We start from the raw sequence: 144,179 nt of genomic DNA, 5'->3' as shown, positions 1-144,179 counted from the left end.
TACTTTTCAATAGTACCATCATGCCTAAGCTTTTTCTTGAACACCCACTTGCATCCTACAGGTTTGCACCCATAAGGACGATCAGTAACCTCCCAAGTTCCATTAGCTAAGATGGAGTCCATCTCGCTACGGACAGCTTCCTTCCAGTAGTCAGCATCCTGAGATGCATAGGCTTCTGAGATAGAAGTGGGAGTATCATCCACGAGGTACACAATGAAATCATGTCCAAAGGACTTTGCAGTCCTCTGTCTCTTGCTCCTTTTGGGAGCTTCATTGTCATCCTCCACAGGATTCTCAAAGTGTTCAATAGCCATGGTAGGTTCAGGAAATAATTCCTGAGTAGATGGACTGGGCATCTCCTGAATTGATGAGCTAGACGTTTCTTTCATAGGAAAGATGTCCTCAAAGAAAGTCGCATCATTCGACTTCATAATTGTACCAACATGCATGTCGGATACCTAAGATTTTACTATCAAAAATCTGTAGCCAATGCTATGAAATGCATATCCCAGAAGAACACAATCCACGGTTTTTGGTCCAAGCTTGCGCTTCTTGGGTATCGGCACGTTTACTTTCGCCATACAGCCCCAAGTTCGTAGGTAAGAGAGTTTCAGTCTTTTCCTTTCCCATTCCTCAAACGGGGTAATGGTTTTGTTCTTTGTGGGAACACGGTTTAGGACATGACATGCAGTCAATATCGCCTCCTGATGACCCACAAGTATAGGGGATCGCGGCAGTCTTCGAGGGTAGTATAACCCAAATTTATTGATTCGACACAAGGGGAGGTAAAGAATACTTATAAGCCTTAACAACTGAGTTGTCAATTCAGCTGCACCTGGAAAAGCACTAGCAACAGGGGTGATGTGAAAGTAGCAAGTAATATGAGAGCAGTAGTAACAAGTAACACGAAGCAGCGAGTAATAGCAATATGAGAGCAATGGCACGAGAAGATAGTTGATACTACTTCCAATGACATGTAGAACAAGTATATTATGATGAGAGATGGACCGGGGTTCCCAGCGATCTACACTAGTGGTAACTCTCCAATAACAAGTGTTGGGTGAACAAATTACAGCTTGGGCAATTGATAGGATTGATAAAGCATTAAGAAAGAACATCAATTCATTAATCATGTAGGCATGTTTTCCGTATATAGTCGTACGTGCTCGCAATGAGAAACTTGCACAACATCTTTTGTCCTACCAGCCGGTGGCAGCCGGGCCTCAAGGGAAACTATCGGATATTAAGGTACTCCTTTTAATAGAGTACCGGAGCAAAGCATTAACACTCCGTGAAAACATGTGATCCTCACATCACTACCATCCCCTCCGGTTGTCCCGATTTCGTCACTTCGGGCCATTGGTTCCGGACAGATGATATGTGCATACAACTTGTAGATACAATCTAAGCAATAAGTATAGAGCTCAAATCTAAGATCATGCCACTCGGGCCCTAGTGACAAGCATTAAGAATAACAAGATTGCAAAGCAACAATAACTTCACAAACTTTATAGATAGACTAATCATAATGTATCATCCATCGGATCCCAACAAACACAACACCGATTACATCAGATGAATCTCAATCATGTAAGGCAGCTCATGAGACCATTGTATTGAGGTACATGGGGGAGAGAATACCGACGTAGCTACTGCTAGAACTCGTAGTCCATGGGGGAACTACTCACGGAGCATGGCGGAGGCGGTGGCGTTGATGGAGATGGCTTCCGGGGGCACTTCCCCGTCCCGGCAGGGTGCCGGACAGCAGCTCTGTCCCCCGAATTGGAGTTTCGCGACGGTGGCGGCGCCCCTGGAGTCTTTCTGGAGTTTCGTCAATTGGTGATGCGTTTTTAGGTCGAAAGGGATTATATAGGCGAAGAGGCGGCGCAGGGGGGCACCTGGGGGCGCCACACCCTAGGCCGGCGCGGCCTAGGCCTGGCCCGCGCCGCCATGTGGTGTGGTGGCCCCCTAGCCCCTCTCCGACTCTTCTTCGGTGTTCTGGAGCCTTCCGGAGAAAATAGGAGGTTTGGCGTTGATTTCGTCCAATTCCGAGAATATTGCCCGAACAGCCTTTCCGGAACCAAAAACAACGTAAAACAGAGAACTGGCATTGTGGCATCTTGTTAATAGGTTAGTTCCGGAAAACGCATAAAAACATTATAAAGTGCAAGCAAAACATGTAAGTATTGTCATAAAACAAGCATCGAACGACAGAAATTATGGATACGTCGGGGACGTATCAGCATCCCCAAGCTTAGTTCCTGCTCGTCCCGAGCATGTAAACGATAAAAAGAATAATTTCTGTAGTGACATGCTACTTACATAACCTTGATCATACTATTACAAAGCATATGAATTGAATGAAGTGACTCAAGGCAATGATCTATAGTTGCTAACAAGTAGATAACATATAGCAAAACTTTTCATGAAGAGTACTTTCAAGACAAGCATCAAAATTCTTGCATAAGAGTTAACTCATAAAGCAATAAATTCAAAGTAAAGGCATCGAAGCAACACAAAGGAAGATATAAGTTTCAGCGGATGCTTTCAACTTTCAACATACATATCTCATGGATATTGTCAACACAAAGTAATATGATGAATGCAAATATGCAAGTATGTAAGAATCAATGCACAGTTGATACAAGTGTTTGCTTCTAAGGTGGGAGGAATTAGGTAACTGACTCAACATAAAAGTAAAAGAATGGCCCTTCAGAGAGGAAAGCATCGATTGCTATATTTGTGCTAGAGCTTTGGTTTTGAAAACATAAAGAGAGCATAAAAAGTAAAATTTTGAGAGGTGTTTCATGTTGTCAACGAATGGTAATGGGTACACTAACTACCTCGCCAACCGGACTTTCAAGAGCGGCTCCCATGAATTTTATTTTTGGGTGGCACTCCTTCCAACCTTTCTTTCACAAACCATGGCTAACCGAATCCTCTGGGTGCCCGCCAACAATCTCATACCATGAAGGAGTGCCTTTTTATTTTAGTTTTATTATGATGATGACACTCCCCCCAACCTTTGCTTACACAAGCCATGGCTAACCGAATCCTTCGGGTGCCTTCCAACAATCACATACCATGGAGGAGTGTCTATTTGAGTTAATTAATTCGGGATCGGGAATCCCATTGCCAGCTCTTTTTGCAAAATTATTGGATAAGCGGATGTGCCACTAGTCCATATGAGAGTCCGTCAAAAGTAAATGACAAGGTTGAAAGCTAAACACCACATACTTCCTCATGAGCTATAAAACATTAACACAAATTGAGAAGCATTTTGAATTATTTAAAGGTAGCACTCAAGCAATTTACTTTGGAATGGCAGGAAATACCACATAGTAGGTAGGTATGGTGGACACAATTGGCATAGTGGTTGGCTCAAGGATTTTGGATGCATGAGAAGTATTCCCTCTCGATACAAGGCTTAGGCTAGCAAGGTTGTTTGAAGCAAACACAAGTATGAACCGGTACAACAAAACTTACATAAGAACATATCGCAAGCATTATAATACTCTACACTGTCTTCCTTGTTGCTCAAACACTTTTACCAGAAAATATCTAGACCTTAAGAGAGATCAATTATGCAAACCAATTTTAACAAGCTTTACGGTAGTTCTCCACTAATAGGTTTAAACTACATGCAAAAACTTATGATCCACTTGAGAGCTCAAAACAATTGCCAAGTGTCAAATTATCCAAGACATATGAGGTATTTTCCTTTTCCAACCAAATAAAGATAAGTATTGTAGCTTCCAACTTTTATCATTGAACATTAAAAGTAAAACGAAGAACAAGTGTTCATATGAAAAAGCGGAGCGTGTATCTCTCCCAATCAAGGATTGCTAGGATCCGATCTTATTCAAACACAAACAAAACGAAAATAAACACACAGACGCTCCAAGTAAAGCACATATGATGTGACCGAATAAAAATATAGTTTCAGGGGAGGAACCTGATAAGTTGATGAAGAAGGGGATGCCTTGGGCATCCCCAAGTTTAGACGCTTGAGTCTTCTTGAAATATGCAGGGATGAACCACGGGGGCATCCCCAAGCTTAGACTTTTCACTCTTCTTGATCATATATCATCCTCCTCTCTTGACCCTTGAAAACTTCCTTCACAACAAACTTCTCATAAACTTCATTAGAGGGGTTAGTACTCAAAAAATTTGAATCCACCTTGGTCCTGTAGTGGCACATTGCAAGAACTCAATAAAACATTAGCTACAGCTCTCTCACGTCTAGAAAACCTCGCTTAAAGTCCACAAGAGACAATGCAAAAACAGAGACAGAATCTGCCAAAACAGAACAGCCAGTAAAGACGAATTTTAATAAAATACTTCCGTTGCTCAAATCAGAAAACTCAAAACTAATGAAAGTTGCGTACATATCTGAGGAACACGCACGTAAATTGGCATATTTTTCTGAGTTACCTACAGGGAAAACAGCCCAGATTCGTGACAGATAGAAATCTGTTTCTGCGCAGAAATCCAAATCTAGTATCAACCTTCGATTAGAGGCTTCACTTGGCACAACAAAATACAAAACTAAGATAAGGAGAGGTTGCTACAGTAGTAAACAACTTCCAAGACACAAATATAAAACAAAGTACTGTAGCAAAATAAAACATGGGTTATCTCCCAAGAAGTTGCTTTCTTTATAGCCATTAAGATGGGCTCAGCAGTTTTAATGATGCACTCGCAAAAAAATAGTATTTGAAGCAAAAGAGAGCATCAAGAGGCAAATCCAAAACACATTTAAGTCTAACATGCTTCCTATGCAAAGGAATCTTGTACACAAATAAATTCATGAAGAACAAAGTGACAAGCATAAGAAGATAAAACAAGAATAACTTCAAAAATTTAAGCACATAGAGAGGTGTTTTAGCACCATGAAAATTTCTACAACCATGTTTTCCTCTCTCTTTATAATTTTCAGTAGCTTCATGAACAAAATCAACAATATAACTATCACATGCAGCATACTTTTCATGATCCACAAACATATAATTTTTATCAAGTTCAAGAATAGTGGAATTAAAACTTTCAAACTTACTTTTATTAATAATATAACAAGGTAGTTGATCAATCTCAAGAGATATGGGACTCATAGAATAAGTCAAGAACTCTCCAATCCCATTTTCATTAGTAGTACAATTAATAGTATCAAGTAACATAGGACCATCATCTAGAGCTTTATCATAAACATTTGCCAAGCAAAATTCTTTAGTACCATGCATTTCGACATCAGTCACAAACAAAGCATTATCATAAGATTTATCAAAGTAGCATGGATTATCATATATAACAGTAGCATAATCATTCTCACAAGTATTACTCATAGGTACTATTTCAAGAGAATCCACAGGAACATAACATTCAACCTCTTCCGGTAAGCATGGAGGACAATCAAATAGTGTAAGAGATAAAGAGTTACTCTCATTAGAAGGTTGACATGGGTAGCTAATCCATTCTTCCTCCTTTTGTTCGTCGCTCTCCTCTTCTTTTTCATCCAATGAGCATTCAGGTTCATCAATTTCCTCCTCTTTTTCATCCAATGAGCTTTCGTGTTCATCAATTTCTTCTTCCATCGGTTCCTGCAAATTGTGAGTGCATTCTTGTGCATTAATGTGTCTCTCTTTATAATCAAGGATATAAGGATTCCTACCGTAGCATTCTATGCAAGAATTAAGGATAGTAGAGACATAATCTTTAAGGCCCTTACAAACAACACAAGTTTCATAATTCTCAACCATGAAGGATTCTATCTCGGAGGCTCCCATAAATAAGACAAATTGTTCTACCTCTTCGAACCCATAATGAATATAGCAATTCCGATTATAGTTCTTAATTAAAAATTCCTCACTAAAGCCACATTGAAATTTAAGATGTTTAGTATCCTGTTGAGAGCAACAGTTTATATCATGGCGTTCAAGCAAGATTTTAGCAATTGTATTCAATTTTTCTATCATAGCACTCATTATTTTACCAGTTCTTGATTCTCTATAACAATTATAACATTCTATAAGCTCCAAGTAGGTTGTTGGTTCTCCCATAACAGCAGTTTTAATTTTTCGATTTTTCAAATTTTTATGGATTTTTGGGTATATGAGGAAAGTAAAACAAAACTTAAATAAACTAGACAAAAGTAAACTAAGCAAACTAATACTAGACAGAAATAAACTAAGCACAAATAAACTAGACAAAAGTAAACTAGCAAAACAAAATAAAATAAAAGTAGAGAGAGAGGTAGAGTGTACTCCCCGAGTGAACTTATGAGTAGAGCTATGCCTCCCCGGCAACGGCGCCAGAAAATAGTCTTGATGACCCACAAGTATAGGGGATCGCGGCAGTCTTCGAGGGTAGTATAACCCAAATTTATTGATTCGACACAAGGGGAGGTAAAGAATACTTATAAGCCTTAACAACTGAGTTGTCAATTCAGCTGCACCTGGAAAAGCACTAGCAACAGTGGGTGATGTGAAAGTAGCAAGTAATATGAGAGCAGTAGTAACAAGAATACGACAGCAGAGTAATAGCAATATGAGAGCAATGGCACGAGAAGATAGTTGATACTACTTCCAATGACATGTAGAACAAGTATATTATGATGAGAGATGGACCGGGGTTCCCAGCGATCTACACTAGTGGTAACTCTCCAATAACAAGTGTTGGGTGAACAAATTACAGTTGGGCAATTGATAGGATTGATAAAGCATTAAGAAAGAACATCAATTCATTAATCATGTAGGCATGTTTTCCGTATATAGTCGTACGTGCTCGCAATGAGAAACTTGCACAACATCTTTTGTCCTACCAACTCGATGGCAGCCGGCCTCAAGGGAAACTATCGGATATTAAGGTACTCCTTTTAATAGAGTACCGGAGCAAAGCATTAACACTCCGTGAAAACATGTGATCCTCACATCACTACCATCCCTCCGGTTGTCCCGATTTCTGTCACTTCGGGGCCATTGGTTCCGGACAGTGATATGTGCATACAACTTGTAGATACAATCTAAGCAATAAGTATAGAGCTCAAATCTAAGATCATGCCACTCGGGCCCTAGTGACAAGCATTAAGAATAACAAGATTGCAGCAACAATAACTTCACAAACTTTATAGATAGACTAATCATAATGTATCATCCATCGGATCCCAACAAACACAACACCGATTACATCAGATGAATCTCAATCATGTAAGGCAGCTCATGAGACCATTGTATTGAGGTACATGGGGGAGAGAATACCGACGTAGCTACTGCTAGAACCCGTAGTCCATGGGGGAACTACTCACGGAGCATGGCGGAGGCGGTGGCGTTGATGGAGATGGCTTCCGGGGGCACTTCCCCATCCCGGCAGGGTGCCGGGACAGAGTTCTGTCCCCCGAATTGGAGTTTCGCGACGGTGGCGGCGCCCCTGGAGTCTTTCTGGAGTTTCGTCAATTGGTGATGCGTTTTTAGGTCGAAAGGGATTATATAGGCGAAGAGGCGGCGCAGGGGGGCACCTGGGGGCGCCACACCCTAGGCCGGCGCGGGCCAGGCCTAGGCCGGCGCGGCCTAGGCCTGGCCCGCGCCGCCATGTGGTGTGGTGGCCCCCTGGCCCCTCTCCGACTCTTCTTCGGTGTTCTGGAGCCTTCCGGAGAAAATAGGAGGTTTGGCGTTGATTTCGTCCAATTCCGAGAATATTGCCCGAACAGCCTTTCTGGAACCAAAAACAACAGAAAACAGGAACTGGCACTGTGGCATCTTGTTAATAGGTTAGTTCCGGAAAACGCATAAAAACATTATAAAGTGCAAGCAAAACATGTATCTAACATGGCGTTAACCAAATCAGTTAGAGTACGGTTCTTTCTTTCGGCCACCCCATTTGACTGAGGTGAGTAGGGAGGCGTCCTCTCATGGATAATACCATGTTCCGCACAAAAAGAATCAAACTCGTTGGAAAAATACTCTCCACCACGATCAGACCTTAGCCGCTTGATCTTTCGATCAAGTTGGTTTTCTGCTTCAGCTTTAAAGATTTTGAAGTGGTTAAGAGCTTCATCTTTAGATTTCAGGAGATACACATAACAATATCGAGTAGAGTCATCAATTAAAGTCATGAAGTATCTTTTCCCTCCTTTTGTCAATTCACCATTCATTTCACAAAGATCCGAATGTATAAGTTCCAGCGGTGCCAAGTCTCTTGCCTCCGCAGTCTTGTGAGACTTACGTGGTTGCTTAGCTTGCACACATACTTGGCACTTGGATTTCTTGACAATAGCAAATTTCGGAATTATATTCATATTTGCTAGCCGCGTCATGCACCCAAAATTAATATGACAAAGTCGTGAATGCCAAATATCGGACTCACTATCATTGCAAACATGATTAATAATTTGAGTACATAAGTCTGATAGAGATAAGCGGAACGAACAAGCCTCCACACACATAACCTTTTCCAACAAATTGTCCACACTTGGAAATTACAACTTTATTGGACTCAAAAACCAACTTAAAACCATCTCGACATAAAAGCGATCCGCTAACGAGATTCTTATTAATTGATGGAACGTGCTGCACATTCTTCAGCTGGATGGTCTTTCCTGAAGTAAACTTCAGATCCACCGTACCAATACCACGAACAGAAGCACGTGAGCCGTTTCCCATCAGCACGGGGCAAGTCCTTGCGACCTGATAAGAAGAAAACATAGAGACATCAGAACATACATGTGTATTGGCTCCGGTGTCTATACACCATTCAGGAGAATTACATACTGAAAGGACAGTAGGAGAAATACCGTACCCAACGTCCTTCATCTCAGTATCAACACCAATAACAACATTTGCGGACTTGCCGCTGTTCTCACGCCGATCATGTCGTTCTGGGCAATCAGGAGCCCAATGTCCAGGAGCGCCACAAACATGGCAGTTCCCTTTCTTCTTATAAGGAGTCTTCCTCTTGAAATTGGTTGAGTTGGAGGCTTTGTTCTTCACGTCAAACTTGCCTTTTCCATTGTTCTTATTCTTAGACTTGTGAGATTGGAAGTTCTTCTTCTGTACCACATTGGCACTAGAACCTCCCTCAAAACTACGAGCGCGTGTGTCCTTTGCTCTCGCCTTCTCTTCCACATGAAGCGAGCCAATGAGATCCGAAACGGAAAACTCTTGTCTCTTATGTTTCAGAGAAGTAGCAAAGTTCCTCCACGAGGGAGGAAGCTTGGCAATAATGCCTCCGACCACAAATTTGTCCGGTAAGGTACACTTAAACTGCATGAGCTCTTTGGCAAGGGACTGAATCTCATGAGCCTACTCAACCACGGAGCGCTCATCAGTCATCCTGTAGTCATAGTATTGCTCCATGACATACAATTCAGTGCCAGCGTCCGAGACCCCAAATTTGGCCTCGAGCGCATCCCACGCATCTTTACCATTGTCGAAAGCCATGTACGGGTCAACAATGTTGTCCCCAAGAATGCTGAACAAGGCCGCCTTAAACATGGCGTCGACCTTCTCAAACTTTTCCTGCTCCTCTGCAGAGAGAGGCCCCTCAGGTCTAGCATCCGTGGCGCTAAAACAGCCTAGGTTTGTAAACCATAGAACTGCCTTTGTGCGCCACCTCTTGTAATGCATACCATCAAAGAGGGAGGGTCGAGTAGCGGCAGCAACGCTGCTTGAATTGATTTGCCTAAAATCAGGTTTTTGGATTGTTGAATATATAAGCAAATATCCATATGAAATAATCCGTACAAGTAAATGATAAATCATGACTACGAAAATAACAAATAAACTAATCAAGCAGACTAGTAAGGTAGATGAACAGATGACATGTAAACTAGACAAACCGATCGCATCTACCACAGAAACTAGAAGAAGGAACTCTAACTGAAACTGAAAGAGAAACGACAAGATCACATACTTCGCAGCAGCGTCGTTGTCGCCCATGTTGAGGTTGTCGAAGAAGTCGCTGGATGAGGAAGACGAAGGCGGCGGCGCAATGAACTGGAAACTGGTAGTCGCATATGTGTCTAGTACAGACTAGGGTTGGAGTCCGCGCTTATATAGTGCGGTTCGGGAAGGTCGTGGGGCGTAGCCCACGTCCGAGTCGGCACAGCCACGAAAAGATAAGCTCGGCTCGGCGAGATTCCCGCGTCGCGGCGAGGCGGGCGGCGGAGGAGGAGGAGTGCGCGAGGGCTCTCTCTCTTCTCACTCACTTACTAGGACTAGAACAGCCCACCTTATATACCACTCCAACTCTCTCCCAACTAGCAATGTGGGACTAAACTTCAGCCCCCACTAGTGCAGCTACTGATTATTGGAGTGGGCCATGTGAGTTTCAGAATTTGATAATGGGCCATGGGCCAAAGGCCAAATGTCCCAAATTCCAGCAGTATGTTCAGATAATGAACACCACGAATCCTCGGCCCACCATGTTCAAAAAAGGAAGAGTAAATTGTATAGAGGCTTGCTTCAGTACAACCCCTCCCCCAAACTCAGTTTGGGCTTTCGGGTAATTTGCCAATTAATTAATTAAGTCCATATCCAAACCAGCGCTGCTATACGTATAATAATTTGCGTCCGACTCCTGTACAATCCTACGTGGAAACACAGCCGCGCGAGCGTCGTTCATCTACCAACTAGCTAATACGCACCTCACAGCCCAACCAAAGCTGCTGGCCGAGGCAGCGAGCACGACCGCGCAGTAGGGCAACACCATCGAGTAAACCATCACGTACGTACACGCCTGTTCGGAAGCGCGTAGAGGACTGCGGCCTATCCCATCCTTCAGTTTAGCATCTCCGCGGCGTTGTCCTTGTGGCCGCCTGCAGAAAAGATGGATACGTTATTAAGCTGGGCGGCGGGCCGGCGGCGTTCATGGAGGCGACATGATGGGACAGTGAGCTGGGCTGGGGAGTCCACTGAAGGAGGTGAGCAGTTGAGCTGGTTGGCCTCGGGCTGCAATGGGCACCAGCAGGCAAAGAAACAGCCGATCGCTGGAAGAACGATGGTGTCATGTGGAGGGCATGCGATCTTCCTCCAGTCCCATGTTCTCCCAAGCGATGCCAGCCACAAGACCAAAATCAAGATTGATCGGAGTCGGTAGATGGTAGGTTTGAGTTTGACTTGATCACGGGTGAGAGGATAAATTAGCATAGAGCCATAAGTATCATAAGGTGAAGCCGTGGACAAAACATCGTACAAATAAGAGGCATGAATTGTCGTCTATGAAGCGATTTCGTATGCAAGTATAGATATACCTTATACTGCAGCTATTTGGGTTTTCTATAGGGCGTATACCCGTTTAGTTTTTTAAAATGACATCATGCCCTTAATTATGAATGGGTACATCCATCTTTGTGTTCGAGTTTATCTAAGTTTCGGGGGAGGGGTTGTACCGGAGCAAACGCCAATTGTATAAAATTAACCACAGTTTCAGGTTAACTTATAATAGTTTGCTACAAGTTTCGGGCAAACTTGTACCATCGAAAAACTACCCTTTGATTGGAAAACTCATGTATTGTTGTTAGTTACCTCAAAATTTAGCTATGCAATCAAAGGGTGGTTCTTTCGAGTCCTTGGTTATGGCATCTTCAGCAGGCTTTTGGTCCGTTTGGGCGGGGATGCAACCAGCGGGGCACTTTATTTGGCTTTCGTTGGGCATTTTGGCTTTTCCATCTCACCTATAATTAGACATTTTTAAATCAAAAACAACAGTGTAGTTTACAAGAAAATAAATCTAAATAGCTCCCGCTCTTCTGATGGCCACCACCATAAGTCAAATTAACATAACACACATGTAGAAGGGGCCGAAACACTAACTTTTCGCTCTGTTAATCTGTTAATCGAGATCAACGGAAAAGCATTTCTTTGATGCTTGCCACCCGTACCAAATCGATGAAATATGCAGCTGCATTTGAGAGCAATGTGGGTGCTTCCAGGACATGAGATCGGGTGATCACGTGACCTTGCTCATACAATTGAGATTTGATCGTTTTCCCTTGCATTGCCAAGTGTGGGATCGACAAAAATAAGCGAAACGCTTCCCTCGCGTCGCCCCCTCTAGGTGATCGAGGGGTCGAAACCCTAGAGCGTCGCCGCCACGACCACCCCTCCTCCTCCTCCCCTCTTCGTCTCCCCGGAGAGGTGACGCCGGTCGAAGGCCTGGCTGCCCGTGAAGGGGGCGCGGGGACCTTGGCTAGTGCTCCTCGCTCTGCGGCACGACAACCTGGAGGTTGGCAGCTATGTAGGGTGTTGCTCAGCGGCTCCCTCCTGCTCCGTGGTGCTCTGCGGCCACAGCCTCCGGGGGCAGAGTTGCTGTTGTTGGTGACCTCGGTGGGGATCTTTGGACGCCGGAGCGGCGGCTGCGGGTGGTGGTGACGACGCCGTCTTCTTCGCAGCGAGCGAAGGTCATGGGAGGTGCGAACCTGTGTCCTCAACCATGCGGGCGGCGGGGTGGCAACGAACGCGTGGTGCGGTGCTTGTAGCTTTTCGTCGGCCCGCGGCGTCAGAACTTGGGAGATCTCCGTTTTCGAATTGGTGAAGCTTGCAACCCTTGGCCCGATCTGCGCGATTTTTATCGGGTGGTTGGTGGTGGTGTTGGTCGGGACCGGGGGGGGGGACATCTGGTCGGCGGTGGCCATGATGTCATCGACACCCCTGGCGCCTATTCTCTCCTTAGAGGCTTTGTTGAGGATCCCTCACCCTCCCTACGCAACCCCCTGCCCTGGGTGAAAACCCTAGTCCCTGCTTCGGCGGAGGGGCATCCCGACGTTGTTCCCCTTCTTGAAGGCACCGTCCAGGGCTGATGGTGTGGTTGGTAAGTTAATTTCTTTTTTGTCGTGATGGTTCTTTGCGATGCTTCTTTCATGGCGTCGAGCGAGGTCTAGAGGTTGCTCCGCAAGCTTTGGTCTGGTGGTGGTGGCTGCTGCTCTTTGTTTGTCGATATTCTTGTTGTGCCCTCGCACATTAGCTTGTGGATCCTATGGGCGGTGATGTTGGTTGGCGGTGGCCTTGGTGTGGTATCTGGTGCAACAGCTGGTCTTGGTCTCTCCTATGAACTTTGGGTAGACTCTGCTATGGAGTGTTCTTGGGGGAAACTCTGTGCCTTCTGACAGTTCGGTGCCCTACGATCCGTGGCGAGAGTGATGTGATCTCTCTTCGGAGTCAGACACCATGAGCTTGTTTCGTTTTGTTCATGTGCTAGCTATGCAAGCAGTGTGTCTGCGGATGATGGTCCATAGTGCCCATGCTTCTCCTGGTGTTGGCATTCGGAAGACGATGGCCTCGGCGTCTGAAACGAAGCTTCTAGTTTTTATCCTTTGTTTGCTTGTTTCTCCGTGTCATCTGTAAGTTGTGTTTGCTTTGTAAGCACTCTGTATTTGCCAGTTTCATGGCTTTATTAATTTAAAACTGAGTTTAGATTTTATGTATAGAAAAGTGTGGCCCCAAGCAATTCGCCGTACAGATCATAGGTTGCTGAAAGCTATTAAGTACACTGCGAGTCGTTCAAGTTAGAAGAGGTGTCTGTAGATTTGGTGCACATGGGCACCAATAATCTTATATTTAAATAAATTAAAAATCAATTTTTTTGAGTTTCAAGAAATTCTGATTTTTTTTTTTGCATATAGCCAATAATGTATCCCACAAAGGTGTAAAATATCAATTGCAAATACTATATTTTGAGCTACACAAAAAAGACAAACGTGCAGATCTGAGTTATTTTGAAATCTCCAAAAACATGTCAGATTTTGTTATTTTTGTCTAGCACAAAATAAAAAGAATTTTGGGTTGAGATTTTTCATGATTGTGAGATGTATCACTGACAATATACAGAATTGTTTTCAGATTTTTTGATAAGTAATAAATATTTTTTTAATTTTGTTTAAATGGCGAGAACACTGGAGCTGGGAAGGCAAAAGCACTTTTCGTGTCTCTCATACCATGTTATCCATGGGATCAATGCGAAATAATATTAGGCCCAACAACTTCAACTCATGCAGATGATGTCGTGGGTGCTTTATATTGCTCTTCGTAATCAGCCAAAACCTTATCAATTCTGCACTTTTTTCTGCTGCTACAGGTCCCATTCTAGAAAAATAGTAGGCTGCTGCCCTGGAGAGATGAGAGGAGAATGGCCATGGGAGAACATAAGACACTTTTTGGGAATTCGAGACGCCGGGAACGAGAGAACTGCTGCTCTTTGGAACCAATGGACTTTCAGGTTCAGAGTATCCACTTGCTTTTCTACTGAAATCCGATGGTTACTTTGAGGGATGAGAGAAGTCATGATAGTTAGGCTTATCTGATAAACTGAGGCGGTCAATGAGAAGTTCGCGACCAGATGAGGGAAACCGTTTTGGGTGGTGTCGGAGGTGCGCGATGTCGCGGTGGTCTCTCCAAGTGAATCCGCGGCATAGGGCTTTGCTGTAGTTTGCCAACGATTGTTCGGTTGTGACCGCGTGGATATGGTGACTGTTCCAGCAAGCCCTGTGGACGATTGCTAGGGCTATAGAAAAAGAACCAATCAGTAGTCAAGCAGCCAGTATCAATTAGATTAGTGGTCTAGGCTCTAGAACCCAGTGGACACCGACTAATAAACGGGTTTGTCTCAGAACAGAACCAACCAAGGCAGGATCTCATGTGAGTCGTGGATTATACTTATACAAATTTACAATAATTAAATTCCCATCTTAAGAAGAACATCGATTAAAACTTAATGCATCTGAACGTCATTTTCAAGTCAAGTAAAATGAACTATACCTGTACACCTTTGTTAACCAAGACAGCTATAGATTTTTTTCACGGGAAACCTCAGCTACGTAACATAAATCATATCAGGAACTAAGGGACCAGAAGGTCGATCTCTTTTTTTACACGGGAGGTACAACCTGAAGGAGTGAAGGGAGATGGTGTTGCTCTCTTGCGACGAGATGACCGTGCAGGGTCAGAGCCATATCCATCGTCTGGACGAGCCGCCTTCCTCGCTGGCGTGCATTGTTCTCGTGGCATGCCCTCGCGACCCTCGCGGGCGTGGAGGCCGTTGACTTCCCGAGTGCGCAGTCCATCTGATGCGCCGGCACAAACACGGCCAAGCGGCGGAGGCAGCAGGAGGCGCATACGGCGTCGATGCAGACCGCCTGCGGCCGCCGCTTCCAACAGCGGCGCGCGCTCCTTGCCGCCGCCGGCCCGCGTAGAGCCGCCGGCCCGCGTAGAGCCGCCTCCTTCGCTCGGGAGCGCCGATCGGCGTCCACCACCGCTTGGCCCCTCTTCACTGGCTCACGACTGGGCAGCACGAGGAGAGGGGAGATGGGGATTGGGGAGGACGAGAGGAGAGGGAGACAGCGGATTGGTGGCTGGATCGCGATAGGTTTTACTGCTTCCCCGCACGTACGTGAAGAATGGCGACGTAAAAGAGCAGTGTTTCTGCCTCTATCTATGTTATGTACCCACCTAATATTAGGAATCACAGTGCTCCAATTCTCATATATTCGAGAAACAAGCAATTATGGGGAAGGATTCAGAGAAATAGGAGGGAGAGAGGAGCAACGAGATGGGGAAAGGTTTAAGCTACAACTTGGTCCAACGACTGATGTAAAAGGAACTGAACACTGCCTATTTATCCCAACACCTTGCCAGACCTGCTAGCACTCGGACTTGGTCATCTCCTCAACGTGTCAGCGCCTCATTGGCCTTCAGCTGGTCCACTCTGGTCCACTGATGCGAGCTGGTCTTCGGCCAAAACTCTGCAGGCGACGCTGTTGTTTTTCAGTAGGTTGTGTCGCGCTTGACATGCTCATGTCCTTGACATTCTCCTCTTCTTGAGGTCCAGCTTGTCCCCAAGCTGAAAATTCTGGAAAACGATCTTCCATCTCTTCAAGCCACTGCCAGGTCGCCAAAGCATCAGGGAGCTTAGACCATTTCACGAGCACTTGGCAAAGAGAAATAGAGTTTTTCTGGTGCCAATGAGTTCCAAGAACCTGCTCAGGAATACAGTTAGTGTTCGATCTTAATCTCAGGTAGTTCAGTATCCACGGTGATACCTGCTCCCAGAGCTTTCTTCACTTGAGAAACATGGATCACGAGGTGTATCTGACATGGATCATGGGACGCAGACTATGGGCGTTCCTCAACTTAGTATCCACTTGCTCTTCTACATCAACCAGACAACGACTTTTAACGATAAGCAAAGTTGTGCCAGAGAGGCTCGTCTGTTAAATCAGACAGTTAGCACGCACTTTGCGACCCGAAGACGATCAACTTTTAAGATGGTTTCCACTCTGCTACGCATGACCCCAAACAAGCAGGCAAACTTCTTTTCCATTCTGCACGACGTGAATGAATGTTTTGTTGGTGGATCCACGTGTGGCAAGGCTGCCGGAAGATTCTGTGGTTTATCAACTATTGTTTAGTGGCGACCGTTGTTGTGATGTTTAGGGAGCGTTTGATAAGCTGCATGAAAATTATGGCTCACTGCGTCTAGCGAGATGGACTCCCATCTCGTTCCGGACGAGCTCCGATTCACGAATGACACATCGTTTGATAGGTTGTGTTGCACCGGGTGGCACCCAAGTGACACTTTGATTGGTTGGCCCCATGGTTTTCGTAGCCTCACCTATATAGCAACATGGTGATCTTACCTCACCTATCACAAGACCACTATGGCACACCGTTCACAAGCTTCAGCACGTCGGCGATGGCACCGCCGGTCAAAAGCATCACCACGTCGCCGACCACGAATATGAAGACAACCATGACACCATCGGTGACACCGGTCACACGCATGGGCACGTTGCCAACCACGAAGACGAACACCACCATGACACCGTCGGTGATGCCGTTCACAAGCAACACCATCTCGCCGTCCACGAAGACGAACACCACCAGGACACCGCCGGTCACAAGCATGGGCACGTCACCGACCACGAAGACAAACACCACCATGACACCGTCGGTGACGCCAGTCACAAGCATCACCATGTCGCCGAGCAAGAAGACGAACACCACCAGGACACCGCCGGTCACAAGCATGGGCACGTCACCGACCACGAAGACGAACACCACCATGACACCGTCGGTGACGCCGGTCACAAGCATCACCATGTCGCCGACCACGAAGACGAACGCCACCAGGACACCGCCGGTCACAAGCATGGGCACGTTACCGACCACGAAGACGAACACCACCATGACACCGTCGGTGACACCGGTCACAAGCATCACCATGTCGCCGACCACGAAGACGAACATCACCAGGACACCACCGGTCACGCCGGTCACAAGCATGCGCACATCGCCGACCACGAAAACGAACATCGCCATGACACCGTCGGTCACGTCGGTCACAACACGTCGCCGACCACGAAGACGAACACCACCATTACTCCACCACCATGAATTATCACCTCTCACTTCTCACCTATCATCACCACGTCGCCGTCCATGAAAATGGTGAGCGAGAAGTTGAGCAAAAGTACTACAAACCTTAGTCACACATACGTATAGATTGCAGTATACTTGTGAGTCAATTATGTATCAGCGTATGTACACCGAAACAAAAACCTGTCAACGTGAAAGTCATGCGAAATGGTGAGGTGAACCTACTCCTGAAAGGAAATCTCAAAAGGTTGAGCGTGTGCGATGAATTTGACAAAATTCGCTTAAAACTTCATACACAAAATTGACGATTTACGACCGGCGAAACTCGAAACCGATTGTGGGAATTGGTTCGTATCATCGACACGCATCTTTTTCATTACATCTTTTTTCGATTCGTACTATGTTTGTGTTGATTTGAGAGAGGGTGTGTGCAGCCGTGTAAGGGAGAGTGAGCATAGGCAATAGCTCGTGCAGCCATTGCATCGTTGGAGCCAAAGTGGCGCGAGAACGACCTATCCCTGGAGAAACTGCCGAACTAGACGTTCCTCCAAGGCCTGGTCCGACGCTGCTTTGAGAACCGGTTCCTGCAAGAACGCGGTTCGGACCAGGCAACCAAACGGGCCGAAAATTTCTGGCTCGATGCGAGCCAAGGGTTATGCAGCCTACCAAACGCGCCCTTGGATGCGCTGGTGGCGCAGGGGAGCTAGAGACCTCGAGTACCGTTGCAACCTCAAGTTGCAGGCTTCGCCGATTCTCCATCCACTGAAATCTTCAACCAAGCCCCCGCAAAAAAAGGTCAAAGTATGTGTGGTGCGGGCAATCCAACTATACTTGGCGGCCTGGCGGATCCCTAGATGATGGATCTCGACCTACTCGGCCGAAGCTGGATATGTCGACGAGATTGTTAACTTGCGACCACTACAACCTTATTGTCACCATCACAAGGGGCATTAGAGCATCTCCAGTCGTGTCCCCCAAATGACGGTTGGAGGACCGCGGATAAGAAATGGGGAAAAAGATGTCCAGTCGCGTGCCCCAAAGCTAAATATGCCTCATTTTGTGTCAACACCCGGATTTTAAAGTCCAGATGCCTATTATGCCATACATCGCAATCCTAGGAATATTGCTTTTGCGAGACATAATAGATTGGTATCACAGAACATCATTGATTACAACTCATAATTGTCTTACAACAAAGGATCACATGATCCAGTCTTAATACAACATAGGGGATCTAAGGATCCAATACAAAACACACATCGGAAGTAGCGTAGTAGTAGTCCATCTGCTCCACAGGCAACTGTTGACGTCAGGAGTAGTTCTAGTTGTCGTAGACGTCCTGCTATCCTTCATCCTGGTACTGGGGCTCATCTTCATAGTCTGGCCATTTGAATAGCCAGGGACACAGCCATGAGTACTTTAAAGTACTCGCAAACTAATACTAATGGAAGCACTATCAACTATATCAATGGGACTCTAAGCTCTAGGTTTATTAGCATAAAGCCAGTTTTATTCATAAGCATTTAGTAAATAAGACTCTTCATTTTTCTAACTTAACTCAAGTGGGAACATTAGTGTCATTCCCACAACTCAGTTGTGATTCAAAAGTCGAAGTCACCCTTCTCTTTCAAGTCACAAGTCACATGTCACATATCATATTTTGAAAAGTTCTGATGACGGAACAGTATGGCCTTTCCAACTGTCCCTGACCGCGGACGCGGCTATTCGAATAGGTTTACACTCTGCAGAGGTCGTACACTTGTACCACAATAATTGCAATAGTACGTCAGGGGAACTGGCCCTGATTTATCATACTCAGTGCGCGAACTACCAATCATAACCTTTCATTTACATACCCTAGTATAGGCACCTCTCCCCATGAGCTTTGCCTCCCGGTGATAGCAAACCGCCAACCCGGGAACTGCACAGGGCTTGGGTAGGACATTCACCTCATTTCACGTCATTTCACTTTCAATGGAGGCAGCCTCGGCATAACCCCTATGACGCTTGTTCAGAGGGAACCCATACTAAAATACATAAGTTTCCAGTTAAGCCTTACCCAGATTCAGGTATTGTGGGGGTACTTGAAATTGGAATGGTATCGCATCCGAACCCATCCATCAGTTTTTGTAAAGTTCACCATGTCATTCACAAGTCACATTCACCTTCAAAATCTTTCAATAGAATGACTCATCATTCCAAGGTTTTCAAAGTCATTGGTTTTCACCTGTTCCCATCTAATGTAGTCACTTTTAGTTTTGGCACTAGCAACTAGTCATGAGGGGTACTAAGTAACCTGTAGCTCTCTAGGCTAAGTGTGATGCTCTTGTACTACTCTATATCTAGATCAAGTAAATCCTGAATCATAAAGAAACTTTGATAAACCAAAGTCAAAAACATGTAAGTTAAAAACTTCGGATGAGATCATTAAGCATGAAGTAGAAGGTAATGGTGCCTTGCTCTTGTAGAGCTTTGCACTAGGGCAACTTGCAAGAATATTAGCTTGCCTTGATTGGGGTAGTGATCAAAGTTCTCTTCTTCCTCCTCTTGGTAGAACACCTCCTCCTCTTGATAGTCTCCGGTACTAGCGTCTATAAATGAATACGATGATACAATCACCAAAAAATACTTAAGTAAACTAATTAGCCTTAATGGCTCACACAAGATGAGCTATCATCATCCCAATCATTACTCAACATTAGACTAGGGTTTCTTCTTTAGGGTTTGGAAAATAGTTTCCTCTCATTGAAAATTCTATTAGGGTTTCTATTTATTTCCTTTGGAGAAATAATTTCCTCTCATTGAATCTTCTTAAGATTTAATCTCCTCAATTAATAAGTGTGAGATCATGTTGACCAAGGTCAATACTTCACATTTATCATTTGAGAAAAATGATTTAAATGAGGTATTACACCTCATGCAATTTAAATCTGTAAGGGTACATTGCCCCTATGTGTGGTTTTGGTAATTAATGACAACCCCTATGGACTAATGTTTTCATTGAGTTTATATGAAGGAATATTCCATAGGATCTACTTGCTCTCCATATGTTGGATTCAAGTATGGATGCCATGAAGATAAATATATACCTTGTGATTTGGCATCAAGATCATCGGTATGAAGATATATATGTGATATGATCAAGAAGAAGAAATGAAGATGGAGTTCTTATGTGGAACTCAATATTAGCCATGCTCTATCTCAAGTGAGTATGAGAAGATACAAGGTTGAGTTGGGCAAGTTCAAGATGAGCATTTTGAGTGGATCACATGCTTGAAGCTTGCCGTCCATTTGGTGATAATGGACATGTGAAGATGTGCATCAACGGAGCTTTCCCATCATAGTGTATGGGGAGTATTTGTGAGTCTTCACGAAGCAACATTGATCAAGTGAGGCATTCCGGCTTGTGTAGAGCTTGAAGAGTTATCATCAAGATCAAGCGGGATGCGCAAGGCAAAGGTATGGCCTTGCTAGGTTTTCCTTTTACCGGTCTCAAGGTGGATGATGGGAGACCGGATTATAGGATAGATAGCCGCACTATTAAGAGGGGCTTTCGGTTGGGTAACTTGATCACATCGTCTTAGGGAGCTCAATCCTTTGCATACTTTGCATGTCCTTATTGCTTCTTGGTGTTTCTCTATGTGAGGTTCTTGAGCTTGTTGCTAGCTTTACAACAAGCCCAAGTTCATCGAAAACGGAGTTCGCATGCATCTTCTATTGCGTTTTCGAGGTTGGGTGATTTTACCGGTTATTCATGATATAAGGTTCTACCTTTTATATTCATGATAAAATCCCCTCCTACAGATTCTTGGGTTTTCACTTTCTATTAGATAGCATTCGTTGTTATCTTCCAAACAAAATTGGTTTCATGTTAATCGGAGTTCGGGAGCAATAGTTATTAAAGAAAAGGTAAAAGAAGAAAAAGAAAAAAAGGGGGACGGCTGCCCGGTCTCCGACCGGTCGACCGGGCCACACACCGGCCTGCCCGGCACAGGCCCCGGTCCGACCGGGGGCGATTCCAGTGGGCCTGGCTGCCCACTCCGGCCCAGGCGCCGGTCGCCTGCCGGGCCTCCCGGCTCCTGCCCCGGCCAGGCCGGCCTCCCGCCCAGCTGGGCCTTAGGCGCCCCGCGCGGCCCGAGGCGGCCTGCGCGGCCCGCTCCACTCCGCGCCGCCCGCGCGCCGCCCCCGCGCGCCCGGCCGGGCTGGGCCAGCTTGCCCCGCGCAGCCCACGAGCCTCACTCGGCCTGCTGCTCCCCCCGCGCGCCTGAGGCAGTTCGGCCGCCCAGCGCGCCATCTGCAGCGCCCGGTCGGTGGGCCGGTCCGACCGGGCAGGCCACCGGCCTCTCCGGCCCAGGCTCCGGTCGACCGGCCTGCTGGCCGGCTGGGCTGCTTTTTTTGCCCGATTTTAATGCGATTTTCACCCTTCTTTTTCCCCAACGGTTATTTTTCTCCCTAGACTATAAATAGCCCTTCTTCCACCTTGAGCAATCAGTTCTTCCCATTCTCTCTCCTCCATTGCTACCATTTGAAGAACTTGCTCTCCCTTTGAATCCTCCAATCATTCTTGCTCATATTTGAGGATTTGAGAGAGGGGATCTAGATCTACACTTCCACCAAACCGTTTCTTCTCTAAGTGAGGGAATCTCTTGGGATCTAGATCTTGGAGTCTTTGGTTGACTTTCCCCTTGTTCTTCCTCTCCAATCTCATCCTAGCATTCGTTGCTTTGGTGGGATTTGAGTGTGAAGGACTTGAACACCTCCGGTGTTCTTGCTTTGCATCATTGCATAGTGTTGAGCTCTCCACCACGATTTGTTCGAGTGAGAGACCGTGAGCTTGTTACTCTTGGAGGGTGACCTCCTAGTTGGCTTGGTGATTGGTGCTCCGGTGATCTCTTCAAGAAGATTGTGAAGAGGCCCGGGCTTCTCCTTCGTGGAGCTTGTGAAGTGGTTGTGGAGCTTGCCATCTCCGGAGCGGAGGAAAAGCTAACCATAAGGAAAGGGCCATTATCCTTCGTGGGTGTGGTTCGGAGAATAGGGTGAGCCTTCGTGGCGCGGGAATCCTTCGTGGGACCTCCACTCCTCCAAACGTGACGTACCTTGTTGCAAAGCAAGGGAACACGGGAATACATCCTCGTCTCCGCGTGCCTCGGTTATTTCTATACCCGAGCTCTCTTTCCTTGTGATAGCCATCGTGCTTGAAGTACATATATCTTGCTATCACTTGTGCTACATATATCTTGTGCCTATCTTGCTTAGCTCTAGTTGCTATTGTCACACTTAGTTGAGCTTAGCATATTTAGGGTTTGTGCTTGTAAACTAAACGATAGTTTAATTCCGCATTCATACAAGACAAATCCGCAAGAGTTTGTAATCGCCTATTCACCCCCCCCTCTAGGCGACATCTCGATCTTTCAATTGGTATCAGAGCAAGGTCTCTCCTTGTTTTAGGCTTCACCGCCTTGAGAGTAAAGATGTCGGCTAGTAATTTAGTGCACAATGACACAATTATCTTTGTTGGCACAAATTATCATTTGTGGCGAAATTGCTTGCTTTGTAAACTTCGGACCTCGTGTCCAAACATTGAGCAATTTCTAGATGTAGGTTTTCTCCTCCGATGGATCCTCAAAATCTATCTTTAGAGGATGAGAAAACTTACATCTTGAAGCTCAAGTATCTAATGAGCTTTTATTCTCCTTGAGACCCGATTTTCGTAGGTTCTTGGTATATATAAAGCGAAAGTCGTCTCATGAGATGTGGATCAAGCTTAAGGAAATGTTTGGTGGATCCACTTCTCATTTGGTCGGTGGTGACTCCGAGGAGCTCTCTTCTTCTTCACATCATGAAGAGCTCCAAGTTGCTTCCACCTCCGGCCGTGATGAGTCATCATCTTCTTCCACTTCACCAACGTGTTGCAAGACACAAGGTAATGATATGGTGAGTGGTGAGGGAAATTGCAATGTTGATATTGTGCTCAATAGTGATGATTCTTCATCTCTATCCCATTGTAATGCTTTCTCTTTGGACTTAAACACATCTAGCATTGAAAATGACCTACATACTTGTGTTGATAGTCCTTGCATATCATGTGTAAATTGCTTACATAGATCCCATGATGATATGCTTGCTTTGTCTTGCTCCCATAATCAAAATGCTTCTATTTCCTCTAGTTGTTTGTTGACTAACAATGTAGAGGAAATCGAACACTCTATGGATCAAGACATGTTTTCAAATGAGGATTCAAGAATATATTCATCTTCATCCTCCGGTATGCACATGTGCCTTATGGCAAATGGACCAAAGGTATCTCCTACTTTGACTCCTAACACATCCTCTAATGATGAGAGTGATGATGATGATAATGATGAAGAACATAATATCTTGGTGCATGATATGGGAATGGTATATGCTTCTCTTCGTGGTAATAAAGAAGCTCGTGCTTATCTCGAACACTCTATGGATACCTTGAATAAATATAGGGAAACCATAGTGGAGTTGGAGTCCCATATTGAAAATGGGGAAATGAGATTCACTCTCCTCAAGCATGAGCTAAAAGATGAGAAGCATACTAATTTCATGCTTACACAAAAAATTGAATCCTATATGCATGAAAATGAGAAAACTATTGTTGATGCTTGTGCTACTAACTCTACTTCTTGTGAAGCATCTATCTTAAAGGAGAATGTTGAGTTAAGGGCTCAACTTGAGTTGCTAACTAGCAATTGTAGGGAATTGGAAGAAAACAATAAAACGCTCTCACACTCTCTTGAGGATCTTCTAACTTCCTACGATGAGCTAAAGTTAGCTCATGAGGCTAGTGTCACTAAGGTAACATCTTGTGAGCCTCATGTGGACATTAGCACAATCTCTACCCAAAATGTTATATTGCCATGTGCTAGTCCTTGTAATCCATCTAGTCAAACTAGTGATACACCTTGTGTTGGATTACTTGATTTGCCTTGTTGCTCTAACAATGAAGCTTCTACTTCCTCTAGTACTTGTATTTCTACTAACCATGTAGAGGAAATAAAAGAGCTCGAGGCTCAAGTCCTTTCTTTGAAGAAAGACTTGGAAAAGCGTCATGAAGGGAAATCCGCACTTGACAAGATGCTAAGTGTGCAACAATCCCCCAATGACAAGAGTGGACTTGGATTCAACTCCAATAACAAGAACAAGTCCAAGAGCAAGAGCAACAAGAAGAAGGGCCAAGACAAAGTCAAGGATTCGGCCAAGTTGGTTTGCTTCAAGTGCAAGGTTGAAGGGCATCATGTTAGATCATGCCCATTGAAGAAGAAGAAGCACTTGAGTGAGAAACAACAAGGGAAACGGCCACAAGGTCAAGGTCAAGCTCATGCTCGACCTCAAGTTGAAGATAGGCCACTTCCCAAGAAGACTCAAGATAATGTTCCCCAAGAGAAGAAATCAATAAAGAAGAGAAAGGGGAACACTTGCTACTTATGCCGTGAGAAGGGGCACTTTGCTTCTTCTTGCTTAGGTGGTACCTTATCTAACCCTATAATTGTTGATAATGATTATTCTCTAGGGAAGGATAAGGATGGCAATGTGTTTGCCAAGTTTGTTGGAACTCAAAGTGGTTTCAAGAAAAGAACCATTTGGGTTGCCAAGCCTATTGTGACTAATCTCTTAGGACCCAACTTGGTTGGGGACCAACAATCTCAAACTTGATCAATAGGTGCAAGTGGAGGTCATTGGAGACTTGGCTACTTCATGAAGAATTAAGGGATCTTCATATATTATATTTTGACCAAGCCAAGTCGTATGGATTATCATCTATATCTTATATCCAATGTTCCTCTTTGCGGTAACTTATACTTCAACTCTTCATGTTTATTGTAAGTTACTTGCCCCTTTGCATGTTTGGTTTTTGTACCAAATATGTGTATGTATGTGTTGTGTCTTACTTGCTTATCTTGTGAATTCAAGTATGTTTGTTTGACTCACCATATACTTGTGTATTGTTTTGAGCCTAATGCACCTTGATGATATCTTATTTGGCTCTCTTTGAAGTGGTTAATGGAACATCCCATTTTGGGGGAGTGATATGCTTTGTGCATCTCTCTTTCTTTAAAATATGTGTACATGGGTACCACCACTTAGTATTGATATTGCAAGATTATCTAGTCACTATGTGGTGTGCCATACTCATGAGAAATTCAAATTCTAAATATCCATTAATCATCTCTAGTTGAATTTTAGTTGCCTCTTATTTAAAAGAAATGTTTTATCACATTATGGGGGAGTAATATGTTTTGTACATATCACAAGCCTAGAAAATGTGAACATATGAGGTTATGCCACTTAGTGTTGATACACGTAATTATCTTGATCCTAGGTGGCATGTTTGCTCAAACAAGCTCCACTTGTAGTAAAAAGCTTTTATTGCTCATCTTTTGGTTCTTGTTTGAGTAAGAAATTCTTGGTACGGTTTTCCTCAAATACATATCTCTATATCTTATTTGGGACACCGTTTGCTTCAAGTTATTCTAATCATTGCCGTGCGTGATTGTTTGACTAATTGAAGCCATCAAGAATCTTCATCCGTGCATAGTGCTTAATTATATATACTTATCCTATGCCTTTATTTGTGAAGTTGATCCTTACTATCATTGTCAATTCACCACCGGAAATTATGTCCAATATATTCATTGTCTTTGACAATTGATAACCTTGTATGTGGTTGAATTCATGGATCATCTTCACCTTGGATTGTTTCTTATTGCCTTATTTTATTTCCAACAAATCTTTGTTGCTCCCATGTGTCTTCCTTGTCCCTTTGAAAAATCTTTTGATAAATTCTCTTGATTCATATCAAGTGTTTGTTTTGGAAGACAAATCTTTTCCTTACGGTACATTGTGCCATTGTGAAAAGTGTATAGGGTTTGGTTTATTTTGTTTGAACCTTGCTCTTTGGGGGAGTTTGCTATCTCATTCTTTCTTACATGATTTATTTGCTTGAATGAGATAAATCCTTGAGCATGTTTGCTTTATTTCATCCTCTATGCTCAATGGTTTCTTCTTAGTTCACTTGTTGAACTTTGTTGAACAAATCTTTTGTGATTTGCTTCTTAGATATAATTTGGACAACAAATTTGTTTTGTGACACCTCTATGCATTATTTAATTCTTTTGGTGTTTTGTCCAAAGTATATCTTTCTTGGATCTTTAAAAGTTTTGGTGCATGCTTATATGTAATTTGTTTATGCTTGTAGCATGCTTGCTTTCTTTCGATCCATTATGTAGGATATACTCCATCAAATCCTAAATGGCTAAGATGTGCATGAAATTCGAATTTCATCTAAATATGCACATGTTTATATGGAGTGTGTTCTATATATTGTGGTTAGTCTAACCATGTTGGACCCAATAAGTTTGGGGACCAAGATGTACTTGAATGATGTTTTAGGTACATTGGAGATGCAATGGAGGCTTGTCTCATCTATAAGGAAGGTGTTGTCACCATATGAGGATTGGAGTCAAGCTAGGATGATCGATGAACTCTTATCCACTACATCAAGCCATTGCCATCTCGGTAACAAGTATCTTATTCATGCACTCTCATATAGCATCCAACCTCTTGTAGGTTGTATCTTGGCATGAAATTATTTATTTCGAAAATATTGCGGTTCTTGAAAAACCCTTTTAAAGTAAAACTTCTTATTGAACACTTGAGTAATTTGAGAAGATGCATATGATAGGTTATATATATATATATATCATCACTAGTAGGAAAAGCCTCATCAGTGGCGCACGAAAATTTGATTCTGTGGCGCACGGGTGGTGCGCCACAGAAACGTCGCCACAAAAATAAGCTTTCTGTGGCGCACCTGACTGTGCGCCACAAAAATAAGGTTTCGTGGCGCACTTGTTCTTAGGTGCGCCACGAAAAGGGTGCGCCACGAATTGCTTCTTAGTGCGCCACGGAATTTGCTTGTATTATACACGATTTTGTGCTGCCTGGTATACATATACGGTTTATACACAGCAATACGGATACACAATACGGATACACAGAGTTATATACAGCAACATTCGAGATATAATATAAATATCATGTACATTGCACAGTATATAACATAGACATCATCATCACATTACTTAGAGCCCGATCGAGATACATATATAGTGGCAAGTGTCAAATGTTTTGCATACAACTCTTAATTCATACAAAATTCACAATTTCGAGATACAAAGTAGTCTTCATCCGGTTCCTCCTTTGCTCCGTCATCTCTACCCACCAGGCTCGCTTGCATCGGGGTCCTTCCATCCAGTTCCTACTATGAATTGATATTTGTGCTATCTTACCAGGCTCACTTACGCCGCCCCCGAGTGTACGGTGACCAAACATTTTAATCATCGGCATTTTGAAAATGTCAAAGCAAATGGAATGACAAAATGGAATAAGTGCCTCATACATTGTTGGTCAACACAAATATTAACATTTAGAGATGGCGTCGGTGAGACCAAGTCCGATGCACAAGAGATTGATATTTGTGCTATCTTACCAGGCTCACTTACGCCACCCCCAAGTGTACGGTGACCAAACATTTTAATCATCGGCATTTTGAAAATCTCAAAGCAAATGGAATGACAAAATGGAATAAGTGCCTCATACATTGTTGGTCAACACAAATATTAACATTTAGGGATGGGGTAAGCGAGACCAAGTAGGATGCACAAGAGATTGATATTTGTGCTATCTTACCAGGCTCACTTACGCCACCCCCAAGTGTACGGTGACCAAACATTTTAATCATCGGCATTTTGAAAATCTCAAAGCAAATGGAATGACAAAATAGAATATGTGCCTCATACATTGTTGGTCAACACAAATACTTTGCAGAAGGGCCCCCTTTCCCGGTCGGCGTTCCGTCAACGGGTGCTTGACGACACAACAACGCCGATCTGCATCTCCGGCGCAGAACCACGCCAGTCCCTCGCTGTCCAGTGAACGAGTCCTTGATGCAAAGACCGTGCCGGCCTGCCCAGCATTATGCCGGGCCGTGTTGCCGCGCTTCAAGCCGTGTGTCCCGCGCCCTGCACTGTTCGCCTTCTTGCCCGGTGAACCAATAGGCTGATCGTTGGAATAAGGAAACCGATGACAGCCGGTCGCAAGATTAAATTGCGATCGGCCGTCATCGGCTTCCTTATTCCAACGATTAGTCTATTAGTTCACCGGACAAGAAGGCGAAGAGTGCAGGCGCATGATCGACACGGCCCGAAGCGCGACAACAGGGGTCGGCATGATGCTAGGGAGGCTGGCACCGTCTTGGCATTAAGGACTCGTTCACGTACCGGACGGCGAGAGAAGAAAAGTGGTGCTGCGCCGGAGAGGCATGTCGGCGTTGTTGTCTCATCAAGGACTCGTTCACGGAACGGCGGCCAGGGAAAGGGGGGCTCGTCTACAAAGTATATTGCGGCGTATAGGTGACCAAACATTCTAATCATCGGCACTAAAATGGAAGAAAGGCCAATGCAATTAAGAAGTAGCTAGTATGAACTAAATGGAATGCCTCATACTTTGTTGGTCGAAACAAATATGAACATCCCGGGATGGCGTTAGTGAGGCCAGGTAGGATGCACAAGAGATTGATATTTGTGCCATCACACCAGGCTCACTAGCGACACCCCGAGTGTACAGATTGACCGAACATTCTAATCATCGGCACTAAAATGGAAGAAAGAGCCAAGTGGTATCAACTAAATGGAATGCCTCATACTTTGTTGGTCGAAACAAATATTAACATCCAGAGATGGAGTAAGTGAGGCCAGGTAGGATGCACAAGATATTGATATTTGTGCCATCACACCAAGCCTCACTTGCTCCACCCCGAGTGTACGAGTGATCGACCAACCATCTAATCATCGACAAGTAAATCACTTGGGGTAATGTTAAAATGTTTGTCTCCATATTTGGGAGACATTTTTAATATTGGAGTCTAGCTAATGGAAATCAAGAACTAGTCTTGATCTCCAAATGGTGATTAGAGGGAATTTATTCATCTTAAGCAACATTAGGGACAAATGGGATCATGCAAGGGACTTGGGTCATTTGGATCATAAGGCATCAATTAAGGAGGCAACCAGGGACAAAGGGAAACATTTGATGATCCATTATCATAGGCAACAAAGCAGCAACTTTTTCCCCTCTAATCTAGCTAGAGTCCTTAAAAGAAATCCATCATAAGCATGGTCAAATACACATATATAGCATTTGGAGAGCAAACAAGCAAGTAGCCATATCACTCAATCCAATAATATAGTAATTTGGATCATAAGGCATCAATTAAGGAGGCAACCAGGGACAAATTAAGGGAAACATTTGATGATCCAAGTAAGTGCATGACACTTTGAGCTACCCAAGAATAAAGGCCAACAGAGTGGATAAACATCTCGCTCACCCATTTCTTGCACTAGAGGAAAAGTAACCAACATTGAAACTTGAATAGTCAAGTGACACTACAAGCATCTCACACACACATGCAAACACATGTGTTGACAGTAACTAAACAACGAGAAGAACACCACCGGATATTCATGGGTACTTAGGATCGAGTAGGGAATTGATAAAGTACGGTGAGGAGCAAGCATACCATCGAAACTCGTCAATTTGAGAGAAATAACATTGGGGTAATGTTAAAATGTTTGTCTCCATATTTGGGAGACATTTTTAATATTGGAGTCTAGCTAATGGATATCAAGAACTAGTCTTGATCTCCAAATGGTGATTAGAGGGAATTTATTCATCTTAATTAAGCAACATTAGGGACAAATGGGATCATGCAAGGGACTTGGATCATTTGGATCATAAGGCATCAATTAAGGAGGATCATTTGATGATCCATTATCATAGGCAACAAATCAGCAATCTTTTTCCCCTCTAATCTAGCTAGAGTCCTTAAAAGAAATTCAAAGCAGGATCAATTAAGGAGGCAACCGGGGACAAAATGAAGTAGCTCTCGTTGGTATTGGTTACCAACAGGAACTCAAGCCACTACTTGATCTTACTAATTCAAAGCAGGACCAATGCGGGACCGGTGCTGATGTTGCCATCATCTCTGCCCCCAAGAACTCTCTCATGCTCTCTCTCACATGCCATGCCAGCTGCTTGCTCCAAAACACAAGCATCACACAGGCAGAGCATAGAAAAAATATATAGCTAACAGACACGAGTAAAACAAAAAGAATGTTTGACTGTTTTTATTCATGATGACCACAACGAGCAGACAACGAGCACCCGGATCGAGCACAACATCATCCTCTCTGTAATTTTGTCCAGAGCGAGCATCAACATCCGGAGAACAACAGCAGCACAACAACGATCCGGATCGAGCACAACATCAACACATCCGGAGCGAGGGGTAGAGGAAGAGGGAGGGGAGGGGAGAGGTGGAGCTCACCGACGCTAGGGGTGGATCGAGGAGGAGGTTGACGACGATGACAGGGGTGGAGGAGGAGGGAGGGGAGGGGAGAGGTGGAGCTCACCGACGATAGGGGTGGAGAAGGAGGTTGACGACGACGGCAGGGGTGGAGGAGGAGGAAGACGCGGCGGCTCCTCCTCCTTGACGCGGCGGCCCCTCCTCCTCCATGCGGCGGCCCCTCCTCCTCCACGCCGCAGCGGCTTGTGCTGCAGGTGGCGGGGATGGGTGGAGCGTGGCGGCATGCGGCCCTCGCGGAGGAAGGAGGCGGCGGCGGCGACGGCCGATGCGACGACCATGGCGGCGGCGGCGGGAGAGGGGAGGGGAGGTGAACGTACGGGCGTGGGGAGGGGAGGGGAGGGGAGGGGTACGGGGATGATATAACTTACACTAATTCCGTGGCGCACCGGCACAAGTGCGCCACGAAATAACTACTCTACGTGGCGCACCGAGCCGGTGCGCCACGGAAATAACTACTTCTATGGCGCACTGCGAGCCGGTGCGCCACGAAATAGTTATTTCGTGGCGCAGCAAGCATTGTGCGCCACGTAAATACCTACCCTAATAATTCGTGGTGGCAGAATGTGGGCCCCACATAATTTCGTGGCGCACGGTTCAGCCATGCGCCACAAAAATAAGCTATTTTTGTGGCGCACACTTCCTGGTGCGCCACAAAATAAGTTTCTGTGGCGCATTCAAAACGGTGCGCCACAGAACTAAGCTTTGCCTATAAGGGTTTTCCTACTAGTGCATATTTTATGATTCACCTATCACAAATATGCCCTCTAGCAATTTATTGCATATCAATTCCTCAAAGAGCTCTTGTGTACAATATTGATGAAATTGTGAAATAAATCCGTATTTGTGATACTTGTTGCCTCTCTCAAAACATTCCAACTAGCTTTACTTCCCTTATTGTTAGTTGTGATGTTTTTGAGATTTTCTTGGTTGAAGCTCATTCATATACCATAAGTGAAAATTGGAGCCATAGGCTATATATATGCTTTATTAAGCAAACATCCTTTGGTATATTTTATGACTTCATCTTGGATACCTTGTCTTATCTATTTTGTTAACCTCTTGTGTGTGCATGTTTCTTTATGGATCACTTTGTCCACTTTAGAAACTCATATACATAAGAGCGTTAATCCACCATCTTGATATCCTTGCTCTTTGCCGACCATCTTTTACCCCTTTTGTTTTTAGTGGGTTGGTAAAGAAAATTTATGAGTGCTTGGTTTATTTATTTTCTTCATGCACTCATATCTCGTAATTGTTGGACTAAAGTTGTTCTTGATAAGCATACTCTCTTTATCTTAGTTGTGTTCTAAATGATATATAGGGAGTGAGGATTCCATGTTTGTGCATATTGTATTCAAATGCAAACATTATAAATTGTGCACGAACCTTGGGGAGCTTTCTTATTTCTAGAAGCACTATATCTCTCTTATCATGATATCTTTGTTTGTTCAATTGGATCTTTGATTGCTTGCTTTACTTGTTGAAGCTCACTTCACCATGTTGTCTTTATGCAATCTTTGATCCTCAATATAGTTTGACTTCCTTCAAGTATTCATCATTGGATATGTGCACTTGATTCCACTCAAATTATGAGAAGTGCACACTTGGGGAGGAACTCACATTATATTGGCCTTCTAAATTTTTCACCCATTTTGACAATCGATGCCAATGGGGGAGAAGTTTAGAGGGTTTAAGGGAATGGTTTTATACTTCATGTTCATCACACGTGCATACATTGTGGGGGAGCTTTCTCTATATATATTGGTTCTACTCACATCCATTGCATTTGTTGTAGTTGTGTGAGTAGAGCCGGTTTTGATATGGGCTAGTAGCTTTGTGTTACTTGACCATATCAAATACAACCTCTTGTATACAACTTATTCTCGGATAAGTTGCGTACTTGTCACTAATATTCATTATATAAACCCTCTTATTGTGGTTGTCATCAATTACCAAAATGGGGGAGATTGTAAGGGTACATTGCCCCTATGTGTGGTTTTGGTAATTAATGACAACCCCTATGGACTAATGTTTTCATTGAGTTTATATGAAGGAATATTCCATAGGATCTACTTGCTCTCCATATGTTGGATTCAAGTATGGATGCCATGAAGATAAATATATACCTTGTGATTTGGCATCAAGATCATCGGTATGAAGATATATATGTGATATGATCAAGAAGAAGAAATGAAGATGGAGTTCTTATGTGGAACTCAATATTAGCCATGCTCTATCTCAAGTGAGTATGAGAAGATACAAGGTTGAGTTGGGCAAGTTCAAGATGAGCATTTTGAGTGGATCACATGCTTGAAGCTTGCCGTCCATTTGGTGATAATGGACATGTGAAGATGTGCATCAACGGAGCTTTCCCATCATAGTGTATGGGGGAGTATTTGTGAGTCTTCACGAAGCAACATTGATCAAGTGAGGCATTCCGGCTTGTGTAGAGCTTGAAGAGTTATCATCAAGATCAAGCGGGATGCGCAAGGCAAAGGTATGGCCTTGCTAGGTTTTCCTTTTACCGGTCTCAAGGTGGATGATGGGAGACCGGATTATAGGATAGATAGCCGCACTATTAAGAGGGGCTTTCGGTTGGGTAACTTGATCACATCGTCTTAGGGAGCTCAATCCTTTGCATACTTTGCATATCCTTATTGCTTCTTGGTGTTTCTCTATGTGAGGTTCTTGAGCTTGTTGCTAGCTTTACAACAAGCCCAAGTTCATCGAAAACGGAGTTCGCATGCATCTTCTATTGCGTTTTCGAGGTTGGGTGATTTTACCGGTTATTCATGATATAAGGTTCTACCTTTTATATTCATGATAAAATCCCCTCCTACAGATTCTTGGGTTTTCACTTTCTATTAGATAGCATTCGTTGTTATCTTCCAAACAAAATTGGTTTCATGTTAATCGAGTTCGGGAGCAATAGTTATTAAAGAAAAGGTAAAAGAAGAAAAAGAAAAAAAGGGGGACGGCTGCCCGGTCTCCGACCGGTCGACCGGGCCACACACCGGCCTGCCCGGCACAGGCCCCGGTCCGACCGGGGGCGATTCCAGTGGGCCTGGCTGCCCACTCCGGCCCAGGCGCCGGTCGCCTGCCGGGCCTCCCGGCTCCCGCCCTGGCCAGGCCGGCCTCCCGCCCAGGCCGGGCCTTAGGCGCCCCCGCGCGGCCCGGGCGGCCTGCGCGGCCCGCTCCACTCCGCGCCGCCCGCGCGCCGCCCCCGCGCGCCCTGGCCGGGGCTGGGCCAGCTTGCCCCGCGCAGCCCACAGAGCCTCACTCGGCCTGCTGCTCCCCCCGCGCGCCTGAGGCAGTTCGGCCGCCCAGCGCGCCATCTGCAGCGCCCGGTCGGTGGGCCGGTCCGACCGGGCAGGCCACCGGCCTCTCCGGCCCGAGGCTCGGTCGGCCGGCCTGCTGGCCGGCTGGGCTGCTTTTTTGCCCGATTTTAATGCGATTTTCACCCTTCTTTTTCCCCAACGGTTATTTTTCTCCCTAGACTATAAATAGCCCTTCTTCCACCTTGAGCAATCAGTTCTTCCCATTCTCTCTCCTCCATTGCTACTATTTGAAGAACTTGCTCTCCCCTTTGAATCCTCCAATCATTCTTGCTCATATTTGAGGATTTGAGAGAGGGGATCTAGATCTACACTTCCACCAAACCGTTTCTTCTCTAAGTGAGGGAATCTCTTGGGATCTAGATCTTGGAGTCTTTGGTTGACTTTCCCCTTGTTCTTCCTCTCCAATCTCATCCTAGCATTCGTTGCTTTGGTGGGATTTGAGTGTGAAGGACTTGAACACCTCCGGTGTTCTTGCTTTGCATCATTGCATAGTGTTGAGCTCTCCACCACGATTTGTTCGAGTGAGAGACCGTGAGCTTGTTACTCTTGGAGGGTGACCTCCTAGTTGGCTTGGTGATTGGTGCTCCGGTGATCTCTTCAAGAAGATTGTGAAGAGGCCCGGGCTTCTCCTTCGTGGAGCTTGTGAAGTGGTTGTGGAGCTTGCCATCTCCGGAGCGGAGGAAAAGCTAACCATAAGGAAAGGGCCATTATCCTTCGTGGGTGTGGTTCGGAGAATAGGGTGAGCCTTCGTGGCGCGGGGAATCCTTCGTGGGACCTCCACTCCTCCAAACGTGACGTACCTTGTTGCAAAGCAAGGGAACACGGGAATACATCCTCGTCTCCGCGTGCCTCGGTTATTTCTATACCCGAGCTCTCTTTCCTTGTGATAGCCATCGTGCTTGAAGTACATATATCTTGCTATCACTTGTGCTACATATATCTTGTGCCTATCTTGCTTAGCTCTAGTTGCTATTGTCACACTTAGTTGAGCTTAGCATATTTAGGGTTTGTGCTTGTAAACTAAACGATAGTTTAATTCCGCATTCATACAAGACAAATCCGCAAGAGTTTGTAATCGCCTATTCACCCCCCCCCCCCTCTAGGCGACATCTCGATCTTTCAAAATCCTACTTTGATTTAATATCCTCAAGTAAGCAATGATGAGACCATGCAACTAAGGTCATCACTTTACTTCATATTACTTGGGAAGATGATTTAAATGAGATGCTACACCTCATAGATTTAAAATCCTAAATTTGAAAATAATTTAAATGGGCTAGTATTGACTACATAGCCAATTTTTGATTCTAGCCCATGATCATATGAAGCAACCATGTCATGTTTTTACTTAATCAATTAGACAATATGAAATTTGATTTATGAGAGATGGAATCAACTCAAAATAATTTATGGTTGATTTTTTAGAATTGTTTGAAATCTGAAAAGTCTTTGCCTTGTTATTTTTGCTTCATTATTTCTACAACCGATATAGGGTTGAATCCAATGTGGTTGGTTAGAGCTTTTCATAAGATTTCCAACAATATAAAATTCATCAAATTTGGTTCGGCAGATTTGATTCTATTCAAATTTGAAGAAAGCATCTGCAAGGAAAATGAACTAAACCAAATTATTCGAATTTGAATTATTGGGCTCGCGCGGGAAACGAAGTTGGGCCAAACAGAGAGAAAGGAACGGGCCGGCTCAGCTATGCCCACGGTGCACGCGGTCCGCCTGACAGTGAGGGCCCCAGCTATCAGCGAGTCTTAAACGAGCGAAACGGTACGCGAAGCGTGGACCGTTGGATTAGAAGGGGATCAAGCGTCTCAGAGACGTCGTTGTCTCCGGCGGGAGGGGAGCTTACTGGCGGCGAGGGTCGAGGGTTGCGAGCTCACCGGAGCTCCGGCGGTCGTTGGCGAGGGTTGCGGTGGTGTTGGGACGACGGCGGTGCAGATGGTGGTCGTGGGAGGGGTTGAGGTGGTCGCAATCGATGGCTTCGTCTGCGGCGGTTCCGCGGGCTCCGGCGTGCAATTGAGTGGCTACCGGCGACAATGGGGAGGAGCAAGGGGTCGAGGATGATCAGAGAGGAGAGGAGGGCGAGCTGGTGTGGAGATTGGAGGCGCGGGAGTCCTCCATTTATAGGTGCGAGGAGGTCTGCGAGGGTGCGCGTCGGGTCGATCATGGCGACGGTGATTGGAGCGGCGAAGGGGCAAGGCGAGGACGCAGGCGTGTTGGCGACATCATGGCGATGCTCAAGGACGTGCTGGCGCAGAGAAAAGAGGAGGGGACGGCTCGGGATGATGCAAAGTCTGTGGCGGTACCCGCGGCAAGGTTTGGAAAGGGACGACGGGGACGGGGCGTCCGCGAGCATTCGAGCGTGTCTACGGGGTAGCTGGTGGCGAGGTGAAGCGGTGTGCAGAGGTAGAGGAGTAGGGGTTGACTGCGGCGATGGTGCGACGGCGTGCTCTGGCGCATCCAGTGCTGTGCCCGTGCGCGCTCTGGCGTGTACTAGGCGTCTTGGGCGCGTCTGGGCATGTCAACTGCCGGCCAATGCCGTGCGCGTCTTTGACTAGGGAAGGTACCAGCATGCTCAGTGGAGTGTGGGCGATCTTGTTGACATGGTGGAGTGGTCCAGAGAAGAAAGGAGAGGAGGAGTGGCATGGGAGTGGCAAAGGTGCTCGGCATGGATGCTTTTGATCATGTCTCCACCTTTAAGCATGGCTGCAAAGCTTGGTTTGCTACAGGGGAGGTACAAGGAGGTTGATGATCACAAATGTACCTGGGTTTAGCCCAAAATCTGATGGGTAATAGCATGTAGGCAAAAAGCAGATTCCTGTCTGCCATGTGTTTGATGAAATGGCCGAAAGAAATAAATTTTTGAATTTTGCCAAATCCTTTTATGGGTGTGATTCATATATAATTTGGCACATTGTGGTGGTCTTAGTTTGCAAAGGTGAGTCGTTTTGTGAAAATCCAAAAAGTGTAGAATCTAGAATCTGATTCAATGTCACCACTTTGCTTGATCACGATAAGAAATGGATAAAGAATTAGACAAGGTGCTCAACACAAAAGTTTTTCACCTGATAAGGTCTTGGATAAGGTGCAAAGAGTTGGAAAGGTTTGGTTTAGAAATCTCTAAATACCAGGGCTCAAAGTGGGTAAGATATTAAAAATGTCACATGTTACCATTATCACATGTAACTTGTTTTTGATTTTTCTTTTGATTTGACTTTGGTTTATTTGGTTCAAAATTTTTTGTTATTGGTTTATTTAAGTTTCCCAACCATTGGCACAATTCAAAATGGCCTTGGGTGAAGATTTGCAAGAATGGCCATAGACTCATATGTGGTGTTATTCTTATTTTTCTTTTTTCTTCTATTTTGTTTCACTTGATTCACTTGGGCATGGTTTGGGGTCCATTTAGGGTTATATTTGGTTTAGTAAGGGTTTCAAACCATTTGGGTAAGGTATGAGGGCCTAGGTCAAGATTTGCCATTATGGTTATATGCCACATATGTGAGGTGGTGTGCACTTTTCTATTCCTCTTCTTTTCTTCCCTTTGATTTCCAAGAGCATGGTTTTGGGTTGCTTGAGTGTGAGGTTGAGTTGTTCAAGGGTTTCAAACAAAGTTGGTAAGGTAAACAGGGCATAGACCTATATTTGTAAGTATAGCTTTATGCCCACATATGCCTCTCTTTTTATTTATTTTTATTTTCTTGACTTCTCCTTGGTTTTAAAGAGGGTTAGGGTTTAGGGTTTTGGCACAATGTCAAGGATTGCAAACACCCAACATGGCAATAACACAAAGACTAAGTATGAGCAATATGCATAGCACATGATGTAATAAAAGTTTTTGTTGGTTCTCATTTTTGGAAAAAGGAAATTCATTTTCTTCTTGTTTGAAAATTTGGGATGTTACAAACCCTTCCCCCTTAAACAAATCTCGTCCCGAGATTTAAGAAAAGTTAGGTTCCTAAGAGAGATCAAGCAATTGTATTAACAGGAAAACATACTTGGCATGGCCTGAGGTGCTTCCTGTGTTTCTGTAGCATTCGTGTGGTAGAGACGGCCGTTGCGGTTGTTCGGGTTCCTTCTAGCTGCGAAGCGGCGCTGTTGCTGGGCAGGTGCAGTGGTATTGGGTGCTGTCTTTGCCAGTTTCTTGGGGCACTCATTGGAGTAATGTCCAACAGTTCCACATTCATAGCAGGTTACCGTTGACTTATCCTTTGGGGTGATGGGGACAGCGTTGCTTCTAGTCTTCGGGCCAGTGTTGGTGTTGCTGTTGTTACCATTGTGGTGGTTGCTGTTGTTGGGGTTGTTGTGATTGTTGTTGTTGTTGTGGTTGTTGCCTCCGGGCTTCGGGTGTCCTCCATTGTTGTTGGAGTAGTTTGGGCGGTATGTCTGAGCAGGTGACTTGTTGTTTCTTGGGGCAAATCCTCCAGTTGAATTGTTGCAGTACTTCTGTGTATGGTGGGGTCCATTTTGGTTCATCATTCTGCGCTTGCGGTTCTCGTTGGCTTGATGCAGTTTCCCTTCCATCTGTATGGTTGAGTCCACAAGGGCTTCCAGGTCAGCGAACGGAATGTTCACTAACACAGTTTGCATCTCATGATGTAGTCCGTTCAGAAACCTCTCCTTCATCTTCTCGTTGGTGTCGGTGTCATCCGGAGCGTACCTTGACAGAGTGAGAAATCTGTCGCGGTATTCCACCACGGACATCCTTCCTTGTTTGAGTTCGCGGAACTCGTCTCTCATTTTCTTGATCAGTCCCTGGGGTACATGATATTTGCTGAACTTGAGTTTGAAGTCTTCCCAAGTCATCATTTGTCCCGCATTCATTGCACGGGCACTTGTCCACCAGGCTCTGGCAGGTCCCAACAGGTAGTGGGTGGCGAACAGTACTTTCTATGCGGCTTCTACTCCCACAACTTCCAAGTTGTTCTCCATGGTTTGGAGCCAGTCATCAGCATTTAGTGGCTCTAAAGTCTTGCTGAACATTGGAGGGTTGGTGTTTTCGAAATTCTTCAACTTTGACCCAGGGTGGTCATGGTTTCCATGGCCTTGATTGTTCTGAGCTATCTGCTGCAGTGCGGCAATATTGGCTTGTCGTTCAGCTCTCTCGGCTTCTCGGTCTGCCATCATCATCTGCAGCATCTGCATCATTGCATCTTGGTTGGTGCCGCGGGTTGGTGGGGCCATCTGAACATTGAGGTAGATGATAAGATAAGAGGGAAATTCTATGGTTTGTTTGGTTTAAAGTTCAAAAAGTTCAAAACTTGAAAACTTGAGTAGTGTTGAGGGGGTAAAAACCAACAACACTTTTTCATTCATACCAATCGTCACACATTACAAAGCTAACACACCGTTGGTTTGAAGAACCATCATTCGTTCTACGATACAAGGGGATCCTGATACAAACTCACACCTACTCAAGTGCTTTAGTGATACTACTCTTCAGGGTGGATTCTTCATCTTCACGGGTAATGTGCTTGGTGAAAGGCGCGGGCGTTGTCCAACTCCTTGCGGGTCTTGTACAGCATGAAGTCCAGGTATGCAACATAGTGGTTCATCTCCGGGTGCGGGGGCATGGTTATTGGTCTTCCCATGGGGTCATGCCTTGGATAGTAATTGAAGCGAGTGTTCTTGATCCTGTCCATACAGACGGGCAATTGCTTCTTGCATGGCTCTAGCTATTCCATCCTTCCAAGTGTTCCCCGTTACAGAAAACCAGATAGTTTCCCAAATTGGGGCTCCAAGCTTTCCTCTCAGATCTGCAGTAACTTCCCACTGAGGTTGTCTTCCTGACTGATTATTGAGTGGTATTCCGAAGAACTCGGGATACGGGCGTCCTAAGTATTCAACTAGTTGCTTCAACTCCTTCTCGAACATTAGGTTTCCTCCGTGGCCAAGCTGATAGGACTCACAGTTGTACTCCATCTGTGAGCCATTTAGGATGAGTAAGTTAGTGAAGTGATCAAGTGTGCAAACTTTTATGTAGAATTTTCAAGAAAAAGTAGAGCATGAATTTCTCATTTTGAAAAAGATCTCAAGGATAAGAGTGAGAATAAGTTTTCATAAATATTCACTTCCTTTGTTTTGAAACTAAGTTTTTCAGACGTCCATTCTAACTAGGGTCTCCTAAGGTCAAACAATGGCTCTGATACCAACTTGTCAACACCCGGATTTTTAAGTCCAGATGCCTATTATGCCATACATCGCAATCCCAGGAATATTGTTTTTGCGAGACATAATAGATTGGTATCACAAAACATCATTCATTACAACTCATAATTGTCTTACAACAAAGGATCACATGATCCAGTCTTAATACAACATAGGGGATCTAAGGATCCAATACAAAACACACAACAGAAGTAGCGTAGTAGTAGTCCATCTGCTCCACAGGCAACTGTTGACGTCAGGAGTAGTCCTAGTTGTCGTAGACGTCCAGCTGTCCTTCATCCTGGTACTGGGGCTCATTTTCATAGTCTGGCCATTTGAATAGCCAGGGACACAGCCATGAGTACTTTAAAGTACTCGCAAACTAATACTAATGGAAGCACTATCAACTATATCAATGGGAATCTAAGCTCTAGGTTTATTTGCATAAAGCAAGTTTTATTTCATAAGCATTTAGTAAACAAGACTCTTCATTTTCCTAACTTACCTCAAGTGGGAACATTAGTGTCATTCCCACAACTCAGTTGTGATTCAAAAGTCAAAGTCACCCTTCTCTTTCAAGTCACAAGTCACAAGTCACATATCATATTTTGAAAAGTTCTGATGACGGAACAGTATGGCCTTTCCAACTGTCCCTGACCGCGGACGCGGCTATTCGAATAGGTTTACATTCTGCAGAGGTCGTACACTTGTGCCACAATAATTGCAATAGTCCGTCAGGGGTAACTGGCCCTGATTTATCACACTCAGTGCGCGAACTACCAATCATAACCTTTCATTTACATACCCTAGTATAGGCACCTCTCCCCATGAGCTTGGCCTCCCGGTGATAGCAAACCGCCAACCCGGGAACTGCACAGGGCATGGGTAGGACATTCACCTCATTTCACGTCATTTCACTTTCAATGGAGGCAGCCTCGGCATAACCCCTATGACGCTTGTTCAGAGGGAATCCATACTAAAATACATAAGTTTTCAGTTAAGCCTTACCCAGATTCAGGTATTGTGGGAGTACTTGAAATTGGAATGGTATCGCATCCGAACCCAACCATCAGTTTTTGTAAAGTTCACCATGTCATTCACAAGTCACATTCACCTTCAAAATCTTTCAATAGAATGACTCATCATTCCAAGGTTTTCAAAGTCATTGGTTTTCACCTGTTCCCATCTAATGTAGTCACTTTTATTTTTAGCACTAGCAACTAGTCATGAGGGGTACTAAGTAACCTGTAGCTCTCTAGGCTAAGTGTGATGCTCTTGTACTACTCTATATCTAGATCAAGTAAATCCTGAATCAAAAAGAAACTTTGATAAACCAAAGTCAAAAACTTGTAAGTTAAAAACTTGGGATGAGATCATTAAGCATGAAGTAGAAGGTAATGGTTCCTTGCTCTTGTAGAGCTTTGCACTAGGGCAACTTACAAGAATATTAGCTTGCCTTGATTGGGGTAGTGATCAAAGTTCTCTTCTTCCTCCTCTTGGTAGAAGACCTCCTCCTCTTGATAGTCTCCGGTACTAGCGTCTATAAACGAATACGAGGATACAATCACCAAACAATACTTAAGTAGACTAATTAGCCTTAATGGCTCACACAAGATGAGCTATCATCATCCCAATCATTACTCAACATTAGACTAGGGTTTCTTCTTTAGGGTTTGGAAAATAGTTTCCTCTCATTGAAAATTCTATTAGGGTTTCTATTTATTTGCTTTGGAGAAATAATTTCCTCTCATTGAATCTTCTTAAGATTTAATCTCCTCAATTAATAAGTGTGAGATCATGTTGACCAAGGTCAATACTTCACATTTATCATTTGAGAAAAATGATTTAAATGAGGTATTACACCTCATGCAATTTAAATCCTACTTTGATTTAATATCCTCAAGTAAGCAATGATGAGACCATGCAACTAAGGTCATCACTTTACTTCACATTACTTGGGAAGATGATTTAAATGAGATGCTACACCTCATAGATTTAAAATCCTAAATTTGAAAATAATTTAAATGGGCTAGTATTGACTACATAGACAATTTTTGATTCTAGCCCATGATCATATGAATTAACCATGTCATGTTTTTCCATAATAAATTATACAATATGACATTTGATTTATGAGAGTTGGAATCAACTCAAAATCATTTATGGTTGATTTTTAAGAATTGTTTGAAATCTGAAAAGTCCCTGCCTTCTTATTTTCGCTACATTATTTCTACGACAGATATAGGGTCGAATCCAACGTGGTTGGTTATAGCTTTTCATAAGCTTTCCAACAATATCAAATTCATCAACTTTGGTTCAGCAGATTTGATTCTATTCAAATTTGAACAAAGCATCTGCAAGGAAAATGAACTAAACCAAATTATTCGAATTTGAATTATTGGGCTCGCGCGGGAAACGAAGTTGGGCCAAATAGAGAGAAAGGAACGGGCCGGCCCAGCTATGCTCACGGTGCACGCGGGCTGCCTGACAGTGAGGGCCCCAGCTGTCAGCAAGTCTTAAACGAGTGAAACGGTACGCGAAGCGTGGACCGTTGGATTAGAAGGGGATCAAGCGGCTCAGAGACGTCGTCGTCTCCGGCGGGAGGGGAGCTTACTGGCGGCGAGGGTGGGGGGTTGGCGAGCTCACCGGCGCTCCGGCGGTTTTCGGCGAGGGCTGCGGTGGTGTTGCGGACGACGGCGGTCCAGATGGTGGTCGTGGGAGGGGCTGAGGTGGTCGTAATCGATGGCTTCATCTGCGGCGGTTCCGTGGGCTTCGGCGTGCAATTGAGTGGCTACCAGCGACAATGGGGAGGAGCAAGGGGTCGAGGATGATCAGAGAGGAGAGGAGGGCGAGCTGGTGTGAAGATTGGAGGCGCGGGATTCCTCCTTTTATAGGTGCGAGGAGGTCTGCGGGGGTGCGCGTCGAGTCGATCATGGCGACGGCGGTTGGAGCAGCGAAGGGGAAAGGCGAGGACGCAGGCGTGTTGGCGACGTCATGGCGGCGCTCAAGGACGTGCTGGCGCAGAGAAAAGAGGAGGGGACGGCTCGGGATGATGCAAAGTCTGTGGCGGTACCCGCGGCAAGGTTTGGAAAGGGACGACGGCGACGGGGCATCCGCGAGCATTTGAGCGTGTCTACGGGGTAGCTGGTGGCGCGGTGAAGCGGTGTGCAGAGGTAGAAGAGTAGGGGTTGACTGAGGCGATGGTGCGACGGCGTGCTCTGGCGTGTCCAGTGCTGTGCTCGTCCGCGCTCTGGCGTGTACTGGGCGTCCTGGGCGCGTCAGGGCATGTCAACTGCTGGCCAATGCCGTGCGCGTCTTTGACTAGGGAAGGTACCAGCATGCTCAGTGGAGTGTGGGCGATCTTGTTGACATGGTGGAGTCGTCCAGAGAAGAAAGGAGAGGAGGAGTGGCATGGGAGTGGCAAAGGTGCTCGGCATGGATGCTTTTGATCATGTCTCCACCTTTAAGCATGGTTGCAAAGCTTGGTTTGCTGCAGAGGAGGTACAAGGAGGTTGATGATCACAAATGTACCTGGGTTTAGCCCAAAATCTAATGGGTAATAGCATGTAGGGAAAAAGCAGAATCCTGCCTGCCATGTGTTTGATGAAATGGCCGAAAGAAATAAATTTTTGAATTTTGCCAAATCCTTTTATGGGTGTGATTCATATATAATTTTGCACATTGTGGTGGTCTTGGTTTGCAAAGGTGAGTAGTTTTGTGAAAATCCAAAAAGTGTAGAATCTAGAATCTGATTCAATGTCACCACTTTGCTTGATCACAATAAGAAATGGAGAAAGAATTAGACAAGGTGGTAAACACAAAAGTTGTTCACCTTGATAAGGTCTTGGATGAGGTGCAAAGAGTTGAAAAGGTTTGGTTTAGGAATCTCTAAATACCAGGGCTCAAAGTGGGTAAGATATTAAAAATGTCACATGTGACCATTATCACATGTAACTTGATTTTGATTTTTCTTTTGATTTGACTTTAGTTTATTTGGTTCAAAAATGTTTGTTATTGGTTTATTTAAGTTTCCCAACCATTGGAACAATTCAAAATGGCCTTGGGTGAAGATTTGCAAGAATGGCCATAGGCTCATATGTGGTGTTATTCTTATTTTTCTTTTTTCTTCTATTTTGTTTCACTTGATTCACTTGGGCATGGTTTGGGGTCCATTTAGGGTTATATTGGGTTTAGTAAGGGTTTAAAACCATTTGGGTAAGGTATGAGGGCCTAGGTCAAGATTTGCCATTATGGCTATATGCCACATATGTGAGGTGGTGTGCACTTTTCTATTCCTCTTCTTTTCTTCCCTTTGATTTCCAAGAGCATAGTTTTGGGTTGCTTGAGTGTGGGGTTGAGTTGTTCAAGGGTTTCAAACAAAGTTGGTAAGGTAAACAGGGCATAGACCTATATTTGTAAGTATAGCTTTATGCCCACATATGCCTCTCTTTTTATTTATTTTTATTTTCTTGACTTCTCTTTGGTTTGAAAGAGGGGTAGGGTTTAGGGTTTTGGCACAATGTCAAGGATTGCAAACACCCAACATGGCAATAAAACAAAGATTAAGTATGAGCACTATGCATAGCACATGATGTAATAAAAGTTTTTGTTGGTTCTCATTTTTGGAAAAAGGAAATTCATTTTCTTCTTGTTTTAAAATTTGGGATGTTACATTTTGTGTCTAGCGTCCCCGGTATAGTCTCTGTGTATAGAGTCTCTACCGGAGACGCCGGACACAAAACAGCGTCCACATGCATGCATGCAGCCCCTAATCCCCATATGCCATTCTCTTTTTCCCACACTTTCTCTCACCTACTTTTCCTACATGGGGTGGTCCCCTCTATTAAAATGCATGCATCCGGATGTTGTTTGAGGGACACGGCTGGGAATAGCCTCTTTTGTATAGATTTTTGGTCTCTTTTTGTCTGACGCGGTCCGTACCCCAAATCGTTCGTACCGGACGTTTTTTGAGGGACGCGACTGGAGATGCTCTTATGCCTTAAGACCGTGATGACAATGACTCTACTAACCTTGATGCGAGCTCTTCCAAGGCTGTTGGTACCGACGTTCCTATTCCACAAGTGCAGGGCACACATGTACAAGGAATGTCTACTGCCATTTTTCGATAAAAACATATATTAATATCGCGGGTAGATTCTGCAACAACATCATGCCCTAATGGCATGACGGATGCACACAACCAAAAAGAAAAGAGAGAATAATTATACAAAAAATTCGGCTACGATGATCTATTTCTTGAAACAACAACGTTGACACCACCAAAACAACACCAGAAGATGACACCTCTAAAGAATGTCTACTGCCATGGGTGTTAATTTTTTGCATTGTTGTCACGCCGATCAACCCCAACCCATCGACTGTGAGAAGGAAGGAAATTCTGGCTCAATTCCATGCGACGAACCATACATGCTTGGGTTCTTCTTGTTGGAGATATGCCCAAGAGGCAATAATAAAGTGGTTATTATAATCTTTGTGTTTATGATAAATGTTTACATACCATGCTATAATTGTATTAACCGAAACATTGATACATATGTGTTATGTAAACAATAAGAAGTCCCTAGTAAGCCTCTTGTATAACTAGCTTGTTGATTAATGGATGATCATGGTTTCGTGATCATGAACATTGGATGTTATTAATAACAAGGTTATGTCATTATTTGAATGATATAATGGACACACACCCAAATAAGCGTAGCATAAGATCAAGTCATTAAGTTCAATTTGCTATAAGCTTTCGATATATAGTTGCCTAAGTCCTTCGACCAGGAGATCATGTAAATAACTTACATCGGAAGGGTACTTTGATTACATCAAACGCCATTGCGTAAAAGGGTGGTCATAAAGATGGGATTAAGTATTCGGAAAGTGTGAGTTGAGGCATATGAATCAATAGTGGGATTTGTCCATCCTGATGACGGAGAGATACACTCTGGGCCCTCTCGGTGGCACGTCATCTGATTATCTTGCAAGCATGTGATTAAGATCACAAGAGATGACATACCACGGTACGAGTAAAGAGTACTTGTCGGTAACGAGGTTGAACAAGGTATGGAGATACCGATGATCGAACCTCGGACAAGTAAAGTATCGCGTGACAAAAGGAATCGGTATCGTATGTAAATGGTTCAATCGATCACTAAGTTATCGTTGAATATGTGGGAGCCATTATGGATCTCCAGATCCTGCTATTGGTTATTGCTTGGAGAGGAGTCTCGACCATGTCTGCATAGTTCGCGAACCGTAGGGTGACGCGCTTAAGGTTCGATGTCGCATAAGTAGATTTGAATATGGTATGGAGACGGAGTTTGTTTGGAGTCTCGGATGGTATCCAGGACGTCACGAGGAGGTCCGGAATAGTCCGGAGAATAAGATTCATATAAGGGAAGTTGATTTCTAGGTTTCGGAAAAGTTCGGGATTTTTCTGGTGGATGACCGGGAAGGTTCTAGAAGGTTCCGGGGGTCCCACCAGTGGGCTCACGACCATAGGAGGCCTAGCATGGGACAAGAGGGTGCTCCCTAGCCTAATGGGCCAGGGGCACATGCCTCTCAAGGCCCAGCCGGCCAACCCCTAGGGTTTCCCTAGGGGGGATCAACTTGGGGGGGGGGGGGGAAGAATCCCTCTACTTGGCCGCCGCCCCCCTAACCCTAGATGGGAAAGGGGGCCACCCCACCGACCTGGCCCCCTATATAAAGAGGGGAGGGGGTGGCCGGCCACCATCCCCATCATTGCGTCCTCCTCTGACCGCCTCTCTCCTCCACCATACGCTGCTCCGGCTTAGGCGAAGCCCTGCAGCTTTTCTTCCTCCATCACCACCACCACGCCGTCGTGCTGCTGGATTTTGGAGGAGATCTTCTACACCTCCGTTGCCCGCTGGAACGGGGAGAGGAAGGGCTTCATCGACACCGTACGCGCGACCGAGTACGGAAGTGCTGCCGGATTGCAGCATCGGGGACGATCGTCTACACCAACAACGAGATTAATCTCGTAGGCTTTGGAATCTTCGAGGGTTAGTCTCATCTCCATCCCGTCGCTCCGATCTTGTAGATTAGATCTTGGCTTTTCCATAGATTAGATCTTGTATTTATTCGTCTTTGCGGTAGGAAATTTTTTGTTTTCCATGCAACGAACCCTTCAGTGGTATCAGAGCCTTGTGTATGCATAGATCTGTTGCACGAGTAGAACACAATGGTTTTGTGGGCGTTGATGCTTTTTTTGTTTTTAGTTAGTGCACTTTGCATCTTGCGGGATGGTGGGATGAAGCGTCCCGGGCTAACTTTACATGACCGCGTCTCATGAGACTTGCTCCACGCTTGACATGCAACTTGTATTGCATAAGTGGCTTTGCGGGTGTCTGTCTCTCCCACCATAGTGAAGATCTAATTTTCTCTTTATATTGACAACACTAGTATCACCGGTGTGGTTCATGTTCGTAGGTAGATTGGATCTTACTCGAAAACCCTAAACCACGTAAAATATGCAAACCAAATTAGAGGCGTCTAACTTGTTTTTGCAGGGTTTGGTGATGTGATATGGCCATGTGATGATGATTATATTTGATGTATGATCGAGATGTTCATTATTGTATTATGGCAACCGGCAGGAGCCTAATGGTTGTCTTTATTTTTTGTTAAAGACCTGCGTGTCTATTCATCATGTAATAGCTTTATTTCAAGTAGTTGTTATAGTAGCTATAAATGATGGACAACCATGAAGCGGCGCCACTGACCTTGACACCATGCTGGTGATGATGGAGATCATGTCCGTGCTTTGGAGATGGTGATCAAAAGCACAAGAAGAAAGGCCATATCATATCACACATTATGAATTGCATGTGATGTTAATCCTCTATGCATCTTATTTTCCTTAGATCGCGACGGTAGCATTATAAGATGATCCCTCTCACAAAAATATCAAGATAATAAAGTGTTCATCCTTAGTATGCACCGTTGCTAAGACATGTCGTTTCGAAGCATCACGTGGTGATCGGGTGTGATAGATTCTACATGTGCATACAACGGGTGCAAGCCAGTTTTGCACATGCGGATACTAAGGTTGCCTTGACGAGCCTAGCATGTACAGACATGGTCTCGAAACACGGGATACCGAAGGGTAGAGCATGAGTCATATGAATGATATGATGAACACTTTGAGTGTTCGGCTTTGAAGCTACATCTTTTCTCGTGAAGATCGGACTTGGTGTAGTGGATTTGGTTCGTGTGATCACTAAGACAATGCGAGGGATGTTGTTTTGAGTGGGAGTTCACCTAGTTAATTTAAGAATTAAAATTGAACTCATTTTATCATAAACTTAGTCTAAACTCTTTGCAAATATGTTGTAGATCATGGCGTCCCCCTCGAGAGTTTTAACCAGTTCCTAGAGAAAGAAAAGCTTAAGAGCAACGGTAGCAACTTCACTGGTTCCGTCATGTGAGGATTTTCCTCGTTGGTGGAAACCTGCAATATGTGCTCGATGCACCGCTAGGTGCCCCACCTGCAGAAACTGAATCCGATGAAGTAAAGAATGTTTACGAGACTCGGAAAATTCGGTAATCTCAAGTTCAGTGTGCCATCCTGTGCAGTCTGGAAGCCGATCTTCAAAAACGTTTTGAGCACCACGATCCGTATGAGCTGGTCAATGAGCTGAAAGCTATTTTTGAAACTCATGCGGCCGTGGAATGCTATGAAGCGTCGAAACACTTCTTCAGTTGCATGATGGAAGTGGGCAGCTCCGTTAGTGAGCACATGCTCGCTATGTCCGGGCATGCGAAGAAACTCAGTGACTTGGGGATAGTGATTCCTAACAAGCTGGGGATTAATCGTGTCCTCCAATCACTGCCACCTAGTTACAAGGTTGTGATGAACTACAATATGCAGAACATGAACAAAGAGTTACCTGAACTCTTCTCCATGCTGAAATCTGCTGAGATTGAGATACAGAAAGTGCACCAAGTGTTGATGGTCAACAACACTGCAAGGGCAAGCCTAACAACAAGGGCAACTTCAATAAGGGCGGCAAGAAAGCTGTCGCGCCTCCTGAGAAGCCTAAGGCTGGCCCTAAGCCTGATACTGTGTGCTATTACTGCAAGGAGAAGGGGCACTGGAAGCGTAATTGCTCCAAATACTTGGCTGATCTGAAGAGCGACCTTATCAAGAAAAAGAAAGGTATATTTGATATACATGTTATAGATGTCTATCTTACTGGTTCTCGTAGTAGTGCCTGGGTATTTGATACTGGTTCGGTTACTCACATTTGCAACTCGAAACAGGAACTGCGGAATAGACGAAGCCTAGCGAGGGACGAGGTGACGATGCGCGTTGGAAATGGATCCAAGGTCGATGTGATCGCCGTCAGCACACTCCCTCTACATCACCCTTCGGGATTAGTTTTAAACCTCAATAATTGTTATTTGGTACCTGCGTTGAGCATGAACATTTTATCTGGATCTTGGTTAATGCAAGACGGTTATTCGTTTAAGTCAGAGAATAATGGTTGTTCGATTTATATGAGTAATGTCTTTTATGGCCATGCACCTGAGATCAATGGTTTATTCTTGTTGAATCTCGATAGTAGTGATACACATGTTCATAACATTGATGCTAAGCGAATTAAATTGAATGATAATTCTACTTATATGTGGCACTGTCCTCTTGGTCATATTGGAGTGAAGCGCATGAAGAAACTCCATTCCAATGGACTTCTTGAGTCACTTGACTTTGAGTCACTTGATAGATGCGAAGCATGTCTAATGGGAAAAATGACTAAGACTCCATTTTTCTGGTACAATGGAGCGAGCTACGGACTTATTGGAAATCATACATACCGATGTGTGCGGACCAATGAGTGTAGCATCGCGCGGTGGTTATCGTTATGTTCTAACCTTCACGGATAATCTGAGTAGATATGGGTATATTTACTTTATGAAACATAAGTCCGAAACTTTCGAGAAGTTTAAGGAATTCCAAAGTGAAGTAGAAAATCAACGTAACAAGAAGATTAAGTTTCTGCGTTCAAATCGCGGAGGCGAATATCTGAGTTATGAGTTTGTCATGCATTTAAAGAAATGTGGAATACTTTCACAGTTGACACCGCCGGGAACACCATAGCGCAATGGTGTGTCTGAACGTCGTAATCGAACTCTCTTAGATATGGTTCGGTCAATGATGTCTCTTACCGATTTGCCTTTATCATTTTGGGGTTATGCATTAGAGACAGCCGCATTCACTTTAAATAGGGCACCATCTAAATCCGTTGAAACGACACCGTATGAATTATGGTTTGGAAAGAAACCTAAGCTGTCGTTCCTTAAAGTTTGGGGTTGCGAAGCTTATGTAAAGAAGTTACAACCTGACAAGCTAGAACCCAAAGCGGAGAAATGCGTCTTCATAGGATACCCTAAAGAAAAAATTGGGTACACTTTCTATCACAGATCCGAAGGAAAAATCTTTGTTGCAAAGAACGGATCCTTTCTTGAGAAGGAGTTTCTCACGAAAGAAGTGACTGGAAGGAAAGTAGAACTCGACGAGGTTAATGAACCTTCTCTCGTTGATCAGAGTAGCGCAGTACCGGAAGATGTTCCTGTACAGCCTGCACCAATAGGAGAGGAAGCAAATGATGATGATCATGAAACTTCGAACGAGGAAGCTACTGAACCTCGCAGATCGACGAGGGAACGTACCACTCCTGATTGGTATGATCCCTATCTAAATGTCATGATTGTGGACAATAATGATGAGGACCCTGCGACGTATGAAGAAGCAATGGTGAGCCCAGATTCCAACAAATGGCAAGAAGCCATGAAATCTGAAATGGGATCCATGTATGATAACAAAGTATGGACTTTGGTAGACTTACCTGATAGCCGCAAGGCTGTCGAGAATAAATGGACCTTCAAGAGAAAAACAGATGCTGATGGTAATATTACTATCTATAAAGCTCGACTTGTCGCAAAGGGTTTCCGACAAATTCAAGCAGTTGACTACGATGAGACTTTCTCACCTGTAGCGAAGCTGAAGTCTATAAGGATTTTGTTAGCAATAGCTGCATTTTTTGATTATGAGATTTGGCAGATGGATGTCAAAACGGCGTTCCTTAATGGTGATATTGAGGAAGAGTTGTATATGGTACAACCCAAAGGTTTTGTTGATCCTAAAAATGTTGACAAGGTATGCAAACTTCAGCGTTCCATTTATGGACTGAAGCAAGTATCCCGGAGTTGGAATCGACGCTTTGATACGGTGATCAGAGACTTCAGGTTTATACGGACTCATGGTGAGGCCTGTATTTACAAGAAAGTGAGTGGGAGCTCTATAGCGTTCCTGATATTATATGTAGATGACATATTATTGATTGGGAATGATATAGAACTATTAAGCAGTGTTAAAGGTTATTTGAATAAGTGTTTTTTAATGAAAGACCTTGGTGAAGCAGCGTACATTTTAGGCATCAAGAATTATAGAGATAGATCAAGACGCCTAATAGGGCTTTCGCAGAGTACATACCTGGACAAGATTCTAAAGAAGTTAAGAATGGATGAAAGCAAGAAAGGGTTCTTGCCTATGTTGCCAGGTAAGGTCTTGAGTAAGTCTCAAGGTCCGGCTACGGCAGAAGATAGAGAGAGGATGAGCAAGATCCCCTATGCCTCGGCAGTAGGCTCTATCATGTATGCCATGTTGTGTACTAGACCGGATATCGCACATGCTTGTTAGCTTGACCAGCGAGATATCAGAGTGATCCAGGAATGGAACACTGGACAGCGGTCAAGAATATCCTGAAGTATTTGAAAAGGACTAAGGATATGTTTCTTTGTTATGGCGGTGACCAAGAGCTCGTTGTAACCAGTTACACCGATGCAAGTTGGAACACCGATCCTGATGACTCTAAGTCTCAGTCTGGGTACGTGTTTATACTTGAATGGAGCTGCGGTGAGCTGGATGAGTTCCAAGCAGTGCACGGTGGCGTAGTCTTCAACTGAATCTGAATACATCGCGGCTTCGGAGGCTTCATCAGAAGCGGTATGGATGAAGAGGTTCATTGTTGAGCTTGGTGTGGTTCCTAGTGCATTGGACCCGTTAGTCATCTATTGTGACAACACGGGTGCCATCGCCAATGCAAAGGAACCAAGGTCACACAAGAAGCTGAAGCATATCAAGCTGCGTTTTCATTCGATTCGCGAGTACATCGAAGATGGTGAAGTAGAGATTTGCAAAATGCACACAGATCTGAATGTGGCAGATCCGTTGACTAAAGCTCTCCCTAGGGCAAAGCATGACCAACACCAGAATGCCATGGGTGTTAGGTACCTTACAATGTAATCTAGATTGTTCACTCTAGTGCAAGTGGGAGACTGTTGGAGATATTCCCAAGAGGCAATAATAAAGTGGTTATTATAATCTTTGTGTTTATGATAAATGTTTACATACCATGCTATAATTGTATTAACCGAAACATTGATACATGTGTGTTATGTAAACAACAAGAAGTCCCTAGTAAGCCCCTTGTATAACTAGCTTGTTGATTAATGGATGATCATGGTTTCGCGATCATGAACATTGGATGTTATTAATAACAAGGTTATGTCATTAGTTGAATGATATAATGGACACACACCCAAATAAGCGTAGCATAAGATCAAGTCATTAAGTTCAATTTGCTATAAGCTTTCGATACACAGTTGCCTAAGTCCTTCGACCATGAGATCATGTAAATCACTTACATCAGAAGGGTACTTTGATTACATCAAACGCCATTGCGTAAATGGGTGGTCATAAAGATGGGATTAAGTATCCGGAAAGTGTGAGTTGAGGCATATGGGTCAATAGTGGGATTTGTCCATCCTGATGACGGAGAGATACACTCTGGGCCCTCTCAGTGGCACATCGTCTGATTAGCTTGCAAGCATGTGATTAAGATCACAAGAGATGACATACCACGGTACAAGTAAAGAGTACTTGTTGGTAACGAGGTTGAACAAGGTATGGAGATACCGATGATCGAACCTCGGACAAGTAAAGTATCGCGTGACAAAAGGAATCGGTATCGTCTGTAAATGGTTCAATTGATCACTAAGTTATCGTTGAATATGTGGGAGCCATTATGGATCTCCAGATCCCGCTATTGGTTATTTCTCGGACAGGAGTCTCGACCATGTCTGCATAGTTCGCGAACCGTAGGGTGACGCGCTTAAGGTTCGATGTCGCATAAGTAGATTTGAATATGGTATGGAGACGAAGTTTGTTCGGAGTATCGGATGGGATCCAGGACGTCACGAGGAGGTCCGGAATAGTCCGGAGAATAAGATTCATATAAGGGAAGTTGATTTCTAGGTTTCGGAAAAGTTCGGGATTTTTCCGGTGGATGACCGGGAAGGTTCCGGTGGTCCCACCAGTGGGCCCACGACCCTAGGAGGCCTAGCATGGGCCGAGGGGATGCTCCCTAGCCTAATGGGCCAGGGGCACATGCCCCTCAAGGCCCAGCCGGCCAACCCCTAGGGTTTCCCTAGGGGGGATCAACTTGGGGGGGAAGAATCCCTCTTCCCCCCACTTGGCCGCCACCCCCTAACCCTAGATGGGAAAGGGGGCCACCCCACTGACCTGGCCCCCTATATAAAGAGGGGAGGGGGTGGCCGGCCACCATCCCCATCATTGCCTCCTCCTCTGGCCGCCTCTCTCCTCCACCATACGCTGCTCCGGCTTAGGCGAAGCCCTGCAGCTTTTCTTCCTCCATCACCACCACCACGCCGTCGTGCTGCTGGATTTTGGAGGAGATATTCTACACCTCCGCTGCCCGCTGGAACGGGGAGAGGACGGGCTTCATCGACACCGTACGCGCGACCGAGTACGGAAGTGCTGCCGGATTGCAGCACCGGGGACGATCGTCTACACCAACAACGAGATTAATCTCGTAGGCTTTGGAATCTTCGAGGGTTAGTCTCATCTCCATCTCGTTGCTCCGATCATGTAGATTAGATCTTGGATTTATTCGTCTTTGCGGTAGGAAATTTTTTGTTTTCCATGCAACGAACCCTTCACTTCTACGGTGTTTCAGCAATCGGTTAATGGGCAGACAGTGTCGCAAGGTCATCAAGATGTTCCCCGCGAGATGGAAGTGCATCAGCGGATGGCCACTTGGCCCGCAGCCCATCAACACGGTTTTTAGCGGCTTGTTTCCGGGTCGGTTTTTTGGTAAGGTTTTCTACGATATTTTTTGGTCAGGTTTTCCACTGAAGCTAATGTGGGTAGTATTTCTAGATGACCGAAATTTCCAAAGATCGAGAAGACTAAACTGAGCAATCCGAACAAACCAAACACCCGTGTTGCAACCACCTGGACTACGGCTAGGATGTTGTACAATTGGAAAAAACATCATACTTGTTAGAGTAATCGAACGAAATAATAGGATGGCCAACTCGGGATCACCATCAAACAATGCCTAGTCGCTCCCATGTTGGAGTGGGGAGCTCCTATTTAACGCAACATTTATGTGCGTAGCAGGTTTTGTCTCTCTCTTCCCTTTCCGCGCAGCACATGTGGTAAACGTAGGTTAACTTTTCCAAGGATTTGAACCCACCATCATCTCTTCCCTTTCCGCGCAGCACATGTGGTAAAATAGGTTAACTTTTCAAAGGATTCGAACCCACCACCATCTCTTCCCTCTTCCGCGCAGCGCGGGTGGTAAAAATAGGTTAACTTTTCCAAAGATTCAAACCCACCACCATTGACTACACCAACCAGCTGGCCTGGGACCACTCTTGTTACTAATTGAGTCGCGACCATTTTGTACTATATAATCTACACAGTATGTAAAATTAAACATGAAATCGTTTAATACATTTAAAAGCCAGCAAAACGAACCAAAAGAACCAATAAATTGTCAAACCAGACGAACATTTTAGCTCACAAATTACCGTCCCCTTCACCCATTATTTCTCAACTGTTTGATGTTACCGGAAGTCTCACCTAATACGGAAATTTAAACTGTTTTTACATCACACGTTTTCATACTCGTACTTCAGTTTTGGCCAACTATTTTATGTTCAAATTTTCCTATATATGGAAAACAATTATGATGCACTAAAGATGAATCTGCTTGTTAGCGATAATCATTTCCTACTTTAATCATTCAAAAGTTTATTTCTATTAAATACTTTAGAAACATTTTAGCTCGCAAATTATCGTCCCCTTCGCCCGTTATTTATCAATTGTAACTGCGAAAAAGTTATCGATCCGAAAAAGAAAAAATAATTTTATAATATTTAAGGGATATTTTTAGCTCATAATTTATCAAACACTAGTAGGAAAAGCCTCATCAGTGGCGCACCAAAAATGGATTCTGTGGCGCATGGGAGGTGCGCCACAGAAACGTCGCCACAAAAATAAGGTTTCTGTGGCGCATCTGCCCATGCGCCGCAGAATTAAGGTTTCTGTGGCGCACTTGTTCTTAGGTGCGCCACAGAAAAGCGTGCGCCACAGAATTGCTTCTTAGTGCGCCACAGAATTTGCTTGTATTATACACGATTTTGTGATGCCTGCTATACATATGCAGTTTATACACAGCAATACAGATACACAATACAGATACACAGGTTATATACAGCAACATTCAGATATAATATAAATATCATGTACATTGCACAGATATAACATAGACATCATCATCACATTACTTAGAGCCCGATCGAGATACATATATAGTGGCAAGTGTCAAATGTTTTGCATACAACTCTTAATTCATACAAAATTCACAATTTCGAGATACAAAGTAGTCTTCATCCGGTTCCTCCTTTGCTCCGTCATCTCTACCCACCGAGGCTCGCTTGCATCGGGGTCCTTCCATCCAGTTCCTACTATGATGAAAATGGAAGAAAGTGAGACCAACAAGTCCGATGCACAAGAGAAATGGAATAAATGCCTCATACATTGTTGGTCAACACAAATATTAACATTCAGGGACGGTGTAAGTGAGACCAAGTCCGATGCACAAGAGATTGATATTTGTGCTATCTTACCAGGCTCACTTACGCCGCCCCCGAGTGTACGGTGACCAAACATTTTAATCATCGGCATTTTGAAAATGTCAAAGCAAATGGAATGACAAAATGGAATAAGTGCCTCATACATTGTTGGTCAACACAAATATTAACATTTAGGGATGGCGTCGGTGAGACCAAGTCCGATGCACAAGAGATTGATATTTGTGCTATCTTACCAGAGCTCACTTACGCCACCCCCAAGTGTACGGTGACCAACATTTTAATCATCGGCATTTTGAAAATACCAAAGCAAATGGAATGACAAGGGCCTCATACTTTGTTGGTCGAAACAAATATTAACATTCCGGGACGGAGTTAGCGAGCCAGGTAGGATGCACAAGAGATTGATATTTGTGCAATCACACGAGGCTCACTAACACCGCCCACGAGTGTACGGTGACCAAGCATTTTAATCATCGGCATTTTGAAAATCTCAAAGCAAATGGAATGACAAAATGGAATAAGTGCCTCATACATTGTTGGTCAACACAAATATTAACATTTAGGGATGGTGTAAGCGAGGCCGGGTAGGATGCACAAGAGATTGATATTTGTGCTATCTTACCAGGCTCACTTACGCCACCCCGAGTGTACGGTGACCAAACATTTAAATCATCGGCATTTTGAAAATCTCAAAGCAAATGGAATGACAAAATAGAATATGTGCCTCATACATTGTTGGTCAACACAAATACTTTGCAGAAGGGCCCCCTTTCCCCGGTCGGCGTTCCGTCAACGGGTGCTTGACGACACAACAACGCCGATCTGCATCTCCGGCGCGAGAACCACGCCGGTCCCTCGCTGTCCGGTGAACGAGTCCTTGATGCAAAGACCGTGCCGGCCTGCCCAGCATTATGCCGGGCCGTGTTGCCGCGCTTCAAGCCGTGTGTCCCGCGCCTGCCGCTGTTCGCCTTCTTGCCCGGTGAACCAATAGGCTGATCGTTGGAATAAGGAAACCGATGACAGCCGGTCGCAAGATTAAATTGCGATCGGCCGTCATCGGCTTCCTTATTCCAACGATTAGTCTATTCGTTCACCGGGAAAGAAGGCGAAGAGTGCAGGGCGCATGATCGACACGGCCTAAAGCGCGACAACAGGGGTCGGCATGATGCTAGGGAGGCTGGCACCGTCTTGGCATTAAGGACTCGTTCACGTACTGGACGGCGAGAGAAGAAAAGTGGTGCTGCGCCGGAGAGGCATGTCGGCGTTGTTGTCTCATCAAGGACTCGTTCAAGGAACGGCGGCCAGGGAAACGGGGGCTCGTCTACAAAGTATATTGCGGCGTATAGGTGACCAAACATTCTAATCATCGGCACTAAAATGGAAGAAAGGCCAATGCAATTAAGAAGTAGCTAGTATGAACTAAATGGAATGCCTCATACTTTGTTGGTCGAAACAAATATGAACATCCCGGGATGGCGTTAGTGAGGCCAGGTAGGATGCACAAGAGATTGATATTTGTGCCATCACACCAGGCTCACTAGCGACACCCGGAGTGTACAGTTGACCGAACATTCTAATCATCGGCACTAAAATGGAAGAAAGAGCCAAGTGGTATCAACTAAATGGAATGCCTCATACATTGTTGGTCGAAACAAAGTTTAACATCCAGGGATGGAGTAAGTGAGGCCAGGTAGGATGCACAAGATATTGATATTTGTGCCATCACACCAAGCCTCACTTGCTCCACCCCCAGTGTACGAGTGATCGACCAACCATCTAATCATCGACAAGTAAATCACTTGGGGTAATGTTAAAATGTTTGTCTCCATATTTGGGAGACATTTTTAATATTGGAGTCTAGCTAATGGAAATCAAGAACTAGTCTTGATCTCCAAATGGTGATTAGAGGGAATTTATTCATCTTAAGCAACATTAGGGACAAATGGGATCATGCAAGGGACTTGGGTCATTTGGATCATAAGGCATCAATTAAGGAGGCAACCGGGGACAAAGGGAAACATTTGATGATCCATTATCATAGGCAACAAAGCAGCAACTTTTTCCCCTCTAATCTAGCTAGAGTCCTTAAAAGAAATCCATCATAAGCATGGTCAAATACACATATATATAACATGGGGCAGATGCTCCAAAGGGATTATATATTCATCACTTGGTAATTTGGAGAGCAAACAAGCAGGTAGCCATATCACTCAATCCAATAATATAGTAATTTGGATCATAAGGCATCAATTAAGGAGGCAACCAGGGGACAAAGGGAAACATTTTATGATCCATTATCATAGGCAACAAAGCAGCAACTTTTTCCCCTCTAATCTAGCTAGAGTCCTTAAAAGAAATCCATCATAAGCATGGTCAAATACACATATATAGCATGGGGCAGATGCTCCAAAGGGATTATATATTCATCACTTGGTAATTTGGAGAGCAAACAAGCAGTAGCCATATCACTCAATCCAATAATATAGTAATTTGGATCATAAGGCATCAATTAAGGAGGCAACCAGGGGACAAAGGGAAACATTTTATGATCCATTATCATAGGCAACAAAGCAGCAACTTTTTCCCCTCTAATCTAGCTAGAGTCCTTAAAAGAAATCCATCATAAGCATGGTCAAATACACATATATAGCATGGGGCAGATGCTCCAAAGGGATTATATATTCATCACTTGGTAATTTGGAGAGCAAACAAGCAGTAGCCATATCACTCAATCCAATAATATAGTAATTTGGATCATAAGTTATCAATTAAGGCCTAACAGAGCATGCAAAACATTTGAAGATCATTGGGGTAATGTTAAAATGTTTGTCTCCATATTTGGGAGACATTTTTAATATTGGAGTCAACCCAAGTCCCAAGCCAGGCTACACACACACACAGCCAAACAGCTCACCAGGCAGTGTGCATGCCCAACAGACACACACAGCCGGTGAGTCACCACATGCTTGCCAGGCCAAAATGGGTAGAATACCCGAGTTTGTATCATCATCCGGCTACTAAGCCATTTGGTGGAAGCAAGCTGAAGATCAGCCGAGAGGAAATCACCAAGGGAACATTGGTATGTCAGTATGGTGACACTACCAGAGAAATCCAACATGGATTAATCCCTAACTAGCCATCCAAACTCACCTAGCACCACACAGCTAGTTATACCATCAGAATATAGACATTTAAATGTCTATTTTGTTTTCAACAGCAAAAGCTACTGGTAATCTAGTCATGGATCAACCAGATAGCATGAGAGAGTCACAACAACAGCCACAGGAAAGGGGAGCCACCCTTGGACAACATAAAGGCTGTCGGGGCTACCTCAAACCCATAGGAACATTCACTAAGCCACTCGCATCATAACCCAATAGGGCTCGAGCATGAGCTAGGGTACCCAATCAATGATTGGCAACCCTCTAGCTACATCCGATCCATCCATGAGATCATTATCGATCAGCAGTTCATCTCATTTATCTAATCAATCAAGTTAAACTAACCAGATAAATGAAATGCATAATTAACGAGTGCACTGGACTATTGCAAATGATCCGAGAGGACATTTAAATCCGACAAAGTAATTTGGAGAGCAAACAAGCAGTAGCCATATCACTTGGTAATTTGGAGAGCAAACAAGCAGTAGCCATATCACTCAATCCGACAAAGTAATTTCGTCGAGCACTTTGTGCCCGCACGGGAGAGGAAGAGGGAGGGGAGGGGAGAGGTGGAGCTCACCGACGATGCTGTTGGAGGAGCGGCCGGCTAGAGGAAGAGGGAGGGGCCGGGTAGGGGTGGACGAGGAGGTAGACGATGATGGCAGGGGCGGCGGCTCCTCCTCCTTGACGCGGAGCCGGCCCCTCCTCCTCCATGCGGCGGCCGCCCTCCTCCTCCACGCCGCAGCGGCTTGTGCTGCTGGTGGCGGGGATGGGTGGAGCGTGGCGGCATGCGGCCCTCGTGGAGGAAGGAGGCGGCGGCGGCGACGACGACAGCCACGCTCACCATGGAAGGCAGCGGCGCGCGAGGGAGAGGAAGAGGGGTGGACGAGGAAGTACGGGCGGCGGCGCGCGAGGGAGAGGAAGAGGGGTGGAGGAGGAAGAAGTACGGGCGGCGGCGCGCGAGGGAGAGGAAGAGGGGTGGAGGAGGAAGAAGTACGGGCGGCGGCGCGCGAGGGAGAGGAAGAGGGGTGGAGGAGGAAGAAGTACGGGCGGGGGGGAGGGGGTACGGGTGGTTATAGAAGGCGCTATTTCTGTGGCGCACCAGCACAAGTGCGCCACAGAATCAACTACTTCTGTGGCGCACAAGCACAAGTGCGCCACAGAATCAACTACTTCTGTGGCGCACCAGAGCAGGTGCGCCACAGAAACACTTATTTCTGTGGCGCAGCAAGTCATGTGCGCCACAGAAATACCTACACTAATTATTGGTGGTGGCAGGATGTGGGCCCCACATAATTTCTGTGGCGCACGGCACGGTAGTGCGCCACAAAAATAGCTTATTTTTGTGGCGCATTCTTCCTCGTGCGCCACAAAAAATCTTTCTGTGGCGCATTTATTTTGGTGCGCCACAGAACTAAGCTTTGCCTATAAGGGTTTTCCTACTAGTGAAACCCTCTCATACTTAGTTATCAAAGGTAAATATGAAAAATTATCGACCTGAAAAGCTAATTTTATTTAGAATATTTTTAGCTCTCAAATTTATCAACCCTTTGTCTGTTATTTATCAATGGTAAATGCGAAAAATTATCGATTCGAAAAAATAATTTAATTTAGAATATTATGAGAATATTTTTAGCTCACAATTTATCAACTGTTCTGCCAATTATTTATCAATGATAAATGTGAAAAGTTATCGAACCGAAAAGCTAATTTTATTTAGAATAGTTTTGTGAATATTTTTAGCTCATAATTTATCAATCCCTCTTTTTTTATTTAGAAATGGAAAATGTAAAGATTTATCATCCTAAAAATTTAATTTCATTTAAAATATTTTAGAAATATTTTAGCGCACAGTTTATCAACTCCTCTACTTTTTATTTATCAATGGTAAATATGAAAAGTTATCGGTACAAAAAGCTAATTTTATTTAGAATATTTTGGGGACATTTTAGCTCACAATTTATCAAATCATCTGCCACTTATTTATCAACGGTAAACATGAAAAGTTATCGACCTAAAAAGCTGATTTTATTTAGAATGTTTTGGGGCCATTTTTAGCTCTCAAATTTATCAATCCCTCTACCCATTATTTATCAACGGTAAATGTGAAAATTTATCAACCCGAAAAAGTAATTTATTTTAGAATATTATGGAAACATTTTTAGCTCCCAATTTATCAAGATTTCTCCCTATTATTTATCAACGGTAAATGTGAAATGTTTTATCGACCTAAAAAGATAATTTTGTTTAGAATACTTTTGGGAACATTTTTAGCTCATAATTTATCAACCCGATTGTTCGTTGTTTAGCAATGGCAAATGTGAAGAGTTATCAACTCGAAAAGTTATTTTCATTTAGAATATTTTAGAAACATTTTAACTCACAATTTATCTACCCCTCCACCCGTTATTTATCAATGCTAAATGTGAAAAGTTAATTTTATTTGAAAAAGTTACCAATCCTGTTAAAAATGATACTTTATTTGAATAGCAAGTGCATTTGAGTTGCAAGTGATTCTCTCACCCGTTATTTCCCCTCTAAAATCCCACTTGCCCAAAAAAGTGAATTATAAAAGTTGGTCTAAAATAACATTTATTAGCATACCAAATAACATAAAAAAGAGAATTGTAAAAGGAGAATTGAAAATTAAAATAATTTGAGTAGAAGTAATTTTTTGCACTGGGCTCTCCTAAAAATACCATTGGTTCCGAAAGGGAATTGTAAAGAAATCTCAACTCAATTTTTATTAAAATTACGTCATTGTGTAACTGAAAAGGGAGAAAAAAAAAGGCTTAGGCAGCATGATCACGTACGGCCGAACCAGCCAGGTCGGCAGGCCCGCAGAAGTCTCCAACTACCCAGCGCTGCTTCTTGTTCACATCCATCTTCCATCGACAAAGCCCCAATTGACGGCGCCGCCTAATGAGATCTCGACCACCGGCGTCCGTGGCATCCGGTCCTAGCCGCCCTATGCTCCCCCAGGCGGCGGTATCTTAGCGACCAAAACAGCACCGCTGCCGCGAGCACTCGCCCTCCCCGGCAACCAACTGCCTCCTCTTCCACGGCGATGCAACTGCATCTCACCGCCGCGGCCTCCGCCGTCAAGGCAGCGACTCCAACTCACCCACCGCGGAGCTGCTCCGGCGATCAACCCATCAACTATGTCCGCCGCGCTAGCGGATGGGTCCACCCCGACATCACCTCCTCCATGCGTAACATAGACTCAGCTGCCTAGTTTTTCTCTGACCCTTTGCGCCGGAGTGATAGATAGGCCGTTGCTGATGATGCCACCACCAGGACGGACGAGGACTCCCTGTCTAAAGGCAATGTGTTGCATGCAAGGAAGTCCACAATCTCGACTTGGCAAGTTATCTACCGCTGCACATTTTTGCTCCATTTATGATCGTCTTTATAGTATGTGAAAATGGTGATTTATTTATGAAGTTGTCTACAGAACATGACGAGAATATTTTTATCCAACATGGATGATAGCATAATCTTCGGATTGACACTCGATCGTCTTAGGTTCCTTTGTGGATGATATGTATTGCGTCTATTTGTACTTTTTGCTTTTTTTATTAAATTTAAGTGGTCGTGTGCATCATCTTATTTTGCAGATGCAAGATATAATAATAAAAATATTTTACTAATAAAGCATCTATTATTGAGAAAATCGGTTAACGCTTGTTCCTGCAGCTCACCAACCCTGGCAATTTCATCTCTTTACGAAGTATTGCACGGAATCAATGGAAAAAAAATTCAACCCAACTACTTTCAACTGATGAAGACAATGTCTCCTGTGTCCATATATATTGCTCTACGTTGATCAGCCAAGCCTTATCAAGCTCTATAAGTGAAGGCTCACTTTTCTGCTGCTATAGGTTGCGTTCCAGAATAGAAAGTAAGTTGATCTCAAAAACAAAAAATAGAAAGTAAGTTGCTAGCCTAGATAGACGAGACGAGAACGTCTCAAGGAGAAACGTCGGATTTTTTTCGGAATTGGAGACATTGGGAACAAGACAACTATTGCTCTCTGGACCAGATGGATGTTTCTGATATTAGTATCCACATTCCTTTGAACTCATGCCCGGTGGGGACTTTAAAGGATGAGCATCATCGTGGGTGAAATGCTCGTCTGATAATTGGGACAATCAGCGATGTGTTGGCCACCGAAAGGCAATCAACTGTTCGTGTAGTGTCCGCTCTGCTGTCCTTGGCTTCAAACATGAAAGCAAACATCTCCCCAGTCTGTGCGACGAAGTGGATGATCTTGTAGGTGGATCCACGGCCATGGAAAATGGTCCTAACTTGTTCTTGTGTCAAGCAGTTTCAACAGCGCAAGTTATAATTGCAAAGTATCTTTGTGCGTGACTAGCGAATGCGCAGCTTGAGGATAACCGAGATACCTTCATCTAGATTTAACACCAAAATTATAAAAATTATGGCAAAGCAATGTATGCAGCGCTAATGCAACGAAACTAATTCTTACAAACCACGAAGAAAGCTTAAAGTTTCATGACAGAATGGAGTTTTCTGATGATGTGTACGTAGGTGCATCATTTTTCTTTTGATAAAGGGATTAATACCAAGAGGATACTAGATACACATCCAACCTTAGACACACCATGGATGCACACATCTAAAAAGGAAAAAAAAAAACAAAAAAGAAAGACAAAGACAAAAAGAATGAGACCCTGCTCCGATTGAAGACTCGGAGAAACATGAACAAACAACCACCATTAATCACACCTAGGTTGTGTGTAAGGGTTCTCCAAAGTGACTCCTCTAAAAAAGTAGCAGGCACAAGCACTCTCGTCGTCATATCTAACTCTAACCACAAATGACAGATCATGGATTTTTACTTCGAAGAGGTCCGATCTCCCGATAATGCCTTCAACAAGAAAATTACTAGAGTGCCACTATTCGAAGCGGGGCCACCGCCTCAGAAACCCCCAGCTCTTGGCCTACATCGCTCCACATGAGGCGGCTTCCCACAGTATAAGAACACCCCGCCACCCTTTGGCACGTAGTTGTCTTTCTGCCACGGTGGATAAGGCCGGCATCAACGGTGGAGGAAAGAGCTGGCGGGGGTGGGCTGGCGGCAGCGCTAGTGTTCGGTCCCTAGCGTCACCTGGGGAGCGATGCGAGGACTCTCGGTCCAAAAAAATTTCAACTCTAGTCCTGCGTGGGAGGATTAGGACTGTCATATTAACTATCCTTACTAAATATAATTGGAATGGAAAATTTCATTATTTTTTGCTTCAGTCATCATGATGAGTCCATTTTTCCAAATTATACCATCCTCAAATTGTTGCCAATATGTTCAGTAATTGATTGACATTCTTCCTAACAGATTGTGAGTTTTGAAGTTTTCGGGGAAGCTGCTCTACATGTATTATATGGATATTGTTTTTATAATCAGAATATCAATATTTCGTGAAAGCTATGTCTTTTTGTACACACTGGTTTCATACATGGTCTATTTTTCGGGGCTAGTAGGGTCAATAATTATAATGGTGGCAAGTGGCATGCAGAAATAACATCTCAGAGACCTAGGAGGGTGTGTGGTAGCCTAGTCTTTGCATCACGATATGTTATACTTAACAATATTCTCGGCGTATGCTTTTTTGTTATCTTGGATGGCTAAAAGCTTCTATTAACAGTTTTATTCCTATTTCTACGCTTTGTCAAAAATTTGTATGGTTGTATGATCAATAATCAATCTTCTATTCTATCAGGTCTTATATTGTACACACGCCTGCTAGCGGCCATCACATCGAGGGGCAGGGAAACATGGATCCGGCGTCAGCATCAGTCAATTAAACATCACACATGTGGACCAGCTTTACTAACTTCCATTCTTCTACAAGAGATTAGCGGAAAACACTTGCATTGGTACTCGTGCCAAACAAACAAATGCCGAGCTGCGAGAACTCTTGCTTGGATGCTTGGCATCCCTGCCAAAGAAAAGTGCGAGGATACATTTGAATTTTTTTTGGTTGCTTTGAGGACAGTAGGGTTTCGTGCGACGACAACGGCCGTGCTCACCACAACGAGATTTGGCCATTTCCCCTTCAATTCCAAGTACGGTCCCAATCGGTCTCTCTATGGATCATCCACGGATCGTGGACTGTAGCGCGATATTGGGTTCAGAAACAATCCTATATAACAAAGTAGTTCATCCTCCCTCCTCCCCCTCGGCCCTCCTTGAAGGCGTTGATTTTGCAGAACTTGAACTTCAGGTGGTGTCATGGTGGTGTTTGTGCTGCTGCTGTAAAGACTGAAACACTACAACGGGACTTTACTTTTTAGCTTCTTCCTTTTTCTTTCCGTTGTGTGCATATGTATACTACCATTAGGATATGATGTTCTTGCAGAGTCTGGGTATAACTGATACCTTCGCAATATTAATATATTTCTTTTATCGATTTTTTTTTCATTGAAAGCTATGCAGTACACCACCAATCATTCAAGTCACAAGCGTGTGTTTATGGATCTCTTTACTAAGTTATGCGTGGGAGCAATGGGAAAAATAATACTAGGCACACCAACTACTTTCAGCAGTTGCACACAGTGTCGTGTGTGCATATATAATGTTCTATGTTGGTCAGCGAAGCCTTACAAGGTTATAGTAGTCAAGCACTTTTCCGGTGCTATAGGTCGCATTCTAGGAAAAAGAAAGTAAGTTTGCTGGCGTATAGAGATGAGAGGTTCCTTCAAAAAAAAAAAAAAAAAAGAGATGAGAGGAGAACATACTAGGGAGAAATGTGAGATATTTTTTTTGAGAACTGGAGACGTTGGGAACGTGACAACCATTGCTCCATGGACCTAGTGGACCTTCCTCATCTTAGTATCCACTTTCTTTGCCCCTTTAGCTTGGTGGGGACTTTCAAGGACAAACAACGTTATGGATGAAAGGCTCATCTGATAAATGGGACAGTCGGTGGTGAGTTCGCCAACGAAGGAAAATCATCTGTTTGGGTAATGTCCGCTCTGCTATGCTTAGCCCCAAACATGAAGGCAAACATTCTGCCCCAGTCTTCGTGATGAAACGGATGGTCTTGTAGGTGGGTACGCGGCAAGGCTGTTCGATGGTTATGTTCTTTGTCAACGGTCATTTCCTGGCGACCGTCGAGGTGAAGCTTGAATGCGTTGGTGAGTACCGGCTAGAGCTGCAGTATCTCAGCCTCAAGGGGGTGGGGATCGGCGATCCTTCGTCCCATAATATCGTTAACCAAGCCGCCGCAAAAAAGAGGGTCAAAATATGAGTGTACTGCGGGCTATGCAACTTTACCTTGCGACCTAGCTGGTGGCTTCCTTGATGCCTGATCTCGACCAACTTCGCTGAAGCTAGCGCAGTGGAGTAGATGGTCAACTTATGGGCCGAACGCCCACCCCTAAGTTGCAGAAAGGCTCATCAACTCCTAATTGTTGCTTCGGTCATCATAACAAGTCCATTTTTCATCCAAATTATCTCGTCCTAGAGTTGTTATAGATATTTTTTGTAACTAATTGTGGTTGGTTTTTCATAGATTGTGGGATTTGATCTTGTTTTGCTGGGCAGCTGCCCTATGTCGATTACTAGGGATTCATTGACAGGATATAGTTTTTACAAATGGAATATCAAAAATTTCGTGAAAGTTATGTAGTGTACACATTGGTTACGTACTTTCTCAAATTTTCTGCGCTAGTAGGACCAGTAATTGTGATGGCGCATGGTCAGAGCAAGAAAGATCACCAATGACCGTATAACCTATTGCGTGGTGGCCTAGTCTCCACATCACGACATATTTGGGGTCTATGGAAGCACAAACCTTATGTTCAACAAGCTTGTTCTTAGTAAGCATTACTTATTAGCGCAGGTACCACGCAAGAAATGGCAGTATATTAATTTTCCAAATTTTGTTATTATTATTCTCAACTGGTACATCTGATTGGACTTAGCATCTTATAATTTTGATTAATGGAAAACTCAACAGATATACTATCACACTAATGTGATTTTCTTGTCGCGGTGCACGTAGACCTAACAACCGTCCAATCTTGAACTGTGCAGTGGGATGGGAACCTTTTATTTCTTGCAACCTATCAAAATGCCACTAAGTCGACCCAGTGAACACCGAGCGATGGGGTCCGAACTCTTCCTTTGAGGCTTGGAAGCCATGCCAAACGAAGAAATGTGCAGGTTCATTAGACAACACCGTGTGGGTGTTTTTTTTTTGAGGGACACCGTGTGGGTGCTTTGAAGACAGTATGGTTCAGCGCGGTGATCAAGCGACGATATCGTCACAACTCACAACGATATTCTGCCGTTTTATCCTTTCACTTCTAAGTGCGGGCCCAAGCCAATGTCCTACGTACACTGCCAATCATTCAAGTTAGAAATGCACGTTTCCATCTCTTTACCAAGCATTGCACGTGATCAGTGCGAAACAATATTCCACCCAACTGCTTTCAACTGATGATGACAATGTCTCGTGTGCCCCTATATATTTTCTCTGCATTGATCAGCCAAGCCTTATCAAGATCTACTAGTCAACGTGCACTTTTGTGCTGCTATTCGGTCGCGTTCTAGAATAAAAAGTAAGCTGCTGGCATAGAGAGATGAGACGAGAACGACCTAGGGAGAAAGAAATGTGCGATTATCTTTGAGAATTGGAGGCGTTGGGAACGTGACAACCATGGCCCCAGGAGCAAAATGGACGTTCCTCATCTTAGTATCCACTGTCGTTGTCTCTAATGCTTGGTGGGGAATTCGAAGGACGAGCAAGACAGTGGTTGAAAGGCTCATCTGCTAAATGAGTCAGTCAGCGTTGAGTTTGCCACCGAAAGACAATCATCTGTTCGGATAGTGTCCGCTCTGCTCGGCTTAGCCCCAAACATGCAAGCAGACATCGTCGCCCCAGGCGTGTAGGTGGAACCGCGGCAATGCTGTCCAACGGTTTTGTTGTTTGTCAACGGTCCTTTCCTGGCCACCATCGAGGTGAAGCTTGGATGCGTTGGTGGTCCTTCATACAATAGTATACTGCAGTGTGGTGCGGGTTATGCAACTATATCTTTGCAACCTCGCGCCTTCCTTGATGCTGGATCTGGAGTTCTGGACCGACTCCACCGAAGCTAGATCAGTCAAGTGGATTGTCAACCTGTTGCGACCGCCAACTTTCTTTAACTTTTTGTCATCACTTATCGCTGGTTGACTTGTTCCATATACAACTCACTAGCTAACCTGACAATTCTTGCAATTATATGTTCAACGTGCCCATGACGTGCACAAACTAGCTTGGTGTATGCGGCCATGTATATATGGTAGCAAACCAACACGTAACATGGAGACTGACAGCGGCGTCTCGGCATGACTGTGTGTACAATGAACGAAATTCAGCAAAAAAAAAACTAATATTCAGCAAGAAATCTTATGCATCTAAAGAAGGCAAGAACTTTGATATAAATATTTTTTCATTACTCATTTGTTCTTATACATGATAAAAATAAATCAATTAATAGTCAAACAGAAGAATACAGCAAGTCTTTTGGACGGTTGGAAGGGCGGTAAAAAAAACCAATCGTTAGTCAAACTGTCGGGATGAAACTGTCTAGCGCTCTAGAACACACAGGACACCATCTGACCCATCTTGTATCAGAAAAGGAACAACCAACGCATCCCAAAAGTGTTCATATTCCTCCACATGTCATGCATTTCGTTGACGGTAAGCACATGTGACATGAAAAAATATTCAGTGTTGATACTCTGTAATAGAACATCATTTTATTATATGTAGTTATTAACACTACCATTGAAAGGCGCTAGCTCAAACGGCTCCAATAGCTTGTCGGAGACGGGTATATATCGCAGCCGACTGGCTTGCATGTACGTCGGTGATTCCAAAGACTACCACATGCTGGTAAAAGGTCCACTGGTAAATAAACAACACATGTAGCTCTAGCATTGAGCCGTTTGTGATAGGTGCCATATCTGTCATATCATTAGAAGCTCTAATTAGAGGCATCTTCATGTCCATCTAAATCAAGAAAAAAATAGGATGTTGTCAGCAGACTCAAAACCTAATTATATTGAACATGATCAAATGACGATGAACGTACAACAAGCAAAATCACTTGGTACTCAACATGTGTGCACGTTCTCTACATCACCACTTTCATCGCCTCGTTATCACCAACATCAGATCTACCATGTGAGGTTGACAGGTTGTCGTGATGTGCATCACCCAAACCCATCGTTCTAGAATAAAATGTGCATTGTGGCATGTGGCACCCATGCCAAATGACTATCTGCAACTGCAGTTTACAACGCTGTGATCGGTTCGAAGATAGTAGGGTTCCTTATATGTGGTGATCACGAGACAGACCTCACATGTGCTCATCCCGATCATATTGATCGTTTGTGCCTTCACTCTTAAGTCTGGTCCCAATCCTGTCGATCATTGACTCAAAGCAACTATATGTCTATATTGTACACTTCCAATCATTCTAGTTAAAACTGTATGCCACAATGTTTTACAAAGTTATACATGGAATCAAAGTGAAGCAGCATTCACTTCATGCAGAAAATGTGTTGTCCCTATATATTGCTCTATGTTGATCTGCCTAGTTTTATAAACCTCTACTACGAGTCAGGATACACTCTTGTCCGGTCACCCAATATGCCACATTGTATGAAAAAAGAGAACGTTTGGCCTTCATGGATGATACAAGAAATATCAGGAGAGAAACATTATATTATGTTTTTTGGAATTGGAGACGTCGGGAATGAGGTAACGTCGTAGTTCTACGAAACTAGTGGCCTTTGATCACCTCGACAGACCCGGCACGACTCTGAAGGACAAGACCCTTATGCCTGGAAAGAACATCTGATAAATTTAGAATATCAGCAGGATGGCAACATACTTCTGAGTAAACATGCACGCTAATATTAGGTATTACTTGTACTGAGGTTGGAAAAATAGTGAGCCACAACAACAACATGCACATCACACTTGTATTATGGTTATCAAGTTATAACCATAATATGAGTTATCAAGTTATAATAAGGTCTTATATTATGGTACAAAGGTTACATCACATGAGATGTAAGCCAGCTGAAGAAGGGCGGTGGGATTTCTGGTGCCAAGTCTTAACCCGATAAACTTAGTTTAGGAATATGCTTATTAGTTGGTATTTTTTGTCCCATACATTGTTTTGTTGAGTTTATGTAAAAGAAAAATGCATCTGAAATATAGGCCAACAATTCATCCAAATGCCTACGTAGACTGCCAAATTTTCTTCAAAGACAGAAAACACATACATGAAGAATCACCGGTTTCTGATAAATTTGTCAAATTAACATGAACTTATAGTTTAAAAAAGGCGGTAGACACAACTAGCACATGCCAATGGGTGATGTATCTCCCCTTCCGGCTGATGTTGGGTCCAAACATGCGGAACCCGTCATGGACAAACATGCATTATTCTTGCTCACGCGTGTATGAAGAGGGGGGCGTACGTGGTCGGTTACATACGAGATGCGGGGATGGAGGTTTCTGAAATGGAACAGGGTAGGTATCTGCCAATTGTATGAATGGGAACTTGGGGAGATGCGAGGTTTGCTGCTACTCCGACGCGGAGTGATGGAGAAAACAAGAAACCAATATCTAGACTTCTAGTAAAGAAATGGCCTTGTCATACTCACCTCTGTTGCTATGGTAGCGACCAACAAGACAAACACAAGGAGAAATGTATGTGAGGTTTGGGGGGGGGGGGGGTCCGTCAGTTGGATATTTCCCTTGTTTATTTAGTTTTACTTTTGGTCAACCTTACTAATAAATTCCATTATTTGTATTTCTTTAGGAAGAATTTCTCTCTTATTCACTTGAACAGTAGTTGAGATGTTTTATCACCCATATCTTTGTGCATGTGCACTTACTCTTAATAGCAAGAATAAATGGTCAGAGAACCCACAGCTTGTTATAAAGATGTGGACATGCAGAGGGCGTGTTAATGGACTTCCATGGTTAATTTGATAACTTCACCTCTCTACCAACTATAGATGAATCAGTGTAAAATATTATTATGCCCAACAAACTTTATGTCATGAAGATAGTCTTGTGTGTGCATATATATTACTCCTTGTTCGATGAAGCTGTAGAGGCTCTACTAATTTTCTGCTGCTACCCAATAGGCCGTAGAACGGTTATACAGAGGAATATATAGTTCGTATTCGAGGAATATATAGTTCGTATTCAGAGACAAACATGAGAAAATCATTTGGGAGTGGGAGATGTTGGGAACGAGATAACCATTGCCTCTTTAGATGATTGAACTAGGTCTTCAACTGTATCGGTATTCACATGTTTTCCTACCCGAAGGGGTCACCGATGGAGAAGACAGAAGGCACATCATGGCTTAATGTGACGTTTGGATCTCGAGCAAGACTAATCCTAGCCTAGCTCAGCAAGGATCGCTGTTTGGTGGAGGAGAAAAAACTAGCTTTACCCAGCAAGCTAGCCCGCCTGGGCTAGAAAAACCTTGTCTTGCCAGGAGAGCCAATTCGGCTGGCCTCCATCGGCAAGAATCAAAAGCAAGTCTGTCAAATAAGGAACCGCTGCTTCAGACGTGGTTTAGTGGCGGCTATCCGAGTAAGCCAAGCGACTAGTATTGCTTCAATGGATTATAGCTGGAGCGAGCTAAACTTTCCTCCCGTGGTAAGCTTAGCTTTAAATCTCTGGCCTCGCTCTAATATAAATTGTTAAAATTCACCAACAAATCCATCACATCGAAATAAATGAATACACGGTTACAAAACAAATTATCGCTGAGGATACATGTCGTACCATTCTTTTTCTTTATTTCTCAACTCTCACAGTACAACTTGTACAGCCTCAACGTGCTTATATACACGCACGGCAAAACCAGAACCAACCAACTAATGTACACCCCTAAACTGACTCGTACATGTACTAATACAACTCCAAACCGACTCATACACCACGCCATCCAATCATAAGTTAGTTCTCCATTTGGCAATTTACGGTGTAGAATCTGGTAGTACTTGTTCATCTAGGACGTGGTGGATGGTTGGATGGTTAGATGAACAGTGGCACTCCTATCCCACTAGAGTTTAAATTATAGATTTGACAGGTGTCTCATTAAAAGAGGAATATTCATTAGTGGGAGGCGGCGTTTCCGTCGGCAGCGAGGCACCCGTGGTGACTTCGTTAATCTTAAGACCCGTCGAATTAATTCTTGGATTCAGTCTCTCCAAGCTGCTCATATGGTTAGGGTATATGTGCGTCAGTTTATATGGGTGAGTGTATGTCTGCGCATGTACTGTGTTTTGCAAAAAAAAAAGATAAACTAATAAAGGAAACTTCCTAAATTGACTCAAACTCCTAGCACGACTGATGCACCTAATCTCACCATGACTCTCAACAGAACTAACACTAACGAACTACTATTTGAAAACTTATGATTTCCAAAAAGACACACTAATACCTTTAAGGAAAGATTATTGCCAACATGTTGATCCTTCGAGATCTACCGGATCCAAACCCGTATAAATATGTTGCTATGTATCTTTTACGATAATTATGTTCCAACCCAGTGTTGCCATCAACTTACATAATCCCTAACCCCGACTCACTGTCTCCAACAGCCGCTTCCCCTAGAAGTTGTTTGTCGCGCGCGCCCACGAAAACTTCCATTCATACTTTCTAAGCATCATAAATGCATGAGGAGACTAGGTGCTAAGGTGGCCCTATGTCGCCGGGCACCAACGCTAGCCAGATTGACATGCTTCGCCTTTGCAGCCGGTAGTTCTCATCCAACAACCGGATGATAGGCACCGGGGGAGGCAAGGCCGTGTTCATCGGCGGAAGATGATAGGCAACTTGCTAGATGGGTCCATCGAGAGGGGACGGAGATTTAATGGGAGCACTATCAATCTCTTAGGCTGTGACCAGAGATGAGATTGGCCGCAATGATCTTCCCCTTCCCGTTATTGAGGGTGGGCACGTTGACGCAGCCCAGCCCATGTTCTTCATATACATCGCAACCGTAGAAATTGATGAGGTTGGTCCGACCTTTGACAATCCCGCTGCGGCGGCGTTCTGCATGAGAGTGACATTGGAGGTGAGAATCCACACTTGATCTACACATTGGGGAAACATAACATCGGAACCTTTAGATGTCGTGTTAAGAACTTTCTTGAGCTAGCACGAACTCGATAAGGTTCTCCATCATAAAAACCTAAAAGTTGATTAGCAACAACACTATATTGGCTAATTAAGAAACGAAAGTCTTCTATTCAGAATGCTTCCATAAAAGATTTAAGTGTGTTTGGTCCATAAACTTTCTATAAATATCGTCGAATATTACACGAAATCAGCATATGTTATGATTTCTTAAGAAAAACCATGGAACACTTACATGATTTCTGATAGTCGTACTGTCGAGGGAGTTCCTCGGCAATGCCCACCATGATGGGTTTAGCGTTGACGGAATCCTGCAAGTTAGCACGGGACATAGGATACTGAATGAACAGAAGACGAGTTTTTACCCAGGTTCGGGGTCCTCAATGAAGTAAAACTCTTACTCTTGCTTGTCTGATCTTGATTTATCGATGAAAAAGGTTACATGGGGCAGCCGATGGACTACGTTGCGGTGGACTCGCTGGAAGGCAAGGTTTCTAGGGTTTTTGTGTTTACGGGAGTGCGTAGGATCAAATCTATCTCCTCCGGCAGGCCGTCTCCTGGCCTTTATATAGGAGGCTAGGTCCCGAGAGTCCCGCTCAGATTCAACTACATACAATGAAATTTAATCTTTTTTTTCCTTATTCGTCATCTTCTCGCCTTGTTCATCAAGAATCCTCCTCCTTATCTCCGTCCTTTGCAGCAACCGAACTATTGATCCCTCTTGGGCTTTGGTAATCTTTACGAGTCCCATGCTGGGCTAAAGAAGGTAGGCCAATGTTGGGTACCCGAAGGGTAATGCACACATCAGTAGAGCCCGAGTGACTAGCTGAAGCGAAGCTCGGGAAGGGACTAAAAGGTGTCTTCATCTGAATGTCTTGATCAGTCGAATAATATTGAATCTTGTGCTTGATATAACTTGAAATCGCCTGCTATCGGGTGCGCGAACAGTGCGCCCGATGGGAGTAGCCCCCGAGTCTATGGACGGATGTTTGCAATCGTGCGTAGACTCAAGTTGTACCACTCGAAGATCTTGTTGTCGATGTGTTTGAACTTTCATCTTCATCCGATGTCTTTTGAATGTATCGAGTCTTAAAGGAATGCAAACTCCGAGAGAAACCGAATAATTGAGAGTACGTAAGGGAGAGTAAGGAGGCCAGTTTTATTGGTTAAGTGCTGAAACAATACAGCGTTACCCTACATAGGTTCAAGTCTCTGGGCTAGAACCTGGATTGCTGGAACCTTCAGGTCTATTCTTATTTGAATTATTTCTGTCGATGATGCCTTTAATATTTTATTGGGTGCATGTCCAACACTCCCGATGGGAGTAGCCCCCGAGCATATGGATGACTGTGAAGCAGCCATGCGTAGGCTAAAAGCTATTAACTTGAATATCATAGGTTTCTTCGGGCTTCAGAGAATCATTCGGGTGTTCCAATTCAGAGGAGTCGATCGATGATCTTGGTGATGTCATCAACGACATGGCTACTGCCGCGATGAAATTGACGGAACATGACCTAGTGGGCCCATCCTCTGCCTGCGCGGTCAGTTTGGAATTGACCGGACATTGCGCTTTTACCAAAGCATTTCCTCGACTTTTGTGCATAGTGGGGGTGATGGGCCATCGGCTTACATATTTCTGCAACACGTATATAACCAGATCTTCATCCCCTTTCAATGATGCGTATCTGACAGTCCAAATCCAATGTAATTTCCTTTATAAAGAGGATACAGGGTCTGATTTGTTTCACCCGCGCCCCTCTGTTCGTCTTCTTTCTTGCTTTCTGCTCTCCATTGCAGCCACGCCTGAGCTTCCCAAATTCGAAGGGAAAAAACTCAATCACTATGGGCAAGAAGAAGGCCGCCGCATCCTCCAGTGCCGCTGCGGGTGCCGCCGGCCCCAAGGCAACCGGTGCTGCGCCGAAATCCACCGCCACCGCCACAGATCCCCACTGTGATTGGGCGGCGTCTACCATCACCAAGCATGATTAAAATAAGATGAGGAGTCTGGGGCTGATCTCCAGCTACGCGGGTGACATTCAATTTCCAGGTCCACACACTCGCCCTAATCCTCCCACCGGATTCGTCGTCATGTTTTATGTGTTCTTGTACCGTGGGCTATCCCTTCTAGCCCACGAATTTCTTCGTTGTCTTTTGTTCTCCTATGACATCCAGCTCTAGCAGCTGATGCTAAATTTCATCCTCCATCTTGCGATTTTTATCACCGTTTGTGAGGTTTTTTGTAAACACCCGAATTTTTAAGTCCGGATGCCCTATTACATCATACATCGCAATCCCAGGAAGATTGTTTTTGCGAGACATAATAGTAAGTAGTTCAGAGTCATCATTTATTACAACACATAAGGTCTTACAACAAGGGATCACATGATCCAATATTACACAAATAGATTGTTCAACATCACAAATAAGTAGCGGAAGCGTAGTAGTAGCGAACTATCTATTCCACAGGCAACGCTTGACGTTAGCAGACGATCCTAGTTATCGTAGACGTCCTGTTGTCCGTCATCCTGATACTGTTGCTCCTCTTCAAAGTCTGGCATTTGAATAGCCAGGGCAAAGCCATGAGTACTTTAAAGTACTCGCAAACTAATTCTAAGGTAAAATATGTTAAGTGTAGTAAGGGGTGCTAAGCTCTAGGTTAATTTGCATAAAGCCAAGTTTGAATTTGATAAGCATTTGGTAAAAACCCATCATTTGCTAGAATAACTCAAGTGGGAACATTAGTGTCATTCCCACCATTCATTTGGGATCCAAGTCAAATCATCATTCAAATTCATCAATTCAAAAATTCTGACAACGGAGATAGTATGGCCTTTCCAATCGTCCATAACCGCGGACACGGCTATTCGAATAGGTTTAACACTCTGCAGAGGTTGTACTCTTGTGCCACAACTTTTGATTACATCCGTCGAGGATAACCCCGAATCATCGTAACTCAGTACGCGGATCATCAACCTTAACCTTTCACTTATATGTCCTAGTATAGGCACCTCTCCCCATGAGCTTGGCCTCCCGGTGAAAACCAACTGTTAACCCGGGAACTGCACGAGGCTTGGGTCGTACATTCACCTCATATTCACATCATTTCTCATATACGGAGGCAGCCTCGGCGTAACCCATATGATGCTTGTTTAGAGGGAACCCATACTAAAATACACAAGTTGCTAGTTAAGCCCTACCCATAATCAAGTATTGTGGGGGTACTTGTATAATTGGAAGGGTATCGCATTCAAACCCCATCATCTATTTTATCAAAAATCATCATCTTCTCTTGTTCACATCCATCTCCACTTTACTTTCTTTCAAAGTCATTTCACTTCACCATGTTCCCATCTAGAGTAGTCAATTTTAATTGATTAGCACTAGCAACTATATGAGGGGTGCTATCTAGCTTTGAGTGGTGCTAATCTAAATCCAAGTATGGTTCTACTCTAGACCAAGTGAATCATAAATCAAAAAGTACTTTGAAATAAATAAACAAAAGTAAAAGTAAGTAAAAACATGGGATAGGTAATACATAAAAGTAAAGTGTGATGGTGCCTTTGCTCTTGTAGAGCTAAGCACTTGTGTTTAGCAAGGGTTAGCTTGCCTTGAGCTGAGTAGTTATCGAAGTTCTCTTCTTCTTCCGGAGAGTAGGCCTCCTCCTCTTGGTACTCCTCGTTACTAGCGTCTATATACGAATACGAGGTATAAATACTAAACCAAGCTCACATACTAAACTAGAAACACTTAAAAGGGTTCACACACTAATCCTATCATCAATCAAACATGGCATGGTGGATTGTTGGATGAATTCTTATTTAAGAAAAATAATTTCCTCTTATCATTATTACTATTTCTTAACCTTGTTATATAGCTCCTTAGAGAAAATCAATTTCTCCTTGTTACCTCATATTAAGATTTAATCTCATCATATAATAATCAGGTATGAAATATAGGTTGACCAAAGTCAACATTTCATATCTATTATATGTGAGTACAAGTTAATTGAAGTGCTACACTTCACATAGTTTAATACTAACATTTTAAATGAATTAAAATCTCTAAGTAATAAATATCAGGGGTTCATTAGCCTAAGTCATTTCCCCTGGTCATATTACTTAGGATCAAGATTTAAATGAGAGGGTAGCTCCCATATTATTTGTTAAGTTTGAATTCCAAGTTATTTGCTCTAGAATTGACTACATAGTCATTTTATTTTATCTCATCCATGATCATACAAATAACCTGTCTATATTATTGCATAATCAATTAGAGGACATCATTTGTGAATTATTAGAGTTGGAATCAATTCAAAATCTATTATGGTTGAATTTTAAATAAAGTTTGAATGTTCAAAAGTCCCTGTCTTGTCTTTTTTATCAGATTAAATCTACTTCGAATTTGGAGGTGGGACCAGTGGCATGAGCTAGATAATTTCATGGGCTTTCCAACGGTATAAAATTTGCTAGATTTGGTTTGGTAGATTTCAAACTATTCAAATTTGAAGTTGACATCAGTAAGCATTTATATTTAAACGAATTAAACGAATTTTGAATTAACTGGGCCGCGCGGGAAAACTAGGTGGGCTCAAAGATTTAAAAACGGCCCAACGCCAGCCCAGCCACGGTCCAGTGCCGCGCGGGCTGCCTGACAGAGGGTCCTGCATGTCAGCGGCTTTTAAACGCCGAAGCGGTACCGATCAATGGGAGGCGTTGGATTAGAAGGGGATCGGAGGGCCGTGGTTCGTCGTCGTCTCCGACGAGAACCCGACGGTGCGGCGGCGGCAGTAGGGGGTCGGAGAGCCTACCAGGCCGTTGCAGGTGTCTGGCAGTATGCGCGGAGAGGTTGTAGTCCATGGGGAAGCGTCTGGTAGCAGTGGCGAGGCTCGGGGCGGCGTGGATCAACGGCGTCGATGTCCGGGCTCCGGCGGCTCCGATCTTGCAATTCCGGCGGTGGAGGAGGTAATTGGACTAGCTATTGCTTCGTGGAGAACCAGTGATGAGAGGGGAGTTGGATGGTGTGAAGAGAGCGTGCTGGGAGTGGCTCTATTTATAGAGTCGAGGGGTGCTGTGGGGTTCTGCGGAGGAGCGGTCATGGCGCGGCGCTTCTGGCGAGCGAAGGGGCAAGGGAAGGACGGCGTCGTGTAGGCGTTGTCCTGGCGAGGCTCTAGGTGCAGCTGGCGTGGCGAGAGGACGACGGGATAGCTCGGGCGCGTGTGGTGATCATCACGGTACCCGCGGTACCTCGCCGGCGAGGACGACGGTGACAAGGCTTCCGCAGCTGCTCGAGTGTGGCTAGGCGGTAGAAGGCGAGGAGTAGATGCTCAACATGCTGGTAGGGATGCAGGAGGAGGACGGTGTCGCTCGAGTGCACGACGTACTGGCGCGTCCAGTGCGCGGTGAGCGCGCGTGCTGGCACGCCTGGCATCATTTTGGACACGCGCGTTCCGGCCAATGGCGAGGCTTGGCGAGGCTGGGGAGTGTACTGTGAGGTTCCTCGTGATGCCAAGATGCTCTGGGACAAAGAGAAACGTTGAGAGGAGGGCTGGAGAGAGGGGTGCCAAGGGTGGTCGGCATGGCTCGGTATGGTGCTTCTCTCCTCCTTTCTCCACACTAAACAACGGTGGCACGTACCAAGCTTGATGCAGAGGATGCAGGGGGTCTAATGATCACAAGTTTAAAGGGGTTTAGGCAAGAATCCATTGTGTAATAGCATGTAACATAATTCTGGAATTATGCCTGCCAACTGTTCGACACAATGCCCGCATGAACATTTTGGTCACATTTTGGAAATCTTTTTGGCACATCTCAATTATATAACTAAAGTGAAAGATTGGTGGTGGTGGTGTTCATTTTGGAATTGATTTGCAACATTTCAAATTTGAGGTCATCTTCATTTTGATTCAAAGTCCTCTCTTGTCAACTCTCTACTGGTCAAACTAGTCAACTCTAGGGAGGGTGGTCAACATGAAAGTTGTAGACCTTGACATGGTCTTGGATGACCTGGCTTTGGTTGACTAAGTTGGGTTTAAGAAATAATTAAACCAGAGGGGTAAAGAGGGGATCATGTTAAGATTTGCCCAAATGACCATCATCACATGTGAGATGGTTTTGAGTTGAATTTCGATTTGATTTTGGTTTCTTCAATGCATTTGGGTTTGTTTGAGTTATGTAAGTATTTTAGAAACCAAAGATTGAGCTATGGTGACCTTTAGTGAAAATTTGCAATTTTGGCCTAAGTGTATGTAAGTGAAATATGGTTTTTTTCCCATTTTCTCTATTTCTCCTCAAATTAGGGTTTTATCATCTTGGTTAGGGTTCACATAGCAATTGTTAAACACACTAATACTCATCATGGCAATTGTACAAAAAGAAAACACTCAATTGCATGAAACTATATGTGGCACTTATATGCATATAAAAAGTTTTTGTTTGTTGCAAAATTTGAGTAATTGAGTCTCTCACTTGATTTTATTATTGTTGAAACTTGGGATGTTACAAACCCTTCCCCATTACAAAAGATCTCGTCCCGAGATCTTAAAGAAAACTAGGTACTAAAGAGATCTGGGTACTCAGTCTTCATGAAATCTTCTCTCTCCCAAGTGGCTTCCTCTTCGGTGTGGTTACTCCATTGTATCTTCAGAAACTTGATACTCCGGGTACGGGTGGTTCTGAAAGCTTCTTCCAGGATGCGAATAGGTACTTCGTGGTAGGTCAGATCTGAGTTGATATCCACAGCTCGATGGTCGATGTTCTTGAAAACCTCGGTCTTCTCAGGTACCTCTAAGCATTTCCTGAGTAACGAGATGTGAAACACATCGTGAACCGCTGACATTTCTCCCGGTAACTCCAGTTGATATGACACTTCTCCTCGGTGACTTAGGACTTTGAAGGGTCCGACATATCGGGGTGCAAGCTTTCCTCTAAGTTGGAATCTCTGCATTCCTTTAAGGGGGGACACTTTGAGATATACGAAATCTCCGATCTCGAAGGTCATCTCTCGGCGTCTCTTGTCGGCGTAGCTCTTCTGTCTTGATTGAGCGGTCTTGAGGTACTCGCGGATCTTGTGAACCTTCTCTTCAGCTTCGCGGAGAATATCTGGTCCAAAGACTTGACTCTCTCCGACTTCCGACCAATTCAGAGGGGTACGGCACTTCCTTCCGTACAGTGCTTCAAAGGGGGCCATTTGCAAACTGGCTTGGTAACTGTTGTTGTACGAGAATTCTGCGTACGGCAAGCAGTCTTCCCACTTAGATCCATACTCTAGCACACATGCTCTCAACATATCTTCTAGTATCTCGTTGACTCGTTCAGTCTGTCCATCTGTCTGCAGGTGATAGGCTGTGCTAAAATTCAGACGAGTTCCGAGTCCTTCATGCACTTTCTGCCAGAATCTGGAGGTGAATTGAGATCCTCTGTCGGATACTATCGACTTCGGGGTTCCGTGCGAGCTGACTATTCTTGAGATGTATAACTCTGCAAGTCTCGGTCCTTGATAGGTGGTCTTGACGGGGATGAAGTGGGCGACTTTGGTCAGTCTGTCGACCACTACCCAGATAGAATCATTTCCTTTACTAGATTTGGGTAGTCCGGTGATGAAGTCCATTCCAACAGAATCCCACTTCCATTCGGGAATCTGTAAGGGTTGCAACAGTCCTGCGGGGCGTTGATGTTCTGCCTTGACTCTTTGACAGATGTCACATTTGGCAATGTAGCTCCCTATTTCTCTCTTCATTCCATGCCACCAAAATTATTCCTTCAAATCTTGGTACATCTTGGTACCTCCGGGGTGAATGGAGTAAAGGGTGTCATGAGCTTCTTTCAGAATGACTTGCTTCAACTCTGAATCGACGGCACACAAAGGCGTCCGTTGTACCATAGCACTCCTTCTTCATCAACGGTGAATCCCGGTGCTTTTCCCGCAGCTATTTGGCTCTTAATCCCGTCAATGCTTGCATTTCCTTTCGGGCTTCCTTGATTTGACTAATCGGGGTGGGTTGAAGTTCAATGTCGGCGAGAAATCCTTCACTCACTAGCTCCATTCTAAACCTGTTCAAACTCTTGAAACGAGGCTAGGTTGCTCTTCTCGCGATCATGGAGTTCAACCGGCACGGCAGCTCTACTCAAAGCATCCGCTACCACATTGGCCTTGCCGGGGTGGTAGTGAATTTCCATATCGTAATCCTTGATTAGCTCTAACCATCTTCTTTGCCTCATGTTCAGCTCCTTCCGAGTGAAGATATACTTCAAACTCTTGTGATCTGAATAGATCTCGCATCGATTACCCATGAGGTAATGACGCCACACTTTCAGTGCTAAAACCACGGCTGCTAGCTCTAAGTCATGGGTTGGATAGTTCTGTTCATGTCTGCTTCAGTTGCCTTGACAGGTAAGATATCACTTTCCCTTCTTGCATCAACACACATCCAAGACCAATCTTGGAAGCATCACAATACACATCAAATGGTTTGGTGATGTCCGGCATGATTAGTATTGGGGCTGAAGTCAGTCTGCTCTTGAGCTGTTGGAAACTCTCTTCACACTTGTCCGTCCATTCGAACTTCTCGTCCTTCTTCAACAATTGAGTCATTGGTCTGGCTATGCTTGAGAATCCTTCAATGAATCGGCGGTAGTATCCCGCCAACCCGAGAAATGCTCGGACCTCAGTCTGGGTGGTTGGGGCTTTCCATTTTTCAACAGTCTTGATCTTTGAGGGGTCAACGGCAATTCCTCCGGCGGACAATATGTGTCCCAGGAATCCTACCTCCTTCAACCAAAACTCGCATTTGCTGAACTTGGCGTACAGCTGATGCTCCCGAAGGGTATCTAAGACCACTTCCAAGTGATGCTCATGCTCTTCTTCAGATTTGGAGTAGATAAGGATGTCGTCGATGAAAACAACGACAAACTTATCCAGGAAGTTCATGAAGACCTTATTCATGAGATTCATGAAATAAGTGGGGGCGTTGGTCAATCCAAATGACATGACATTGTACTCATACAATCCATATCGGGTGGTGAAAGCAGTTTTGGGGGTATCAGTGGCACGAATCTTTAGTTGATGGTAACCAGTCCTTAGATCAATCTTCGAGAACACTTTGGCACCGGTCAGTTGGTCAAAAAAATCTTCTATCTTCGGCAAGGGATATTTGTTCTTGATGGTGACATCGTGTTGCGGTCAGAAACCCACCGGCGGGCAGCGACGGGCAACACCGTAGAGCCGGGAATCTCCCAGGACTGCGGCTGGCCCTGGTCCCTCCGAGCGACGGCCCGCAAAGCCTTCTGCACGCACGCGTCCGATGCTGTCGCAAGGGCGTGCCACCTGACCTATACCTGGTCGGGAAGGTGTTGGATGATGCCTCGCTTAGTTTCCTGCATGGCATACACGTAAACGTTAAATACGAGCCTCGATCGGCTCTCAGGTTGTCCTGTGAATCGGCTCAAAGAGCCGATCCACCCATGATGCGTACGAGGTGTACGATCGGATGGTGGTCCTGCTTGATCAAGATAAAGCTGAAGCGACCTACTACGATCTGGGGTTTTCACCGCGTAATCGGAACATCCTACTCGTGATTGGGCCTCGCGCTCGCGTACGGTGATCGTAAGCCGATCCTAGACAGGGCCTAAAAACCAACACGAGGTTGATCCTCGGAACGTCCTGTCTAGGACTAGCAAACTACACCCTACACGCCGCCGGATCCTCCAACCCTTTGTAAGGCCTAACAATGCGAGATATTAAACTAATCCTTGAAGAACAAGGAGCAATCATAACGGATCGGATCTACTAAATAATGATCAAGCGGGGTGCCGCCCTTACACCCGTGACAGGCGTAAGGGCGGCTAGATGCCTAAGGGTTGCACGACGATAGCATATGATATGAAGAACAATGCTAACCCTAACACATCTAAGATAACTACGTTGCTCGCCATCAAAAAGGCTTCAAAGACGAGCAACGCATGAACAACGTAATAAGTTGGTGCCGCCTAGATCGCAAGATGCGATCTAGGCAGCATGGTGCTTACCGGAAGAAACCCTCGAGACGAAGGAGTTGGCGATGCGCCGAGATTGATTTGTGTTGAACGTTGGTTGTTGTTTATTTCCTAAACCCTAGATACATATTTATAGTCCGGGGGACTTTCTAATTCAGGCGTGCACCTAACCGTGCACGGGTAAAACTCTAACTTTAACCGACACGTATCCTACTATGTTACAGATACATGGGCAAACTAGCCCAAACTTGGTATGGAAGGCCGATTCACGTATTTCTTCCGTATATAATCTTCAAGCCCATCTTGATCGCGGCCCACCTCTGATCCGGTCAAATTCTGGTGATAACACATGCCCCCCTGGTTTTGGAAATGACATTTCCAAAATCATTACGCTTTTCCTTCGTCGGGTCATGTCGTGGCAGAGCATAACCGTTGCAGCATCCTTCATCATGATACCTTGTCTTCTCAACTTCTCTGCAAAATTTGATAGCTTTAGCATCACTTCCTCGGAGACTGCAATGGCATTAAATGCCCACTAGGCTCCTCATCATTTAACCGTGCCGATTGATCAGCCCTCTTCATCCCCTTCCTCTGTTCTGGCTGTCGGCACCAAAAAACCCTCTTTCCCTGTAGCAATGTCTTCCTCTTCCTCTGTCTCCTCCGGCCTCTCCCTCCAGTCTTTCTCCTCAAGCGAGCCGGAGTGGAACTTCAACCATGTGCCAAACGGTCCACCCGAAGCATTCGTCGAGTCAGATGGCGACCTGCCTCTGACCGATGGGGAAGACGACCTCAAGTTCCTCATCGAAGGGGAGCTGATAAGCGAAAGCGAAAATGACCTCCATCCCTGGGTGAAACCCACCTCCTCCGACGGGAAGGAGGAAGAAGAAGAAGTAGAGGAAGAAGAGGAAAAGGAGGAGGATGATCCCTCCTCCCCCGCTAAGCATCCGCCGGCAAGGTGATTCCGCGCTTGGGCGGACAGCGAAGACGATGATGACGATGAGGAGGAAGAGGAGGAGGAGGAGGAATCATCCTCCTCCTCCATCGGATACCCGCCGACAAAGCGCTTCCGCTCTTGGGCGGACAGCGAGGATGATGATGATGACGCGGAAGAAGAAGCTCCGGCCGAGGGCTGGGGCAGCAGCGACGAGGAACTTCCCGGGAGCAGCGCCGACGACATCGACAACGGCGGCGATGAGGACAGCGACGACTAGTGGAGTAGGCCTAGCAGTAGCAGTGCACTAGGCACCAGATCCCCCTTTTGAGAGCCATCGGCTCTTTCCTGTAAAGTCGCTCCCTTGAATTAATGAGAATTGTTCTTCCAATTTATCCTTCAATTAATCCAATTTCAAACCTTCCTCTTGCCACACCAAGACCGATAACAACGTATCGGATTTTTTACCCTTAGACGCCCATGAAGCCGGACTCAGATATCGATTAGCCCATCAGTCAAGCACTTCTCCATTTCAGACTGTGATTTGATACCTGGCCATGATATTCCGCAATCCTACAGTCGATGACTGTTCATCGGCTATTTTGAGTATCCAGTCTCCTTCCTTTTCTTGCAGCAACAGGACGGTCCAAACCCTGTACAAGACGAAGGCTTCCCTTTCCGGCTCCTCTCCGTAGCTTTAACGATCTTCTTCTGCAAACAGCTCACCGCTTTCGGAGAAGGTCATGATGCAGGGTCAGCCGATGCAACTCCAATCGGCTCTCAAAAATAGAGCATCTACCAAATTAGCTGCCCCCCGAGCCTTAATCGAGGCGAGCATATCAGCGAGGATGCACAGATCAAACAAAAAGGCTTTGACCTCAGGTAATCTGATAATCTGAGACAGCCACCAGGAAAAGTCAGCCGAATTTGCCCCCATTGATCAGCTTTCTTCCACTGAACGCCGATGTTGTAGATGACACACCGACAGCTTAATGAGAAAGAGGCTGTCTTGCACGCCACATTGATGTTACCGCTAAACTGGCGCAAAGGGTCGTGCTCATTGCAGCCGAGGCTGCTCTCATTGTACATTCCCTCCAAGGAAACAGAAGCTCTTGAAGCCGAACTGAAAACCATTTTGGCGAAAATTTATCATCTTGGTATCCTTAAGTCGATGTCTGTGCATCGGCTGTGCTTAAATTTTTTTGAATTTTTTACGGCCGATTTATGTATCGGCCCCCATACTTCAATACCCATCATCAAAGAATATCTTGGGCTGCTGGGCATTTGAAAGACACTTCTACTTCATATCCTCGTGTATTATCCACCTAGGTGCCCCCCGAGCCGATTCTTTCAAGGGATTTGATGGTATCGGCTCTTCAGGTATTCCCTGTTGGATCAAATGTTGAACCCAGGCAGAATGTATAGTGAGGATAATTTTGGCCGATTGCTGGAATAGGCCTCCATGTTGTTTGCTCGATGAAGGTTTTGTAACGTTCCTCCATAGATCCTTGGGGCCGATCTCCTGGATCGGCATCGCCACGTTCGTTCATCGATGTTGCTTTTGTTACACGGTCAGGCCGGTGGATAAAACCATCCTAACCCCGCCCTTTGTCACGTCGATGCTTTTTCGTGACTTCTCAAAGATGACCGGCCGTGGGCCGCAGTCAAGTTGTGCCACAGGTGCTCCGTCTAATCCTGGAGAACTAAACTCCGTTGGAAGGATGAACACCATGTTTGTGCCAGCCGATGTCTCATCATCGGCTTTCTTTTGTCTGGGGCGCCACTCTTTCCTTTGTGGCCGCCCTTCTTCGTCCAGGGTTCGCTGAATTTTAGCGGCCAGATCAGGCCGCGCCTTCCTCAACGTGTGCAGGTATAACCTTTCAGCTTCCTCCAACCCACGTAGACGCTGAACCCTTCGTTTTGGGAACGGCTGAGCCCATCAGGGCACCACCTTGGCCGATGATACTTGTCTTCTTCTTCTTCATCATCGTCCTCTAGTTCCTCGAGATCTTCCACCCGAGCGGACTCAGCAAGCTTGTCCCGAGGCGGGAGAGGCCCTAGACGTTTGAACACGGACACGTTAGCTGCATCCTTCTTCTTCTGTTTACATTCTGGGCAATTGCCGATTGTAGGCAATCGGCTCATTCCCTGAATCCCAACGAAGTGTCCGAAGAAGGGGCAGTCCCAGTGCCTATCCACGTCGTCTTGCTCCCTCGACTTTTCCTTGGCGTGGCGCTCATATCGCTCCTCGTCGCGATCATGCCGACGACGTCTCCTGTCGTCCCTAGCCAGACGATCTTTTTCATCGTCGTCGTTGTATCGCCGGCATTGGTCGTATTGACCCACATACTTGTTGAGGAGGTGATCAGAGAGAGGTCGCTGATATCTTACGTTCCTTACTTCTCCCTCTGTGATGTAGCGCTTGCCATCGTGGCGGAGCCGATCACGTGGAGCGGCTTCCTCTGTGTCCTTGCTATGAGAGCAGCTGCCCTCATCTCCGTCCTTACCAGAGTGGTGCCCAGGTCCTACCATGTTGATATTGCACGAGACATCTGGCTGGCACCCTCCATGGTAAGTACACTCCACCATGTTAACGGCGGGGAAGGGATGTGTGTCGACCTTCATGGCGTACTGGTTGAAAATTAGCCGCCCTTGTTCTATCGCCATTTGGACCTGCTGACGCCACACCCTGCAGTCGTTAGTGGCGTGGGTGAACGTGTTATGCCACTTGCAGTATGGCTTTCCGTTCAGCTCCTGCACCGTGGGGATCTTGTGGCCTTCGGGTACCTTTAGCTGCTTCTCCTTGAGTAAGAGGTCGAAAATCTGCTCAGCTTTGGTCACGTCGAAGTCGAACCCTTTTGGAGGACCTTGTGGCCTAACCCACTTACAGGACACGGGGCTTGCCGCCCGAGTCCATTCAGCCACTGCTACCTCTTGATCTCCCGCAGCACCTTCATCCTCGTCTGCCTCAACCAGGACCACCGCACGCTTGAATTTGTCCTGGTAAACATCTGGGTGGCGCTGTTCATATGCTGACAGCTTCTGCACCATGTGCGCCAATGAAGGGTAGTCTGCTTGGGAGGCCACGTCCTTGATCGATGATGAGAGACCCACCACCGCCAACTCGATCGCTTCTTTTTCACTTACGTGAACCGAATAGCATCGGTTCCTAATGGTCCTGAAGCGCTGGATGTATTCTGACACTGTTTCCCCGCACTTCTGTCGTACTTGTGCTAGATCGGCAATACCAGCCTCGGAAGCCTCTGACTGATATTGTATGTGGAATTGCTCTTCCAACTGCTTCCAAGTCCGGATTGAGTTCGGTGGCAGCGATGTGTACCACCCGAAAGCCGATCCTGTGAGGGACTGTGCGAAGAACCTCACACGCAGCTCGTCTGATGCTGAGATCGTGCCCAGCTGTGCCAAATATCGGCTCACATGCTCGATGGAGCTGGAACCATCTGATCCAGTAAACTTTGTGAAGTCACGGAGCCGATATTTGGGTGGTAGCGGGATCAATTCGTACTCGTTGGGGTACGGCTTGGTATAGCCGATTGTCCTCCTTTTCGGCATCATGCCGAACTGATCTTTCAGAATTGTACAAATCTGATCCGCGGTGATGGCTGAAGGTGTCGAACCCTGAAGATTCGCCGGGGTGGCATACTTAGCCAGCCATGCTTGTTTTTCCAGTTCTGAGCCAACTGCAGGAGCTGAGCTCTGGAGGTTTTTCGGAGTGGCGTACTTAGCTAGCCACGTCTGCTTCTCAAGATCTGCTCCCGACGTTCCTCCTGCTGTTCCGGAGGTCCCCGCTGTTGCAGCTCGGCTCGAGAGTGTCCGAGTTACTGCAGTCCGGCACGTATGCGCACGTGTATCCGTGCGGGATCTCCTTGGGCGCCTCATGTAGGAATTGGTAGTCACTAGGGTCACCACCAATCTTGTAGACGACGTATGCCGATGAGTTCGGCACTTCTGGTGCTGCCAATGCGAACGGCAGCGGTGGACGGGACTGGAGTGGCATCTCTCCTTAGTAAGTCCCCAGAGCCGGTCCTGACGGAGAGTACTGATGGCTCATGATTTCCTGGATCACGCGCAGAGCGACACGCTCCAAAGTGTTCACCAGGCTCTCAGAGTGGCGGTGCAGCGAATGAGCCACCATGAAGTTGATCTCCTGACGCAGCGACCTGGTGCGTTCTTCTGACGGGGAGGACAGGTCCACTCCATCGAGCGCGCCTTCAGGTGAGAACAACTTCCACCTGATGTCGTGGGAGCGGGTTCTGTGGAAAGAGCCGATGAGGTCGGCTTCGAGGACTGCTTTGATCTCGTCATGCTTCTTCTTGAGCTCCTCAGTCAGATCCTCGTACTTGACCGGAGTGCCTTCCGCCATCTCGGATGTAGATGGCGTTGCGGTGGATGTCGAAGATTGTCCCACCGGGCGTGCCAGAATATGTTGCGGTCAGAAACCCACCGGCGGGCAGCGACGGGCAACACCGTAGAGCCGGGAATCTCCCAGGACTGCGGCTGGCCCTGGTCCCTCCGAGCGACGGCCCGCAAAGCCTTCTGCACGCACGCGTCCGATGCTGTCGCAAGGGCGTGCCACCTGACCTATACCTGGTCAGGAAGATGTTGGATGATGCCTCGCTTAGTTTCCTGCATGGCATACACGTAAACGTTAAATACGAGCCTCGATCGGCTCTCAGGTTGTCCTGTGAATCAGCTCAAAGAGCCGATCCACCCATGATGCGTACGAGGTGTACGATCGGATGGTGGTCCTGCTTGATCAAGATAAAGCTGAAGCGACCTACTACGATCTGGGGTTTTCACCGCATAATCGGAACATCCTACTCGTGATTGGGCCTCGCGCTCGCGTACGGTGATCGTAAGCCGATCCTAGACAGGGCCTAAAAACCAACACGAGGTTGATCCTCGGAACGTCCTGTCTAGGACTAGCAAACTACACCCTACACGCCGCTGGATCCTCCAACCCTTTGTAAGGCCTAACAATGCAGATATTAAACTAATCCTTGAAGAACAAGGAGCAATCATAACGGATCGGATCTACTAAATAATGATCAAGCGGGGTGCCGCCCTTACACCCGTGACAGGCGTAAGGGCGGCTAGATGCCTAAGGGTTGCACGACGATAGCATATGATATGAAGAACAATGCTAACCCTAACACATCTAAGATAACTACGTTGCTCGCCATCAAAAAGGCTTCAGCACGAGCAACGCATGAACAACGTAATAAGCTGGTGCTGCCTAGATCGCAAGATGCGATCTAGGCAGCATGGTGCTTACCGGAAGAAACCCTCGAGACGAAGGAGTTGGCGATGCGCCGAGATTGATTTGTGTTGAACGTTGGTTGTTGTTTATTTCATAAACCCTAGATACATATTTATAGTCCGGGGGACTTTCTAATTCAGGCGTGCACCTAACCGTGCACGGGTAAAACTCTAACTTCTAACCGACACGTATCCTACAATGTTACAGATACATGGGCAAACTAGCCCAAACTTGGTATGGAAGGCCGATTCACGTATTTCTTCCGTATATAATCTTCAAGCCCATCTTGATCGCGGCCCACCTCTGATCCGGTCAAATTCTGGTGATAACACATCGTTAAGTTTACGATAATCCGTACATAAACGATTTGCACCATCCTTCTTATCCACAAACAAAACTGGTGATCTCCAAGGTGATGCACTTGGCCTAATCAGACCCATGAATAGCATATCATCCAGTTGCTTCTTCAGTTCCACTAATTCTGCCGGGTTCATACTATAGGCTCTCCGGGCTATAGGTCCGGTTCCGGGATTAACTCAATGATAAACTCGATATCCCGATCCGGGGGCATACCGGGTAGATCATCAGGAAACACATCGGGGTATCGACAAACGACCCTGATCTGATCCAAGGTGGGTTTAGCTAGACTTTGGTTGCAGGTAAATTTTCTGGGCAATCTTTCAGAGATGTGCTCGACTAATATTCCGGTGCTACTAGTCATGGTGATGGCCTTCTTGGCACAATCAATCAGCCCATGATGTTTGGACATCCAGTCCATACCCAGTACTACTTCCAAACCTTTTGTTCCTGCGAACAATCAAATTTGCATAAAATTCTATTTCATGAATTCTGATAGGAACATCTTTGCAAATTTTTCTAGCTTTAGTGGTTGATCCAGGTATTTGAACTATCATGACATGCTTCAAACTGATGGGTTGAATCTTACTAGTGCATGCAAAATCTTCAGTAACAAACGAATGCGATGCTCCGAATCAAACAAGCACTCTTGCGGGTATTGAGTTAACGAGAGAACATACCCGAGCACAACATCTGGGGCTTCCTGAGCTTCTTCCGCACTCATGTGAAAGAGGCGGCCGCTACGGTTGTTCGGGTTGTTGGGGGTGAACTTCTTGTTGTTGGCGACACGGCGCTGCTGCTGAGCAGGGCCAGAGGTGTTGGCGGCAGTCTTGGCGAGTCGCTTGGGGCACTCGTTGGAGTAGTGCCCCACCACTCCGCACTCGTAACAAGTGATGGTGGACTTGTCCTTGGGCGTGATGGGAACAGCGTTGCTCCCAGTCCTTGGAGCAGTGTTGGAGGTGTTGTTGTTGTGGTTGGGGGCTCGAGGTGGGGCGCGGTTGAAGTTGTTGTTGTTGTTGTTGTAGTTGCTGTTGTTGTGGTGGCCTCCTGGCCTGGGGTTTCCTCCACTCCGGTTCTGATAACCCGGACGTGAGTTCTGCATCGGGGGCTTGTTGTTTCTTGGGGCAAACCCTCCACTTGAGCTGGGGCGATACTTGTGGGTGTTGTCTGGGCCCACTCGATTCATCATGCGGCGCTTGCGGTTTTCATTGGCCTGATGGATCTTTCCTTCCATCTGGATGGCGGAGTCAACGAGGGCTTCTAGATCAGCAAAGGGAATGTTGATCAGCACGATCTGCATCTCATCATGCGGTCCATTCAGGAACCTCTCCTTCCTCTTCTCGTTGGTGTCGGTCTCATCCGGGGCGTACCTTGACAGAGTGAGGAATCTGTCGCGGTATTCTACCACGGTTAGACGGCCTTGCTTCAGTTCGCGGAACTCATCCCGCATCTTCTTGATTAGACCCGGTGGCACGTGATACTTGCTAAACTTGAGCTTGAAATCTGCCCAAGTCATCATTTGCCCCGCATTCAATGTGCGAGCACTTGTCCACCAGGCACGTGCAGGTCCTGCCAGATAGTGGGTGGCGAATAGCACTTTGTCATGCTCCTCCACTCCGGCCACTTCAAGATTGTTCTCCATAGTCTGGAGCCAATCATCGGCATCAAGGGGTTCCTCCGTTTTTCTAAACACCGGTGGATTGGTGTTCTGGAAGTTTTTCAGCTTTGACCCAGGGTGGTCATGGTTTCCGTGGCCCTGATTGTTCTGCGCAAGCTGTTGGAGTACAGCTAAGTTGGCTTGCCTTTCAGCTCTCTCAACTTCTCTATCAGCCAACATCTGTTGCAACATCTGCATCATTGCCTCTTGAGTCATGTTGCGAGTTGGAGGTGCCATCTGAACAGGGATATGGATAATGAGATGAGAGGGAAATTTCTATGGCTCATTTTGGATTAAATTCACACAATTTAAACTTGATTCATAATAATAATATTACACACACGAACATAGTCATGAAGGTAGCAAATATTACAAGCCAACAATCCGGAGGGTTTGAAGAACCCTTTCAACAATCTACGATACATGGGGCGGATACAAAGGACCGATACATATCACTAGACGCAAGTGCTTAGACGGAACTACTATCCATCGATGCGGAGCGGGAAGGTGGTGTCCATCCCGGCAGCAGGTGCTGGTGGAAGTCCAGGTCTCCCTCATCGTCATCCTCGTAGTCATTGTCGTTGCTGACGTAGGAGTAGCCATCCCCTTGGATGTCTTCTCCCTCGCCTTCTCCTTCCAGAGCTTGGAGTTGCTCCGCCTGAATGGAGATGGTCTCCTTCAGGACGGCGATCTTGGCCTTGAGGCGGTCGATGGTGTTCTCCCTCTTGGAGACCCGCTGGCGGAGAATCCGACGCTCCTTGGCGATGACCTGAATGGTCTCCGCCTGCTGGACCAGCTGGAGGTGGGTGCTGTTGGCGAAGGCGCGGGAGTTGTCCAACTCCGCACGGGTCTCGAAGAGCATAAAGTCGAGGTGGTCCACGTGGTGCCTCAGCACGGGGTGGAACGGCAGGCTGATGGGCAGCCCAAGTGAGGAGTGCCTTGCGAAGTGCGCAAAGCGTTCTCCTTCAATCGCCACCGGGTTTTGCCCGCACAGACGAGCGAGACCCTCCTGGAGAGCACGGGCGAGTCCATCCGCCCAAGTGTTCTCTCGGAGAGAGAACTGAATCTGGCGGAACATGGGTGCCTCCGGCTGTCCGGGGAGGTTAGCCATGATGATCCATTGGAGTTGGCCTCCGTTCTGAGCAGCGATCTGGCCCCCGTAGAACACGGGAGGCGAGCGCCCGAGGAACTCGGAGAGGGCGAACAGATCCCTCTCAAAGATGAGATCCCCCGTTGGCCAGCTCGTACACTTGAGTCTGGATGAAGGGCTCAAGTGGGATGATGGGCTCCATCTGTAGAGAGATTGATGAGCAAGTTAGAGAAGTGCAAGTGTTCAAAATTTTAAGTACTTATAAATAAGAACATGAATTTGGCTAGTTAAAAAGATCTCAAAGGTAAGGTATGATTGTATTTTTCATAATTAATTAATTCATTATAATTAAACTAAGTTTGTCAAACGTCCATTCTAACTAGGGTCTCCTAAGGTCAAACAATGGCTCTGATACCAACTTGTCAACACCCGAATTTTTAAGTCCGGATACCCTATTACATCATACATCGCAATCCCAGGAAGATTGTTTTTGCGAGACATAATAGTAAGTAGTTCAGAGTCATCATTTATTACAACACATAAGGTCTTACAACAAGGGATCACATGATCCAATATTACACAAATAGATTGTTCAACATCACAAATAAGTAGCGGAAGCGTAGTAGTAGCGAACTATCTATTCCACAGGCAACGCTTGACGTTAGCAGACGATCCTAGTTATCGCAGACGTCCTGTTGTCCGTCATCCTGATATTGTTGCTCCTCTTCAAAGTCTGGCATTTGAATAGCCAGGGCAAAGCCATGAGTACTTTAAAGTACTCGCAAACTAATTCTAAGGTAAAATATATTAAGTGTAGTAAGGGGTGCTAAGCTCTAGGTTAATTTGCATAAAGCCAAGTTTGAATTTGATAAGCATTTGGTAAAACCCATCATTTGCTAGACTAACTCAAGTGGGAACATTAGTGTCATTCCCACCATTCATTTTGGGATCCAAGTCAAATCATCATTCAAATTCATCATTCCAAAATTCTGACAACGGAGATAGTATGGCCTTTCCAATCGTCCATAACCGCGGACACGGCTATTCGAATAGGTTTAACACTCGCAGAGGTTGTACTCTTGTGCCACAACTTTTGATTACATCCGTCGAGGATAACCCCGAATCATCGTAACTCGGTACGCGGATCATCAACCTTAACCTTTCACTTATATGTCCTAGTATAGGCACCTCTCCCCATGAGCTTGGCCTCCCGGTGAAAACCAACTGTTAACCCGGGAACTGCACAGGGCTTGGGTCGTACATTCACCTCATATTCACATCATTTCTCATATACGGAGGCAGCCTCGGCATAACCCCTATGAGGCTTGTTTAGAGGGAACCCATACTAAAATACACAAGTTGCTAGTTAAGCCCTACCCATAATCAGGTATTGTGGGGGTACTTGTATAATTGGAAGGGTATCGCATTCAAACCCCATCATCTATTTTATCAAAAATCACCATCTTCTCTTGTTCACATCCATCTCCATTTTACTTTCTTTCAAAATCATTTCACTTCACCATGTTCCCATCTAGAGTAGTCAATTTTAATTGATTAGCACTAGCAACTATATGAGGGGTGCTATCTAGCTTTGAGTTGTGCTAATCCAAATCCAAGTATTGTTCTACTCTAGACCAAGTGAATCATAAATCAAAAAGTACTTTGAAATAAATAAGCAAAAGTAAAAGTAAGTAAAAACATGGGATAGGTAATACATAAAAGTAAAGTGTGATGGTGCCTTTGCTCTTGTAGAGCTAAGCACTTGTGTTTAGCAAGGGTTAGCTTGCCTTGAGCTGAGTAGTTATCGAAGTTCTCTTCTTCTTCCGAGAGTAGGCCTCCTCCTCTTGGTACTCCTCGTTACTAGCGTCTATATACGAATACGAGGTATAAATACTAAACCAAGCTCACATACTAAACTAGAAACACTTAAAAGGGTTCACACACTAATCCTATCATCAATCAAACATGGCATGGTGGATTGTTGGATGAATTCTTATTTAAGAGAAAAATAATTTCCTCTTATCATTATTACTATTTCTTAACCTTGTTATATAGCTCCTTAGAGAAAATCAATTTCTCCTTGTTACCTCATATTAAGACTTAATCTCATCATATAATAATCATGTATGAAATATAGGTTGACCAAAGTCAACATTTCATATCTATTATATGTGAGTACAAGTTAATTGAAGTGCTACACTTCACATAGTTTATTACTAACATTTTAAATGAATTAAAACCTCTAAGTAATAAATATCAGGGGTTCATTAGCCTAAGTCATTTCCCCTGGTCATATTACTTAGGATCAAGATTTAAATGAGATGGTAGCTCCCATATTATTTGTTAAGTTTGAATTCCAAGTTTACTTGCTCTAGAATTGACTACATAGTCATTTTATTTCATCTCATCCATGATCATACAAATAACCTGTCTATATTATTGCATAAACAATTAGAGGACATCATTTGTGATTTATTAGAGTTGGAAACAATTCAAAATCTATTATGGTTGAATTTTAAATAAAGTTTGAATTTTCAAAAGTCCCTATCTTGTCTTTTTTGTCAGATTAAATCTACTTCGAATTTGGAGGTGGGACCAGTGGCATGAGCTAGATAATTTTGTTGGCTTTCCAACGGTATAAAATTTGCTAGATTTGGTTTGGTAGATTTCAAACTATTCAAATTTGAGGTTGTCATCAGTAAGTATTTGCATTTAAACGAATTAAACGATATTTGAATTAACTGGGCCGCGCGGGAAAACTAGGTGGGCTCAAAGATTTAAAAACGGCCCAAGGCCAGCCCAGCCACGGTCCAGTGCCGCGCGGGCTGCCTGACAGAGGGTCCCGCATGTCAGCGGCTTTTAAACGCCGAAGCGGTACCGATCAATGGGAGGCGTTGGATTAGAAGGGGATCGGAGGGCCGTGGTTCGTCGTCGTCTCCGACGAGAACCCGACGGTGCGGCGGCGGCAGTAGGGGGTCGGAGAGCCTACCAGGCCGTTGCAGGTGTCGGGCAGTACGCGCGGAGAGGTTGTAGTCGATGGGGAAGCGTCTGGTAGCAGTGGCGAGGCTCGGGGCTGCGTGGATCAACGGCGTCGATGTCCGGGCTCCGGCGGCTCCGATCTTGCAATTCCAGCGGTGGAGGAGGTAATTGGACTAGCTATTGCTTCGTGGAGAACCAGTGATGAGAGGGGAGTTGGGTGGTGTGAAGAGAGCGTGCTGGGAGTGGCTCTATTTATAGAGTCGAGGGGTGCCGTGGGGTTCTGCGGAGGAGCGGTCATGGCGCGGCGCTTCTGGCGAGCGAAGGGGCAAGGGAAGGACGGCGTCGTGTAGGCCTTGTCTTGGCGATGCTCTAGGTGCAGAGGGCGCAGCGAGAGGACGACGGGATAGCTCGGGCGCGTGCCATGATCATGCGGCGGTACCCGCGGCATACTCGCCGGCGAGGACGACGGTGACAAGGCCGCCGCAGTCACTCGAGCATGTCTAGGCGATAGAGGGTGTGGAGTAGATGCTCAACGTGCTGGTAGGGATGCAGGAGGAGGACGGCGTCGATCGAGTGCCCGACGTACTGGCGCGTCCAGTGCGCGGTGAGCGCGCGTGCTGGCGCGTCCTGGCAAGGTTTTGGACGCGGGCGTTCCAGCCAATGGCGAGCGTTGGCGATCGAGTGCCGTGTACTGGCAGGATCCTTGTGCTGCCAAGATGCTCCAGGACAAGGGGATGGGTTGAGAGAAGGGCTGGAGAGAGAGGTGCCAAGGGTGGCCGGCATGGCTCGGTGTGGTGCTTCTCTCCTCTTTTCTCCACACTAAACAACGGTGGCACGTACCAAGCTTGATGCAGAGGATGCAGGAGGTCTAATGATCACAAGTTTAAAGGGGTTTAGGCAAGAATCCATTGTGTAATAGCATGTAACACAATTCTGGAATTATGCCTGCCAACTGTTCGACACAATGCCCGCATGAACATTTTGGTCAAATTTTGGAAATCTTTTTGGCACATCTCAATTATATAATTAAAGTGAAAGATTGGTGGTGGTGGTGTTCATTTTGGAATTGATTTGTAACATTTCAAATTTGAGGTCATCTTCATTTTGATTCAAAGTCCTTACTTGTCAATTCTCTACTGGTCAACCTGGTCAACTTTAACCATGATGGTCAACATGAAAGTTGTAGACTTTGACATGGTCTTGGATGACATGGCTTTGGTTGACCAAGTTTAGTTCAAGAGTTGAGAGAACCAGAGAGGTAAAGTGGTGAAGAAAATGTTTTTGGGCCAAGTGACCATTATCATATGTAAGATGAATTTGAGATTTCCTTGTCGATTTGATTCTTGATTTCTTCAAGGATGCAAAAGTGTTAGTTTGATCATATCTAAGTATTTTAGAAAGCAAGGGGGCAAGCAATTATGGCCTAGGGTGAAGATTTGCATTTTGGTATAAGGTGTATGTAAGTGAAATATGGGTTTTTCCCATTTTCTCTATTTCTCCTCAAATTAGGGTTTGATCATCTTGGTTAGGGTTCACATAACAATTGTTAATAATACTAATACTCATCATGGCAATTGCACAAAAAGAAATCACTCATATGCATGAAACTATATGTGACACTTTATGCATCTAAAAAGTTTTTGTTTATTGCAAAAATTGAGTAAATGAAACTCTCTCTTGATTTTATTATTGTTAAAAGTTGGGATGTTACACTGCCCTCTAGGTTTAGAGGTTCAGAAGATACATGCATGCATTAATGACTGCATCCTGTACCGAGGTGAATACGAGAATTTGAATGAATGCCCGGTATGCACTGCATTGCATTATAAGATCAGACGAGATGACCCTGGTGACGATGTTGAGGGCCAAAAACCCAGGAAGAGGGTTCCCGCCAAGGTGATGTGGTATGCTCCCATAATACCACGTATGAAACGTCTGTTCAGGAACAAAGAGCATACCAAGTTGTTACGATGGCACAAAGAGGATCGTAAGTCGGACGGGGAGTTGAGACACCCCGCTGATGGAACGCAATGAAGAAAGATCGACAGAGAGTTCAAAGATTTTGCAGGTGACGCAAGGAACATAAGATTTGGTATAAGTACAGATGGCATGAATCCGTTTGGCAAGCAGAGCTCCAGCCATAGCAGCTGGCCCGTGACTCTATGCATCTACAACCTTCCTCCTTGGTTGTGCATGAAGCGGAAGTTCATTATGATGACAGTGCTCATCCAAGGTCCGAAGTAACCCGACAACGACATCGATGTGTACCTAAGGCCATTAGTTGATGAACTTTTACAGTTGTGGGGCAGACCTGGTGTACGTGTGTGGGATGAGCACAAAGAAGAGGAATTTGACCTACGAGCATTGCTTTTTGTAACCATCAATTATTGGCCTGCTCTTAGTAACCTTTCGGGACAGACAAATAAGGGATACAATGCATGCACACACTGCTTACATGAGACTGAAAGTATATATTTGGGTAATTGTAAGAAGAACGTGTACCTGGGGCATCGTCGATTTCTTCCCCGATATCATACCTTAAGAAAGAAAGGCAAGCATTTCAACGGCAAGGCAGATCACCGGCCGAAGCCTTCGGAACGTACTGGTGCTGATGTATTTGATATGGTCAAGGATTTGAAAGTCATCTTTGAAAGGGTCCTGGCAGACAATCAGTTCCGCAGGGAGTTGACGGGCACGCACCCACGTGGAAGAAGAAATCTATATTTTGGGAGCTAGAATATTGGAAAGTCCTAGATGTCTGCTCTGCAATCGACGTGATGCATGTTACGAAGAATATTTGCGTGAACCTGCTAAGCGTCTTGGGCGTGTATGGGAACAAAAATGATACAAAGGAAGCACGACAGGACCAACAACGTTTGAAAGACCCAGAAGACCGGCATCCGGAACGGTTTCAAGGTCGTGCCAGCTACGTTCTTACCAAAGAGGAGAAGGTCATCTTTTTTGAATGCCTGAGCAGTATGAAGGTCCCGTCTGGTTTCTCGTCGAATATAAAGGGAATAATAAATATGGCAGAGAAAAAGTTCCAAAACCTGAAGTCTCACGACTGCCACGTCATTATGACGCAATTGCTTCCGATTGCTTTGAGGGGGCTCCTACCGGAAAATGTTCGAGTAGCCATTGTGAAGCTATGTGCATTCCTCAATGCAATCTCTCAGAAGGTAATCAATCCAGAAGATCTACCACGATTACAGAACGATGTGGTCCATTGTCTTGTCAGTTTCGAGTTGGTGTTCCCACCATCCTTCTTCAATATTATGACGCACCTCCTGATTCACCTAGTCGAAGAGATTTCCATTCTCGGTCCTATATTTCTACACAATATGTTCCCCTTTGAGAGGTTCATGGGAGTATTAAATAAATATGTCCGTAACCGTGCTAGGCCAGAAGATAGCACCGCCAAGGGCTATGGAAATGGGGAGGTAATTGAGTTTTGTGTTGACTATGTTCCTGACCTTAAGCTGCCGATTGGTCTTCCTCAATCGCGGCACGAGAGCAGACTAAGTGGAAAAGGCACGATCGGAAGGAAATCAATGATATGTATGGACGGCCATTCTATGACTGAAGCACACTAAACAGTTCTACAAAATTCCAGCTTGGTGGCTCCATACTTCGAGGAACACAAGAATATTTTACGCTCGGGAAAGCCTGAATCCTGGATTACAAAGGCCCACGTGGAGACTTTCAGCGGTTGGTTGCGAAACCATTTAATGAGTGATAATGATGTTGGAGATCAGTTGTACATGTTGGCCAGGTCACCATCTTCGACTATATCGACTTTCCAAGTGTATGAGATAAATGGGAATACATTTTACACGATTGCCCAAGATAAAAAGGGCACCAACCAAAACAGTGGTGTCCGCTTTGATGCATCAACCGAGAATGGGCAAAAGGTCACATATTATGGTTACATAGAGGAGATATGGGAACTTGACTATGGACCCTCCTTCAAGGTCGCTTTGTTCCGGTGCAAATGGTTCAAGCTAACAGGAGGTGGGGTAAAGGTGGACGAGCAATACGGAATGACAATGGTGGATTTCAACAATCTTGGTTACCTTGATGAACCATTCATCCTAGCCAAAGATGTCGCTCGGGTTTTCTATGTGAAGGACATGAGTAGCAAACCGAGGAAAAGAAAACATAAGAAAAAGAGTACATCATGCGATGATCCAAATTGCCACATAGTTCTTTCAGGGAAAAGAAACATCGTGGGAGTGGAGGACAACAAAGACATGTCAGAAGATTATAATATGTTTGGTGAAGTTCTGCCCTTAAAAGTGAACACTGACCCAAGCATTAGGTTAAATGATGAGGATGCTCCATGGTTGCGACACAATCGTAAGCAAGGGACACAAGGGAAGAAATGATGTGTAATAATTTATTGCACCAAACTTTGTTGAGCAAAATTTGTTCCAAACTTTGTATGGATCATGTGAATTATATTATCTGTGATGTGTTTGGATCAGCGCCCCTTTTCTACTGGCCCGCCACCGTCGCCGTGCCACATGTCGCTTCCCCATGCCACGTGTCACCGCGGCTCCACGTGCCTCGCCCCACCGCCGTCGTTGTGCGACTTGTCGCCACCGCTTCCACGTGCCTCGCCCCGCCGTCGTCGTTGTGCGATGTGTCGCCGCCGTGCCACGTGTAGCCGCCGCTTCCACGTGTCGCCAAACTTGCCGCGTCGCTTCGCGCGCGCGCTATAAAGCGATGCGTGCGTGCACAACCAACCGCAACGGAAACTTCACCTGCCACTTCCCCGAGCCACGCGTCACCGTCGCCTCCGCTCATTCGTCTCCGAGATGCCGCCGCGCCGCCGCGGGTCGTCCAGTTTCTGTGGTGTCCGAGCGCATCCGAACGGTAGGTTCTACGCTAAGATGGGTGCCGGTGGCTTCCGCCTCACCCTCGGCACGTACAACACGACGGAGCTGGCGGCGCGCGCTTACGACGCGGCTGCGTGGCGATATCGGCGCCCACGGCGCGACATTAACTTACCGGACGTCGAGTCGCTAGAGGAGGCGGAGTTCCTCGCGCCAGCGCCGTGCCTCGTCGATGACGAGGACCGTCGCCGCCACCGCCAGGTGCAGCGCCGGATCGCCATCGCCAAGCACGACAAGGAGTTGATGCGCCAGTGGAGGGCGTAGTTCCCAGCCGACGCCGCCCCCCAATCCACCTCCGACGGGTAAGCAGCCGCCACCCCCCAGTCCGCCTCCGGCGGGTACGCCGCCACCAAGTCCACCTCCGGGGAAAAAGAAGCAAAAGCAGGGGGTTACGAAGGACAACAAGGCAACCCCCTCCTGGACTATTAACCCGGAGCCTTATGTACCTAAGACCACAAGGGTACCAATGCCATCAATGAAGCCTCTCCTCCCGACACCTTGGGAACTTAGTGTCGAGGAAACCGACGTGGCCGCGGCTGCTCACCATGAGAAATGGAAGGCGGAAGTCAAGGCGAAAAAAGAGTCTGAGGCCAAGCCGGTATATACTGAGAAGCAAAAGAAGTGGGCTAAGGATTTTTTGACGACACCGTCCCAAATCTCGCAGAATCAGCAAGACGACTATGGACGTGAATTTCGTAGGCAAGTAGCATTATTGAATGAAGCCATGGCAGCGACGGAGAATAAAGAAGCAAGTAGTAAAAAATGCGGGAAACAAGTTTCCCAGCTCGGGGAACAGAAAAGACAATCGATCCCCCCGCTCATAGTGGAAGTCGGTCCTTCCGTTACGTCGTCTTTCAGAGCCGATATGGATAAGGACATGGCACTATTGAACCCCACTATCCTAGCAGCTGCTAGCGCACAAGGAATGACTGTAACGGTGGCCAAAGAAAGAGTGGGCGAGTTCGGTATGACTCTCCGTGCATTGTTAGGTCTTGAGGATGCGCCAATAAGTGAGGTGGCATTTACATATGTGCCGAATGGGCCTCTCGTCGAGCCTGCACAGGAAGCGAGTCTACCAACACATATGTGAAGTCTGCTACGCTGGTACAAGGATTTCATAAAAAATAAGGCCGGCAAAGAATATATTTATGCGGAAGTTAGAGAGGAGCATCACTTCAAACAGTACCATGCACAAGTTCATACGAGTGAATTGTTCCATCTGTTCAATCTGCGCGAGCTCAACAAATCTATCCTGAGTTGCTACGTTCTGTAAGTGATTTATTTCTATAATTAAATCTCCACCTCATCTCGTTCATCTTCGATTTGGCACAGAGCACACAAGGGGGTGTGCGGCCACCCTCGGCGCTGGAGGTTATCTGCTGTAAGGCATCGTCTGTGAACAACAAGCCACATAAAAAATCTGCACTTCATAGGTGCCTTCGACTTCCAGATAGGCTTGGCGCAGGCGAGACGGGTGCTCCCGATGAAGAACAACTGATAGGCGGAACCTACAGAGAAGTCTCCGTCCGCCGTGCGGCTCCAAATCGCCTTGTCAGGTTCGCCAGCTTTGAGCACTACCAAATTGATCATGTCCCAAAGTTGAAGATATTCGGCTAGCTCCTGCGAAGAGAGGCCTCCAGGGATGTCTCGGATCCATCTACGGTTGCTTAGGGCTTCTGCCACAAAGATTCTTGAATTCTTGACAAAAGAAAAGAGGATGGGGACAATATTTTGCACCGATTTACCCCCGAGAAGCCAATTGGCAGTCCAGAACCTCGCACGTCTTCCATTGCCAAGCTGTATTTTGGTGGCTGCATTGAACAAAGTACAGGCCTCATGGTCATCTTCTGCCAAGATGTACATCCAAGGTCGTGGCTCCGTCGCCCATCTGAGCCAAGGCCAGCGACTCCTGAGAGCAGTGCCAAAAAGGCGTAGGATCAGGAGGCCTAGCCCACCATTCTGAGTCGGCATACAGACACGCGCCCATGGAAGAAGACAATGACCGCCGTTCACCTCCTCCTCACCTTTCCACACGAACCCTCTGCAACGCCTGTTGATGATATCCATCACCCATTGTGGTATAGGAAGGACAGATAGCATATGCAGGGGCAGGGCCATAAGGATCGATGTAGTGAGCGTGAGACGCCCACTAATCCTGAGAAGTTTAGGTTTCCATCCTTTAAACTTGCTCGAGTATTTGTCAATCAGAGGCCAGATGTCGGCGCGACGCAACCTGCCAATAGTTAGAGGTAACCCCAGGTAGCAGATCGGGAAATCCTTGCATGCGCAGTTGGAGAAATTTGCCACATCAAGGACAGTCGCCTCGTCACAGTGAATGCTGGTTACAGAGCTCTTCTGCAGATTAATACGAAGGCCAGAAGCTTCAGCAAAAATGTGGAGCACAGCTGTGATCATCTCCAGGTCCTGCGAGACAGGCTTGAAAAAGAGTATGGCGTCGTCCATGTAGATAGATATCCGTGGGACAGCCCTGTGTAGACCAAGGTCTGACAACATCTCGCGCTCAACAGCCCATTGGATAGTAGCATGAAAGGAGTCCATAGTGAGGATGTAGAGCGTGGGCGACAGCGGATCACCTTGGCGCACCCCACGAGCAGGCTGGATTGGGGCACCTTGCTCCCCATTTATCATCACTCTAGTGTAGGCCATGTGCAGGATACCGCAGATCCAATCACAGAAGATGGTGCCAAAGCCTCGTCCCCGTAGAACCTCTAAGAGAAATTCCCAACAAAGTGTATCAAAAGCTTTTGTGATGTCTATCTTCATTAGCACAGTTGGCCTTTTCCTTCTGTGGAGAAACTTGGCAGTGTTGGCCACTAACTTGAAATTCTCATGAATGCTCCGACCATGCATGAGGGCGCTCTGGGCTTGCGATAGCAGGTGCGGAAGCAAAGGAGCGAGCCGAGCCGCCAGGATTTTAGAGAAGATCTTGGAGAACCCATGAATCAGACTGATCTGCCGGTATTCCTTGATATCCAAAGGGTCTTCTTTTTTTGGCAGCAGGATCATAATGGACGAGTTGAGCCGTCGGAAACTCCTGAACTCACCTATGTGCAACTGCTCCAAGGCTGCTACCATGTCCTTACCAATCAGGTTCCAGCAGGATTTAAAGAAAAGACCTGTAAAACCATATGGTCCTGGGGCGCGGTCCAAAGGCATATCAACAATGATTCTCTTCACCTCTTCAAAGGTGAAAGGAGCCTCCAGGGCACGAGCTTGAGCCGCCGAGAGAGAAGGGAGGTTTATTGCGTCCAGGTTTATTAGGTGCTGCCGGGAAGGAGCAGTACCCATCACTTCCGAGAAGTACTCTGTAGCCAGGTCTAGCTTATCCGCCGTCGTAGTGGCCGCTCTCTCATCATGCTTCAGGATCGGGATTAGATGCTTTCGCCACCTTGCATTATCTTTCATGTGGAAGTATTTAGAGCGTGGTCTTGTAGCCATTTTATGACGTTGCTGACCAGCTGAGTGCTTCTATCACCGGCTGAATGTTCAAGGAAGAGAATCATAGCCTACAAGGCTACAAGGGATGTACATCATGGTGAATTTTGTAAGGAAGTGGAACATAGAGGACAGAATCTTGACAATGCATCGAACAATGGTGAAATGATGAAGTTACTTGTTGGAGCAGCAGCTCACTGATACGTCCCAAACGTATCTATAATTTTCTTATGTTCCATGCTACTTTTATGATGATACTCACATGTTTTATACACATTATATGTCATTACTATGCGTTTTCCGGAACTAACCTATTGACGAGATGCCGAAGGGTCAGTTGCTGTTTTCTGCTGTTTTTGGTTTCAGAAATCCTAGTAAGGAAATATTCTCGGAATTGGACGAAATCAACGCCCAGCATCCTATTTTTCCACGAAGCTTCCAGAACACCCGAGAGCAACCAGAGGGGGGCCACAGGGCCACCAGACGATAGGGCGGCGCGGCCCAGGGGGGCGGGCGCGCCCCCCTATTGTGTCACTGCACCGTCAGCCCTCCGACTCCGCCTCTTCGCCTATTTAAGCCTCCTCGACCTAAAACCTCGATACGGAAAAGCCACGGTACGAGAAACCTTCCAGAGCCGCCGCCATCGCGAAGCCAAGATCTGGGGGACAGGAGTCTCTGTTCCGGCACTCCGCCGGGACGGGGAAGTGCCCCCGGAAGGCTCCTCCATCGACATCACCGCCATCTTCATCACCGCTGCTGTCTTCCATGAGGAGGGAGTAGTTCTCCATCGAGGCTAAGGGCTGTACCGGTAGCTATGTGGTTGATCTCTCTCCTATGTACTTCAATACAATGATCTCATGAGCTGCCTTACATGATTGAGATTCATATGAGTTTTGTATCACTATTCATCTATGTGTTACTCTGGTGATGTTATTAAAGTAGTCTATTCCTCCTCCATGGTGTAAAGGTGACAGTGTGTGCATCATGTAGTACTTGGCGTAGGTTATGATTGTAATCTCTTGTAGATTATGAAGTTAATTATTGCTATGATAGTATTGATGTGATCTATTCCTCCTTCATAGTGTGATGGTGACAAGTGTGCATGCTATGTTAGTACTCGGTGTAATTGCGTTGGTCTATCATGCACTCTAAGGTTATTTAAATATGAACATCGAATGTTGTGGAGCTTGTTAACTCCGACATTGAGGTGCTCTTGTAGCCCTACGCAATTAGTGGTGTTCATCATCCAACAAGAGAGTGAAGAGTGGTTTTATTATGTGATCAATGTTGAGAGTGTCCACTAGTGAAAGTATGATCCCTAGGCCTTGTTTCCAAACATCGAATCTCCGTTTATTTACCGTTCGTTGCATGTTTACTCGCTGCCATATTTTATTCAGATTGTTATTACCACTCATATACATCCATACTACTTGTATTTCACTATCTCTTCGTCGAACTAGTGCACCTATACATCCGACAAGTGTATTAGGTGTGTTGGGGACACAAGAGACTTCTTGTATCGTGATTGCAGTGGTTGCTTGAGAGGGATATCTTTGACCTCTTCCTCCCCGAGTTCGATAAACCTTGGGTGATCCACTTAAGGGAAACTTGCTGCTGTTCTACAAACCTCTGCTCTTGGAGGCCCAACACTGTCTACAAGAATAGAAGAACACGTAGACATCACTCACCTCATCTTGGTGATGGAGCAGCAGCTCACCTCCTCTCCCTTGGTCCCTGGCGGCTGGTGTGGTTTTTCTGTCTTAGGGTTAGCTCTCCTCCAGCTCCCTCCTTTTATAGGTCAGCACACATATGGGCTTGGGCCACTTGGGCCAGAAACATGTCCAGTGTTCAACACTCCCCCTCAAGATGGATGGTAGATATCTATCAATCTCATCTTGTCACATGCCAAGTTGCATTCCCTTGTTCCCAGTCCCTTTGTCAAGCAATCAGCAATTTGCTTCCCAAAACTGACATGAGTAAGGCTGATAATCCCAACATCAAGTTTCTCTTTAATGAAGAAGCGATCAATTTCCACATGTTTTGTCCTATCATGTTGGACTGGATTATTTGCAATACGTATGGATGACTGATTGCCACACCAAGCTCTCAAGGGCCCCTTTCTGAGAAGCTTCAACTCGCTCAGGAGATGCTTCACCCAAAGCATCTCACACACCTCTTTAGATAAAGCTCTGTATTCAGCTTCTACCGTTGATCTGGGCACAACTGTTTGTTTCTTCCTTATCCATGACACCAGATTTCCTCCCACAAACGCACAATAGCCTGACGTTGATCTTCTATCATCTCGACAACCAGCCCAATCAGAGTCGCTATAGCCATCCACCTCAAGGTGCCCACTCTTTGCAAACCACAACCCCTTTCCCGGAGTTCCCTTCAAGTATCTCAAGATTCTGTGCACTATATCAAGATGCCCACTCCTTGGTTCATGCATGTATCTGCTCACCACGCCCACGACATATGTAATGTCAGGCCTGGTATGACACAAGTACAGGAGTCTCCCAACCAATTTCTGATAATTTTCCTTATTCACTAGCTCACCTGATTGTGCAGTCACTTGATGATTTTTTCAATTGGGGTAGGGGTTGCACGACATCCCGTCAAGCCCATGTCACTCAAGAGATCTAGGGTGTATTTTAATTGACATAAAGATATTCTCTTCTCTGTCCGAGCCTCTTCTATGCCAAGGATTTAGGTTGCCCAAATCTTTCACCTCAAACTCCTTGCTCAGACACTCCTTCAATCTCTTTATTTCCTCTTGGTCATCTCCAGTGATGATAATGTCATCCACATAAACTGTAAGAATGGTGATCCTCCGCTCAGCGTATCTATAGAACACCGTGTGGTCACCATTGAATTGACCATACCACATACCACACACAGCTCGTCTAAACCTATCAAACCATGCCCTTGGAGATTGCTTCAGACCATACAAGGATTTCTTGAGCCTGCATACTTTTCCCTTGGTCTTTGAGGTACCAAAACCTAGTGGTATCTCCATGTACACTTCTTCCTGCAGGTCACCATGTAAGAAGGCATTCTTGACATCTAATTGATGCAACTTCCACCCAAAGTTAGCAGCACATGAAACCAATATTCATACTGTGTTCATCTTCGCCACTGGAGCAAACGTCTCATCATAGTCAATTCCATAAGTTTGACTAAACCCTCTAGCGACCAATCTGGCCTTATACCTTTCTACCTTCCCTTCAGGATTCTGCTTCACAGAATAGATCCACTTACAACTCACTACCTTTTTCCCTGCTGGCAATGTGGTTAGCACCCATGTCTTGTTTTTCTTCAGTGCTTCCAACTCTTCTATCATCGCATTGCGCCACTTCGGATCTTGCTTTGCTGTCTTCCAATCGTTTGGAATTGACACGGTTTGTAGAGAGGCCACAAAAGCTCTATAGGAAGGAGACAAAGCTTTGTAAGAAACAAATTTGCTAATGTCATGTTCATCAGAAACAGTTTGTAGAGCATGCATTTCGCAAAGAGCCTTCCTTGCCACTTCACCCTTTCTGGCTGCTTCACGTGTCTCCTTTCGCAATGCAATTGGCAGATCCATTGTGTCAGATGGGATGCTAGCACTGCATTGTTGCTCCCACTGCACATGTGGCTGTTGTCCCACTGTGTCAGATGAACTCACATCACTACCTTCCTGCTCCCCCTGCACATGTGGCTGCCGTCGAGTGTACACTTGGAGATTATGTGGCCACCGATCCTAAACAGGAGCAGGAATATGGGGAGAATCAAGCGGAATCGTACCCACTATTGGTTGGACTTGAACCTGCACATCACCATCAGGTTTAGTACCCATAGAATCGCCCTTAGTGTGAGATACTACCTTCTCCCCCTCATGACCATCTTGAACAGAGTGAAGTTGGTCAAGTTCTGCAAACAACAAGCTCAGATCGGTTTGCTCACCATATAATAGCTCAGATTCCCTGAAGGTGACATCCATACTTAGAAACATGCGTTTTGCAGAGGGACACCAACATTTATACCCCTGCTGACTAGAGGAATAACCAACAAAAACACATTTTACTGCTCGTGGGTCTAACTTCCCAATCGATGGTCTATGGTCCCGAACAAAGCATGTACTGACAAATAATTTTAGAGGGACAACAAACTTATTTTTTCCAAACAACAACTCGCATGGGGATTTCATATCGAGTATCCTGGAGGGCGTCCTGTTAATCAAAAAGGTGGCTGTCATGACTGCTTCACTCCACAGGAACTTGAGCACATTCATTGTGTACATCAGCGAGCGAGCTACTTCCAAAACATGTCTGTTTTTTCGCTCTGCCACACCGTTTTGGGGAGGGGTATCTGGGTAAGTCGTTTGATGAAGAATACCTTGTTCGGACAAGAAGGCCCCAAAGGTGGTGTTCAAATACTCCGTGCCATTGTCAGTCCTGAGCACCTGCACCTGTACTTGAAATTGATTCTTTACATATGCATGGAAGTTCTGAAAACAGTGAAACACCTCATCCTTGTGGCGCATCAAATAAACCCAAGTCATACGAGAATAGCAGTCAATAAAGGTAACAAAGTACTTCATTCCATTCACTGACACCACTCGGGAAGTCCATACATCTTAATAAGCATAAAAGGAGATATGCTCCTAAGCCCCTTACTCACATATGAGGCTCTTGTATGTTTAGCATATTCGCAAGCATCACATGTTATCTTTCCATTGCTTATTCCACACCTAATATCAGGAAATATTCTACTTATCTTATCGAAAGACACATGCCCCATCCTACAGTGATGGATCATAGCTTGTTTTTCCTTGTCCTCCATGGTTGCAACATAAACCAACTCTGGCTGCACACCTTTTTCCACATACCAGAGCCCATTACGCCTGGTGCCAGTTCCAACCATCTGCCTCGTCTCCCGCTCCTGAATCACGGCACCAAACTTGCTAAGAGTCACACTACAGTCTATGTCATCAATGAGAGCACTCAGAGAGAGCAAATTAACAGGAAACGCTGGAACGTGTAGAACAGATGACAAAGAGATGTTTGAAGTGCATTTTACTGTGCCTTCTCCAACAACAGGTTGTTTTGTACTATCAGCAGTTTGAATGGTCCTTTGTGAGTAGGGGGATGCTTAATGTAAGACTCAAACACACCGAATTTACCCGCAACATGCTTAGATGCGCCAGAGTCAAGAATCCATTCCGTATCATTCTCATTAGTAGCAATGGATGCTTTTTTCAGAATTACCTTCATCCATGGAGACCAAGTTAGCAAAGTTTCCATAGGCAGCACCATCCACTTCTGCATCCTTTGACGTCCCATTGTCCACTTCAGTCGCCATGTGTGCCCTCTGACCACCGGAGTTTCCGGTGTGTCCTCCTCTACCTCTAGCAGTTTGACGTCCTGAGTATCCACCTCTACCTCCTGACATCCTGCTACTTCCCCCTCTGTTATATCCCATGCCTCTACCACGAGTTGGGCAGTACCACTTCAGGTGACCAGTCTCCCCACAAATGAAACAGTCCCTAGTCTCTTTCCACTCTCTACGCTCGGTCACAGCAAACGTTGGAGCTGACACAACTTTCTCATCTGCTGGTTCCAGAGAGAGCCGCACCTCCTCTTGAGCCATTGCTGCAATGGCCTCGTCAAGAGTGGGCAAGGAGGTGTGGTGCAGCAGAGATGTCTTTCTGCCATCAAAGCACTTACTTAGCCCCTCCAAAAACTTGAGCACACGCCTGCGCGCTATCCACTTTTGCCCTGAATCGATGGAGGCCGCATCATAAAGTTCGAGAGGGTCACAGTTATCCTGATCACCCCATAAGGCTTGCAGCTCTGCCACATATGCCATCACTGTCATGTCCCCCTGGCGGAGATGGCGAATCTTCCCATCAATCTGAGAAATGAACATGACATTGCCCTTACCAGAGTACTGGATGGACAAGGTCTTCCATATTTCAGCAGTTGTGGACAACCCCTCCACGGAACGCCCAATGGAGGGCACCACCGAGTTCAACAGCCACCCAATAAGCAGAGAGTTGAAGGTTTTCCACTTCTTTCCCTCAACACTAGTCTTGTCTCCTGGTTTTTTGACAGTCCCCAATAAGTACCAATCAAGATCTTTCTGATCCACAGCCAACATTGCCTCCGAGACCACCTCAGATAGTTGGTAACCCCGTCTAGCTTGATGTCTGTGGGTGATAGGTCAATCTTCTGAACCACTTCTTGTCAGGGAACAATGGCCTCAGAGCCACCCCATTTTGAGAGAAACAGCGTGAGCTGCTCGAGAGCCTCCGCAAGGCCTTTGGGCTCACCCATCTGCACTCTCACCTTCACCCAGCAAAAACAACAAACAGCTTCGGGGCACGCTTACCAGCAACCTCCTTTCACCAGCAGCAGGCACACACAACTTGAGAAACCACCACCCCTGCTTCACTCCTGGACGAGCAGCTGCACGCAGCAGCAAGAACCACAGTCCAGCTTGTCCTTCTCCTTCCCCTTGCACGCAGCACCACCTCGTCTCCTCTCCGCCGCGCAGACCCACTCCCTGCCTGAACCGGCTTTCCTTCAGGCCCCACTGCTGCCTTGCTCTGATACCATGTTGGAGCAGCAGCTCACCTCATCTTGGTGATGGAGTAGCAGCTCACCTCCTCTCCCTTGGTCCCTGGCGGCTGGTGTGGTTTTTCTGCCTTAGGGTTAGCTCACCTCCAGCTCCCTCCTTTTATAGGTCAGCACACATATGGACTTGGACCACTTGGGGCAGAAACATGTCGTTCAACATTACTAAAGACTCATTTGTTGAACAGAAGATGCTACTTGGAGGTGGCAAGTTGTTCCACCAACGTTGTGCATCCGCAAGCAGCATCGCATGGCCGGTAAGAGCCGGACCTGCGATCTCTAACCTGTCTGCATCTGAAAACTGGGCGAGTTTCATCTCTTGAATACAGGGGGCATAGCACCCAGATTGAAATCACTAGATCTCAAACAACCGTCTGCCTGGCAGGGTCGAGTACACACTTGTAAGTGGGTATATATATAATGCAGCTGGTGTGCAATTGTGCGAATAAAAAGACAACTTCAAGCCATTCTTTCATTCTTTGCAAGGTGATTGGCAGTTCACCCACTCTGCCCAGTCGCAACTTGCTGAAGCCTAGCGTGCATGCATGCACATATATTGGGTGGTAGTAGTATGTGAGAGAAGACGGAGAGCTTTTCACATGAACAGAGGTAGTAATACTAATGCTAGTTAATAGTTATGCAAGTCTCTGGTACATATATAGTACTGTATATTCAAGTTGCAAGTTTGAGAGGATTGTTTTCCTGTTTATATATTGCATGTACGATCGAAGCGCGCGACACATGCATGCGATGATGAGCTGAAAAGATTTGATCAAAAAGTGTCATTTGGGATTTGTGCAACTTGCATCGTTCCGACCATGGAAGCAGATCCGGCCCTGGGGGACAGCAAAGCAGCCGGCCTCATCATGCCAAGTAGGAGCAGGATCTTTCGCTGAAGATTCCTACGCGCTTAAGTGGATGGAGATTGAGAGGACGATCTGCTTGATTAATTGATTATGGGTTGTATTGTTAATTATACAGTGCCAACAGTATTCTTAGTTCGATCTGGTTCAATGCAAAGGTAGGCAAGCAAGCTAATAGCATGAAGGGTGCATCCATATACTACATATATAGTGTAGTACGTATGGCACTTATCTACTGGTGACAAATAATTAGTGAGCAGAACGAATCCGTTTTTTTTATAGAGAGAGAGGATCAGACCGTATCAAAGAAAAGTAGCAGTGCACTCGTTTAATCATTGTAAAGCATGTTCCTCACGCGTTAACTCGTTGTTCACAAAAGATACTACACCATTATGTATATGATATCCTGAGATCGAGGGTTATGCATAAGGACCTTCCCCTACATTGTCAACAAGAAAAATGAGGGAACCAGCTATACGATATTGCTTGATTGCAATCTGATAAACTGCAAAGGAACATATTGCATAAGTAATTAAGTGCCTACTTTTTTTGAACAAAATGGTAGTATTCTAAATGATAAGGCTGTTGCTTAATTGAATCACATTGGACCATTTAGGTTGTGTGACGAAAAAGCGGTTCTAATGGTTCAATACACACTGCACCATGTCAATTCAACGAGTCAGATGAGAAAAGCTAGCGGGCCATGAACTTGGATGAATTCCTAGCTATTGAAGTAACGTTTCAAACTTTCAATACATACACAAGACAAAGATAAGAGTGAGGATGAGTGTTGGCGAGGCAAACTGGCTGACACGACCTCTCTCTCTCTCTCTCTCTCTCTCTCTCTCTCTCTCTCTCTCTCTCTCTCTCTCTCTCTCTCTCTCTCTCTCTCTCTCTCTCTCTCTCTCTCTCTCTCTCTCTCTCTCTCTCTCTCTCTCTCTCTCTCTCTCTCTCTCTCTCTCTCTCTCTCTCTCTCTCTCTCTCTCTCTCTCTCTCTCTCTCTCTCTCTCTCTCTCTCTCTCTCTCTCTCTCTCTCTCTCTCTCTCTCTCTCTCTCTCTCTCTCTCTCTCTCTCTCTCTCTCTCTCTCTCTCTCTCTCTCTCTCTCTCTCTCTCTCTCTCTCTCTCTCTCTCTCTCTCTCTCTCTCTCTCTCTCTCTCTCTCTCTCTCTCTCTCTCTCTCTCTCTCTCTCTCTCTCTCAAAAAAGGCTGACACAGAGGGAGAATTGTCAATTTTGTGCCATTACGAATATATACCAAGTTCTGATACCTTTCGCTTGGAATCGGTTTCCCGCTGTGGATTGCCCTAGGTAAGTAAGCAATATTATGGTACTCCCTCCGATACAAATTACTTGTCACAAATTCACTAAATTATCTGTGATGAGTAATTTGGATCGATGGAGTATATTAATTTGTTGCATATGGAAATCTTTTTCGAGAGATTGAGGTGCTATTGTGTAAAGTGCCTCTACTAAATCAAGCGTACATTTGCAATCTTAAACCCCCCAAAAATAGAAATATACGCAGTAGCAAGGATACTATTTTACCTCAATATTTTTACTAACTCAAGGTTCAAGGTGTGTGCATAGAGAAAATTAGATGCCAGGATGAAAACAATACAAGCATCATGTTGAGGTATAGTCAAGATCGTAGCTTAATGACAATATTACCAAATGTGAACTCCAACACAAACCGGCTGTCAAATTCTTAGAATGTAGGGTGTACCTTATCTTGATTGTTAAGCACATAATCCAAGATCAAGTGGATCGAGATACATACTATGCACTCATGCTAACAATTGAATTGTTTTAAGAGATAAATGTGTATTTTTCGTCCCTCAACTTTCCATATAATGTAGTTTTCATTCCTCGGCTAACTTTTGGTGTAATATCTAACCTGCATTGTCGACACCAGGTAACTTTTGCTGAAAACAACAATATTTCTTGATTAAATTGGGTTTAGGGACGAAAATTCAACTACAAGATAAGTTGAGGATGGGAAATGCAACTTTTCAGAAAATATATAATCATGACATGCATACATATTATCCATGATTTTTTTTTTAAAGTTGAAAAACATATTACAATGTTTTGCTTTGGTGAGTCTATTTATCATTTTGTTCTTGCGAAAATGTAACGTGAAATATACATAAGGTCACATGGGGGTCAAATTCCATGGTTATGTTACATACATGGGTGTATGACTATATCCTCAATTTTAAGCACGACAAAAATTAAAATTTTGTTTCTTGCTTAATTCCAGATTGTCAGGTATATTTTTTTTATCCCAGTAGATGCCTATTCTACCTCTGGAATTAGGAGTATATTGCTAATGACTAGCCTGTAATTACTCTATAATTAAATTTGTAACCAAGAACATTTCTGCCCAAATTATTATCAAATCAGTGTTTTGGTTACCATGCAAAAAAATGCACCTGATAAAACAGAACACTGAGAGAGAGAAAATAATTATAATCTTCATATATAGATGGCATATTATCATCTTAATATATAGATGACATATTATCATCCACTAGATCTAGCCAAACCGACACATGCATACATGCCCACAGTACTGACCCATGACACGCTCAGAGAAAATTATAGATCTTCTGACGATTATGCACAACACCAAACAACTAATGATGGACCGGCGTACACAAGCTGCATTAGAATTTAGAAGTAGTACAAAACTACAGCTGTGATGAGATAGTGCAGTGATAAAGTGGCCTATTCTATATCCATCTTCTGCATATGGATAGAAAATATTCTGTCATTCAAGTGCTCATGCACATATGAACATTCTCTGTGAGCTCAGCAGTGATGAAAATTGCATAGCATAGATTAATAGCAATCATGTACGGAACTGTGCGGATGGTTCCATGCAGTTGCAGGCAAGAGTCAGCACACCTATGATTGTATAGTACAATCAAAGCAACTGCAAGGATATCACCTGCAGAGACTCCCATACGGCCATGCCCATACAGCGTGTCTTGATGTAAAAAAAATAAAATCGAATTGCTATTCTCTCTCTTTTTCTTTTGCGCATTACACAAGCTGGCAAATCCTTGGTTCTAGCTAGTGGCATCAATTCAGAAACTTATTGCACCACAAGGAAAACCATCAAGACTAAGGAAAGGAAGTGTCGCATAAGATCAAAGGAGATGAGAACATGGGAGGAGAACATTCCAGGATCATAGCTTTAGCTCAAGGTCCACGTCTTGTGGATCGTCAGAGTTCATACTCGTCGAATCCGCTGATCGGCTTCGGTCATGGTGTCCCCTCAGACGGGTGGATTCCTGCAAACAAAGGTTGAGGAACCAAATGAGTCAATTACTGAACTTCCAGTGAATAATGCTTTTGATCAGCCTACAGGCATACCTCTGGTGCAAAGAGCGGCAATGTGACGCCAGGATGCGAGTAATTTGGTGGCCCATTGATAGTGCTGCTTCTTGGTGATCTGGTTCGCAGGTATAGGTGAAGGTCGCAACGTTAGTTGGAGCTTCATGACAAGTTACTTGAGGCAATTTGGAACATTACTGAAGATGAGTGCAGTAGCAGTACCTGACGATGGGAGTCTGGAATTCACCATATCGTGTGTCTACTCTCTCTCCGTATGCCATCTATATACACATGATAAAGTGCACGATATCGTAAGAGATCTCGATTGTTCACGTGCATATGGAAGAACAAACAAGATAGGCGCTGTACTACGGCCAAACACAAAAGCAGATAATTAATAAATGATGTCAGAGAAAGTTTGATCATGTAGATTTTTCATTTTATGAAAATAGTACGGATGATCCTTGTCAGAAGAACTGCTTAGATGACAATGTCTTCTTTTTCGAAGAAAGCGGTATGACGATGTCGATGATAAAGGAGAAAATAGGTACAAGTTAATAATGAGCGAAGCAGAAAGGTAACAGGCAGAGCTAGCACCTTGAAAAATATACATGCAACAAAGAACAACCAAATTCAAGAATAACTGTTCATTTGTTTTGAAACAATTGAAAGAAACCAATTCAATATTTATCACAAAGCAAAGCTCAAATTCTCACTTTGTAGCAATGAAACATAAAAATTAGTAGTAATTTCTACTGGTTCCACATGCATGTGGCACCTAACTATATTCACATGAACAACGAATATATGATCAAAGAAAATTCCATTATATCTTCTACCCAGCTATATCAGGTTTTCATAGACCAACTAATTTCTTCCCAAAACAAGACAAAGGGGGAAAGATGTCACCGTACCCCAAAATTTGGATGGACCGGGAATGCTGAAGAGACGGCGGCAGCATGGAAGGGGGACGATGGGGATGATGACAGCGAGGACGTCGAAGCCCGGGTATCCTCCTGCCCGATAGATCCATTCCAAACGCATAAGAAATCAGGAAAAACCAATCGCACAGGAATCGCATGCAAAACCACATACACAAAATAAACACATACATATATGTAGCATCAACTTTGCAAGATGTGCCTTCACTCACCAAATTGAGGCTGGCCGTTCTGTGGATCAAACTTGGTGGCTGACCTCCGGGAGGCTGGAAGTACTCCGCCATTTCACTCTGTAACCTAATCTTCTCCAGCTGCGCCACACCGAGCCCCCGCTGCGGCTGCTTTGGCTTGTCGGTGCCGCTGCCGCCGCTCCCTCCGCCGCCTCTCTTGCCCCTCCTGGAGCTGGACGATCTGCCCCAGCCCATGCTATCTCCAAAGTTGCTCCCACTCATATCCTAGAAGGACGACCTAGAAGGAAGACTTGGAAGAACAAGAGGAACAAGCTAGCTAGCTTGGAGGAAGAGAGAGAAAGAGAACTGATAGTGATGCCCACAGGCCTCTTTTAAAATGAAAGGGAGAGATCTCCTTGCAGACCAATATATCCCAACTCTGTATTATAAGGGAGACTTGCTCTCCCAAGCTTTTCTTGCCGCAAGTTTAATAATACATCTAGTATTCTAGTGGCATGGCCATCTTTTGATTACAGTTAACACCATGTGGCACAAAACCCTATCGCTTGAAATAAAAATCTGGAAACTAAATAAGAAAAGGGGCAATGAATTTTAATTAGATAGGTGGTGATCTCCTAGGATCTTTGCCATCGAATGCATGTCTCCTTGGTTTTACTTAGGAAAGTAATTTACGTGTAGATACTCTTTTTTAAGCCGCTATTCGGTAGTATGACCTTATATGTAGCAATGAAATCAACAAACCTAGAGTAAGTGTTTACTCTTCGAATCTTACTATCATTCTGGAGTGGACTATACAATAATTCATTCGATGGTTTTAGCAATTAATATCTTCTACTACTCTCTTTGTTTGCGTTTATAAATACCCCTTGAATATTGAGTTAAACTTTGACCACGATTTGAACTAATAAAAATAGGATGTAATAAAAAAAGCATACTATTAGATTCGTATTCGAAAGAAGTTTTCAGTGATATAACATTTGTGGCATATAACTATTATTTAATATTTTAATTAGTTGAAATCATGGTCAAAGTTTGGCTAAAAATTTAGGGAGACTTATAAATCCAAACAAATGAAATACTATGCAAAAGAAAATCAACTCGACTCTTGGAGATTCCATTTTTCATAGGCCCCCGCTCTACATGGAAGTTCTATATTTCTTTTGGCTGAGACCTTCAAAGGGTACTATAGAGTGCCACTCTTCGAGAGCTAGTCTAGACACCAAGTATACACACAACCAACAGAAAAAGAGGCATCGCCAAAGCGACGAGGGACTCACGGTAGTAGGAAGCAACCACCCACATTGGCAACACGTTGACCTAGAAAAAGGTTCTCCTATAGACACTTCTCTAAAAAAAGAACAATGCACAAGCGCCATCGTTGCCCGATCTAATCACAAAAGGCATATACTAGGTTTTCTCCCAAGAGAAAGTTCAAGCAAACTCTAGAAAATGCCTTTAACACACGAAGACTCCCGGTCCCCCACTGTAAGGTACAACCAATGAAGGTAGTTCCTATGGTAAATTTCCACCATGAAGATTGAGACTCAGTATTCGAAGAGCACCACAAAAATGAAATCGCCCTATTATTGCACCCACTTGCGGAGAATACCGCTGCAAAGCACCACACTTGTCACACTCCCCGTCGTTGCATGTATGGTTTTGTGGACAACGCCACACAACAAAACCGTGTGACAATGTGTTGTGAATGCATCCTCGTCTCCCCATGCATTTCAAATATAGCAGAGGTGTTTGCACACTCACATGGTTTTGATGTGTAAATCATCATGCAACCGAAGAAATCAAGGCCATGCAAAGCGAGCTGCCCAACTGTCATCGTCATTCCCGCTTGCACCAGACCATAACGTTCTTGAAATTGACTTCATCTCTTGAGTTTGTGCTCTTATATCCACAACCTTGTCATTCCATGTCTTCGGCAATACCCACAAGTAAACAATAAATTATCGCTAACAAGCTCTTAAACCATTGTTCCAACATGCTAGTCGCCCGTCGGAATATGCTTGTCAGAAATGACTTTATGACACTGATAGGCACAAAACCAGTCGGTGGTAATGTACGTCGATGTCGGAATACATTTGTCGTCTATGAGCATATATAACATCCCGGTGGTAGAATGTCGGAGAGGACATCCCTGACCTACGCTTATTAGATGCATGTCAATAGTTTGGAGCAGAATACATAGTTTCAAGCGTATTCCGGGTTGTTCCAGTTTCTAACTGTGATTCTCCCACATGGAGATTCTCTCTCGCCCCCTTGGTGATTCTCCCACGTGGAGGTTCTCCCTTGAGTAAGTTCTACATATACACACGCCGAAAGTATGCACGCTTTTCACCGATAGCGTGACATCCTAAACGGAATAACGCTGACATATTAGATTACCTTATGCAAGGATATCGGTAGAGAGATCATCGGTTTGATCCTTGGATTGTAGCAAGGAGGATATATGTCCTCAAGGTTGGGAGGTATATGCCTTGTTTCGGGATCGCCACCTATAATCTTCACTGAGCCTCTTATATTGTAGCTTGGTGGGTTTATCTAGATCCAATCTTGTTGTTGCATATCCATATATAGATCTTGGGTGTTCGTGTAGAACGATTTTTTTACATGCATCAAACCCCTTCAGCAACTAGGTAGCAATAAAGTATGTTGTAGCTCTAGCTACATTATGTCGAGATTAAGAATTGCTACTCTGGCGATGGAGAGATACATCGAGAATAACATAACAATTTCACCTCAGATTAATCAAAGTATCGTGACGACATGTGAAAGTAATACAAAAAGTTCACGTGATAAAGATCTTCATATTATATGCGGAAATCGTTGCAGTTATCAAGTGCTCGATACCGATTATTTTCACGGAAGGTGTTCCAGAGATGTCCGATAATGAATGAATTTCCTACATGACAACAAGATAATTGCAGTAATACAGCAACAAATATATCCCCAAAAGTATTGTCCACAAGAGCTCTGCATCTTGAAACTACACAACCATGCAACTACGTGTCAGCGCATCCATATTCATACTCAAACTTGAAAATAGCCTATTCTATAGATTGGTATGAAATTACTATAATAAAAAAGGATATTAAAGTTATTAACACTTGAGAACAAAAGTGAAACAAACTAAACTAAAACTAAAAGTAAACTAAGAGAAAGCTAAAATAATGTTATGGTGGAATCTAAAATCACTCGTAGCATTGATAGAATTCTATTAAGATGTAGTATATCTTAGTTGTATGCGTGTGCACCTGTAGGAGCTCCATATATAGGTGCAACCAGATGCCTCTATATCACACCTCTCATAAACACATCTAGTGTTTCATTATGCAAGAAAAAATAACACTACTAATTAAGAGCCTCACCATGGTTATCGATATCCTCTCAGTGGACCTCCTATTCTCCCACGTTAGTGCATACGGTCGAGGCGGCATGCACATCATGCCACTTGCACCCATGTACCACCAACCACACACAACACTAACTTCCTTCATGTCCCCAAGGAGCGACATATTATTCACACAATATCATTGAAGTTACTACACATGTCTACAAAAGAAGACATCATAATCTTTATTTCAATCCATAGTGATACTAGGGATCATCCATATCTCCAACTAAATTACTTAGGCATAGGGGCACAAGATATCATATGAATACACATGGATGAATAAATGTACTGATACATGTAGGGATCCACACTAGTTCTGGGGATTGCAACACGGTGTATGGAGGGATCGATTACGAGCGTGTAGATGGTGATGCCACTGATGAAGTTTGATGTTGTCGCCTGCTGATGACTCCCAAGTGGAGAAGATAAATTATAGTACCTTTCAAAATAGAAAAGGTTGTCGAATTCACGATGAGCTAAATGTATTGGTTAGCAAATTTAACAAGCAAATAACGAAAGATACAACTGTTTTGGGTTTTTGATTTATAGTTTGCAGTAAAGTCAATTGCAGGTAATTTTATTAACAAGAAATTAAATTGCAAGAATGTAAATTCTCTTTTCGGAGAAAGCCCAATCCTCTAATTTGCAAGAGGAGAACCTCGAGTGTGTATTTATATGTGACAAAGGTTCCTGAGGGCGACATGGATTAACTTGGCATAAAGATATTTAAAAGAGTATGAAAAGCATCTTGTTGTGTTTTATTCTCGTTGGACATAGCCTAAACTAGGTGCAGCCATATACACGCGCAATTACACCCCTATTGATTGGTCCTATGGTCACATACGCGCGCAAGCAAAGGATTAATTAACACATAAATGTCCAATCATCGCATGAAGTTCTAAGGTCCCCGATCAAGAACCTCCATAATGCAACTAAAGCCTCAAAAGCCGGTTTTTGTCATCTATGTCCCTCCCTACTCTCACATTACACTACAATGTAGCCCTATGAGCCCATAGCTAGTGAAACAATATGTAGTCGGTGTTCACATATCACCATCATAGAACCACATACAAGATTAAAACACAACCAAATACTCATCACATACTATGTAAAAATCATAAGCAATTCATCCTATGTCCTCAGGAACATGGGGAACTACTCACGAATTTGAAACATGATGATGATCAGTGACATAGGATTATAACACAATATGAAAATATAACTTCACCACAAAATAATGAAAAGTAGCCAAGAACAATCATGCACACAACACTTAAACAATATCCAGTGTCCGATCTACCACAAATTATGAGAGGGATGACGTCGATCTATAGATGGAGATGGTGCTGATGATGTTGTTGGTGAAGATGGTGTGGTAGATACTCCCCCCTATGCCAAAGAGAAGTTAGTGACGATGATGGTGGTGACAACTAGACAACAGGATCTAGCCACTCCTAAGGTGGAAGAAGGTTTCCTCTTCCACCGCCGCCTCATAAAATTCCAGGGAAAATATGGTGTATGGTTTTTTCGTGAGGTGGGGAGGTACGTGAAAAGGGGTGGCATGTTCCCAGCTTCTAACCACACCACCTGACCTCTTTTGGGCCTCGTGGCTCCCTTCATGTCATCCAAGTGTCCAGGGTCTTCGTTCCGATGAAAAACTTCCGTGGAATTTTCCCCCAATCGATTTGAAGTCCAGAGGGTCCTTGAAACATTAAAATACGAAAAAAGGTTTTCTTATCACAGAATTTAAATATCAAAACAAGGGACTTTATAGGAAAGTCCCATAAATCATCTAATAATGCAAAAAATAATGTAAGAATAATGCAAATAACAATTAAAACTAGTCATATATGTTGTTATTATGATGATGCAAAGTGCACGTATCACATGCTTATCCCAAGCCTTCTTCTCATCTTCCTTGGATGATTTGGTGGTGTTGAGATCTGATGATGGAGGTAGCACTGCGGCAAGGCTCAGAGGTGGATGTGTGTGTGAAGAAGACGATGGAGGTGGCTAGGGTTCCCATTCTTAAATTGATGTCTCCAAGTAGGTGGGCATTTATGGGGAGTTCCAAATTGAATCCACATGTACTCCATTCACGAAAGACGTTCAGTTTGACGTTCTGGACCCAACGGAGTTTGGTATGGTAGCACGATTCGACTTGTCGTTGCCTATTAAGTGCTCAGATGTTTTCCATATTTTTGCTGTCATTTCCTCATACAAACTTCGATTGGGGGTGTTCTTTGGCTCGTTGGAATTCTATGGACGAGGAATAAAACACTATGGTCTTGGATCCTCATTTTATGGTGATGGAAAAATATCACTTTTCCACCGTCCATATGGCTAAGTCCGGGTGCATGTAACTCCTCCATATTGCCTATTCTTGGCTCTTTTCGTTGCGATTTGTTCATGAATGCACAGAGCACCTACACACATCAAAGTCAAGGAAAAGTAATAAAATCTTAATAAAACTAGTAGTTTTGAAATACTCTCATGAAAATGAATGGAACCAATTAACCATGTATAATAGACACAATAACCGCTAGATGAGTGGTTTTATAATCAACAAGTACGTTTAAAACAATATATGAAATCCACTCATCATTCGCATAAATCTGAATCCATAGGGTCATACTTAAAATTTTAGCGACATTTAGAATGTGAGTGCAATGAAAGATATGAATGAAGAGGTTTAGAGAGTCTCAGATTATTTTGGAGATGTTCACATTATAATATAAAGTGTCTGAAATGGTTTCAGACATTTATGAAAGGCTCCAAAATGATGTTGGAACATCGCGGAAGGTACTGGAATGTCCAGAATACTCCGTGGAAGGTATCAGAGGAGTAGGACTAGAACGGTGCCATGGCCCTTGGCTGCATGCATGACTGGCTGCATGGGCCCTCCTAGGCCGGTCGCACCATGGGAGGGGTGAGTCCTAGCGGAACCTCCTAGGTCGCTTATGATCTCGGTTATCCACTAGGATTTTTTTGTTTTGTGTAGCGCATTCCCAAGAGTGAGTACATGATCGCCCAAGCCTCAAAGAAAGGCCGATGGCCAAGCTGTCGCAGGGCTCTCCCCGGCCCGAAGGACACACTAGGAAAACCACATAAGAGGAGGGTAGTAGTTCTGCGGGCGCTCCAGGACAGATAGGTGTTGGGTTATGGAGGATAGATAGATGGAACAGACCGAGATGTCGCACTGCCATTGGACAACCTCCTATAATGGCGGCGAGGGGTTGTATGGTGGGAGTGGAGCTATACAACAGGCTAGGTTACAATGTGTTTTTTTACCATATCGAATCATCTCTATGGAATTATTAAACATGGTGTTCATGCGCGGTGCGCTAGCGCTGCGCTTGTTACTGCTGGTGTACACTACTGGCATGGTATCACTGGCGCGTGCCTGTGCGTCGGCGGTAGCCATATTTAGTCTGTCGGCGGTAGGGTTGTTTTCCCTACTAGTGTGAGGTTGATGGTCTGAACTATGAATTGGTTTCATTGCGTTTTGTTTCTTAGCCTTTTGGTTGGATGTGGAACCAAAGCTAAGAGGAAAGTTAAAAAAAAAGAAGGCAAGAAATAGGATGGCATGGAGACGTTGTCTATCGCGAGGTGACCTTGACAGCCTACATGACTTTGTCCCATAGTGATCAGGCCACTCTGCTGACGCTAGCTCCGGTGTAATTAAGTGCCTAACATACTCTTAGGACAGAATTACACTTTGAATAATCAATTATTTCATGCGTAGCTCTTTTAGCTGAATATTTTCACACCTAGCTAGAAGCCTAAAAGCGACTTGAGATTCAACGCAGCTGGCGGCCTGGCCGGCTGGAGTAATTAACTCGGAGAGGTGCGTACCACGAGAATGTGCACCACGAGCCCACGTACGTGCCTTGAGAAGGATTTCTACATAAACAATTTAAGCTTCCAATCAGTACGAGATCGAATAAAATGAACGTTTTCGTAGAGCTAAATCGTACGAGAGTATCAGCAATTCAGCAGTCCATAGGTCGATACTTGGATCCTGCTCAGGCTCCAGTTTTCACCTGAGGCATAGTATCTATCATGAATTTGTTTTCTTTTCCTTTGTTTGGAAGGTGGGAGGGTCCGTTTCTGCGATAGTGGACCTGGGATATAAGAAACTAAAATCGACATTAAATTAGCTAGCTAGCAGAGCAGCTCACTCTCGACCCGAAGAACAGTCCCGTATACTATTTGCCGCTCCGAACTTTCACTCTGAGACGTGTTCATGCATTATAAGAAACACACAAGGTGCCGACAGCCACCAGCCGTCGGCACACCTAGGAATGCCGTCTGCACAGGGTTGTGCCGACGGTGGCCGTCGGCACACCCCCATCGACACACCCTCATCGGCACTTTGGATTCTCGGCACAAGACAGTCTGGCCACCGGCCTAGAAGGTTGTGCCGATAGCAAAACCGCTAGCATAGGAATTAACAGTTGTTATGCGTAGTAGGTTGTGTCAACAAGAATTTTTTAATTTTTGAATTGTTTGATTCGTTAATCTCTCACAAGGGTCATTTTTCACTCTATGTGCATACTTAATCTTAGATCACATTGCACTTGTGGTCAAACTTCCCAGTCAGTCATCCATCCTCACACTGCTCCAGCACGCTTAACTTTCCTATTACTTCCGAACGAACTTCAATGAAAGAATTGACACATTGTTGATAATACTATCATATCAATTCTATTAACCCTATACCTTGATGTCGTACCTCTTTACTTTTTTGAATTTCAAAAAATTACGTATGTAAACAATAATGAATAAATAATATCAATCTTGAATTCAAATAGCACTAAAATAATTTTATTTTTTTGTCCTTTCCTATTTAATATGTCTAAATCGATCAGAAAAATTATAGGAAAGCAAATATGACATCCATATCACATTTTGAAACTAAAAATAATTTTTCCGAAAAAATCATGAGCATTAGATCATGTTCACGTAGTTTAAGTCTGACCGACTTCCTACCGATTGGGCAGAAATTTCACCGGTTGTGAAATTGTGCATGGTGGCTAATATTTTTAAAAATGGGGTGGTACGATTGTGAAACTTTCATTTGGTGTTTTTTCTTCACAAAACACCCGGTTTATGTGACTCGGAAAATGGAAAATAGCTTTTTGGTGCGGCTAAAAGGAAAGCATCCTCCTGCAACATTGTTCGCCAACCCAAGATGCATATGTGTTCACAATATATGCACATTATCAAATAATATGCCACGGTTCTAGCCATAACATTGGTCGTTTGGCCTGAAAGCCATGAAACATCGAACATGATAGCTCATTTCTGAGAAGGTTTTTTGAGATATTTGCAATATCTCAATTTTGATATTATTCCAAGATAAATATTTTTTCTGAAAATTTTGATATATTATTTGTATTTTTCTACATTATAATAATTTAGTTACGATTTTTGTATGATTAATGTGGTAAAATGGAAAATAGCTATGCTAACGGCTTTGCCGTCGGCAGTTCGGTACAGCTTTTTTTTCATGCCTGAAATGAAAAAAAGCTGGCCAAACTACCGACGGCAAAGCGGTCACGGCTGCCGTCGACACAGAGCTTCCTGTGCCGATGGCTGCCGACGGTTGCCGACGGTTGCCGTCGGTACAGAGCTTCATGTGCCGACGGCTTGCCTACTGGCATGGCCGGAGCAGGATGTGTGTCAACGGCGCAGGATGGTCGTCGGCACCTTATGCGTTTCCTGTAGTGGTCAACACATTGGACGCGACTAATTGCAAACAGAGGCTTTTAAGGACAAAAAATCGGCAGTTTGGAAAGCTAGGTCGTATGGAAATTTTCGCAACACGATGTTTAAAGCAGGCCAAAAGTTGAGTCAACAAGAATGATAGATCGGCTGTTTTTCGACATGCACTGCTGAGCACCGCGTGGTTGCTGGTTTGCACGTGTTGCAGAGCGTGGGAGACGAGATGTCCACTTAATTCCTCACTCCACTCCCCTCAGCACTGAACACGCATTCTCACCTTTCTCGAATTCTCCATGGCCGTCGCTCCTCCTCCTCGCCCCCCCCCCCTCCCGCCTGGCAGCCTCCCCACCATTAGAAAGATATCCGCCCAAAAAGTGTGCGGAGGGGTTTTTAGGAAGAATTGTATAGGATCTCTTCGTTAGATGAGATTATAGGATCACTTTATAAAATTATATTTACAAAATGCAAGAAAACTGTAAAAAAAAATGGACAACATAGTTGTATCCACAACTCCAAAAAAAATTCAGCTCAAAATTCGATTCCATTTGGAGAACGAAAAAGATAAGTTCTTCTATGAATAGTGTGAGCTTTGGTTGAATAGTATTTTGAACTATGCACAACCAAAATTTTCTTTTTTTTGGATCTCTAAATGTCGTGGGACTTGAGCAAACCGTGACACCACACATGTGTCTCTGCCTGTACCTTTGTCTCCGACTGCCTAGGACTAGGAGATATTTAAAAAAGTAACCATGTATTTTATTAATAGAAAATTAAATTACATGAATAAAAAAAACATGAAAAATAAAAGATAGATTAGGAGAAAACAGGCATCCTGAAAACTTAGCAGAAAACTATCCCTAGCGTTTCCTGCACTCGCGAAGCTAGCGGCCGCTGCCAAACTCCAACACCGCTTAGACGCGTGTTCGAAGAGGCGCCAAGCCTTCAACATTGTCAGATCCAAAAGAGCACCATCGCCAGCGAGTCTTTGTTAGTCGATGAATAGGCCCACTTCAAGCAGCGAGGCACATGTCATAGTGACACGTCGGCTGGGAATATCCCCGTGCTATCTTGAACCAAGATCCGCCATATCCCATCGACGAAGTCGAGGAATAACGACAAATTCACCATCTCCGGACCAATATCCTCGCTCCAAAGCATCCACCTCGCCCCGGTCTCAGCACCGCTGTGGATAACGATGAACGACATATCTCACCATATTTGAAGAAAGGCGAGAAGACCAAGTTGCATATCTTCCATATTTGAAGAAGGCGAGAAGACCAAGTTATCGATCTGAAGGATCAACAACCACACGATATCATCAACTCCGAGACGCCGCTACGAATGTCGACACCGGTAGGGGAATAGAGTTGAGCTAGATTTATTCGCTCGGTAGCCGCTCCCACCACCCCGACGGAGCACCATAATAGATAAACCATAAACCTAAAACCTAACCCAGAACGAAAGAACGAGATCCCCTCCCTCCATAAGAGGAGACCGGCCATCACATCGGCGGAGATGTGGGGTGGAAGGGGTAGTCGCATGGCGTCCCATGTCAAGAGAACGAGGAAAAAAAAACTTTCCAAACGTAGAAGGACCTCAAGAAGTCCCTGGGACTGGGAGTTGAGAGGGTTGGCTAAACAATTCGCTCCGACGCGGAGGATGACAGGCGAGCGATAAACAAAGGCGATCGGGTTGTTAGGGTTGTAGTACGTACAACGCAGAGGCCGGGAGGATCTATACGGGGAGATCTGGTCGCGATTAAGTAGTGTCGTAAAGGCCCGCCACGCAATCTCCCCCCGCGATTCGATTCTGCCCAGCAGAAGCTTCGCTGGCCGACCGATCCTCTCGGGTGGCTTTCCAGCTTCGCAGATCCTTCCCCGTGACTTGCCCCGCTTCAGTTTGCTTGGTTGACTGACTGCTTTGGCTTTGGCTTTCGGATATTCGCTTCACGTGCGACCTGGACCACCGCTGGATATCGTGGCTACATATGCCCCCGTTCATTGCCAACTTGACCAGCTGGTTAGTTTGTCACGTACACAACATATACACGTATACGGTACTACCCAGTCCGCGTGTCAGTGTCGTGTGGTTTTGGCTATAGACACTTTGGTGTCTCATAAAAGGCTGCATTCCTTTCCTCGAGCGGAAGGTGTTCCGATCCAATCGCTATCGATGTCCCTACAACCTAATCAATACGCATTAGAATAATGGCATCCTCCTTTTTTTTCTTTACCGGAAGCAAACAAGTTTAGAATTGAGAGGAACACTCATCTATCATCCTGCCCGCTCCCGCGAGCGGCAGGGCAAAACCCTAAATCGAGCTCCGCCGCCCCTCCCCTCCCCTCCTCCCTCGTCGAGGCCAATGGGCGCAATCGGGCAAAGCCCGACGGTGCCGATGGCGGCGGGGCGCATTCTCCACCTCACGCGGTGGTGGTGGTGCGGGCTACGACGGACAGTGGGGGAGCGACTCTGGGCGTTGGGCGTGGCGACGTTGCTGCTTGTCGGCATCATGGTGGCATCACGAGCTAGGCGTTCTCTTGATGGCGGCGGTTACCTCTGGAGCTTCTGCGACATCGAGCGGCGCGAGCTCTGGTGTTTCTGGCTGGTGGTGACCAGAATCGTGCCAGGAGGGGCGGCTCTTCCTCTGCAGCATGGCTAGCCAGCGATGGTGAGGGCCCCTGGGAGTGGGGCGGGCAGCACGGCCAGGCTTTGGCCGCATCAAGCACAGGTCTAGGCAAGGGCCTTGGGCCCTATCGAGCCCGCTCCTCTACGACCCTAGGGATGTAGGTCGCCGATCTGGTTGGTCAAGACCTCTTCGGCAGGGGGACGTTGAGCCGCCGGTGGGCGTTTGCTCGCAGATCCGAGGTCCTCGCGGTGTTTACTCTCGTGTCTCTTCAGCTCGGTAGCGCTCTGAATTTGGATGTTGGGGCAGCGGCCCTGGAAGGTGGGAGCTTTCTGGTGTACGGGCGAACCAGTGGCTCAGGTGCTGGACGGTGCCACGGTCGTGAGGGTGACGTGGTGTTCGACGAGCAGTGTGTTGTGGTGGTGGCACAGGGGTCATCTTGGCGGCTTCCCATGTTGGAGATAGTGCACTAGAGACAAATAATAATAGATATTTTTTATATGTCAAATGCTCATAACTAGTTTGGTGCCATGTTATAATTTTATTAAGAGGAAAACATTAATACATGTGTGGTATTGTAAACAAACATGAGTCCCTAGTAAGCACACAAGTGCGTACCTAGTTCATTGAGATCAATCGTTGATCGAGGTTTTCCCAATCATGAACACACATGTCATTGACAATGTGATTATATCGATTGGATAAATGATATGAGGGACATACCCATAACATAAGTATTGTAACACGATCAAGTTGACGAGGGAGCTCCTCGGCAATGCCCACCATGAGGGGTTTAGGGTTGACGGAATCATGCGGGTTAACACGAGACATCGGATACCAAACGAACAGGCAGCGAGATTTACCCAGGTCCGGGGTCCACGATGAGGTAAAACCCCTACTCCATCTTGTCTGATCTTGATTTATCGGGTGAAAATAGGTTACAATGGGGAAGCTGATAGACTGTTGTGGTGAACTCGCCGGAAGGCAAGGTTTCTAGGGTTTTTGTATGCTACTTTGTGCGGGTTTCGTGTCTTGTTGTTTGGCAGGCCCTCTCCTGGACTTTATATAGGAGGCCAGGTCCCGAGAGTCATGTCCGAACTCGACTAGGTTACATCAACATCTAATCTATCATTTTCTTTATCGACATCTTCTTGCCTTGTTCATCAAGAATATGTCTCCTTGTAAGTCTTCTATGTTGTAACCGACGTATGGGCCCATCTTGGATCATGGTAATCCTTATGGGCCCCTTGTTGGGCCAAATGAGGTAGACTAACATCGGGTACCCGAAGGGTAATGCCCACATCACAAGTCACGTCGAGTTCAATGTTACGATGTTTATTATAAGTGCATAGTAATTTAATCCTTAGACCTTGAGATCATATCTAATCATCGTCTCCGAAGGTTGCCTTGGCTGCATCAAACGTCATTCCATCACTACTAGAAAATAGCTAATCAGTGGCGCGCCTATATTGCCTACCAGTGGCGCACCTAGGTGCGTCACTGCTATCGCGCCACTACTAACTGTTAGCAGTGGCGCACCAGTGCTACGCCATTGCAATCTGGTTTAGCAGTGGCGCACCAAAGCAATGCGCCACTACTATCTCCCTGGCGCGCCACTGCTAAAAGCGGGAGGTGCGCCACTGGGCAAAAAAGAGGTGCGCCACTACTAAAATTTAAATTTTTTGGATCTGGATCTGGCACATTTTTCGAACTTTTTTGCTCGTTTTTTTTCTCGTTTTTGTTTATGTGTTTAAAGCGTCCCTACATTTTTCGACCAATCAACATATACCCTGGTTGCGCTGCAGTTCATTATAGTACTTATTGAATTTATCTGTGCTGCTCTTAATGCAGGTGCAAGGATCATTGTCCGCGCCTATTGACTTTTCTGAAGGACAAGCAATACACTTTTGCTAGTGTTGACAAAAGAATGACACAAAAGTGCTTCGTGCCGCCTGTCTTCCTGTTCCAGAAGAGAGATAAATCGACATCTAGGACATTTTCAAGATTAAAGGTCATGTGCGGGCTGGAATGGCTGATCTTGTAGCAAAGCTCATTGATCCCAAGTTTGCCAACATGAAGAAGGAGTTCAAGTACAACCGGCGAAACCGCGAAGGGCATGCTTTTTGGGAATGCAAGCCATTGTCCAGGATGAACCTCCGCAGCTATTGGCAGCTATCTTAGTTATGAGATATACAACAAAATCTACATGGTTAACGAGGGACAAGCTCACCTCCAGAGATCAGACCACATCTACCTCAGATGCAAAAATCAGGATGAATCTTCATCCATGAGCAAGCACCAGAAGCAAGGCTAGGAGTGATATGCCTCAAGGGGGCAAGTACTAGTGTGTTTGTGCAGTATGTAATCATATTCACAATGTGTGCAAGACATAAGTTGTGTTCTATGTTATTTGTGAACAAAATTCTCCATGTTGTGTTGTAAGTATCAATCAGTGTAGTTTGTTTGTGCAGTCTGTAATCATATTCGCAATGTGTGCAAGACATAAGTTGTGTTGTATGTTATTTGTGAACAAAATTCTCCATGTTGTGTTGTAAGTATCAAAATTCTCCCTTTGACAATCATACCAATGTTTGTAAAACAAATAATAAACAAGTGCAATGTGTATCAAGTAGTGTAGTTCATAATGTATACACACATTTAATCATCACATGCTTGTCAGTACTTCAGGTGGTTTCTCATACTTCTGATGGTTCCTCATACCTACATTGAATGAAATAACACAGAAGTCAGTGGCACATAAAATAGTAGAAGATTAGTGCAAGCTATTTAAGTAGGGCTGAACCAAACACTCACTCCTTATATAGCCTGCACTTCTACTTGTTGTTTCTGTTATGACCTGGTTGATTGCAAGAGTGCACACCCTCTCTTTATTACGCTCTTCGTGTGACAGTATCCTGTCATTTTTGACATCTGTTGCACACCATACGTACCTTGCATCCTTCGAGAACCTTCGGAGTACACAACAGTCTGGAATTTCAAAGTACCCCACATAATGCAAAACAAACAAGATGTGTTTGCAAGGTAGCCCTTTCCGATAAATCATTCGGCAGCTGCACGTTATTGTTTCCTCTTTGCTTTCAGGTGTGTAGTCCACTAAAAACAAATGCCGATGGTTATCCATCCATGACACAACGAAGGCTATTAACTCACCAGCACATCCAACTTGATCTACAATCTCTAGCCCCCCAATCTTTTTCAGCTCCCCTTGAACGAGGTAGAAGTTTGTAGCAGTGATTTTACGGGCAGCAGACATCTCTATATCCTTGTACTTGGTAACTGCAACCGATAATGTCTAAGAGTCTATGGTGTCCTAGCGGGCCTCTTCCTCCCATACATGGCTACTGTTTTTCTCGTAGTGCACAATCATATCCACCATTGTCAGTCCAAAGTCAAGGTGAGTGTGTATGGTGGAGTTCAAACTCTCGTTCCTCTGGTTGCTTTCCATTTCGAGGAAATATCCATTCGCTAGATACGCAGCCGACCACAACCTCTTCCTATTATACATCCTCTTCATCCAGTCTTGGTTAATGTCATCTAGTGCGTCTCGACGAATGCCCTCCATCTCTTCTCGAATATTTGTTCCAAAGTGTTGTAGTATAGCAGCGTCCGGAATTCATTGTGAGCCAGGGGGTCAAGGTGCCTCTTCATGTTCTTATCAATATGCCACGTACAAACACGGTACCACATGCCTGCAAAGACTTACCAACAACGGCGATCATTGCAGCGTCCCCATCAGTGATGACCCCTTTAGGCTTCTGCTGACACATGACTTTCAGGAATGTTTCTAGCAACCACTTATATGTTTGTTCCGTCTCGTTTGAGACAATGGCGCATGCGAAAACAGTAGTCTGGCGGTGATTATTCAATCCCACAAAAGTTATGAACGGCATAGCATACCGATTTGTTTTGTATGTGCTGTCAAACACCAGCATGTCACTGAAGTCGGAATAGTCCTGCAGAGACTGAGAATCACACTAGAACAGGTGTTTCAATTTGCCATCTTTATTAACCTTATAGTCAAAATAGAATTCAGGATCATCTCTCTACCTCTTCTCCATAATGCCAATGTTTGTGTTGGCGTCACCCTTTGCGATCATCTTCTTCTTTTCACGGCAAGACATGTTGTAAAGATCCTTCCTTATAAATCCTATCTTGCTGTACATTCCACTGTGCTGACAAATGTCCTCATAATGTTGAATAATCTCATCCCAGCAGCTCCCAGTGACATGATCTTAGATTTCTGATGATCCTTGATCTTTCTATGAGATCAAAGAAAAGCGGTTTGATCAGTTGTTGCCGGCTTATGGTTGTGATTGTCGTCAAATCTCAGAACAATCCAAACAACCTTTTTCTGTTACACGACACACTCAAATGGGCACCACAGTTGTTGCGAGACTCGGGTCGGTGCCTATACCTTCGGCCTTCCATGGTTAAGTACTTGCTTTGACGTGTCCCAGCCCTGGAGCAAAGGAACCGCCTATATCGAATGGTGGGTGTCCCTAATTCATCAATATCATTCTTAGTCTTCTCGCGTCGAATGCTAAAACCATGTTCTTTGGCATACTTGTTGTAGAAATAATAGGCAGCCTCTTCGGACACAAAGGTCATGGCCTTTCCAGCCGCATACTTTCGTTGTTTATTCATTTTAGCATCAATATCATATGGCAGTCTTATCATTTTCATGCTTACTATGGTCCTGCTGGGAATTTCCTGTCAGATATGAAAAACATGGCATAATTGTTACTGTTACTTTGATTTGTTCTACTAGATTATGCATTGCAATACAGCAAAAAAAACTTACATCGCTTTTGCATACAGATTTTGACTGCTGTGAACCCCCCCCCCCCCCTCCTAATGATTTTGACCGCTCACGAACATCCTTTTCTTCATCAGCAAAGTCTTCCAAATCAGAATCCCCGTAGTAGGTAAGCTCACTGTTTGTGACTACAACAACGTGCGCAATTTTTAGAAAAATAGCAAATTACATGTATATTCATCTTCAACTGGAAGAAGGCAAGTAAAAAAAACATAAATCACTCGTATTTTCCGAGGTGGGTTCATAATCTGTATCACTTATGTTGTCTTCATCATCGATGTCCATCTACAAAATTTGCAACAAGGAGGCAAAATTCAATGACAAGATATTCTCATACTGTACGAATAAAATATGAAAAGATGAGTGACTCACATTACCAGACTCAGCTACATGATCACCAAAAATGTTATTATCATCATCAGACGGTACTTCATCTTCATCTTCTGAAGATGACATATCAAAACCCTCCCATCTGGAGTCATCAACGTCCATAGTTACTTTCTCATTGTCAATCCCAGAAGCCATAGAACCATCCATCTGTCCAAATAAAACCAACATCACTAACCTAATCAACGGAGATGTGTAATAGAACCATGTGTTCATGCACCAACGTAAAAACTCGGCTTGGAATTCATTGTGTAATGCAGATCAACAGAAAATATCCCAAAAATTGGTAAAAAATTGAACAACAAATTAAATCCTAACCACACATGCGACAATACATCCTAGAAAGTACATGGAATAAGAAGGAAATAATAGCGTAGCACGGAGGGCTAACCTTCTAGGTGTCGGTGGCAATCTGGGCAGCCACGGGAAGTTGGGCTCGGCGACGGTGCGCACGACCTCTTGCTCTGCCTTGCAATGGAACGTCATGTATGTCGGCCGTGGGGAGGCGGAGGGTGGATGACTCAGACGATCACCGCCGTATCGTTGTCGTGGGGGATGGCCAACGACCCACCGGATGCGGGAAGGATAGGAGATCGCCGAGCTAACTGGCCACGCCTGCTACGATCGACCGGGGTACGTGGAAATAGCGGTGGTCAGGGATCGACCGGCTTCAACAAGATGGATGGATCAAAACCCTAGGTATGAATGGCGTCCGTGGGAGGGCTGGAGTCGGGCCAACATTGGACGCCGGATCCTTGCCGCGATCGGGCGGACAAGTATCCACCGGAGCAGATCTAGATCGAAGATGGCCGGGCTGGCGGCTGCGACGAGCTGATCACGGTACGTGAGAATGGAAAGTGACAACCGACGACGACCACCACACATCGATCCATCCGACGTGGGCCCAAAAAAACCCGATACATACATACACCGTATACCCTTTCAACGAGTACAATGGTACACCGTATATCTTTTCAACGAGTACATTGGTACAATCGATATAGATCTTCAGGGGCTAACCTAACCCGACCCTCTATCGCCGGCGGAAGGAGTACGTGCATAATGGTACGGTTATGCAATTGTTGGCTTAGGGGTCTATGAAAGCCATAGAGGATTTTTTTTGCGAAAAATATGTAGAGGATATTAGATTGTGGGCCTTTGGCTGCTCTAAACCTGCCCCCTCCTCTACCCTTAATTCTTGGTGTAATGGAAACGATTCTAAATTTTTTTTGTAAGTGTCCCTGCTTTACGCCTGTGTTGAGGTACGACCGTACGAGAGGAAGTGCCTCATGACTGGGAACTGTCTGTTGGGCACGGGGTACACGGGTCCAGAAGTGTGTGGTTGACAGCTGAATGTTGCAGCCCAAATTAAGCACCGAAGGCTCGGCCTACCAGTTGAGAGCAGTGCTAGTAGCTTCGTTTTTGTATGAAAACTGTGGTTACTATTTCTTCACGTAAGCAGAACTTGGCTACAAATCAGAAGTAAAGAATGTCAGAATATAAGGAGTGAAGAGTAGCTGAGAGGTCAAATCTAAGGCACATATAGGAAGTTTCATGGAGCAGGGTACTGGGAGCAGGATGATTTCTTCATGGACTCTTCTTTATATATCGAAATGAGTCCATCCCACTCACTCTCTTGTCAAGTGTGCATTATTAAGTTACTACCAGCCAGCGTGGAATTTATATTCACTGCAGGTAGGTCGGTATAATTCCACGCTTTCTTTTGTCGAAGACCCCAAATGTATAAGGTTTTATTTGACAGGTTAGGTTGGATTCATCTGAAGAGTAACATCAGCATTATCTCAACGGGTGACAGTGCAACATATGAACAATATTCTTCCACATCATCACACATAGATTTGATTTGATCATGACTCGGTCTGTCACAGGATCCAATAAATTAGTTCCAACTCCAGGCTGGGCATCCTACAGAAGCCTGTCAGGTCAAATAATACAACACAACCTTTACACAATAATCTGCAAATGTATGCAACTGAAAATAATAATGTGCAAGTAGACGATCTCAGAAAAGATTGTGCAAGTAGTCTAGTGTAGACGTAATGGACTAGAACTAACGTGGCACGGAGTGGAGTGCGCGCATCTTGTCGAAAACACATATAGATGGCTGCTGACTAATTAACTAGCTACCTTTAATTTGGTGGCAAGTAATTAAACATGAGAATCTTTTGAGTCTTGCTGGAGCGTCCGTCCCTCTCAAACTCCTTAAAGGAGACAACATCTACCCCGCATGCGGCCACATCATGCCCATTGTGTTCTTATCCAAGTTAGTTTAATAGGGGGTTAGTGTAGGATTAGATTAGAAATAATGCATCACGCCGTGCATGCCCCCTAGTATTTTATGCTACATCCACGTATCTATTCGGTGTCAATGGCGGCTAGCTACCTAGAGGTTGCGTTCATTAGTCGCTTCTGCATAGATATTTTAGTCCCACACACAGATGCTTGTTCATTGACACAATTACTACTCCCTTCATCCATAAAAAGATGTCCTAACTTTGGCCAAATTTGGATGTATCTAGATACTAAAATAGATCTAGATACATCCAAATTTTGATAAAGTTGAGGCATCCTTCTATAGATGGAGGGAGTAGAACTTTGGAGACATTTGGTTTCTAATGCTGATTGCAACTATACTAGAACTATGGAGAAAATACTGCGATATATTCTTTCATGAAAAAGTTGCAATACGTATTCTCGTATCGTTCTAATATTATGGGATGTCACCCTGCAGTAGAAGTATGAAGGAATTTGCAATATGTACCCTCACCCTGCAGCACAGTAGATGAATGTACAAACCTGTCCCATGTTGTTGTTGCCGATGTGCATTTCCGGCAAGCGTAGAGGAGCAAGGCGTTAACACGCACGTGTGAGAGTGTCGTGTGACACGACAGGCTAGCGTGCAATCGAGGGGGAATACTCCAGTGTGCGGAAAGCGTCTGCAAGCACACTACTTGTGAAACTCGCTAGATTTCAGCATCCTGCATATACACTGTTTGCATAGCGGCTGCCATTAATTATCAGTTCTGTAGCACATCACAGCACGGTGCATTTTCTACTGCCTTGGCTACCGAATTATTATTTGAGTAAAAGTTACCGAATTATTGCCTTTTCTCTTCTCTTTCATATGCTTCTAGCTGACCAACTCCTCCTTTGTTTGTCTCCCTTTTGCTTTCCGATCACCTTCAAGATGCATAAAGGAAGGAGGTTAATTAACCAAAGCTATAGTTTATACGGAAGCTTATGGCCATGGATTAGCCATGTCGCCTCCAAAGACTTTCGCTCTCACAAATCATCACATGCACTATGTTAATAATGGTTTCCCAACCATATCAACCAACAAATATGTAAAGCCCATGTCCTTGTTGCACACTAGCGTCACATCACGCGACCATTTTGATCTTAAAGCTCACGCAGTGGCGGAGCCAGTATCCCAGCAAGCCCCGGGAACATTACTGCAGAGAATTGGAAGTCAAGGCTTTATGTTCCCACAAAGTGGGTAAAAGATGGCAAAATCTACTTATAGTAGCATGGGATACAATAGGGTTCCGAATCTAGGAACTTTATCATGTTCTTTATAGCATGAAACTGAAACAACAGCGGATCAGTTTAAGCTACGGGGTCAGGCAAGTTACAAAACTTGATGGAACTTCCAGCGGTCTGGACTTGTGAACGGGCCAACGGAGAGCTCGATCAACAGGCAAGAGCGGCGGTGAACATGTGACCAGCAGGGAGCAGGCGGCGGCGACAGGAAATGGGTGGCGACGTGGTGACGACGGCGCTGCCGCGCGACCTAGTCGGCGGCTGCTCGTACCTTCCTCTTCTGAACTCCTGGTCGGGGACAGGTCGATGGATACGATCTTTTTTTTCTTGAGAATGCTGGATTCGATAATGGGCAACCCTGCTCGTCTGAGATGGATTTTCATGGGCCGCACGAAGCTTGGTACGAATACAAGCGTCGATGGGCATGAATTCGTCAGTGGGCTACTAGTGAAGAAAAAACGTAATGGATTCGGATCCACCGCTCGCTCACGTCAGGTCCTTCCCACTCGTAGAGCCATAAAAATAGCGGCCCAAGATTTTCTCGGGTAACATGCTGTCTTACAAGGCTACCGCTCATGTTTATTATTGTAGCAGATAAATTTTATGCTATAGGTTTTTTTAAAAGCTACCACATATCATTTAATAATTGCATGTTTTTATTTAATAAGATATGTGCATTACAAGTGAACGTAATAAAAAATAGTTTTTTTTGTGAAACCGCTTCAACCCAATGAACGTATGTACACCCTACCTTTATGAGCACCTTTGATATACCGAGTCCAAAAACTAATACGACAGGTCTTGAGATTTACGGAGCCACTACAATCATCTCGCTATCAAGGGAAACATCATCTCCGGCTGAAAAATATTTCGTCTTTATTAGACACTAAAGTGTAAAATATAGGGTTTAACTTTGGTATAAATAGGAAGAATCATATTCACTTATCATATTTATTCCATCAGGCACATTCACTATCGTCATGAATCGTCATGAACTGAATCACCCCAAGCCTACCTTTTCATCTACATAAACCCGTTTATTTCTCATTAGTTGTTTACTTTTATGCATTTTAGTTTATTGCATTATCAATTCTCCAAAATTCTATCATTTACACTCACCATTTTCTATTTCAATTCCTTGCAGTCAACTCGCCTAAGACTTGTGACACCTTGGGTGTGACAGAAACACTGCAGATAAACATCTTCATACGCTCCTTCTTGAGATACGATATAAAAACCGAAAATAAAACTTCCACAAAAATATGCACGAATGACCCTGTATTCTTGCAGGCCATCAGCCCTCCTAACAATACAATCACATGTTTGTTCTCTTATATATTTAGTTAATTAAATAATTAGGAAATTGTTCCATGTCTTGTAATATAATTATCGATGTTCAAAAGCATAAAATAAGCACACATATAACAAAAACAGAGTTCATGTATCACCCAAAATTATTCTTACAATTAAGAAAAATTGTTCACGAGATTCAAAAAAGTGTTCTAATGATTCAATGCATTTGTTCACGGTGATTAAAAAATGTGCATATGGTTAAAAATGTTGGTTCACAAGGCCGAAAATAAATTTTTAAATAAGAAAAATGTTCATACAATTCAAAATATTTGTTTACCAAGTTAAAAAGATGTTCATATTAGAAAAATATCCATATAATCATGAGGTTAAATAATGTTTAGGTGTAACACTAAAATGTTCATATGATATTTAGTATCAAAAAAGAAAACATTTACAACAGGAAAAATAAACAAAAATATAGTGTCCACTGCAACTTAAAAAGAGAGTAGACAGGTGAACCCATGAACCCCGGTCCAATTTTAATCATAAGAAACACCTTTCCATTACATTTATCATACTTTATATTTGCAACACTATTTTAATCCAAAAATACAAAAATACTTCTTTACTTAATCACACACAAAACCCAAAAGCAACTATATCTTTACTGCTTTTTTTACTTAGTTTACATAGTTTATTTGCTTTACTGTACTTTTATTACCTTTTTATCTATAATCACTAATACGAAACATTGAGCTTGACAACCACACGGTGGAGTTGGGGACACAAGGCAAAACTTCGCTTTGCAGGATTGCTAGAAGAAGAGGAAAAGGAGATACCTCTAAGTCAATTCCCCAAGAGTTTGACATAAATCCTCGAGTCACCCTTGTGGGGAAAAAGCTTCTTTGACTACGACGCTCTGCACTTCGAATCCCAATATAACGACAGTCGCGAGCGTCGTCAACACATATCATGCACGAACAGAGTAACATATGTATCTACCAATACATCAACCACCAAATATTAAGTGCATCTCATTACTCAACTCAACAAAGGTTCCACCATGAAAACATTATAATATATGGTTTTAGGTCAAAACTCCTCAAACCGCATGAAAACAAGGCAAAAAAATGCTCGGGGGCCAAGATGGGACCCGCGGTGTGGCTGGCCTTGTGAGCCAAATTGTGGTCCCTTTGTCCTGGCCCTTGGGCGACCTCTACTGCTCCTTCTCATATTCTGATTATTTCCTGAAAAAGGATGCCCCAAAAGATCTACTAAGAAACCATCCTTTGATATGATGCTTATAAGAAACCATAGTAACAGATCTGCTAATACTTGCTGCATATAGACCCATTCTACTTAAGAACCAACTAGTACCTATTAGAGAACTATATGAATCCAATAGTAAACCCTAGAAGCCCATAGCTCCTATTTATAGTAGTTCTTGTTCTTAGTTAATCTGTTCTTCAAAAGTTATCCTTTTGAAGTAAATACACAAGTAAACAATATAAGTAAATGGTTCTTGTGAAACTACTTATTATTTCTTAATTAACCTGTTCTTCAAAAAGTTATTCTTTTGAAGTACAAATATCATTCAAACCGTAGAAGCCATAGTTCTTATTTGAAATACTTACTATTTCTTAATCAACATGTTCTTCAAAAGTTATTCTTTTGAAGTATAATATAAGTAATCATCAACTATGTCCCGTAGAACTTAAAACTGACAACTACTCTTGACTTATTATGCAACCACCATTCCTTTATGTGAGTTATGATGCATTATATCATGTGTTTATGCTATTTATATCACCAAACCCTAATAAGAACCTTGTTTGAGAACCATCCTAAAAGTGCAACAAACCCTAAAGAAATATTTACAACTCATCCATCCTAAATCATCGAGGTTAGGTTACGCTCGGGAAAATTGCATCTCATACTATGCATTATAGCATCTTTGCCAGTTCTTTAAACATTGTCTTTACCGGACGATGATGGTATTTCAGAATCTGGAGTTATCACGTATCGAAGCTTTTGCCTACATAATCTTTCAGTCAAGAAAGGCAAGTTCATCGTTTGCTCATGTCATTTGATTATTTTTATCAAACTATATGTAAAGTACTATACTTATCACTCTTGCATTGAAAAGCAAAATATTATTTTACAATTATGAATATGACTATGTGGTGGGCAATGAAACCATGGTATGTGTTGATTGGTGGAGGTTCCATTGCAAGGGTACTACTCATCTAGGACTAAGTACCAATGCCGTCTAGTGATTCTAGCGTCGTACATATAGCGTTGACCATATAATGGCTCTGGGGAAGTCGGCTGTATCTTTTCCCTCCTGCACATCAACGAACTTGATAGAGCCTGGCTCGGCGTTGGAGATAACACTGCAGTAGATTGGGAAATCCTTTAAAATCCCCATCCGTGTGGATGAGAGGCTCTACCGTCTATGAGAGATTGTCCGTAGTACACCGGGGGTAAAGCCGTATGATCGGGAGATGTCTACCGGGGTGTACGGATGGACAAAAGGGTGGGTATGCAGGGTCGCGGAGAAGGCAGTGTGGACGGGAAAGTACACCCGGTTGGTACCAAGGATAAGCTTTCTTATGGGAAAAGTAACGCACCTCTGCAGAGGGTATAAAATTGTGGCACTCACTCCCTGTTCCGGGAAGGGAACTACGAACGCGGCAGGAAAGGAACTCCACGAAGTTCTGTTCAACCTGTGAAGATTGACAGGCATAGTTTTCAGAATAAAATAAACCTTTTGAAGAAATATTTATGAAAACTTGCATTTGCCTATGACTTTCTGGTCTGTGGCTGTAGCTAGTGCATGATACACCTATTTCCTAATATGAACTTGCTGAGTACGCTCGTACTCATTCCCGCCGCGCCTCCCGCCGGCGCCGTCCTGCTCCGTCGCGTCCCTCCCTCCCTCCCGCTGATGCCGGCCAGCCCCGCCGCGTCCCTCCCTCCCGCCGGCCCGCGGCCTCTATCCCTGCAGAGGCAGCAGCTCGCATCTCCATCCCTGTAGAGGCAGCAGCTCACACCTCCACGCCCACCACGCGATGCCGCCTCCTTCCGCCGCACCAGCAGCAAGCTCTGCCGCTTCTCCTCGTACCAGCGACGGGCATGACCTCGTGGAGGAGCAGTAGCGGGCAGAAATTCCACACGCCGGCGCCGTCCCGCGCCATGGAGACGAATCTTCTCCATGAGGTCGACCAGGCACGGGGTCCTCCGCCCCAAGGTCGGCGCCGGAGCTCCCTCACCGGAGCTGCCAGGGACGCGTCTCCACCTCTCCCTTGACGCTCGGGACGAAGAAGAGCTGGGCTAGGACCTGATTGCTTTTTCTCTTTTTTGTTAAGGTCCTTTTTGTAAAAAAAGTTGAAGGTGGGCAGTGCCCCGGTGAGAAATGATGCCAAACACACTCTATTCAGCCTGTTTCAATGCCTACGAGCTAACAAACAAACACCAAAATCTCATCTCAGCTAGTCTCGGGTGGGCAATGCTCAGATGAGAAAGTGATTCCCAGGTGAACCGGGCTACCAAACACACCCTAAGTAGCTAGATTTCTATAGCAAACCAAGTAGCTCTTAAGCTTGAGTTAGCAATAAGTTAGACTACGAGTTGTTCTTCTGGAGCTTTATTTGAAGTTTTAGCTCACTGTAAAGTAGGAGACTGTGTTGATCTTCGAACAGTTTGTGTATCCTTCTATAGACATACCTTGGACTCGAATATGTTTTTGTTGTACCACTCTGATGGATGTATATGAGTGAAACGGTGTTTCGCGTATGTTTCTGTTGTACCTTGGACGCGTTAGCTCCAAAGAGGTCCGCAAAGTAGATGGTTAGGTGGCTTCGCGCAAGCGGAGGCGCACAAGTTGGTTCAGCATGAATAGTACCACCGCCGCCAAGCCGCCGCCGTCGACCACGTCGTAGAGGACGTCACCGCCACCAGTGCCTCCGTCACGCACCCTGCCGCCGCGAAAAGGGAGAGGAGGGTGGGATTATGAGAGAACCCAACCACCCCCGTCTCGCCAATCCGAATCGCCGCCGGAATCTCGAGCTCCTCTCGCGGAATCTTCTTGAGCTTGAAAAAAAATTCGTCCGAGGATGGACTCGCTCCTGATACCAACTGTCAGATCCCAGAACGGATCCTGACGATAAACACTCCCTATGTGGAGACCTCTCTATGAACAAAGGAGATTTCTAACTAAATATTTTTTTTAGATCAACAGGGAGGACCCCTCCCCAGTTCCATTGATATAAATCAACGAAACCAACAGGTCCCGAGGTTCATTACATATCCGAAAGACTAGCAGTTTAAACGAAAAGGAAACTGAAACAGCAAAAAGGGGAAGTTTATACAGGTAACAGCACTGGTCTTTCCCGCCTACAAAGGGAGCTAAAGCATTGCATCCAAAAGAGGGACACCAGCGATCAGGTTTCATGCTTCAGCAAACTCTGGGGAAATGCATGAGCCCGCCTCCAAGGTTGAGGTAGGAGTAGACCAGGTGCCAGGCAGCGCTTTCTTCTTGGCTGAAGGAGGAGAGGGACTTTGGCGGGAGCGGGCATCAGTTAGCCACCCTTGATACAGAAGTTCGCTGAGATTTCCTTCAGTGCCAGGTCGCAGAAGTGGTCGACGAGGGGAAGCATGGGATCCTTGAAGATAATCTTCCATCGCCTGACTGACAATAGGATCATCCGAAGAATCTGGTGCAACTTAAGCCACGGTTGCCCGTTAAAGATCATATCATTGCGGAATTTCCAAATGCACCAAAGAGTGGCAGCACATATAGAATTTAAAACTGGGTGTTTTTTGTTTGAAACCCAGAATCTAGCGATGGAAATATAATCATGACCAGCTGGAATGTTGAAAACGCTGGTTATAAATTTCCATATTTTCTTAGCCACAATGCATTGGAAAAAGAGATGATCAATACTTTCATTTTCAGAGCAAAAAACACAACACACAGGCTTATTCAAATTCCTTTTAAGCAGGTTATCTCTAGTCATAAGCTTGTTACGAGAGAGGAGCCACAGGAAAATGTGAACTCTGGGAGGCACTATTAAGTTCCAAACAGCTGGAATGTAAATTGGCTTCACACCACCAAAATTAATGATAGCATATAAAGAACTAGAAGAGTAAACCCCAGAAGATTCATATTTCCAGATCAAAGAGTCACACTCATCTGAGAGAGTAATGCTATGAGCAATCTCTTCAAGTTCCTGCCATTTTTGCATAAGAGCAGGAGGAAAATTTCTTCTAAATGTAAGCATAAGGGTATTTCCATCCCAGACCTGAGAGATGGTTTTATTTTGTTCATTACAAACCACAAAGAGGTCAAAGAATTGAACAGCCATAGGAGAGGTACCAAACCAGGTGTCTTCCCAAAACCTGATTTTGGTCCCATCTCCAACTTTCCATCTGTAACCAAACTTGACACTCTTTGCAGCCCACATTACCCCTTTCCAAAATTGGGAGATACCAGATGTAGAACTACAAAAGATATTCGGGTTATGTGTGTCATATTTGGCATCTACTAAGGTCTTCCAAATTTTCCCATCATCCAAAGAATATCTTTTTATCCAGGAACCAAGGAGACAAAGGTTAACATTGGCCAAGTCAGGGATTCCTAACCCACCAAATTCTTTCTTTTTGCAGACTAATTTCCAGTTAGCTAAATAAAGCTTCCTGTGTCCCTCGAAATCATTCCATAAACAATTTTCCATCTGGGTATTAATAAGATCCGGGACCCATTTGGGAAATTTAAAAAAGGAGAGAATATAAATGGGGATGCTAGCCAGACATGCCTTAATAAGGATTAGTCTGGCAGCATAAGAAAGTAACTTCCCCCACCAGCCAGCAATCCTCTTTAGAATTTTATCTATCAGCGACTGGATATCTTCTCTTCTAAGCTTACTATAGTGCAAGGGTATACCTAGATATTTAATAGGGAATTTACCTAAGGTACATCCCAGTATATCAATGTAAGAATTTATCTCTTCTTTGTCAACACCCAGAGGTATAAGCTCACTCTTCTCATAATTAATCCTCATCCCCGACACTTGCTCAAAACAAGTGAGCACCACCTTAAGGTTTGATGC

The 144,179-nt window shown here is 44.8% G+C and overlaps 1 protein-coding gene across 1 annotated transcript; it reads right to left on the bottom strand.

Moving 5' to 3' along the window:
- Nucleotides 1-114,955: 114,955 nt before the first annotated feature.
- On the bottom strand, nt 114,956-116,496 carry LOC124660256 (protein SPEAR3-like). The gene is made up of 5 exons (XM_047198059.1): nt 116,257-116,496; nt 116,018-116,119; nt 115,326-115,384; nt 115,143-115,221; nt 114,956-115,060 (listed from the first exon to the last, which is right to left on the bottom strand). The coding sequence occupies exons 1-5, from the start codon at nt 116,494-116,496 to the stop codon at nt 114,956-114,958; spliced, it is 585 nt and encodes a 194-aa protein (XP_047054015.1).
- Between the last annotated feature and the right edge of the window lie 27,683 nt (nt 116,497-144,179).

Source organism: Lolium rigidum, chromosome 6 (genome assembly GCF_022539505.1).
Source record: "Lolium rigidum isolate FL_2022 chromosome 6, APGP_CSIRO_Lrig_0.1, whole genome shotgun sequence".
Taxonomy (NCBI): Eukaryota; Viridiplantae; Streptophyta; class Magnoliopsida; order Poales; family Poaceae; genus Lolium; species Lolium rigidum.
This window is presented reverse-complemented; position numbering and strand designations above follow the sequence as displayed.

What these genes read in the sequence shown, in the direction of transcription:
- LOC124660256 (XM_047198059.1), bottom strand. Translation starts at nt 116,496, where the DNA reads ATGAGTGGGAGCAACTTTGGAGATAGCATGGGCTGGGGCAGATCGTCC. An exon ending in GAACGGCCAGCCTCAATTTG is followed by an intron (nt 116,120 to 116,256) that starts GTGAGTGAAGGC and finishes TCTATCGGGCAG; the next exon opens with GAGGATACCCGGGCTTCGAC. An exon ending in TGCCGCTCTTTGCACCAGAG is followed by an intron (nt 115,061 to 115,142) that starts GTATGCCTGTAG and finishes CTTTGTTTGCAG; the next exon opens with GAATCCACCCGTCTGAGGGG.